General features: G+C 40.3%; 1 protein-coding gene, 1 long non-coding RNA gene and 1 pseudogene across 8 annotated transcripts; 1 reads left to right on the top strand and 2 right to left on the bottom strand.

The window, feature by feature from the left end:
- Nucleotides 1–26,507: 26,507 nt before the first annotated feature.
- On the bottom strand, nucleotides 26,508–55,409 carry BPGM (bisphosphoglycerate mutase). 3 transcript variants are annotated; one of them, XM_008520773.2, is made up of 3 exons: nucleotides 55,099–55,409; nucleotides 42,789–43,450; nucleotides 26,508–27,471 (listed from the first exon to the last, which is right to left on the bottom strand). In XM_008520773.2, exons 2-3 carry the CDS (start codon nucleotides 43,387–43,389, stop codon nucleotides 27,293–27,295), a joined length of 780 nt encoding a protein of 259 aa, XP_008518995.1. In that variant the 5' UTR covers nucleotides 43,390–43,450; nucleotides 55,099–55,409; the 3' UTR covers nucleotides 26,508–27,292. The 3 variants fall into 3 exon arrangements, with proteins under 3 accessions (XP_008518995.1, XP_008518998.1, XP_070473846.1); XM_008520776.2 differs by lacking the exon at nucleotides 55,099–55,409 and adding an exon at nucleotides 49,208–49,538; XM_070617745.1 differs by lacking the exon at nucleotides 55,099–55,409 and adding an exon at nucleotides 44,116–44,880.
- An 18-nt stretch (nucleotides 55,410–55,427) lies between these two features.
- LOC103551317 (uncharacterized) lies at nucleotides 55,428–122,671 on the top strand. 5 transcript variants are annotated; one of them, XR_544981.2, is made up of 5 exons: nucleotides 55,428–55,568; nucleotides 71,716–71,832; nucleotides 78,250–78,313; nucleotides 83,536–83,799; nucleotides 85,319–86,178. It is a non-coding gene; the product is annotated as an uncharacterized lncRNA (long non-coding RNA). The 5 variants fall into 5 exon arrangements; XR_011539589.1 differs by lacking the exon at nucleotides 78,250–78,313; XR_011539586.1 differs by lacking the exons at nucleotides 78,250–78,313; nucleotides 83,536–83,799; nucleotides 85,319–86,178 and adding an exon at nucleotides 121,911–122,671.
- Nucleotides 122,672–125,689: 3,018 nt separating this feature from the next.
- Nucleotides 125,690–137,003, bottom strand: LOC139082734 (aldo-keto reductase family 1 member B10-like; annotated as a pseudogene).
- Between the last annotated feature and the right edge of the window lie 7,176 nt (nucleotides 137,004–144,179).

Genomic DNA, 144,179 nt, shown 5'->3' with positions numbered 1-144,179 from the left:
CGCCTGCTCACGGTGCATCCTTTCGTTTCCCCATCATTGTGATGCCTTTCCTCTGGGTAAGCCTCTTCTCAGCCTTTAAGATCCAGCTCAAATTATACCTGTTAAAGTGTAGCCTTTTCTTACTGGCCTGCAGTCCACTCTTCTTGGTCTTAGCTTTGTATTCACTCCTGCATATGGCATTTACAAAAATCATATTTTTCTTCCTTCACTTCTCTCCTTGATTGTCAACTCCTCAAGGTCAGGGACAAGGTCATATTTATCTTTTAGCCCTGGTGCTTAATACGGTACTTGTACACATGATGGTTAAATTTATGTGTCAACTTGACTAGCTATGGTGCCCAGTTGTTTGGTCAAAACCAACCTAGATGGATATTGCTGTAAAGCTGTTTTTTTGATGTGATTAACATTTAGGTCGGTAGACTTAGACTGAAGCAGATTACCCTCCCCTCTGTGAGTGGACCTCCTCCGATCAGCTGAAGGCCCAAAGAGAAAAGACTGAAGTTCCTGGAAGAGGAAGGAATTCTTCCTCCAGCCTGCCTTCAGACTCGAGTTACTACATCAGTTGTTGGAATTTCCAGCCTGCCAGCCTGCAAATTTTGGAGTTACCAGCCCCCACAATCATGTAAGCTCATTCCTTAAAATAAAACCCTCTCTCTGTTTCTCTCTGTCTCTGTCTCTGCCTATATATACTCTTGGTTCTGTTTCTCTGGAGAACCGTGACTAACACAGTGCATGTTTATTAAGAGTTTATTGGACCTCAGACTTAATAGCAAAGAAAGGAATATGGCAAGTGGGGCTCAAGGCTGGATAGAAGAGGGAAAATGGCTGGCAATACATAGCGAGCCAGACATGGATTGAATAACCAGGAAAGAAACTACATCCTACTATTTTTGAAATAATGATTTCTACATTTATTATGCACCTGGGTACCATATGTGCATAGAAATATTTTAATGCAATGGGATATCCTTAAATTTTAGAGATTCCCATGTAAATATCAAACTGTAAGGTAGAATGGGATTAAGATATCGAAAAAGGGATTTAGGCCAACATAAAGCACATATAATAAAGCATATTTATATTTTATAGGGGATTTTCTGGAATCTTTAGAATCTTTTGGGACTGGATTGAATCCCTGAGATTCCTCAACCCTTAAGAGTCCTCAAACTATTTTCAGTATTTTTGGAAGTTGCATTAAGTTCTACCCCTGCCTGCTAAAACTGCACAAGCTCATTAAAATGTCAAATTTTGTCTGCTGTGGGCTAGAATTTTATTAATCTAGTGTGATGAAATTGGTTATCCTTTGCTATTCAATATCTCTATTTGGAAATTGCACACATATTTGATTAATTTTTTAAAAATGGAAACATAGCTCAACTAATTAACATATATAAGATTTTGATATCAAAATCTTTTCAAACAAAGGGGACCCAAAAGGTTGAGAAAAGAGGAGAGGTAATGAAAGGAGTTTCTGGGAATAGAAAGGTAGGGGTCTTGGATTGGATGATTACTGAGTTCCTTCAAGGCCCAAGAGCTTAGTGAAGTTAGCCTAGTAGCTCATTAACCATTAGGCTTATGGTTGCCAAATGATAAGTGCCTGCACTCAAGTTCACACACAGGTGGCACAAGTGAGACAGCTTAGAGACGCCAGAGAGTCCAGGTGACAGGCAACGTGCTGGAACAGCAACTGCAGCGGTACTGCTCATTAAGTCCTGACTGTGGGAATTTGGAAGCAACAACTCTCAGCCCAGACTGCCTAGGTTTGAGTCCCAGCTCCGTCTCTCACTAGGTCTCTGACCTCTTTGTGCCTGTTTCCTCATTTGTAAAATAATGATGATGATGTGTTCTAGAGTTGTTACAAGGCTCAAATAATTTAACATGGAAAGCACTTAGAACAATGTGAGGAACAGAGGAAGCCTCCAATAAAAGTGGATTCTTGCTATACGTCAGGCATTGTGCCAAGCATTTTGCACGCACCTTCTCCCAGTCCCCCGGACAATCCCTGAGTGTGGGTACTGTTATTATCTCCATTTTACAGAGGAGAAAACTGACACTTAGAGAGTTTAAGGAACTTGTCCAAAGTCCCCCAGCTCATCAGTGGTAGAAGCTGGACCCAAACGAAGCCTTGATATTGCCACCTGCCCTTTGCCTGCCCCAGTGGGGTGAGGGTGTGACTCTTGGGGATTTACCTCACTCACTGTGTGCCTTTGAGCAAGTCACCCAGCCTTCCCAAGCTTCCATTTTTTCATCTCTAAAACTAGACGGTTATTTCCCAGTTTTGATAACATATTATGGTTAGGTATGATGTCATCATTGGGAAAAGCAGGGAAAAGGGTACACAGCAACCCTCTGAACTAATTTTGAAACTCGCTTGAAACTTCTAAAATGATTTCAAACTAGAAGGTTTAAACACTACTGTAGGAATATACTAGTTGGCATTTTTCTTGGCATCAGGCACTGTGTTTTGCACATAAGGGGTAAACAATAAATGCTTCTCCATGTGATTTATTTGATTTCTGGAAAGTGAAATGTGATGAATACTGAGCAGATTGCTCTATTTAGATGATGGAAACATTTCATTGTTTAAAATAACATTTTTCATGGTATTAAAATTTTATGTTAAAAAAGCCATCATATCAACAGACTAAAAAAGAAAATCACATGATCATATCAATAGATACAGAAAAAGAATTTGGCAAAATCCAATACCCATTCCCATAAAAACTTTCAGTAAACTGGAAATAGAGGGGAAATTTCTCAACTTGTTAAAGACTATCCAAAAAATGCTACAGCTAACATTATACTTAATGATGAGAAACTCAAAGCTTTTCCACTAAGATCATGTACAATGCAAAGATGTCCCCTTCCACTATTCCTTTTCAAACATCTTAAATAAATGGAGAGCTATTCCATGTTCAAGGATATGAAGACTCAGTATTGTCAAGATGTCAGTTCCACCCAACTTGATCTGTAGATTCAATGAAACCCCAATCAAAATCCCATCAATTATTTTATGAATATCAACAAACTGATTTTAAAGTTTATATGGAGAGGCAAACAGCCTAGAATAGCCAATATAATATTGAATGGGAAGAATAAAGTTGGAGGACTGATGCTACCTGACTTCAAGATTTACTATAAAGCTACAGTAATCAAGACAGTACAGTATTGGTGAAAGAAGAGACAAATAGATCAGTGAAATAGAAGAGAGAGCCCAAAAATAGATTCTCATAAATATATTCATCTGATCTTTGACAAAGGAGCAAATGCAATACAATTGTGCAAAGGCAGTCTCTTCAACAAATGGTGCTGGAATGACTGGACATCTACATGCAAAAAAATGAATCTAGACACAGACTTTACACCCCTTTATAAAAATAACTCAAAATGAATCATAGACCTAAATGTAAAACACAAAACTGTAAAACTCTTGGGAGGTAACATAGTAGAAAATCTAGCTGAACTTGGACATGGTGATGCCTTTTTAGACACCACATCAAAGGCACAATCCATGAAAGAAATAATTGATAAGCTAAACTTCTTTAAAATTAAAAATTTCTGCTCCGTGAAAGACAATGTCAAGAGTATTAGAAGGCAGGCCACAGATTGGGAGAAAATATTTTCAAAAGATACATCTGATACAGGACAGTTATCGAAAATATACAAAGAACTCCTAAAAATCAAGAATAAGAAAACAAACAACCTGATTAAAAAGTGAGCCAAAGATCTTAACAGACACCTCACCAAAGGAGATATACAGATGACAAATAAGCATGTGAAAAGATGTTCCACATCGTATGTCATCAGGGAAATACAAATTAAAACAACGAGATACCACTTCACACCTATTAGATTAGCCCAAATCCGGAACACTGATACTACCGAATGCTGTTGAGAATGTGCAACAACAGGAACTCTCATACATTGCTGGTAGGAATGCAAAATGGCACAGCTACTCTGGAAGACATTTGGGCAGTTTCTTACAAAACTAAATATACTCTTACCATGATCCAACAATTGCACTCCTTGGTATTTATGCAAAGGAGTTGAAAACGTGTTCACACAAAAACCTGCACATGGATGTTCATAGCAGCTTTATTCATAATTGCCAAAACTTGGAAACAACAAAGACGCCCTTCAGTAGGTGAATGGATAAACAAACTGTGGTACATCCAGACAATGTAATATTATTCAGCACTAAAAAGAAATGAGCTATCAAGCCAGGAAAAGACACGCAGGAAACTTAAATGCATATTACTAAGTGAAAGAAGCCAATGTGAAAAGGCTACATACCATAGGATTCCAACTCGATGACATTCCGGAAAAGACAAAACTACGGAGACAATAAAAAGACCAGTGGTTGCCAGGGGTGGGAAGGGGCAGGAGGAATAAAAAGGTAGAGCACAGAGGACTTTTAGGGCAATGAAAATACTCTGTATGATGTTATACTGATGGTATGTCATTATACATTTGTCCAAATCCACAGAATGTAGAACACCAAGAATGAGCCCTGAGGTAAACTATGGACTCTGGGTGACTATGATGTGCCCGTGGAGGCTCATCCTTGGTAACAAATGTTCCATTCTGGTGAGTGCTGTTGATAATGGGGGAGACTATGCATGTGAGTGGGCAGGCACCATATATACCAAAAATCTCTGTACCTTCCTCTCAATTTTGTTGTGAACCTAAAATTGCTCTAAAAAAACAGTCTTTAAAAACAAAAGCAACCTAGAGGGCTAAATGCAGGGATGTCTAAGAGCCTTCCTGGGGTAGGACCACTGTCTATGATGGAACAAGCCTGTCCCATTAGTTTCCCTCTCAACAGAGGCAGAGGTTCTGTGCACACCTGGCCCAGCCTCGGGCTGCCAGGCACATCTCCGCGTCTCATTTCAGTTTAGACACCTCCTCCCTGTTAAATACTACCGGGCCCAGCTTCCACCCTTGACGCAATCTCTGCTGCCTTCAGGAGCAGCTGGAAATCCTTTCTGCCAGGTGTATTTTGTCTGATCATGCTTGGCCAGTGTGGAGGTGAATACAGAACTAAAAGGCTCTCTATGTTTTGGGGAGCTGTGAAAGTCTGGGGCCAGGCAGGTGAGCAACAAGCAGCATTCCCAGAAATAGCAACAAAGGGATTCTTTAAGAAGCCTGGTGTTTTCCTTTTGATTTAACACTCTCTTACCTATGAGGGGTTTTGTTCTGGACAAAGAGATCTATGTCCCTTTCTTTGTTACACAACAATTAAGCAGAGCCAGGACACATCGGTCAACCTCTCTGTGCCTCAGTTTACCCCATCTGTTATAAATAAACTCTACTCTGTGGGAAGCACATCGTTTATACTTGGGGAGGGAGAGGAGAGGAGGGAAATGAACAGCTTCTTCTTCCTCATTTTAATCCATGGCCAGAATGTAAACAGCAGCCCATTTCTAAAACTCGGCTGACAGAGGAAAACCAGTGAGGTGATGCTAGCAGGGCCTGGAACCAGGCTAAACAGAAACAACTGACATGGTTCCACCTCTGTCCCTTCACAACCAGCACTCACTGGGAGCTGCTCCTCAAGGCCAGGCCTCCTGGGCCATCCTGGGTGTCAGATGGAAATGATTTGGGCACATCCGGTATGGCCTGAATTTGATCCTTTGGGTAAGATCTGAAAAAGAAAAGAATGAGAAGAAAGAAGGCAAACGCATCCCCTGAAAAACATGCATATTGAAAGCTTGATATTTAATGCTCACCCCTTAGAACTGTATTCCTAACTCTGGGTTTGTAAGACACAACATGTTTTTTCCCCTAATCCTTTCCAAAAATGCATTCCATAAATTGTTAACATCCCTGCCAATGGCCCCAGTAAACTCACATACCAGCTTTAAAGTGAAGCCCCTTTAAACCGATGCGTCAGTTCTTTGAGTTAAGGGGATATTATTTCCAGATTCCTATGGCTGCTAGCTTCTTTTTAAAGTTGCAAATGATCATGTTTCTCTGTTGCTGCTAATTTTTAGAGAGAAATAGATACAGTGGCAGCAATGCTTGTATACAGTAGCTGTGGCATCTTCCAAAGCCCCTCACTTAGCATACTCTGCCATACCCGACACCCCACCACCGCCTCCTTGTGGCACCGGCTTTCTCCTAGGGGCTCAAGATTCTCTTTGTTCAGGCTGGCCAAGAAGTTCCTATAAATATTATTGTGCCATTGTTATTACTATTTGTTTTATAGCAGAGAGGAAGTGGAGGGTGGTGATTTAATGCATGGGCTCCAGAGCCAACCTGCCTAGGTTTGAAGCCCTTCTTTTTCTCTCCAGTGCTTAATAATTTTTTATTGTAGCTGTGTGACCTTGAGCAACTTGCTTAACCCCTTTGTGCCTCAGTTTCTCTATCTATAAAATGGGAATGATAACAGTACCTACTTCATACACTGGTATATATACAAAGCAGTTAATCAGGGCTTGCACAGAATAATTTCTACACAAGTGCTAGTTAGTATTATACAATTTGTTTAGGTAGGGCTTTTAGCCATCAGGGACCGTTCTAATGACTTTAAACCATCAACGTGGAGAATGTCTAGAAGGATCTGGGGATGAGTTAAAATGGTGCAAAGAATACAGGGAAATATGCCTAGCCACTTGTGGCCCCTCTGGGTCAAAAAAGGAGGAGGCTGAGGAAGGAGGAAGTCATAGACTCCTGGATCAGGGGGAGTCTCGCAGGCCATCAGGCCCCACCCCTCATCTTAGAGCCTCTCCTTGACAAGTTGAGGGCAGAACTAGTGCCAGCCCCCAGGTCTCCTGGTTTTCCACCCCAGACCAAGTTCCCCCCATTGCTGGGTGCTGCCCTCAGAGGGGAGAGCCGTCATTTTTGGCACAGGCTCTGCGTTCCCACAGCGCTGGGGCAATCGTCTCCCTGTTTAAGTTTTGCCAGCTCAGATCCCTTTCACATCTCTTTGCCAGAATAGTTTTGCTTAAATACAGTTTTCTCTCACCCTGCTGCGGAGTTCAAGGATTTGTAGGGCTCGCTCACGTATGTGATGTGCCTTTGGACGTGCCTCAGATTTTCACAGAGACCTAAAGAACCAGTTTCATTGCTCTGCATTTTTTATGTCCCTTCTTTTTCTCTCCAGTGCTTAATAATGTTTTTTTCCCAAAGGGTAAGTGTTCAATAAATGCTTATTGCCAACAAATGGGACATTGGGACCTTGAAATTTTCCTGGACATAATGTATATATATCTCCAAGGCTGCATGATGAGTTAGTATCAGGTTCAAGCCAAAAAACACAGATCTCTTGTTTTCTCTGTATCTGTTGGGAGCAGGGTGTAGATGGATGATGCCTCCACTCAGGCAACACAGAAGGTGTGTCTTTATGACCATGTAAGACATCGATGACACTTAGTAGAAACACCAAAGGTTTCATTTATTATCAGGTGACAGTGGCACAGCAGAGATGGAAAAGGACAAGAGGCGATCTAGACCAGCAAGAGGGGCTGAATGGGAAGTCAGGAGATTACGTGATTGTTAATCGAAGATGTAATGAGTAGGAGCTTTAGAATTCTTAATTACTAATTAAGAATTATTAATAAAAGTTCCTAGGACCTCCACATTTTCTGGCAGCCCATGCAGCTGAGAGATTATCCTCCTTTGAGGGGAACTCCAAGGCCCACCAGCAGCCCCCTGCTCTGGCTCCCGTGCACAACCCCTGCGTAGCACAGGGCTCGCGGAACACATGCCTTGCTCTCAAACAGGATTGTCAGAGTCTCAAAGCCTGTCTGGGACACTTCTCCTGCAGAAGCTGCTTTTTGATGACCTCAAGGAGACTTTAGCCATCACCTGAGCCAGTGCAGTTCAAACTGTCCTAAGATTCTGATGAGGTGCCACATGGGCCAGGGGAGGAAGCAGGGAGCTGAGCGGGCAGGGCTCTGGGCCCCCTCATCCACTCCCAATGGGGCAGCTCTGCTTTCAAAGAAAGTGTCCCAATTTAGAAAGAAGGAAACCGTAATCTAGAGCACTGCCCTAGGCCATTAAGTCTCAGAGATGAAGCAACTGGTCATTCCGCTAGTTGGTGGCAGAGCCTGGAATAGAACCCAAATCTAGGGCTCTAGTGCCCAGGCCCTTTGCATCGCACCATGCTCTGCTCCAACTGTCTCATATACACGTACATCTCCAATAATGAATGCTATGCAATGCTCAAAGAAGGTTTTTTAAAAAACATTAAGGAAGAAGGCACTAAAATCTCCATACAGCATGCACTAGATTATCTATCGCGAACAGCCCAATGAGACAAAGATATCTTCACACCCAGCTTGAAAGTGTGCTATTTTCTCTCCTCCACCCCAACTGAAGATAAACAATGCCAACCTTTCATATAATCAGTTAGTCAGTAACTTTGTTTTCCAGGTCTTTCTTCAACATAAGTGTCTCTCCACTTTAGCACCCCTTTCTTCTGTCAAACAGGGGGTAGGGGAGTGTGTGCAGCCAATAATTTTAACTGCGGTTCAATTTACTAAGTATTTTTCATTGTGAATGAGTGTCTTCAGTATGCTCTGTTCCTTAGTGGTATTTGCTTTTAAAGTCTTATCTCTAATGATTTCATAAAGATTACTGTCCCTTAGTGAAGGAATTTCAGGCATCTGTGATAGAAAAAGGGGAAGAGGCTTTTTCTTAACGGTTAGGAAGATTTTGTGATCATATTAGGTGTTCACTGAAGGTGGCCCGACAGCAAATCGTATTTTGAGCTTTCAAAAGCAGAAATCCCTACCTAGTCATCTGGATCTATGAGTAAAACTTGAAGCATCTCTGGATGATTTTTCAACCACAGGCCGCTCACAAGCCCTTACATACAATTTGCCAGAATTCTGCCCGGTAGGTAACTGTGGCGCCCTCTTCCCCTACTTTCTCTTCTAGTCCACCCAAAATCTTAACGTTCCCCTGCCTCTGCCAACTCCACTGTGGTCTCCACTGTTCCAGGAAATGTGGAGTCATTCTTGGTTTCTTGCTTCATAAGGGGAGTGCACCATGTGACTCCCTGAGGAAGGGGGCAGCGGGGTGAGGAGGCTGAAGTGGCTCAACTGGAGCCTGCAGAAGTCCCGGCTCAGGACTCCCAGGGGAGGAGCCTGCTCTGTCCAGTGTCCCTCAGCATCGCCAGACCAGAGACTGCCTCAGCTTGGCACAGCTCCACAGGACAGCACCCCCCTTCCCCTCGTCCTCCCCACACATCCCCTCTGCGTGAGCTCTTCCCTCCCTCTGCCCTGGGGCTCCTACTCGCATTCCTTCTATCTCCTGGCATTTTTTCATGTTGTTTTGCTTTGTATTTAATAATAGCTCCACATTTTCCTCTTTATCTGAAATCAAGAATCATGGCTGTATCATGCGTTTACTTTGGGAATAAAATTTATGGCACCACTTGCCATTGGATTAATTGCTTTTCATTAGTTTCAGGTTTCTTAATAATTACAGATTGTTTGTCTGTACAAGAAACAGTTCCATCCTATTCTCCAAATTTACTAGCCTTCAATTGCAGCCAGAAACTGGAAGTCTTGAATAGCCCATACTTGGGGAGTGAGGTTCCTGGCTTTTGGCATCAGGGTCTGGCCATACTGAGGGTGGCGGAGAAGGTCATCCTAGATCTTCAGACTTCAAAGCTCAGATTATGGTCCATGCACCAAATAAAAAGTGAACTTCACCATAGACTGTTGTGTGTCTCAGTTCTCAAACCAATAAAGCGGAATGAGAAAGCCAGAAAGACAAGATATGTTTATTTAATAACAAGTTTACTTTAAAATCAGTTTCGAAAACCCTATACTTCATATAATGAATGGGGTTTCAAAAGCAAGCAAGAAAGAGTATACCCACCAAAAGGGAGGGGCAGAATAAATCCCAATGGAAAATTTGTGCCTTTCTGCGGTTGGAGTCATTTGGTGAAGAAATGATGAAATTACAAATTGCAGAAAAGGGTGTGTGTTTTGGAGTTACTGAGATCCAGGTCTCAGCATGATGCTCAGGCAAGGCCAGCGTTAAATTCTGATGCAGAAGAAAGACAAGGAAGTGGTCTCGACCAACATTCTTTCCCACCACAGCAGCGTCTCCTTGGTCTAGTACTGCCCGTTCGTCTCCTCGTCTCTTGTGCCTGGAATCAAGCTCTCTCAGCAGGCCCGTGCACCCATCATTCTCTGCGAGAGCATTCATCCTTGAACTCTCCAGGGGAATGGCTGGTAAGAGTGAACTGCAGCTGGAGGCTTAGGGACCCCGGGGCTGCCTAACCCTGCACAGAGGACCTGGGTGTGCAGCCGCAGAAGCAGTAGCAGCTCTCGGAGCTGAAGGTCAGGTTGCTGGGGAGCAGTAGGAGTTTCCCACTGTGGAGAAGCCCTGCTGGCCTTGCCCACACCCCATTTATTGATTCCAGTCCTTTCGGTAGCTAGGATCGGCCTCACACTGACACTAGGAAGAGAGAGCTGTAGACCCGGAAGAATCAAACAGTCCAGACCAATCGGTACTTTCTGCCCCCCAAAACACAAGGGTTTACTTATTCAGTCATCCAACAAACAATTATTGAGTATCAGCTAAATTAGGATGCAAGCTAAACTGCTATGACAAAGAAACATACACTACACTGACACCGGCTTAAGAAAGTTTATTCCTCTCTCTTGCCTCTTACGTAAGATCACTTAGTGACCCAAATTCCTTCCATATTGTTAATGTGTTTTCCTCTTGGGCGATGCTATTCAAAGTACGGTCCATACAGGGGAAGCATCAGCATCACCTGGGAGCTTGTAAGAAATTTCAGTTCTCAGGCCCCACGACAGAGCTATTCAACCAGTACCTCTAGTGGTGGGGCCCAGGAATCTGCATTTTATCAAGATCTCCAGGTGATTCTTTTTTTTCTTTCAGTTTTCTTTTATCATGGTAAAATACACATAACATAAATTTACCATCTTACTCATGTTTAAGTGCACCGTTCAGTGGTATTAAATACCTTCATAATATTTTGTTACCAGCACCACCAACCATCTCCAGAACTCTTCCTATCTTGTAAAACTGAAACTCTGTACTCATTAAACACTAACTCCTCATTCCTTCCTTTCCCCAGCCCCTGGCACCCACCATTCTACTCTCTATCTATGAATCTGACTACTCTAGGTACCTCATATAAGTGGAATCATACAGCATTTTTCTTGTTGTGACTATCTTGTTTAACTTAGCATAATGTCCTTAAGGTTCATTCAGGTTGCAGCATATGGCAGAATTTCCTTCCTTTTTAAAGCTGAATAATATTGCTTTGTATGTATAGACCATATTTTGCTTATCCATACATTCATTGACGGACACTTGTGTTGCTTCTATATTTTAGCTGTTGGGAATAATGCTACTCTGAACATGGGTGTGCAAATGTCTCTTCAGGATCTCACTGTCAATTATTTTGTGTATACCCTCAGACGTGGAATTGCTGGATCGTATGGGAGTTCTATTTTCAATTCTTTGAAAACCATCATACTGTTTTCCATAGCTGCTGTACCATTTTACATTCCACCAACAGTGCACAAGAGTTCCAATTTCTCTACATCTTCACCAACACTTGTTATTTTTCTGTTTTGTTTCATTTTTTTGCTATTTTGGACAGTAGCCATCCTAAAGGGTATGAGGTGATATCTCACTGTAGTTTTGACTTGCATTTCCCTAATGGTCAGTGACATTAAGCATCTTTTTATGTGTTTGTTGACCATTTGTGTATCTCCTTTGGGGAAATGTCTATTCAAGTCTTTTGCCCCCCCCCCTTTTTTTGTTTTTTTGCTGAGGAAGATTTGCCTGAGCTAATATCCATTACCAATCCTCCCTTTTTTTGCTTGAAGAAGATTAGCCCTGAGCTAACATCTGTGCCCATCTTCCTCTACTGTTTTGTATGTAGGACACCTCCACAGCATGGCTGATGAGTGGAGTAGGTCCGAGCCCAGGATCTGAACCTGTGAACCTGGGCCCCAAAAGCAGAGCATGTGGAACTTTAACATTCGGTCACAGGGCTGGGCCCTTGACCATTTTTTAATCAACTTTTTGTTGTTGAATTTTAGGAGTTCTGTCTATATTCTGGATATTAATCCTTTATCAGATACATGATTTGTAAATATTTCCCATTCTGTGGGTTGTCTTTTAACTCTGTTGATATTGTTTAGTGATACATAAAAATTTTTAATTTATGTTTTCTTGTCTATTTTTTATTTTGTTGTCTGTGCTTTAGCATCATATCCAAGAAATCATTGCTAAATCCAACGTCAAAACTTTTTCCCTATGTTTTCTTCTAAGAGTTTTATAGTTTTGGGTCTTACATTTAGGTCTTTGATCCATTTTGAGTTAATTTTTATATATGTCGGTAGGTAAGGGTCCAACTTCATTCTTCTGCAGGTAGATATACATCCAGTTGATTCTTATGCATGCTTAGATTTGAGAAGCCCTGGTCTTAAGCACCATGCTCATTTGCATGGTCAAAGCTGGGTTTCTGGTACGTCTTTGTGCCATCTTGAAGGAAGGGAGAAGAGAAAATAAATCCTGGGCAGTCACTTCCTTTTAAAGGCTGCGAGGTAGGAGGTTGAACTCTTCACTTTTGTTCACAATCCATTGGTGAGAACTTAGAAACCTAGCCACTCTAGCTACAAGGAAGTCTGGGAAAAGTAGTTCTAGCTGGCTGGCTGGCTGTGTACCTATCTACAATGCCTTATTACAATGCTTTATAAGACAGAGGGAATGTGCCTTAGTGGACATCTAGTAGCCACTGCCACTCTCATCATGTGCTAGGTACAGTGCTATGTGGGAGGAGACGATACTCTTCAACAAGGCAGCCCATGCACTCAAAAGGCCGGTCTAATAAGGTGTTCCCTCCTGGTGTGATAATTAAATAATAGGGTCTGAGTGTGGTTAGTTCCCTCAGTCTAGAGTGTATTAGATATGCAAGTCTCTCATCTTTAAAAAATGCTATTAATGTCTACGGACATTCACATCCTAATAAGGCCATCAATGACATTGCTCTAGAGCAGAGATTGGCAAACTCTGGCCTGTGGACCCAAATCAGGCCCACTGCCTGTTCTTACAAGTAAAGTTTTATTGGAACACAGTCATGCCCATTCATCTTCATAATAGTCTATGGCTACTCTCGCACGTCAACAGTAGAGGTGAGTAGTTTCGAGAGTTTGTGTGGCTCACAAGGATGATGATATTTACTACTCAGCCCTTCATGGAAAAGTTTGCCAAGCCCTGCTCTAGGGGGACGTTCACAAACCATTCTTGGTAGTGGGTGATTGGTAAAAGTCTTTCAGGTGGTCTTGGCGGATCCAAGGAAATGCCCAAAGTTAGGCTCACCCATCACCAAGGGAGAAGAAAGAAGTAAAGAAAGGAAATTGTTTATTCTAGGGACTGAATGGTCATTTAAACTTTCCTCTGTGGCCAATAGAGAGTAGGCTCCTTGAGGACCAAGAGCTTGCCTTTGTATTAGTAGTGAGCCAAAATTCCTAAGATTTTTGCCTATAATGTGCTGAGTTTTTTTTACCTACACTGACATCAGTAAGAGTTGATCAGCACGTGTGAGCCCATAACAGAGACCTGCAGGTATTAAGAGATGTTGAGTTCATCCAAATGATGCTCTTCCTGGGAGACGGTCAGCTGCTTATTCCCTATAACCACATGAAAGAGCCTCCAGCCGAGTCTGGCTACTTGATAGCTGCCTCTAAATGATGGAACAGATTTTGACAGAGGGACCCCCCGCCCGCGCTCTTGAGTTTTGACAGTTTAGATGATAATTGGAGGAGATAAGAATATATAAGAACTACTGGCCAAGCTGAAGCCATAATTGTGCTACTGCTTTCCCCCAAACAAAACAACATAGTCACTGTGTACCTTTTGACTAGGGACTCAAGGTAACCTCCATTCTAGACTCAGCTTTTTTATTTAAGAGCTGTTTGACATTTCACAAGTCATTAAGCTTCCGTGGGGCTTAATTTCCTCCCCCTTGGAACATGAGGATAATATACCTGCTTTTCCTGCCTTAGAGGGTTGTTGTGAGAGTAAAGTGAGATAAGGTATGTGAAAGAGTTTAGTAAACTAATTCAGGTAGCTGTTGCTGCTAATATCCTAAAACACAGTGGCTTACAATAACAACCATTTATTTAGCTTATGATTTTGTGGGTTAGCTGGACCGTGTGGTCTGGACCAGCTTAGTTGATCATTGCTGGGCTCACTCAGGTATCCATGGTGAACTGGCAGGTAGACTAGTGGGTGGATGATTTGGGATGGCCTCAGTCAGGTGTCTGGTCATTGTCAAGCTCTAGGCCTGGGTAACAGGAGTGACTAGGACCTTTGGATCTCACCATCCAGGAGGCCAGCTTGGGCTTCTTCACACGGCAGCCTCAGGGTTCCCAAAGACAAGCTCCACTGTGCACATGCTTTTCAAGTCTCTGCTCGTGTCACGTGTCCTGACAATCCCATTGGCTGAGCCCAGAATCGTGTGGGAAGGCATTCAAAGTTCCATGGTAAGGGAACATGGGTGGATGGATACAGGGGAGGAGAAGAATTTGAGGCCACTTTTGCAATCTACCAGGCCATTGCCAATTGGGGTGGAAGCAGCAGATGCTCTAGGACTCAGTGCCCAACATCATTGGTGGGAGCTGCAGTGTCTGTGCCCAGTGGCAGGGGCATTGGAGTCCTTGCTGGAACCATCCCACACTGTGCTTTGAGTGTTAGTCTCAGCGGAGTGGCCTTCCAAGCTTGACTCTCTGGCCTTCCCAAAGAGCCTGTGAGGCATCTGATATCCTTTAACGAATTCCTTTTCTGTTTAGACTAGCTAGAGTGGTTTCTACTGTTTCTAACCAAGGATCCTGACGCTGATAGTTTTCTAAGGCTGGAGCTCTGTGGCTTTAAATATTCCATGCTGAAGAAGGTACAATTTTCGTTTGGTTTTATTTTTTGAAAGTAAAATCTTCAGTTCACCTACTCCTCTGTATATATTCACATAATTCAGTTAGGTTGAATATGCAAGCTCCGGACTCCTCAAATATTAAAGCAGATGGCTTAAGAAAACAAGAAAAGCAAACTCCATTCTCCCACTTAGAAAAGCAAACGTTTAACTTTTGTGTGAAAAATCTAAGCTCTCTAGCTCCACTCAGCGTCCTGTTGAACTTACGTGGCACCACATCAATTTGTAAGAGAATGAAAATGAAACTTGCTCACTGTAATTTCACTGGACAACCTCAATCTTCAGCCAGTTTTAGATAGACAGGCCAATTTAAACATTTTTTCAAACGAAACACAGTATGGAATTGCGGTCAATAGCAGGGCTGTGTGGTTCATAAACCTGGATGTGAATCCTCCCACAGCTGTCTGCCAGCTTTGAGACTTAGGTCCTATTACTCAGCTTTTCTGAGCCTCCTCTGTAAGATGAGAATAAAAAAAGTGCTCACCTCATAGTATTACTGTGAGGATTTAACAAAATCTAAGACCTGACTTAATGTGACATTAGAGAATGACCCATGGGAGTAATTCATTATACTTAAATGATAAAATTTAAAAGCAAGATGTTACATATAGTACTTTTGCATGACTTCAACAGTCATAAAAATAGTCATTGTCATTTTTCTTTCATTGTGATGCTAGTCATAACATCATTTCCAGAAGTGGTACATTTAGAAGTATAGAAGTCTTCCTCTTAATCTCTCTCCCTCTTTTTTTATTGTGGTAGAAAAACGTATAACAAATTTGCCATCTTAACCATTTTGAATTGTACAGTTCAGTAGTGTTAGGCATGTTCACATTGCTGTGCGATGTATCTATAGAACTTTTTCATCTTGCAAAACTGAATCTCTAGCCCCATTAAACACTAATTCCTCCTCCTTCCAGCCCTTGACAACCACATTTCTAATTTCTGCTTTTATGACTTTGAGTACTTTAGATACTTCATATGAGTGGAATGATACAGTATTTGTCCTTTTGTGGCTGGCTTATTTCACTTAGCATTACGTCCTTGAGGTTACTCCATCTTATAGCACGTGACAGGATTTCCTTCTTTTTCAAGACTGCATAATTTTCCATTGTATGTACATAGCACATTTTCTTTATCCATTCATCTGTCAATAGACATTTGGGTTGCTTCCATCTCTTAGCTATTGTGAATAATGCTGCAATGGACAGGTGTGTAAATACCTCTTTAATATCCTGGTTTGAATTCTTTTGGATACATACCTAGAAGTGGGATTGCTGGATCATATGGTAATTCTATTGTTAAATTTTTGAGGAACTCTGTACTGTTTTCCATAATGGCTGTACCATTTTATGTCTCCACCAACAGTGTACACGGGTTGCAATTTCTCTGTATCCTTCTCAACTCTTATTTTCTGTTCTTTGATAGTGGCCATTCTAGTGGGTGTGAGGTGATATCTCATTGTAGTTTTGATTTGCATTTCCCTTATAATGAGTGATGTTGAACATCTTTTCATATGCTTATTGGCCATTTGTATATCTTTTTTGGAGAATTGGCTGTTCAAGTCCTTTGTCCATTTTTTAATTGGGTTATTTGTTTTTTATTGTTGTTGAGCAGTAGAAGTTCCTTACATATTCTGGATATAACCTCTTATCAAATATATGATTTGCACATATTTTATCCCATCCCGTAGGTTGCCTTTTCACTCTATTGATTGTTTCCCTTGATGGACAGAAGTTTCTAAGTTCTATACAGTCCCATTTGTCTGTTTTTGCTTTTGTTGCTTGTCCCTTTGGCGTCATATCCAAGAAATCACTGCCAAATCCAGTGTCCTGAAGCTTTTCCCCAATGTTTTCTTCTAGGAGTTTTATAGTGTTAGGTCTTATGGTTAGATTTAATCCATTTTCAGTTAATTTTTCTATATGGTGTAAGGGTCCATCTTCATCTTTTGCATGTGGAAATCCAATTTCCCTAACAGACATTTGTTGAAAAGACTGTCATTTCCCCATTGTGTAACCTTGGCACCCTAGTCAAAAATCATTTGGCCATATATGGAAAGGTTTATTTCTGGGCTCTCTGTTTTGTTCCATTGGTCTCTATACCTGTCTTTATGCCAGTCCCACATGGTCTTGATTACTGTTGCTTTGCAGTACCTTTTGAAACCAGGAAGTGTAAGCCCTCCAAATTTGCTCTTCTTTTTTCAAGATCACTTTGGTTATTCAGGTCCCTTGAGATTTATTTTTAGGATTCTTTTTTTCTAGTTCTGCAAAGAATGCCATTGGTATTTTGATAGGGATTGCACTGTATCTGTAGATCACTTTGGATAACATGGACATTTTAACAATATTAAGTCTCCTGGTCCATGAACACAGGATGCCTTTCCATTTATTTATATCGTCTTTGATTCTTTTAGCAATGTTTTGTAGTATTCAGTGTACAAGCCTTTCATCTCCTTGGTTAAGTTTATGCCTAAGTATTTTATTCTTTTTGGTGTTACAGTGAGATTGTTTCTGTAATTTCCTTTTCAGATTAGTCATTCTTAGTATATAGAATCACAATTGACTTTTGTGTGCTGATTTTGCATTCTGCAACTTTATTGAAATAATTCCTTACCAGTTTTTTTGTGTGTGGAATCTTTAGAGTTTTCTACAAATAAGAGCATGTCATCTGCAAGCAGAGAGAATTTTACTTCTTCCTTTCCAATTTGGGTGCCTTTTATTTCTTTTTTGGTATCAGAGTAACACTGGCCTCATAGTCATAGAATGAGTATGGAAATGTTCCCTCATCTTCAATTCCTTGGAAGAGTTTAAGAAGGATTGACATTAATCCTGTTTGGTAGAATTCTCCAGTGAAGCCATCTGCTCCTGGGCTTTTTTTTGTTGGGAGGTTTTTGATTACTGCTTCAATCTCCTTATTAGTTATAGGTCTGTTCAGATATTTTTTACTTCTTATGATTCAGTGTTGGTAGGTGGTTTCTAGGAAGGTATCCATTTCATCTAGGTAATTTAATTTGTTGGCATACAATTGTTCATAATAGTCTATTATAATCCTTTTTATTTCCATGACATCAGTTGTAATGTCCCTTCTTTCATTTCTAATTTTAGTTATTTGAGTCTCTTCTTTTTCTTAGTTAGTCCAGCTAAGGGTTTGTCAATTTTATTGATCTTTTCAAAAAACCAACTCTTGGTTTTGTTAATTTTTTTCTTTTGTTTTCTATTCTCTATTTTGTTTATCTCTGCTCTAACCTTTATTATTTCCTTCTTTCTACTGACTTTTGGTATTGTTTGTTCTTCTTTTTCTAGTTTCTTGGTATGTAAAATTAGGTTGCTGATTTGAGATTTTTCTTCTGTTTAATGCAAGCATTTGCCACTATAAACTTTCTTCTTAGTACTGCTTCACTATCTCCCATATGTTTTGGCATGTTGTTTTTTCATTTTATCTCTAGATATTTTCTAAATTCCCTTGTGATTTCTTCTTCGACTCATTGGTTGTTTGAGAGTGAATTATTTATTTCCACATTTTAGTGGATTTTCCTGCTTTCTGTTACCAATTTCTAGTTTCATTCCATGCAGTCAAAGAAGATATTTCGTATGATTTCAATCTTCTTAAGTTTGTTAAGACTTGTTTTGTGGCTTAGCATGTGGCCTGTCTTGGAGAATGTTCCATGTGCACTTGAGAATGTGTAGTCTGCTGTTCGGGGGTGGTCTTCTGTATATGTCTGTTAGGTCCAATTGGTCCAACTATGTTGTTCAAGTCCTCTGTTTCCTTATTGATCTTCTGTCTGATTGTTCTATTCATAATCGAAAGGGAAGTATTAAAGTCTCCTACTACTATTGTGTTGCTGCTATTTCACCCTTCAGTTCTGTCAATGATTTATATATTTGGGAGCCTTAATGTCTCTTTACATATGATAAGATTTGGGGTTGGCCCAGTGGCATAGTGGTTAAGTTTATGTGCTCCGCTTTGGCAGCCCCAGCTTTGCAGGTTCAGACCTACACACCGCTTATCAAGCCATGCTGTGACAGTGTCCCATACACAAAATAGAGGAAGATTGGCACAGATTTTAGCTCAGGGACAATCTTCCTCATTGAAAAAAAAAAAAAAAAGATAAGATTTGCAATTCTCATAGGGATTATATTTCACAATAGTGGAATGTAAATGTTGCCATGGGGAGATTGTATGCTCAAATGGCTGAAGCTCTTCCATGGAAACAAGGGCTTGGGCCACTCTTTTGCTTAGAAGACCTTCCATATCTTCCATACATCCCACCATGGACCAATGTGGCTTCTGCCTACTTCTCCAATCCCATCCCCTGATGCTTCACTGCTCATTACTATGTTCATGCTACACTGACCTTACCTGTTATGTTTCTTAAACATCCTTTTCTGCCTCAGAATACATGCACATGCACATACATACACATACTATATCATGTGCGGTTTAGAATATGTGAAATCTTTTCAGAGAAGACTTCTACAACCATCATTGATGTTTGGTGGCTTTCTGTCATGTAAAATGACTTTACATATTTTAAAATGTTTTTTGTTATGAAGATATATAAGATACATAAAATATATTTTATATAAGTCTGTTAGCTTGACTGATGTTTTAATATATTTGGACATACAGCATGTGGGCCTTCATTGTGCTCTTGTCCTGGGCCTCACAAATATTTGAGATGGGCCTAGGGAGAAGTTATATGAATAGAACTATCTATTATAGCAAAACATAGAAAGCATCTAATTTTTTTCCCTTTGGGACATTTAAGTTCTATTACAATGATGGAACAGTATTCAGCTATACAATAAGATTGTTTGAAGCGTATAAAACATGGAGAAATGCTTATGATGAAGATAAGAATACAATGTGGAAAGTAAATTAAGGATATATCTATGTGAAAAGTGCATCTAAAAAGAAGGAAGTGAAATAGTTCTCAGGATCCTAGAATTAAGAAATTTTCTATACTTATTTCCAAAATATTTATAATGCTACATTTAACTCTATGACTTGAATAAAAAGCAAGAGTACAACTCATTAAGTAACCTGTTTCCCCACCAATGTCGCAGCTGCCTATGGAGAAATGCTCTAAGTCGACAGGCTGCTCAGCCTCACTTGCCTTCCTGTCCACCAGGGTTCCCTTCTCTGCTCTCGTGAATTGGCATAATGGGGAGACAGCACAGAGCACAGTACAGATTAAGATCAAATATCTGCTAGACAAGAAATATTTTAAAGAATAAATCTACAAAAATGGAGACTTTAGCACTCCAGTGGGATAAATTTGGAGGATTTTGGAGAGTAAGTTTTCACAACCTTGTCTGGCACCCAGCTTCTTGAGGCAAAGGACTTGAATTCATTCAGTTCTCCTGCCACTGAGAAGAAAAGACAAGGAACAAGTGAGATCCAGCACAGGTAAATCACAGGGCCGTGTGGGAGCCTAAGAGTCCCAAAGGATGAGTAGATACTAGGCAGGAGATGAAAAGATGGCAATGGGGATCAGGTGATGGAGGGGAGACAATGAGCGCAAAGGCAGAGCCTCAAAAGATCGCTGTTGTCTCTGAAAGTCTGCATGAAGTCCTGGGTGGCAGAACTTTTGAAAAGTCACCCTGACAAATCTCTGCAGAGGATTGGAGGAGAGTAAAAGCGGAAATGGGGAGATCAGCTGGAAGACTACTGAAATGTTTAAAGAGAGAAAAAATGAGAGCCTGACTCAAGGCAGGAGCGGTGGAGATAGACAGGAGATGAATTTGAAAGGTATGAGGAGAGGGGCCAGTCTGGTGGCACAGTGGTTAAGGTCACACATTCCGCTTCTCAGTGGCCCCGGGTCTGCTCGTTCGGATCCCAGGTGTGGACATGGCACCACTTGGCAAAAGCCATGCTGTGGTAGGTGTCCCATATATAAAGTAGAGGAAGATGGTCATGGATGTTAGCTCAGGGCCAGTCTTCCTCAGCAAAAAGAGGAGGATTGGCAGTAGTTAGCTCAGGGCTAATCTTCCTCAAAAAAAAAAAAAAAAGGAGAATCAACCAATCAGGAGAAGGGTGACGGTCAGGATGATGGCTGAGCATCTGAGTGCATCAGTAGGACCAATGTTGCCAGATAAGTCTACAGAAACCAACAATGACTTGGTGTTAGTTTACATTTTAGATTGAAAACTGTCTGCCTCTCTCTCAGGTTACAATCCCACGGGGATCCTCCATGTTTATATTTACATTTCATGTTTACATAGGCTGAGCTCTATGGTTACATAATCAGAGAAAGAAATCCCACAATCAATTCCAGACCTCTTCAGACACGACCTTTTGTAAATAGCTAGAGCTAGGTTTGCAGTCAAATCCAGAGGTATTTATGAATAAATACTGACCCCCAGTGTCTAGGTGCAGGAATAGAGATTAAATAAAGATTAAAAAATAAAATACCGACTCCTGAGAGAGAACCTGGAATTCCAGCTATAAATAACGTCCCCTGCAATCCAATTCAGAATCCTGGAGTGCTTCAGAAATAAAAATACTGACCAGCTAACCTATGGTTACTGGTTGCCTGGAGAACAGTAACGAATGTTCTATAGAACAAGTGTCAGAATGGATTCAGTGGCCTCAATCATGGGTGCATAACTATGTGATGGCCTTTGTCCCCTCTGCTCCAAAGTCCAGGTTAAACTACTCCAAAGAGTCTTCTCACTAAAAGGGTGAATTTCATGCAATTAATTTGACTAATACAAACTCTAGCTCTGTCTGATTCCCCGTCCAGGTCAACATTACATCAAATGAAGTTTCCTCTCAAGTGGTGGGCAGATGTTCTTTTTTCTTTTTCTTTTTCTGCTAAAGATTTTCCCTGAGCTAACATCTGTGCCAATCTTCCTCTATTTTGTATGTGGGTTGCCGCCACAGCATGCCCACCGATGAGTGGTGTAGGTCCCTACCCAGGAACCGAAACTGGGCTGCCAAAGTGGAGCATGCCATACTTAACAACCAGGCCAAAGGGCTGGCCCCTGGAAATTCCCTTTTCAATAGCTGTGTGTCAGGGGTGAATTCATGAGAAATTCTTCAGGCAACTCTCTGCAGCAAAAAAAATTCCTTTAGCTGGAGTAGCGTCATTGTGAGAAACTGACCATTTAACATCTTGGCCCACAATTGCTGCAGCTGCTATCAGATAGCATCTATTTTCTACAGACAGCTGGCTATTTGGAGACATGCTTATGTCACATTCTGGGTTACGGTGAAGTTTTTAAAAACTTGGCTTTGCAGAGAATTAACAGGTTGAGCATGAAGCTGTCTTGAAAAGGTAGAGCTTCCTTCATGAAAATAGGATCTTTTTCATCAACCTTATTGTTTTTGCTGAGAAAGTCACCCTGAGCTAACATTCATGCCAATCTTCCCTATTTTTTAGTATGTAGGCCACCAGCAAAGCATGGCTGCTAACAGAGCAGTGTAGATCTGTGCCCGGGAACTCAACCCAAGCTGCTGAAGCAGAGCACCCTGAACTTAACCACTACGCCACTGGGCCTGGCCCCATTCACCTTGTTTTTAAAGTGAGAATAGACTTCAGGCTTCAGTAGCCAACCACAACATAAAATGCAAATCTTTAATAATAGAATCCATTTGACTTCTGTTTGGGGCAATAAGAAGAAGTCATTACGGGCCATGGACCCTTAGCAGTCTTAGAAGGGATGCAAGGAGGAGCAGTAGAAACCCTGACTGCTTTGGAATCACATGGATTCAAGCCGGGCTATAACACTGAACTCAGTGACACAAGTGACACTTGTGAGGTGGCTGCTGCAGGGAGGTAAAATTCAAGGCAACAGAAGCCCAGAGATTTAAGTTTAGGAGCCAAATGGTGGCATGAAGGGATACCACTGTAGGGCACTAAGGAGATAGAAGGTTTTGCAGCAGGAGAAAGACATTCCGTTACTATTTGTTCAACTACAAGGCGATGGCAATCATAATCCTGTTTCTGATTTGTTGTATCAGCAGACAAGCTAATTGTTGGTCTGATGCATAACTGTAGCCCCAAACATAATAGAGATAAAATGAATGCATAATTTGTTTCTTGACAATACAGAATTAAGAAGTTTTTCCCTTACCTAACAAGGACTGAGATTTCAAGAACAAAAACATAGAAACCAGGCACGCTTATCCAGTCATTGCATATGGTGAAACACGTTCTAGTGACTTTACTTAAAACAAGGTTGTTTTAGTTGTTTGTCAGTTTTGTTCTTGTCACTTTATTTTTCCTGGTTTTACTTTGAAAAATTTCAAACCTACAGAGAAGCGGAAAGAATAGTGCAATAGGACATTATAAACCCTTTTCTCAATTCATCAACTGTAACATTTACTATACTTGCTTTTTTTCTGTCTCTAAATACGTAGGAGGAAGTGGAGGATGGAGCACTTCTTAAAAAGAGGTTGACTAACCAGAAAAATTCTTTTTTCCTTTTTTTTAAAGGGCTCCATATTTAAGCTTCTGAAAACTTAAGAAAACAGAAATAGAGAGTTGATGCTAACATACAAAAAAAAAATCACTCAAGGGAGGTTAGTGTTGGCTAAACCATTTGAATGCGAGTGGCAGATATCGTGACACTTCACTCTTAAATTCTTCAGCCCCCAAAATGTTCTTTATAACTTTTAATTAAAATATCCAATTAACGTTCAAATGTTGGAGCCCTAACCCCCAGTGTCATCGCATCTGGAGGTGGAGCCTTTGGGAGGTAGATTTATATGAGGTCAGGAGTGTGGCTTCCCCAGATGAGACTATTAGTGCCCTTATAAGAACACCGCTCATCTCTCCATCATGTGAGGATACAGCAAGAAGGCGTCTATCTCAAAACCAGGAAGAGGGTCCTTACCCTGGGCCAAATCTGCCAGCACCCTGATCTTACACTTTCCAGCCTCCAGAACTCCCAGAAATTATTGTTTAAGCCCCCCAGTCCGTGATATTTTATTCCCACAACCTGAGATCAATGTTCTGTTATCTATTACCATCATTCTTTTATTTAATCTTAAATTGTCCCAAATTTAGCACTTCAAGCCAATTTTTGTATCCCATCAGTCTTGGGTATTTTCTTCTTTTCTGACTCAGGCTATTCCAAGCTTATTTTATACTTTATCTGCCCCAAACCTGGAATCAAACATTTCCCCAAACATCCTTGGTTATATGGAATAGTATTTAGAAACCAAGATCAAGGGAACTAGGTGTGCTCATTTTTACTAAGTTGTTGCTTCTAGGCCCTTTGAGAGGACAGAGCTGGGGACAGGGGTGAGGGCGGGGAGAGAGAGAGAGGAAAATACACATACACACGTTCATACAAATATCTCCCGTTCAAAAGCAATAGCACAGAGTTATTAGTCATTGTCCTGCAAAAGTCACACATAACAGACTAATGCCTCTAGACAGGAACCAGGGGTAACACATACTATCTATAAGTCAAGATTTGAATTGGAAGTTTGGCAATGGCTGCCATTTGGTTTCTCTAGAGTATCATACAAATATCTCCAGTTCAAAACCAGTAACAGTGTTCTTCATCTTCCTCCATTTTGTATCTCCCTTTCCCCACAGTGAGTGACCTAATTTAACCACCACCAATAAACTTGCTCATTTTTTAATCCTCCAAAACCATTTCAGAATTATTAAATATCTCAGGAAAATCTTGATCTTTAAAAACTTGAATTTAACATCAGAGTCACCAAAACATCCCATATCATCCTGCAGAGGTCACACATAACAGGCTAACAGGCCTCATTATCAGCAACCAAAAATAATAGACTATATACAAGTCAGGACTCGAATGAGCAACGGCTGCCCAGTGGTTTCTCTAGAGCACCAGAAAGGACAAAATTCAGAACCGATTACTGACAGCTTCCATTTTAACTGACTGGAAACTATTTAAGCTGTTTTCCTTTTCAAAATCTATCCTGTTTGATGTTTGTCATTTGTTTCAAAATAATCCAGTGAGACAGGAGGAAGAGAGAGAGGTAGTAACTGTGACAGTGGCCATAAGTTAATGAGGTGGCAGATGGGTGATGGGACTATGAGAGTTCTCTGTGCTATTTATACACTATGCTTTTGTGCATGTTTAAAGTTTTTTATAATAAAATGATTTCTTAAAATATATTCCCGTCAAATCAGAGTTAAGTGTAAGCTTAAATGGCCAGCCCCAACCTAAATAAAACGCAAATAAGATGTGGCTTTATTATTGGTACACAGCAAGTGATGAGGACACTCTAGCTTATCTTTAAAAATTGTCTAAGGAACTTACAATTTTTTGGCAACTTAAGGTCCCAGTGTCTTAAAGGCTAGACTAGATATCTAGATTATCCTCCAATAAACAAAACTTTACTAATCGTGGAAAAAGAGTGACTTAAATTCTGCAGATAATTTTGCCAAACAACTTTGTCATTAGAGGGAGATTGAATGATAAAATAGTCTTATATTTTGGACATTTCATATTCCCCTTGGGATCGGTGGTTTACATTCTCACAGTCCAATGTGAAAACCCTCAGGCTACAGTGTAACACGGCATCTGCCACAGCCAGATCCGGCGTGAGGCAAGGCATGATTTAACACAATGAATGGTGCTACATAGGTGAGCCAAAAACTTGCAAAATCCAATTAAGCAAAAGACAGAAACAGGAAACACGATTAGGATCTGTGATGTTGAAGCAATTGTGGTGTGTTTCTGAGGGAAGAAGGACTTACAAAAGGCTTTCCAGAAAAGAGGGAAGCTGAACTTGAAAAGAGATTTGTCACTTAGAAAAGCACAAAAATGAATTAAAAATGATCTCTGAATTCTAAAGAATATTATTTGGTTAAGCAATGGGACTACAAAGAATGGCTACAGAAGAGAAACCAGACATTGGTCAGAAACATAAAGCATCCACATTTCATGTCTTTATGCACCAAACATGTGGCCAGTTGTGAGCAAACCACTTTCATCTCTTCTTTTCAGCCATTTTCATCAGCCAGTGCTCTAAGAGTCCTGAATTAAAGATTAAATGGAGGCCAAGTTGTAGCAAGGCTTTTAGAATTAGTTTCCTTCTAATGTCAGTTTTACTATAAAACGGATACAAATAAACTAATCCACCAATGGAAAAATCATTAAAAAATGGTAAATATTTGTAACAGCTATTATAGCTGCAAATTTTTTACATGACTTTATTGCTGAAATATATGTTACTTGCTTTGAAATAAGGCAATAAATAGCCTAAAGAAATGATGACTTACATACCTACAGCATCTAAAGATATACTGTGGAAAATAGTATCATTAAGCAATCAACTCTGTCCATGGCCTACCCCAGCTACATTATGCTACATACTATAATCTTCTGCCCTCAGCTGATGAACAACAAATGTACGTGACAAGCCCCAATATACCATTTCCCCTGCTCATGGGAATAAAATTACACCCACTATACGCTACTTTCCCCCTGACCCCGACCTTCAATTTATTGAGAATTAGGAGTGTCCATGTGTTGGAGGAAGTGCAACTCTTTCAGTGTTACAGGAAGTTACGAGCTAAAGACTACTTCAGAGGCCCTTACTTAGTACTTATCAGTCATATGGAGATGCTTTGGTCATATCATTTTCGACCACAGAATTTTATTTTTAAACCAGTTTTAAGTACCCAAAGATTAAAGTTCAAAAACCAAAAATGAAACAAAAAAGAACAACAGCTATAATTGTCTATATGCTGCTAATTCTAGCAGCCCAAGAGGAATTCCACCAAATGTCAAACGAAGGATATCTCTGGACTAGAGACAAGGCAAAGGGTCTGCTGTCTGCTGTTGGCTGTCTTGGATGAACCCATCTGTGACTTTCCCATTTAATGGGCCTCTGGTCTTAACTATCGAGGTATCCCTTTTCCTAGAGGAAAAGACTAGTAATAAATACTTAAGTATAGTGTATTATCTAATATCCTTTACTATTATCCCAGAAAGTCTTAGTAAATATAAAGGTGAACCACTTATTAGATTAAGTGGTACCTGTCAATGATGACTTGATAATAATTTATTGAGTGACATATACCTTAAAATTTACCTCCACTTGTTACTCTCCCATCTCAGAAACTGATGACACTGACTAAGCCCCACTGGTTACTAATTTGAATTAGTGGCTAATTCAAACAGGGCTAGCAGGAGAGCTAACTCATAAGGCTTATGACATAAACACTCGGGCATCCTAAAGCCTTTATCTGAGCCAACATAAGTTATCTAGTTACCTATACACACTCTACCCCACAGCCTAGCTCTGGAAAAAAAACAGGAAAAAAGAGAGAGAGAGATGAAGAGAGAGAGAGAGAGCAGTATCCTGAACACACTGCATGCTACTCCTTTTGCAGCTTTTCCAAGCCAGCACTTGGGAAAGACTTTATTTTTCAGCTCGTTTCACTTTTCCTTGATCCTCCACTTTCTTAATGGCTGCTTGGATAGCTTCTTGGTCACCTAGGAACTGATGAGGCCCAACAGCACGCAGGTTCTCATCCAGCTCCAGGAGAATGGGGACTCCAGTCGGAAGGGTAATGTTGATAATGTCTTCGTCTGAGATCCCTGTAGATTGAGAGGAAGGAATAAGGCTTTAAAGACAAGCAAGGAGGAAGTTTTGTTCAGTCGTTTAACTGCACATTTACTTAGTCCCATGGTAAGTGCATGTCAGCAGAGATGGTGACAGATTCCAGCTAAAGTTCCTGGAAGCCAAGAACTCCCTAGAAGTTAAAAAAAAAAAGCTAAGACAGAAATTCACATCACACCAAATCTTAGTAAATACCTTTTGGGGCAACCTGTTCCTAGCTGTTTCCTATATAAATTTTAAAGGAATGAAAATTATTCTCTCCATGACCACATTTGTGTTACGTGTTTTCCACAGGAATCAATCTTGAAGACTCTGAAAGTGAACCAGGAGAGTTTTCTGTCTTCTTCCTTTTACATGTTGTCCCCAGGCTGGCTAAAATTAATCACTGAATCTAGTTCAATTGATCAGAATGTGGTCGGTTTCCCAACACTGAGTGTGGAATGCCCTGGGCTGGATCCAGTCGAGGAGGAACACACCCCTTGATGCTTAGGGAGCACAATCAAGGAGAATCAGGAACGGATTATAAGACAGGCCTTGTAAAGAGGCCTCATTCTCCTGGTCCCTTAACACCCCAACTGCTAGGAGAGGAACATATGTGTAATGCACAAGCCTCATTCAATCCTTTTTTAAATAAGGTAAATTACAGGTAGTTCAACTTTGACCAGAAGAGTTGTAGTTGTAGTAAGGGTGGTACTAGCAGTGGTAGTGATAATATTTTTACTATTGTGGACTGCTTTTAACAATAAACAGCTAACATGTACTAAGAATATTCTATACACCAGGTACTCTTCTGAGCACTTTATATGTATTAACTTATTTAATCATCGCTACAATCCTATGAGGACATGAGCTATTACTCTTCCACGTAACAAGTTCTGGCACAGAGAGGGTTAAGCAAACAACTCAAGATCACACAGATAGTATATAGCAGAGCCTGAATTTAAACCCAGGTATCGGTAACTATCGTATGATGTAATGCCTTTCAAGTTTCTCTGAGTTCAAAATGGGCAAAGAGAAGGGAGGAGAAAAGAGATTGAAAGGCAACTGAAACTATTCAGATTATCTACTTTAAAAACACAGCTTTATTACATAGACTTTTAAATTCTAAACATATGCCTCTGTTCTATATTGAAAGTAAGGACCTGGGTGGAGAAAGTTCCAAGGAGAGTGCAAGGGGGTTCATCTTCACTTGGGAGGTGATGATGGCAGAATAAGTTGTTAGCAGTTAGTTATCAATGCACTTTGTCATTTTAATTAACTAATGGTCATAACTATGAGTGCCAGCCAAAAGTCACAGAATTACAGCACTGGATCCCAACCACTGGTGCAGTTCTTTATTAGAATTTCATTTCTAGGCCCAGAAGAGCTACCTAAGAACCCATATGCACAAACTGTACGTTCTCAAGCAGCTATGAAACAATGGAAAGAATCCCAACTTGCAAGTCAGGGTCTCTTCCAAGTACACTGCCCATCTCCTCCTCTGCCAGTCCCCCTCAATATACTAACTAGAGAACTTTATTTAGGCAAGTAACTTCTCTGGGCCTCCAATCCCTCTGTCAAATTAAACACACAAACACACACACACACACACACATTCTTCCTCTATCACCAATACAAAGGGTCTGGGGTAGGAGGAATGCACTTAAAAGAGAACATACATGAAAAAGCATAGCACAATAAGTGTTTCTTCTTCACTACCAGGAATTTTCTTCTAGGTAGAAGATTTAAAGGGCAGGCTACTAAAACACTACTTTGCCCTGCCAAGCCCCCAACCCCACACTGCAACTCTACACAAGATTACCATCCCAAACTAAAGCTGGCAAGAACAGATAAATCCAGACCAGACAGCCAGCTGTTTAGCTGGGAGATGACTGCTTTGAATTCTAAGAGCCCTGTGGCTCCATCAGGTCAGATCTGACAGCTGGATGCACAGCAGCTGCCACACGCATCCCTTGGAGACAGCAGAAGCAGAATTCAACGGCACGTGGTTTAGAGCCAGGTGACCACTGAGGCTGTGGAACCCAGTGCTTCTCACCCCTAATCCAGGGAAGCTTTGAAGGTCCTCTCGGAGGACCCTTCAGGCCTAACTCACTCAACTAACCAGTAACTCAGGGCCTATTATATCCCTCTTGGGAAGGACATTTGTGACCCTGGCCAGGATTTTACTTCCATTGAACTATTTCTTCATTTATAAAATGAGGGAGGATAGTCTCTTCTAGTACCACAGTCCCTTTATTTTATTCTGAATGGTTAAGAAAAGTAGAGGCACTCTAGAGGCATGAGAAAAGTGGGGACACTGACTGTTTACATTCATCTATCATGTAAGGACCATGTTTTATCTGTCCCCAGAGTCTGTAAGCACATTGCTTACTGAATTGGAGAGAAAGATGGATTTTATAGATTTCTCCAATTAATCTAAATTTTCACTGCAAAAATCAACTTGTTAGAAGACAACTATTTAGCAAAAATGACCGTGTTTGACTAACGTTGACCAGGAGAAATAGAAACTATGAGTGTACACATCTATCAGCATCTCAGATTCACTGCTTATAGACTGTGTGCCTTTACAACGTTACCAACTCTTAACCTTTGCAAATGTTTCTGGACCTAAGACTTTATTTTAAAATGGCTAAACATTCCACTTTTATTCAACATTGTACTGGAGGTTCTAGCCAGGGCAACTAGGCCAAAAACAAAAGAAGTAAAAGGGATCCAGATCAGAAAGGAAGAAGAAAAACTATCTCTATTTTCAGATGACACAATCCCACTAAAAACTAGTAGAACTAATAGATGAGTTCAACAAAGTTGCAGGATACAAGATCAATCTACAAAAATCAATTGTACTTCTTTACAGTAGTGATGAGCAAAACAAAAATGAAAATAAGAAAATAATTCCATTTATGATAGCAACAAAAAGAATAATATACTCAAGAATAAATTTAACCAAAGTACAAAACTTATACTCTGAACACTACAAAACATTGTTGAAAGAAATTAAAGAACTAAATATATGGAAAGATATCCCATGATCATGGATTGGAAGATTTAGTATTATTAAGATGTCAATATTGCCCTAATTAACAGAGATTCACCACAATCTCCATCAAAATCTCAGCTGACTTTTTTTGCAGAAATTGACAAACTGGTCTTAAAATTCATACAGAAATTCAAGGCACTCAGAACAGCCAAAATAATCTTGGGAAAAAAAAAGAACAAAGTTGAGAGACTCACATTTCCTGATTTCAAAACTTACTATAAAGCTATAGTAATCAAGATAGTGTGGGGGCCGGCTTGGTGGCACTGTGGTTAAGTTCGTGTGCTCCACTTTGGCGGCTTGGAGTTCACCGGTTCAGATCCCAGGCACAGGCCTATGCACCGCTTATCAAGCCATGTGGTGGCAGACATCCTACATATAAAGTAGAGGAAGATGGGCATGGATGTTAGCTCAGGGCCAATCTTCCTCAGCAAAAAAAAAAAAAAAAAGGAAGAATGGCAGAAGATGTTAGCTCAAGGCTAATCTTCCTCAAAAAAGAAAAATAAAAGATAGTGTGGTACTTGCATGTAGTATGAGTTACTTATATAAGGATGGCCATATAGATCAATGGAATAGAACAGAGAGTTCAAAATAAACCCTCATGTTTTTGATCAATTGATTTTTAGCAAGTGTGTTAAGATAATCAAATGAAGAAAGAATAAACTTTTCAATAAATGGTGCTAGGACAACTGTATATTCACATGCAAAAGAATGAGGTTAGATCCCTACCTTATACCTTATATAAAAATTAACTCAAAGTGAAGCAAAGACTTAGATTTAAGAGCTAAAACTATGAAACTCTTAGAACACATAGAAGTAAAATCTTCACGACCTTGAATTAGGGAACGGTTTCTTACATATGACACCAAAAACACAAGCAATAAAAGAAAAAACATTGATAAACTAGGCATATAAAAATTTTAAACATTTGTGCTTCAAAGGACACCATCAACAAAGTGCAATGAAACCCACAGAATAGAAGGAAATTTTTGCAACTCATGTGTCTGATAAAGGACGTGTATCTAGAGTATACAGAGAAGTATTATACTTCAATAATAAAAAGACAGATAACTAAATTAAAAAATGGGCAAAAGACCTGAATATTTTTCCAAAAACGATATACAAATGGCCAGTAAGCACATGAAAAGGTGTTCAACATCATTAGTCATCAGGGAAACGCAAATCAAAACCACAATGAGATACCACTTCATACCCACTAGGATGGCTACAATAAAAAAGTCAGATTATAAACAAGTGTTGGTGAGGATAGAGAGAAACTGGAATCCTAATACACTGTAAAATTAAGAGTATAAAATGCTGTGAACTCTTTGGAAAACAGTCTGTCAATTCCTCAAATAGTTAAGCATAGAGTTAACATGTGACCCAACAATTTCATTCCTAGGTATATACGCAGGAGAAAGATGCCCACGCAAAAACTTGTACGTGAATCTCCACAGCAGCATTATTCATAACAACCAAAGAGTGAAATGCCCATTAACTGATGAATGGATAAATTAAATCTGGTATATCCATACAATGGAATATTATTTGGTAATAAAAAGGAATGAAGTGCTGATACATGCTAACCATTGATGAACCTTGAAAACATGTTAAGTGAAAGAAGCCAGTCACAAAGGACTCCCTGTTGTATGATTCCATTTATATGAAATGTCCAGAACAGGCAAATTCATAGTGACATAGATAGATTAGCAGTTGGCCAGGCCTAGAGGTAATGGGGGGACTGGGAAGTGAAAACTAGGTATAGGTTGTCTTTTGAGGGTAATGACAATGTTCTAAAATTGACTGTGGTGATGAAAGGATGGTGAATATACTAAAAGCCACTGAACTGTACATTTTAAATGAGTGAAGTGCATGGTATGTGAATTATACCTCAATAAAGCTATTTTAAAAAGCGGTCAACAGATTCAGAGAAGTTAAATAAAACTGTGCAAGTCACAAGACTGTTAAGGTAGTAAAACTGGACCTGGTTTTTTTTTTTTTCATTCCCAAATCCCAGGACTTCAACTCTGGTCATCTGACTCGTCTATGGCTATTTCCATCACAGCATAAGAAGAGAGGAGAATGCTTGTGTGCATGCACTGCCCCGGGTACTAACTGGACACCAGCACCCAGTGTTCTCATGTTTTCAGGACTAGTAAAGGGCATGCACAGATTTGTCAGACCCCCTTGAAAGAGCTAACATACTGGGATCACGATGGGCAAGGTTTAGGAGTTGTAGTCTGTGACCTCAGAAAAAGAGTGCTAGGTCTTTGGCGAGAGGCTGGCGGCACATGGGACTCACTCGTTTAACCATGGCCTCAGGTCTAACAGGTCCTCTCTTTCACAGCACCAGTCTCAAGTGCATGCCTATGGCTTAGATAACAACCCACTTTTGTGTGGGACCCAACCAAAGAGCCAAATAAACAAAGGCCACAAGAATGACAATATTTCACTGATGAGGGAAGGAGAGCTCAACAAAAATAGAAACATTTCCAATAACTAAATAAAAGTTGACATTCCACTTTAATGACTACTCAAGCCATTCACACACACAGCAGACTAATTACTTACAAATATTTAAAATACTTAGACTGGTTAATAATCAGTCAATAAGACTTAAAGCAATTGAAATTTTAAAATAGCAAACCAGGAAAAACCACAGGGAAGCCATTACTCATTACTCAATTTTGGCATTAGCCACATTCTCTGTCCTAAGAAAGTTAAGCAAACAGAACTCCTAAGGCTAGAATAATGCTTCTGCACTGGATTAACCAAACTGAATCAATACTACATTATGTAATATCATATTACAAACTCATTAACTGGAACATCAGGTGAAAGGTAAAACGAGTGACCAGATATCACATCCCCTGTCTGATAACTGGCTTCGATTTTTTACAGCATCCAAGAATGTTCTGAAGGAAACATCACAGAGTGCCCACTCTGCAACTACCCCTCTCCATCACTCCCCCTCTGCAGCCACTCCTCCATGAGTCCCCAGTCATTGTCTTGAATTCTTGAATCTTCACATAGGAGCATCTAGGAGGCAACTGTAATCAATTTAAATGACGGGGATATTTCCAGCAAGAAATAAGGAAAGTTTGGGGGTAAGTCAAAGGGGTAACTCAGGGCCAATATGGGGAGAAATTCAAACAACTTTATCTTCTGCATGCAGGACTAGCTTCAGAAAGTCAAATCTGTACCTACAAGCCCCATCCCCCAAGTCACTGTAGCAGGAACAGGAACCAGTTATTGAGATCACTGTACATACACTACAGCACTCACACTCCGCCTTCTGTTAGAGGTGGTTGTGCACATGCTTGCCTCTCCCACCAGGATTACAAGCTTTGGAGAACAGGGACCATGTTTTATCTGTCCCTGTATCACTCATGCTCTTAGAACAGTGCCTTACCCACCGCAAGAATTTAGTAAGTGTTTGTTCAACTGAAAGGAACACTATTATGCATTGGCTGCTACGGTCCAGAAATTATTTAGCTATACGATCCACTATTACAACTGTGTGTATTATATGGATCTACTTCTTACACATAAATAAAGGCTATAAGGAATGAAACATTAAAATTAAAAATTAAACATTAAAAATTCTAATGCATAAAGCCCATACATGAAAGCAATTTGAGGACTTTGCCAGAGACAGTAGTGGCCGAATTTCAGAAAGGGATCAAAATGGAGACACAAGCTCCTTGAAAGTAAGGACTTGGTATGCCCAACTGTAGGCACTACTATATCCTTATACCAAGAACAGTGCCTGATTTAATGAACGCTTGGCACATGGCTGAAATGAATAAATCTGAACTCTCTGGGTTTTCAAATTATATCTAGTCTTTTACTGTTGAAGCCTTGATTAAAGATTGTGATCCTTTTATTACCTTACCAAGAAAAAAAGAAAAGCTTGAATAAAAGGTTGTCTGCATGTAGGGCTAACGAAATAAACAATTCAAATTAAATTTATCTCATATATATTTTCTTTGTTTTTCTCCAAAGTGTTTGCTCCCAAACACTTTTTGAATATCAGGAAATAGCAGAGAAGATGTTCAGGGAGACAGATTTGTTGCAAGACAAGAGGACAATCCCCCAATTCTATAAAGCATATTTTGGGGGATTAGAACAAGAGGAAAATAGCTTCGATCAAACCATTCCACCATGAGTTACCAGCCATGTCCCACTTCCCTTTCCCAGTCAAGTCAGTCACAATTCAAACCCCTCTGCTGGGCGATCTGTGCTGAGTTCTGTCTTCTTCTACTGCCAGAATAAGAGTGACACAAAAGGTTCCGAATTGCATAGATGATCCACCTGTTTTTAATTATAATTCTTTAAGGTTTGAACGCTATATATGAACAAGTTAAAGGCAGGCTGGAGAACAATTAGAAATGAGTTATTTGAATATTCTAACATGTTAATAGAATAACCACCTCTAATTTAGAATAAGGCAGAGAGAACTCATTCTACATTTAAATTTATAGTTAAATGGCCTACAACTTTTAAAAATAAAGCTTTCTATAAGTCAATTACACTTATAATGAGAGAAAGCTTAACCATACCACTAGACAAGTATTTGCCTCACATAAGAGAGGTATGAATTGGGTGCTTCTGAAACTATCACACTAAAATGCCAAAGGTGACTGACTTGTCAGTCCCTGTCCCCACAGCTAATCCCTGCTGACCTTTCCTCTCTGATTCTCTAATTTCATCTCACCACTTCTTTGCCTTGCTACGTGTGCAGCTGCACGCCCTTCTTCAGGGACCGAGTCTGCCTTTCCTGAGCCTCTTGCATGCCGCTCTTATTCCACACTTGAAATTGCCTAGTTCTGTGCTGGAACCCAGACTAAACAATCCACTTCCGCTGGCAAGATGCAGACTACACCTAATGCTTCATTCAGTTCAGTACCTGGCTTCTCCTTCAGTGTGGGCCAGGAGGAAACAAACAGGAAGTGACTATGCCAACCACAGAGAAAGAAACACTCGCCTGTCTGGAACACTGCAGTACAGGATACGTTCAGATGCTGAGCCTGGGTTTCACGGTGGTGCTTTGTGAGAATGTCTGAGCCAGTGAGAGGTGGGCCCTGCTTTCATCTGGACTCGTGAGCACAGCATGGGTAATTGTTTATACTGTTAAAAATCAGTAAAGCAGTCCCTTTAGTAGGGATTTTCTTATTCTATAATTTTTCACACGTCTGGGTCAAGTCCTTCTTCTGAAAGTAATAAGAACTACTATCAAGTTAAAAGTAAAGCAATCCCAAAATTATATACAATTTAAGAGCAGAGACATTATATAAATAAGTAATTTGACAGGGTAGAGGCCTGTCCTAGCCACTGACGCACGGTTCCTGTGCTAAACCTACCTCCGGATCAGAAACACTTCCCTCCCCCTGAACTGCTCTCCTGCGTTGACTCCAGGACGTCCTTGTCGATCTACTTCCAGACTAGGTGGTTGGAGAGGGAAAAAGAACAGATGGAAGACCCAATTAAAAAGAGAATTTAGAATCTGGTGGCAAATGAACAGAAATAGTTCAGGGACAGAAAAACCTTTACTGGAGGCGCTCATAACCTCTGAGTACAGAACTTGAGCAGATTACACATAACGTCTTATGGAAAAGGACTTTGAAAGGTAATTCCCTATGCTGATCATGCTTTAATCGCTAAATTAAGTCAGTACCAATAGCTCCTGGAGTCTCCAGAAAGCATAACGATGCCCCCCAGGTTAGTTTTCAAAGGCATGGGTAGGTGTATGTAGCAAGTGTCACTTAATTCTACTAAGTGACAAGCTAATTCTAGAACTACCTTTTCCTGAATGGCATATAAACGGACTCATACAATGCTTAGTGGGTGGTGTGGTTTTTTTTGGCTTTTTTTTTTTTTGTAATCACAGAAATTTATTTTTTCACAATTCTGGGGACATCGAGGAGTTGGCTTTTTTATGAGCCCTCTCTCCTTGGCATGTAGATCCTCTCACCACCCTGGGTCTTCACACGGTCTTCCCTCTGCATGTGCCTGTGTCCAAATTTGCTCTTCTTATAAGGACACCAGTCCTGTTGGGTTAGGGCCACCTTAATGGTTCATTTTACCTTAATTACCTCTTTAAAGGTCTTATCTCTAAATACAGTCACATTCTGAGGTACTAGGAGTTAGGACTTTCACATAGGAATTTACAGTACTTTGCTTTTTGAGCCCAGTTTCTTTCACTTAGCATAAGGCAGTTGAGATTCATTCGTGATGTTGGGTGTATCAAAAGTTTGCTCCTTTTTACTAGAGCAGTTTCTTTATGCAAAACAGCTTAGCGATCAATAATTGATACATGAAATAGAAAATACGACCTGGATACTAGACTAAACAACAGAGTAAAACACAGTATTGAACTATAGCTTTCCACTGAGTTCGGAGCCTACATCAAGCAAGACAGGTCTGTAAAATGCTTAGAACTGCGCATGATACACAGTATGCACTCAGAAAAGGACCACCTTGTACAGGTATACTAGGGAACGCCATTCCAGACCACAGTTTTAGGGTAACAGCAGTAAAAATTTCAGGCTCAATTAGTAGCATCAAATTACCTTTTTATGGTTTACCTGCCAAGGATGCTAGACTCAGTTTCTTATAATATAGTATTCCAAACAAAGAATAGATCAGGAGAAGGGCTACTTTCCGTAAAAATGTAAAACAAAAAAGCCCAGGTGGTAATTGTGTGTGGAGACTCAGTGAACTGGATTTGGGTGGCGTTCACGACTCCAACTAATTATCATGACGATGGCTAAGTCATTTGAGGTCTGTCTGGGTTCCATTTTCTTTCAACAGCACCTGTCTTTGCCAGAAATGGAAGAAGTGTTGCACGGGATTTGACTGCCCTTAGGGTACAGTGATAGCACCAAACAGAGGAGAAACAAAATAACATCTTAATGTTATATGGTATATGCCATCCAGGGTAGACGAGTAACACTAGTGTACTCTTAGCAGACACAGCTTAAGGCATATCGAGATTTCAGGGTAGACCAATATTCTAATTAGTTATTTGACTGGGTCATCATTCTTCCCACCCTACAGTTACGGTCTTTAAACAATAAAGAAGTCTTTGTATGATACAATGGTATGCTGTCATTGATTCTATCAGTTACCACACTCCTCCCTAGCAGAAGGTAAAGTGCTTTAAGTCTGTCAAGTAGTTTAAGGACGATATAGGGGAAAACTGCCCCAGTTCCATAAAGATTCTGTTTTACAGGAGAGAATTTTATATAAACATATCTAGAAAGCATGACTAGGAATCAGAGGAATCTACAACCACAACCATTTTTACTTTTTGATTTAATCAATGCAAAGAATTTCGGAACTTTTGTCTTTATAGGAAATAGGGAATCCAGTCACACCCATTTCAAGGATTCATTCTTAACACTGGTGAAAGCTAACATCTTTATAGTAAGGTGACCATTTAATTTATCATCCACGTTGGGGCACTTCTGAAAGTGAAAGGAGTTGCTATTAATAATTGCACTGAGATAATAGGTATTAACCAGAAAACGGTGGTGAATGGTCATATAACTTTACAGTAAAAATAAATTGGCAATTAAGATGGCAAATTTTATTATGTTTTTTAACACAATAAACACACATGCACAAATAAATTGGAAAGTAGTCCTTTCTACAAGATAAAAATCTATATTTTTCCCCTAAAGTAAGGGGGATTACTTAATTTTTGAAGTCTTGAAAAGTTAGCATCCAAATTCAATGGAATGTTTTCTTTCAGGCTGGGGATTTATCAAGTACCACATGAAGTCCTGTAACTTGAGCTCTTCAAAGACAGACATGCAAGATACGAGGGCTAATGTTGGTATTCCTATACCAGCAAGCCCGTACATCTAGAATACATTTTAAAAGGGCTGAAATCTCACTAAATTAACAGGAATGACATGGAAGAAATAACATATGCTATTTCTTCTGATCTTGGGAAAACCACTTATGCTTAATTCTCACAGCTGTGACACAGACTACTTAGATCTTATTTTTCAATACACACTGTAAGAGAAATCATCAGTGGAGACTGGCATTTAGAGGACTCCTAAAACAAGAGATGATAACTAATTGATGAAGTGAGCCTAAAATCTAGTCCAGTCTATTTCATGCACATGAAATAATTTTTTCCATGTCAGGAGTGGGAGTAAGTCCCTATAGGGAGTCAGAGCAACATCAAAGAACTCCATCAATCTTAACAATAGTACCAGAAAAGGGACAAAGTTGTTATACCCAAGATTTTAAACCACCCTTATGTCTTCCTAAGGACAAATCTCAATCCTCATATCCACTCCATTTGTGTCCCTGGCTTTGGGCTTTTGTCTCATGGCATATTTTGTGTTTTCGACCAATTTTTTCCCCCGGATGTCTGCCATCCTCCCTGGTCACCAACCTTACCATTTCCATTCCCCATCTCCACCATATACACCTCCCTTCTCCTCTGCTGCAGACAGCTGCCAGCCCTAGACTCACCTACTTTCACATACTTCCTACTTGAGCCTCTTTGTACAATTTACCTCTTCCAGCATGGACACCACTATTTTAAATCAATTATTTCCGGCATGGACACCACTATTTTAAATCAATTATCCCGAAAATAAAAATATTTTCTATAAAGCCTGTTTATAGTGACAGGGATAGGAATTATAATTTAAGGTTGCTTCAGTTTCATTCATCTCTGAAAGGCAATTTAGTTCCATACACTCAACTTAAAAAAAAGGCCTTCAGGGTTCGGCCCGGTGGCACAGGGGTTGAGTTCGCACACTCCGCTTCAGTGGCCTGGGATTCACTGGATTGGATCCCGGGTGCAGACATGGCACCACTTGGCAAAGCCATGCTGTGGCAGGCATCCCATATATAAAGTAGAGGAAGATGGGCACGGATGTTAGTTCAGAGCCACTCTTCCTCAGCAAAAAAAGAGGAGGATTGGCAGCGGATGTTAGCTCAGGGCTAACCCTGCTCAAAAAGAAAGGCCTTCAGGAAAAAGGTTAAATGAAGCCTGAGGACAAATGTCGGCTAACTTTCAGCGATCCCTGTAAACCCATTTCTGCGCCAGGAGTCAAAGCTGTATTTTAATTTTTCTCCTTATTCTATACTCCACATCCATGGATTTCTACTTTATCACTTCCATATATTTGCCCTAAACTATTGTTTTCCAGGCCAATGCCAAACCCTTTAATCTTTCAATTCTGTTGATTAAATTATTTTTGCAGCTTGAATGAAATAAGTCACATATCATACAAGTGACTCACTTAAAGTATACAATTCAATGGCTTTTAGTATCTCCAGAGTTGCGCAACGATCACCAGAACCAATTTTAGAACATTTTCACCACCCCAACAAGAAACCCTGTACCTATTAGCAGTCATTCATCATTTCATCCCCTCCTCCACCTCCACCTCAGCTTAGGAAACAAATAATCTAATTTCCATTTCTATAGATTTGCCTATTCTGGACATTTCATGTAAGTGGAATCCTACAACATATAATCCTTTGTGACTAGCTTCTTCCACATACAACGTTTCAAGATTCATTCATATGTAGCATGGATCAGTATTTCCTTTTTTTCTATTGCTGGATAATATTCCACTGTATGGCTGTATCACTTTTAATTTATCCATTCATTAGTTGGTAGGCACTTGTATTGCTTCCACATTTGGCTATTGTGGATAATAGTGCTATGAAAGTTTGTGTACCAGTTTTTGTGTACATATGTTTTCATTTCTCTCAGGTATTATAATGGGTTGAACTCTGCTCCCCGCTGAAAGGACATGTTGAAGTCCTAATATCCTATACCTCAGAAGGTGACCTTCTTTTGAAATAAGCTCTTGATAGAGGTAACCAAGTTAAAATGAGGTCATTGGGGTAGGCCCTAATCCAATACCATTGGTGTCCTTATAAAAAGAGGAAATTTGGATGAGAAACACAGACACACGCAGAAAGAACACCAAGTGAAGATGGAAGGTTTCAGTGATGCATCTGAAAACCAAGGAACACCAAATATTTCCAACCAACACCACAAGCTAGACAAGGAAAGAAAGGATTCTCTCCTAGAGCCATTAGAGAAAGCATGATCCTGCCATCAGCTTGATTAAGGATTTCTAGCCTCCAGAATCGTGAGAAAATTAGTATCTGCTATTTTAATTCATTCAGTTTTTGGTACTTTGTTACAATAGCACTAGGAAACTAACACAGGCACACACCTAAGAGTGGAATTACTAGATCATATGGTAACTCTACGTTTAACCCATTGAGGAGCCGCCAGACTGTTTTCCAAAGCAGCTATACCATTTGATTGCTTTTTTGATAAATTGATAGTTCAAAACCTCCCTCAAATATAGAAAGTAAGCTTTTCTATATGTAACCTCACCCTCCACAGGTAATTCTCCCTTTCTCCCTCCATCCTCACCATAGTGACAGTCTTCTTTACCAGCTGTTAAATTTTCCTATTTCCTTAAAAAAAACAACAAATAGTTAAATTTTCAACGCACTAATAGGAGGGGGTATCTAGAATGAGCTGTGGTTGGGGATGCAGAATAATCCTAGAGATCTAAACGGAAGATAGATGAGGAGTAAATGGTACTAAACAGCAGGAAACTGTCTTTAAAAGGAGGATTTCCTAGCTGAGATGGGGAAGAAAAGAGGATCCTGAAGGAAATTATGGCATTTTCTTTAGAGAAGAGAGGCTGGCCACAAAGAGGTCTATGTCCCACCTCTGGAGAAAGGAATTGGCATGGTGAGATGGAATACGTCTTCCAGCATAAGCTTGGAAATTCTGAATTTCACTTTGTTGTTGTCCTAAGAGGACCCTCAACTTTCTTCAAACAATAAAGCACTATGGTCCAATAATGATCAAGTTGTATATCATTTAATCAAATATCTGACTATTCTGAACAAAGAAGAATAGAACCTTTTATGTAGTTGAGTAAATACGATACACCCACACACACACAAACAGATCGAGCGCTCTGTCTAGTCAACAAAGTTTTTAATAGGAAATGAAGTCTCTAGATTTTAGATCTCTGCACAGCTAATGGATGCAGGCATATTAGTAATGATTTGGCTCTTGGCCATGTTATAAAAACTAGGGGCAAAAAACACATGCTAAAAAGTTTACAATAAAATCTCATAAAGATCACTTCATTTTGTTGTTACCAATAAACTATTTTCACTTACAGTGTCAACCTTTTCATTTTTCACAGCCTCAGATAGAAAAGCAAAGCAGAATGGAAAAGGAATGTTGGAGAAATACACTCTAATACCAGCGAGCTAACTGCTGACAGTGACAATAGACAGGAAAACACCAGACACAGCAGGTCATTCAAAAAGCACAATCGTCTGGGATTGTTTAGTGAAGGAAGAAAGGGGAACGAGAAATCCCCAGAAGGTGTCACAGTGCTATCACTGACGCCCAAAACTGGTAAGCTTGAGTCCTCAAAAGAGTTCATTTAGTTCACGTTATTTAAGAGGAAGGTAACAATACAGTACATTTTAGAATACAGCTAGAACACAACATCAAGTAGTTAAAATAAAATTGAGGCTACCGATTATCTCCAATAAGCCATCCTTTTATTTTCCTTCCTCTAACTTTCTCCCAATGACTAAGGCAGGTCTGGAAAGAGTGGACTGGAACAAGGGAAATGTTCAGGAAACTTAGGTCTGAAAACATGGCAATAATTGTGTAAAGTTGGGAGAACGTGAGCAAAACTGAAGTCTAGATCATTTTATTTATCTTGAAAGTCTCACATAAATAAACTTAATTTGAATCCCATTCCTACAGAAATCTCTTCCCTCTTTAGCCTTCTTTCATCTTACTACAGCAAAAGCCACAGAATCTTTTAGATCAGTGGTTCTCAAAGTGGCGAACTCCAAGCAGCGGTATCAGCATCACCTGAAAACTTCTCAGAAATGCAAACTCTCAGGCCGAACCCAGGCCCACTGACTCAGAAACTCCGAGGTCAGGGCCAGCAATCTGTGGTGGACCAGCTCTCCCTCCAGGTGATTCTGATGCTTGCTAAAGTCTGAGAATCTCTGTCTCAGATAATATGAATGAAAACGCCCAGGAGTTTTGATTTATAGAACAAAATGCTTCTTAAAAGACTGAAGTGACAAAAAGGAATAGAGAAGGAAAGTCTATTATGTAAATTGTGCATTAGTAGCTTCGAAATCATATCCTTTCTAGATTAAGGCCCAACTATAACACTTAGCAACTTCTAATAAGTAGCAGCAGAAAGATGGTACCTTCCAGATGTTTCAGGAGTGCCCTACTGCTGTTTCCATGAGCAGATATCAGAATGGTCTTGCCCTTTAATACTTCAGGAGCAATCCTCTCATTCCAAAAAGGAAGGAGTCTCTCTAGAACATCCTTTAAGCTTTCAGACCGTGGCAGTTCAGCCACAGGTACGTCGCACACTTTATACCTCCGGTCACTGTAGATTTCATGGTAGTAAGGATGAGACTCGTCAATGGGAGGCGGGGTCACATTGTAGCTTCTTCTCCAGACCCTCACTTGTTCTTCACCGTGATTCAAAGCCATCTGCTCCCTGTTGAGACCGATCAAGCCTCCATAGTGACGCTCATTTAGACGCCAGTTGCTTTCCACAGGAACCCACTCCTGCCCCAGTTCTTCTAGGATTAGCCAGGCTGTGTGGATGGACCGATTGAGGACAGATGTGAATACAAGATCAAACTCAAAGTTTAGAGCTTTGAGCTGCTTCCCACAGTTCCGAGCTTCCTCCAGTCCTTCACTGTTAAGTTTCTGATCCACCCAGCTACAAAAACGATTCTCTTTATTCCAAGCACCCTCGCCATGTCTTAACATAATCAGTTTGTACTTGGACATACTGATGGCTGAGCTTCCCTAGTGCTTTCAAATGGGCCCGTGTTTAGTGACAGCAGTACACCTACAAAGAGAAGAAACAAAAAGCACAAATTATATTCTTCATTCAACTAACTACTTGGGAATGGAAACACAACTTTACAGCAGCCAGTTTCTAAAATAAACTGGAATAATCCTTTGAACAGTTTTGACATCAAACATCCGGCAACTCCTACACTATGGCACATACAGGCATATTCTGCAGATAATTAATTACAGGGAACCTAGTTGACGTAAATTTTCTGATGGCTGGATAGTGTGTTAATTATACGACGTAAAAATAACAGAACACTTCATTCTAATGGCATGCTGCATTTCCGCCAGATAGAAAGGCAGGTTGCGCTTACAGAAGTGAGGATTTAATAGAATGAGTTGTAGACGTCTAAAAGGATGATAAGTAGCTAGGAACTCCCAGCTCCTAGTAGCTGACTCTAGATTGAAGGCACCCTTCTCACTTCGTTTTTCCTCTGGCAGAAACAGAAATATTTACCACAGAAATATTACTACACAAGTTATTAAACATGTGAATTCAATGAACCACCACAAATACCTGACATGTAAACCACTGACTGGTGGCAACTAGCTCTTCAATGCCACAGGCTATACCACAGACAAGCAGATCTGAGGTTCAACATTCAAACGACATTAAAAGTGATTTAAAGCGACATCAATGTCAAATATGGTACTCACCTAACTAACCTCTCACCTGCCTCAAGATAGAACTTTCGGCAGGAATAAATCCAGATGCAAAACAAGCTATCAAGTGCAAGCAGCTGAGAGATGCTGCCTGTAGAAGCAGATCAACAGGAGCAGGCCTGCAGGAGTGAGAGGAAGTGCACTGATAAGGAGGCCCCGTCTTCTCCTCTCAAGCCTCCAGCCATCCTACACACCAGCCACATGTCAGTGGGAGAAGAATCTAGTAAAGTGGGACAGGCCACCCTGAAGTGCTTCTGAACTCCCTGGGTTAAGGTGCTGGGCCCACTCTGTCCACTGGAGCATGCGCTGCCCTGGCTGCATCAGCCTGCCAGCCCTCTCCTGCAGTGGACATATCTACACTGTTCAATGCTGCTCGGTTCACGTGCCCAGCGCTCTCCACCTCCACCCCAGTGTCTTCCCCACTGGGGAGCAGAGATTATAGGAACACCGGGCCTGATCTGCCGCCATTCCTGGCAACTTCCACTAACTGGAGACTTTCTGTCCCACTTAAACTGCCATTCATCCATAGTTATATAACAGTGACAAAGGAAATTGGAATCTAGATCTAGTTTCTTCCTTTCTTTAGTAATTCCCAGAGATTCTGAAGGGAGAAAAGTTTTTAAAGTAAGGCTTCATATTTCGGTGGAAGGCAGAGGACCAGCGGCAGGAGGCTGACTGAGGTGATCTGCAAGTGGTTGAAAGGCTACAGCAGTCAGGCTGACGGTTGCTCTTTCTCCTCCAGCATCAGGTTTGAAACTTGAGTGCACAGGAGGCAGGAAAGCCTCAGGTCACGGGAAGAGCCCAGGGCTCAGGGCTTAGGTGACAGCATCTCAGAGAGCAGAAAACTTCCAGAGGGAGAGCAATGCCTCTACCCTCAGCCCAGGGGGGGCGTAGGGGTGGCAGAAGAACAGAGGATGGGATGAAAGGCGTCTGGGCAGTGTTTTGCTAGGTGATGACTAGTGCCAAGAGCAGAATAATTATGAACTAAAGAAGCTCAAGCTTCAGGGCCCCTCACTTGAACAAACTCCTTCTAAGGTGCCGGTAGAGACCAAATAAGGAATTCATGGATGAGAGAGACTGTGTGTGTGTTTAATATGCAAAAGGAAGATATTTTTATATTGTTTCTTTAAAGTGCCTCAATCCACGAAGTAGTAGGACTTTCATGCCCAATAAAAACTGGATCTAGCCCGTGGTAACCATTTATTGTTTCATTTTGGTGGTGGTGGTGGAGGAGGGGATGGAGAGAAGAGAAGCTATCAGCTGTTCCTCTACCTCAACCCTTAGCTGGTCTTGTCAAGCAAGAAGCCTCCATAGGCTAATGAAGCTATTTTCCCTTCAAATGAAGAAGGGTGTGATGGACAAATTTTGTAGGCAGGGACACTTCTCCATCATCTTCTGATTATGAACTATATTGAGGGGAACAAAAAAATGTAGCAATAACATGAATACTCAGGCACCTAGCACCAAGCTTTGCAGTATTTTAATCTGCCATATTTCTTTACTTTATGAAATGAAACCATTTCTCTGTTTTTGCCCCTCAAAATATAAATACCGGAGCAGAGGGATAGTATTTACAGCCACAAAAACTACGCAGATACACAGCCTTCCCTTACTCTGGTGGATAGGGGTAAACACAGGATAAGGTACCAAACCAGTGTATCTGTCTCAGGTGGACAAAAAGCCACTCCCTCTCTCCTCCTCAGTGCCATCAACGGACTTTTCCCATATTAGCTGCTGAATATTGACAAAGGAGCTGCTGAGGTTTAAAGTTTGCAATTTTTAAGATTTTAATCATCGTGGGAGCTGGTATACCAAGTGTTTACCAATAAACAGACAACACTGTAGTCAGTTTCATTTAAAGTTTAAGGCAGGGGCTGCAAACTCACATGTCCCGATCGCCAGACAGGTGTGTGAAGAGCAGTGACGATGGACTATGGGGGTGGTGGGACCAGTATTGAACTGCATGGAACAGACATGCCTCTCTGATAGACACAACTCTTGCGTAAATGGATGAAGCTTTTGTATAACCTGGTCTCAGTGAACTAAGAGAACCATTCTAGAACTTTTCTGAAGAACAAAGAGAAGATAGTACTGCTGGAACCAAAGACTGGAAAGAATGCAAGACTTAGAGTCAGACCATACAGAACCCATGGATTCTATTTTGTTTTTAGAGTAAATAAGTCTCTTTTATTTTTAAATAAAAATGATCATTTCAGCTTCTAAAAGTTGATATAAAAAGTAAAAGGAGTAGCTGTTACTTAGTTCCATCCCATTTCCCAGGGACACTGAGGAAGTGGGGTTCCTAAACCTTCCAATTTCCAAAATCACTGGAAATGCACATTTTTATATGATATTTGATATAAATACTGGCGACTAATTTGAGTTCATTTTTTAAATATGAGCTAAACAAAACATGTCTGCAGGCTAAGCTGAGTCTGCTAGCGTGTGACCTGTGACTTCAGGGGGAATCTCCAGGCCACAGATGAATGAGGAGGCGGTCAGGTCGCAAGCCTCCAGGCTCGGATCCCAGCTTTGCTCTGTTATTTGTCCAGCACACTCTTTCAAAGGACAGACCTGCTAATCCCCAAATGTGCTGGGCTTCCATGTCCCTGACCCTTCTTCACCAACCCTTTGCCAGTGCCCTGCAGAGTTCAGCTCTGTAATCAAACTCCTGTTCAACTTCGGACTCTTCCTGGAATGCTTCCGCCAGTCTGAGCTTTAACCCAGCTGAAAACGAACTGACCCGACCTCTCCCAGGTGTCTCTTTAGTGGGTGGTGTTCACGCCTCATATTCCAGGGCAGGGTCCTCCTACTTCTCAATGGTACTTCCTGACCAAATGCCTCCACCCCCACCACGGGAAGTGGACAAGTTTTGATTCTGAGAGTCTTGCTATATTCAGCTGTAGCACTCTCCTCATTTATTAGTCACAAACTTCCTAAAAACTGAGCACCCTATTTAAAACCCTCAGTTACTTCCTATTGATCTTAGGATAAAGTCCAAAATCCTTAATAGGATCTGCAAGGCTTTGGTTTATCTTTTATCTCCTTGAGCGGTCATGGTCTCTCTTGCCTCAGGACCTCTGCACATACTATATCCAAAGACCCCTTGCCCATCCCCCACTCCCCTCCACAGTCCCTTCAGTCCTGCCCTCCTTTAGGGAACCTCTAGTCATCCTTTAGATCAGCTGTGCCAAATCAAAATATAATGCAAGCCACATGCGTAATTTTAAATTTTCTACAAGCCCTATTAAAAAGTAAAAAGGGGCCAGCCCAGTGGTGCAGTTGTTAAGTTCCCATGCTCTGCTTCAGCAGCCCAGGATTTGCTGGTTTGGATCCTGGGCATGGACCTGCACACTGCTTATCAAGCCATGCTGTCACAGGTGCCCCACATATAAAGTAGAGGAAGATGGACACAGACGTTAGCTCAGGGCCAATCTTCCTGAGCAAAAAAGAAAACGGAGGATTGGCAGCAGATGTTAGCTCAGGGCTAATCTTCCTCAAAAAAATAAAAGCAAAAAGCAATAGAAGAAATTAACTTTAATAATATATTTTATTTATCCCTCTAGGTTCAATATATTATCATTCCAACATATGATCTATATAAAATTCTTAATAAAATATTTTACATTATTTTTTTCATAGTAAGTCTTTGAAACCTGGTGTGTATTTTATACTTAAAGCACATCTCCATTTGGACTAGCCATATTTCAAGGGCTCAACAGCCATATATGACCAGTGGTGACCTTATTGAACAGCAAAGGTTGAGAACTTAGCTTAAACGTATTTCTTCTGGGCCAGTGGTTCCCAAACTCTAATGGGTATTAGAATCACCAAGAGAACTGGTTAAAACAGATTGCTGGGCTCCACTTAGAGCCTGACTGAGCAGGTCTGGGGAAGCCTGGGAATTTGCATTTCTAACAAGCTCCCAGGAGATGCTGATGCTGCTGGTTTAAGGACCATGCTTAGAGAACCTCTGCTCTAAGCAGACTTCTCTGCCTTCCTTCTCACCCACTGGGAAGTGGCCAGGCCTGCCTGGGAGACACTCTCGGAGCACCCTGCTTTGCAACATTGGGTGCACTTGTGATGGGTCACTTGTGACAGCTTACTTATTCAATGTGCCCTGTTAGACTGTAAGGTGCATCACAGCTGGTCTGTCTTACTGCCTTATCTCTAGAACCTAGCATGACACTCGACACGGACGAGGTACTGAGTAGGTGTGTTGACTGAATCCAAGTCAGTTAGACAAAAATGATTAAACTGTGCTAATGAGCTAAGACTTTACAGGTTCAGTGGCAACTGTCAAAGTAAAAACAGTCAGCTGGCAGGCCCAAGATGTTAGAAGGCTTTAAATCAAGACTCCCAGGGTTATTTAATGGCAAAGCCAGAGCCAAGAATAATCACCCATTATATTTTTGTACGCTTTACAGTTTGCTACGTTCATAAAGGGCCATAATCTCTACAAAGAAAAGAGAGACTTCGATTCACTTGTTCAAACACACGCAGCCTCTAAGTGGCAAACGGGAGCTGCAGCCCGGGTCTTCTGCCTCCGACCCCTGTGCTCTTCCCACCTCACCGCTGAGGACCTCAGAGTCCTGGTCTGAGGATGTAGGCTCACTTGGCTTCACTTCACAGGAGCATCTCCAGTCACGACTTGTCTGGCCAAACCCGGGCAGCCATTTCACAAACACATACGAACAAGGTGAGTACAAAGGAGGGCTCAGCTCCCGATGGCCCCTGAGAAAAACCTCAGGTCCCAAGTCAAGATGCGCAACAGTCACCCCAGCTTATAAAGAGGCACCATACTGATAATACGTAGTCCCCACCCTCAAATTAAAAACTATTCTTTTTTAAAAATCAAGGTTTTTGGTGCTGTTTTTGGTACAGCTCATCGCCCTTGAGTTGGTCCTTAAGGCTCCTCCTTTATCCCTCAGCAAGGGTTACTGGCACTTGAATTAGCACTAATTTTAGTCAATTATTGACTTCATACCAAAAAAAAGGCCACATATGTCACTGAATTATACCCTAGAGTTTCTTCCTTTTTAAAGTATAGTATGACTCAAAGAAAAAGTTTCCTACACCAATGTACCTTGTATATGACTGTCTCGTCTTCCTGTTTCTCCTTCCTTCTGGCCATTACCTTTGCAGTTCCTCACCCCTAACTTGAGCCTTGCCCGCTCCACTGAAATGGTCTCTCAACAGACTGCTGATTAGTTATTTCTTACTAAGTGGAGACATCTCTCAGGATTCACACTGCTTTGACCCCTCTGATGCAGACTGCTTCAAGCCAGGGAAAATGATTCTTCTCAGACTTCAGTGCCACATCTCCCCCAGCTCTTCTAGTGTAATGTCCTGGTCTTGGGTCTTTATTTTTCCTGCCAAGAATACTATGATGTCACAGCAGCCAGCATTCATGGAATGCTCACCATGTACTGGGACCGTTTGGATTCTCAGCCAGCATTCTATGGAGGAGGTACTATGCTTACCCCCATTTTATAGATGTAGAAACTTAGGAGAGGTCAACCGGCCCAAGGTAACGCAGACTGTAACAGGCAGAGCTGGAGTTCAATCTCAGGCAGGCTGGACCCCATGAGGGTTCAAAGCCTATACTTATGCCTTGAACCACTCTGCTACACTGCCACACTGACACCCAAGGCTCTATCCTCAGTCCTTGGAAACCCAACTTTTCTCACTAATTTAATCACATAAAAATGGATGATTTATAAACTGACAACCCCAAATATTCATCAGTCTCCCCGGTCTGGTCAATTAATTCATTCTTCCAACATGTGCTGCAAACCCATTTGCACATGGCACAATGCTAGGCCTGTGAGGAATACAGAATCCAACATGGATTATGTCTTCAAGGCACCGGTGGAGGAAAGAGGATGTGTGTGTGTGTATCACTAAAGCAGACAGTAAACCCTTCATTCATAAGGGAGGTGGAAAAGAGACATTATTTCTCAGTAATGCTTCACGGACATGGCACTATTTAAGCCAAATCTGGAAAGATGTTTAATATTTAGGCTTATAGACAAAGGAAAAGGAATTCCACCCTAAGGAAACAATTGCATATGGAGAATGGTGACCCATTCAAACTGGCTGTAGTATGGGTAGGGTCACCATACATCCTGGTTTACCTAGAATGGTCTTGCTTTAGGCCAACTTCCCCAACATAATTATTATAAGGCCCCTTTCACACTTAAGTGTCCCATTTGGAAAATTACATGATCACTCTAAGTATAAGGTAAAATAAGGAAGTAGGAGGAGACTAGCCTAGAAAGATAAGACTGAATAGTGGCTTACAAGGACCTTGTGCCAAAGAATGTAGGTTGTCCTATAAATACTGAGACATCACTACAGGTTTAATAACTTGTATTTTAGCAGGATCAAGCAGCACTTTTAAATATAGAGAGAGATGCGAAAAACCAGAGATATGAATACTTGTGAGGTTTTGCAATAATTCTGGTAACATATAACGAAGACCTGGACCAGGATAATGGCTGTTGAAATGGGATGGAGTTGAATGTGAGAGACACTACAGCTTAGCTCAGGTGTTGGCAACTTTTTCTGTAAAAGGCCAAATAGTTAACTCCTTAGGCTTTGTGGGCTATATGTTCTCTGCTGAATTACTCAATTCTGCCATTCTAGCTGACAGCAGCCAGAGACAACACGTAAATGAATATATGAGGCTGTGTTCCAATAAAACTTTATGTATGGATGCTGAAATTAGAATTTCACAAAATTTTCAGGTACACGAAATAGTGTTATTCTTTGGTTTATTTGAACCATTTAAAAATGTAAAAACTATTCACAGCTTGTGGGCTGTACAAAAACAGGTAGTGGGCTAGAAAGCCTTAGTTTGCCAATCTCTGCTCTAGCTTGATACCACAGTCAGATCTACTAACCACATCAGCATTTTGAACCTTTAAGCATTCTGTCATGGGATAATCTCGAGATTATTAAATCACCTGATTTTATTCTTGGCCAGAACTGCAAGTACCTTAAGTAATGGAATCCCATTCATAACTTTTTTTTTTTGAGGAAGATTAGCCCTGAGCTAACTACTGCTAATCCTCCTCTTTTTGCTGAGGCAGACTGGCCCTGAGCTAACATCCATGCCCATCTTCCTCTTCCTTATATGTGGGACACCTACCATAGCATGGCTTTTGCCAAGCGGTGCCCTTCTTAACTTTTTATCTTTCACAGAAGATAATAGCGCATTTAAATCAGTCTGAGTAGTTTACTTTTACTTAATTGAATTATTTAATAACGGGTTCAACATAGACCTGGAGGAAAAAACTTATTCATCTTGTTAACCAACTTCAAAAATATAATCTCTCAGTTTGACATGCTTTACCTCTATTAGACATCTTCATAAACTGTCACTGTGCTTCACACTTAGGTGACTGTTTACCTGCTCAGGAATAGCTGCTATGCACTTGCCTTGGCAATAAAGAAACAGGTGATTCAAAGGACACACACGTTGCATGTGACACATATTTTCAAAGACCTTTCACTATAAGTATGTATAGAAATTCCATGTAAGTTGACTATAGAGCAAAAAATATTGTTTTCATAAATGGCACCATGAATTTGAAGTCATGTTTCAAGATTAGCATCCTTTTGACAAGGCAGGATGGAGAGGATAGGCAGATAGGGGACTGGTGCATATGCAAAGCACTGCATTTACTGAGGTTACTTTTACAATACTTCCAGAATCTCTAGGTAGTTTCAAAAGATGGAGCATAACAATCTTGCTGCTGCCTCCTACCCCTGCCCCTCATTAAACCATATAATTTCACATGACTTTCTCCCTCCCACCATAACTGAGGCTCATCCTGTCTTCCAAACTAATCCTCCTCGGACATTGCTTCCTCCCTTCCTCAGGTGTTTAAAAGTAATAATGTCTAATACTCTAGTGTGACAACTCATGAACAGGTGGGGAAAACTATACGATAAAGACCAGCCTAAAAACGTAGTTTTCTGTTCCCAAAAACTGAGTAAGAAAAGCGCTCAGTGACATAATGTTGAAGTAATATAAAATAAGGGATACAGAGCCAGAGACGCTTTGATCCAAAGCTTACTCTTAAATATTCAAATGCTCCCCTAGACTGCTCAGATATTTTCCTTGGTCCAAATCCTCACTGCAAAGCTTTGAACAATTCTTACCCCTATTGCATTAGGAATCTAACTCTATAGAAAATAGGCTGGCGATATTTGAGGATAGGAAAAAGAGAGATTAACCATAAACTAAAAGGGAACAGTTCTTAAGGGAAACGAAATTCTTAGAATCTTAGTTCCTTAGTCTTAACCAAATGTGCCTTCCCCCAAATCAAGCTCAATATTAAAAGTTCAAACATGACTGTATCTAAAGGTACCTAGTGTTCCATCACCTATTACTGTTCCCAAAGCTTTACAGTAACTTTTCCATTTGTATTTACAGTACAAGACACCTCTTTACCAGGAGCAAATGCTATTACTCACAGGTGTTTTCCAGGCACTATTACCCTGTCATTGTCCAACTTGACATCTACTAACAGCCTCTACTCATCACTTGTTACGAGGGTGGCAAACCATGGCAGGTAGACCCCTATTCACAGGGAAGAGATATACATGTGTAATGAGATATGTGCTTGCCTGGGGCATGTTGCCTGTTCTAGCCTGCATGGCAACACAGATGCAGACAACACCCATTCACAACACCTCCTTCCTATCTCTGGTTACTTACCCCTCTATGGTTGTAGCTCTTGTCAACACAAACTCTTTTCACCAAATCCCAAAACTCTGAAGTCAAGAAACCTGGACATTAGTCCCCGCTCTGCTACTCATTAACAGTGTGATCTTGTCCGAGTTATTTAAATTCTCTGGACCTCAGGTTCCTTATCCATAAAGATGAACATAACGAAATCACTATTCTCAAGGGGCTAGTAAGAAGACTAAAAATGAGATTATGGTGAAGCACCCTACCAAAGAGTGGGAAGTATTCTGCGTTGAATGGAGCAGACTTGGACTAACATATGAAGACTGGCACAGACCTCAGGCCCCTGAAAGTGGCCCTACCTTGCTGAAGGCATGAGGAGAAGCAAAAGCTGGGAATAAAGTAAAATGAGAGTAGGGGTAAAGTAAAAAGGTTAAATTAGGTAGTGGTAGGAGGAACGCAATCAAATGTTGTTTGTGTATTGGGGGGGCAGGGAGGATGGTAAGATATTGAAAGCACACCAAATGCTCAGCAATACTCTACAATCCAAATGCTTTAAGTGAAGTAGCTGACATTTAATTTACATTTTATAAAGTATGTTTTTTCCATATGTGTGGCCAAGTTTCAGTGAGTTTTGTTGAGTAAAACTTTTAGTCCTGTTTCCTCATACAAACATCCCCACACACAAGATTTCATTTCAAGGATGTTCAAGAGACCTACGAGTGCAAACATTTGCATGTTCTCTGTCCTCCAGGCACCAGGCATACAAAGATGATGGTACGGGTGAATTTAGATGCCTCAGTCATTACCTAAAACGAAATGTGCCACTTCATCTCAACCAACCATAGAAGGTAAAAGAGGAAGAGAGAATGAAAGATCTACCCAAACACTAACAGTGGTTCCCTCTGAGTGATGGAATAAAGGATGACATTTTCTGCCATGTTATACTTCTGTACAATGACCACATTTTCTACAATGATCCGTTTGGTTTGGTTTAAAAATAGACACGAAACAACAGGTACTACCCCTGCAGCTGGGAACTTTTTTCTGCTAACAGATTGGTACAGAATTCACTGCAAAGAGATTTAGTTTATGTACTTTTGGTGGAAAATGTCTAATCATCTTTATTTTAAAACAGACTTTTAACACAGGTAGGGGCCTTGGCAATAATCTAATGCAACATCTGCTCCTTAAAGACGCAAAAATAAAGAGTCAGAGAGTTGAAATGATTTGTTTACGATCATACAAATAGCAAAAGCTTCAAGACTAAAACCTAGGTGTCTTGAATTCCAACTCAGAGTTCCTTCCACTACACCATTTGTTTGAATTATGCTTCTGTAAAATCCACTACCATTTGAGGAGCATGTGTGATGTACGAGGTGCTACAGGAATTCAAAGATGGATAAAACCTAGTCTCTGGCCTCAGGGGAGAAAGTTTTAAAACAAAAGACAAACTGACGTGTTCTGCTTTCATTACAGAAAAACTTGGTAGCTACTGGTGAAAGATAGCATTTGATTTTTTCCCCAAAAGTCGGTTAACATTCTAGTACCACTCACAAGGTATAAATCTCCCATAATTTGGAAGGGAGGCAGTAGAGGAATGGGAGTTATATAAGTTAGCTAACAACCAATTATCCTTCCGAACTTAACTCTGAACTTTACTTCCATTATGCACTTCCACTGCCCTTCTCTAGTAACACAGCCCTATCCCTTTGAAACGAGGAGAAATACACTTACTTTTTTATTTTTAGTGGTTCTAAGACACTGTGATTTAGCTCTACATTTGAGTGCTACATGAAACCACTGCAGATATTCACCTCTTTCTCCTTCCATGGCATTGAGGTTTTTTCTATCCACTTAGACTTTAGGGCCAGGTCTGCCATCGCCCTGAATATAGTGGCATGGCCGTGAAAACACACTGAGCGTCCCTCCAGGACCCCTCCTGTGGGCTCTGCCACACCATGCCCAGACGTCCAGGAGAGATGAGTTCATCACTGCCTTCAACTCCTATTTATTCTCGCCATCAGGACACCACTATCACGGTGGAGTCCTCCTTTCAGCTGACAGATCTGTGACTCCCTGAGAAAGGGCAGCGGAGAGGGACCTGGGCGATAAGTGAGGGTCAGAGCTCGAGGGGCGGACGAGCGAGCGCCAGATTCTCACCGAAGACTGAACAGGGACAGTCAAAGAACTGGCCTTCCCGCACTCCAAAATAAAACACCACATCATTTTAAAATGGAAACCTTCGCAACAGTGATATTCAAAAATAAAACACTCACCTGCAAACAGGCCACCAGTAGCTGCCGCTCCTCAGAGCCACCGAGCGGCCGGCACCTCCGAGGACCCATCCCTGCCGTTGGCATAGCCGCTCTTTTCTAGCCCGGGGCAGGTCCTAACGCCCTGCTTATTGGAGGGTCGAGCTGTCACTCACTCATGGCCCCACCCTCCTCCCAGGAACAGGTCGAGGTCTTTTCCGTTTCCCAAATCCCTGGGGTAGAAAGTGAGTCTCTGATTGGCTCGTTGAGGAGACGAGCACACTCCTGGACCAGTGAGGAGCTGGCTTCGACGCTGGTGGGAGGGCTTTGGCCTGTGGAAGAAGGAAAACAAAGCCGGCCGCGTTGTCCCAGCGGTAGAAAAACCCCAGGTCTAGGGACCTGTTCACTGGTGGATATGCTAGAAAGCGTTTCACGTCGTAAAAGAAGTACCTGCCAAGGTAGAGAAGTGTCGACGGCATCTTGGAAGTGATGAGGTGATGCCTTCTTTTACTCATGGGAAACTTCAACCCGGGGAGGAAGGTGGGCAGTCCTTGCAGAGGAAAGCTCCTGCTTTCCTCGTGGTTGTACGTCTTAACTCGTGATTAAAGCAAAAGCCTTTAAAGTACCCGATTTGTGGGCAGTAACTCATCCTCCCTTTCTCTTAGTACTTTTATAGAGATTCCCCTTCGGCAATTCCCTGACACTGTTTTGGTTGGGGAAGAACAGTGATAAATGGAATGCATTAAAGGCTTATAGATGAAGGGAGGATGGAGTGGAATGAGGAGGAGGATTATAAATTTGGAGGCCGCGCTTACTGAACAAGAGTAACCGATGAAAATACCCAAAGCCTGGCACGAGGCCCTATAAGCGGTTAAGCAGGCTTGAACTACCACAGAAGACTGAAGCATAAGTGTCAGAACTTCTGGATGGGCCAGAAAGATAAGGAATGGTATATTTGCCTGACCACATGGGAAATTCCCCTTCTTAATTTCCAGAAGCTGTCCTACTTAGTGTTTAGTATCCTCGTTTGAGTTTTCCCTATTTCATCCTCACAAGAGGTCCAGTAGATTTGTGAGTGCCAAGCAGGTCTTCAGAAGAATTAAACATAAATTTGAAAAAATAATCTTTCCACATTTTCAGGTATGACACACTATGTCTTGAATTCATTAAGACCTGTGTTTGTAGTTAGTTGTGTATCTCATTTATCCTTCTTAGAGCATAACACTTCCTCCTGGGATCTCAAAGACCAGACCTTTACTTCTGGGAGAGCACAGATCCGAGGCCTGACAGGTCCAAGCAGGTGATAGGTCCCATCTAGTGATAGTTAAAATTTAACTTGCAGAAGATTAATCAGGGTTCAAGTCAGAGCAACTGGAAGAGGTGGCTTCCCGTCTTGACTCCCAGGATTGCAGTTTCCAAATCCTATACTCGGACCAGCTTGCTCTTCCTTTTCTCCGTATAAATGAAAACAAAGTGAAGGGAAAGCTTTTCTACTACAGTGTAACATCAAATCTCCCTGCTTCATACTCTGCAGGACAGGGAGCCATTCAGGAGTGTCAGAGTCTTACAGCATTTGCCATTTAGGGATACTTACTCTGGGCTTAAGGGCACCTGCTCATTGGATTTAGTTTTACTGTTGTTGTGGATTCCTGTGGAATGCTAGCTTGTCCCATAGAACAGTTAGAATATCAAACGTCACCTGCCATCACCTGCCGCGTAGAATCTCATTGTACAGGTGAGGAATCTGAAGTGTAAGAGATTTATTCAGAATTGCTTAGCTAGTTGGGGGCAGAGCTGGAACCAAGGTTGCTAATTCATAATTCTGGGAAAATGCTTTCTCTTTTGCTGCTCCCCCCCCAAAAAGCAATAATTATTTTAATCAATATTACTAGTTTTAAAATTAACTTACGTTAATACCAAGTGTGAGGAATTTAATTCTGTTACAGCAAGCAGTATAGATACAATGAAAATAACTTAGTGTCTCAGTTCACTACTTTACTTCAGATAGCTTTTGGTGTAGTCCCATTTTCATCCAAATAAGTGAAAATGCAGTAAATTGTTATGGCCATGTTGTCTTTTTGTCTTTCTGTTACGTGTACATATCAAAAAGTCAATATTAACACATATGGTACTTTAAGGATTGGTCATAGATTGACTTATTCAGGACCTGAATAAAATACTACTTCATGATAGCATACATACCTGGCGAAAATAATTTCACAGCTATTTACACAGAGCCCCTAGTCTTTGCAGGTATGGTTAAGCTGGCCCACCAGGCATCAAAACATTATCAGCTGACCTAGGCTATTCTGCCTTTTTCTTCCCTGGCAGAGCCATTTGCTCCCTTCCTCGCCTTCCAGCAAACTCCGGAATTAGTTGGTCCTCTATCCCATGTACGGGACTGTCTCCTTGTCTGGACAGTGTTAGGACACATCATGATGTGGTTGTTTGCTGCTAGTATCTAGCATCCCACCACATCCTACCTTCTTCAGGGTCAAATTAAAATCTGTCACCCATGATCTAGTGTAATAGGCCCTTCTTTGGCTCCCACCATTGACCTACTAAGTACAGGACCCCTCCTCTGAAACCAAAAACTGGAAATGCTCTTTCAAATCAGCCATGTAGACCCTCAGGAGGGACTTTAAAGCCATCTGTCCCTTAATTTCACAAGTTAAAACGTAGAATCCTCCTCTCACAGAGCAGTGTGAAGAATAACAGAGGCAATTTTGGAATACTTTGCAATCTCTGAAGCACCTTACATCTTGCCACTTTGTAGCACTGGGAACTTAGGCACATTGCTTGACGTCAGCCTGTGTCTTTATCTGTGAAATAGGGATAATATCTAATTGGCCAATGTGAAAGTCAGATGAGAGAAGGCAGTGTGTACCTGGCACATGGAAGGGGTTCAATAAATGGTAGTTATTCTTAACAATTACAGCCATGATAAATGTAAAGTTTCTTAACTGCCTTGTAAGTGCTCTTATTTTAAGAACTCAAGAAACTCTGGGCCTTGTGTTTTCCTCCCTTTTCTGCTCTCAAGCCAAGACCTGAACTCCTGCAGAGGATATAAGACAGGAATTTCCCAGGTTATCTTGCTGCTACCTCGAGAGGCAACTGTCAGAAAGTGAATGCCAAAGAGAGTGCAGATCCCCTGGCAAGGCCGGGAGCCGCTGGTACTGGAAAGGATGAACTCTGTGAAATTTCCCCACTCGGTCTTGATGTTAGCATCCCTGGGCTGGAAAAGAGCCAGGTTGATTTTTTTCCACTCAATTCTGGGAAAACAAACAAACAACTCTAGAGTGGAGGATAAGGGAAAAAAGGAGGAAACTTAGAGAAAATCAAGAGGCACCTTCCCCTCTTACAAATCCTCTACCCTACTGCTCAGGAAAAAAAACACGTTTCCTTAAATGCTTGTTTTTCTGTGGTGATGAATAAAGTAGTCACAATTTCTGCCCAGTGGAGTTGTTTTTTCAATACTATATCATAATTACTTATAATTTTATATTTAAAAAATATTCCTTTATTGTATACAGTTTAGAAAAGAAAAAATTTAAAACACCCCTAATCCTACCAGTCAGAATTTATTGTTGACAATTTTTATTTCCTCCTGTATTTTCCCACAAGTCAATTGTTTGAAAAAGACAAGAATTCATAGGTATATACTATTTTACAGCAACATTTACTTAATTTATTATGACCATCTCCCCATGTCATTTAACATTCTTTTTCGATATATAATTCCATCATGTGAACGTGCCTTCGGGTACTCTCTCTCACAGTTCAACCAGTCTCCTACTCTTGGGCATTGAGGTTGTTTCAGTTTCTTGCAAACATTCAGGGGTTTAAATGGGCTGCTTTTTCCTTAAATGGCCAGATCCTTTGGGAATGTCCCTTGAACCAAAGGCACTGCCTGCTGGCCTCAGCCCTTCTTCGCAGGGAGGCTGATAAAGTAGCCAGGAATTGTTTCTTCTGTGCCCCAGTATTGCAGAGCTAAGAAAGGTGAAGCCAGTGAAGCCTGAACTCTCCTGGAGGGTTGCCCTTTAACCTCTGCCCCCCCAGAGTCTCCTGCTCTTTAACTTGAAGAAAAGGTGGTGAGGTGAGGGAAATTGGGGGAGGGGTTGGAAATCAGGGCTGTATTCATTAAACTTCACAAAACTCCTGGCATGGGTGTCTCCCTTTTCCACATGAGGACGGTAAAGCTCAGAGAATTTGTGCAAGCGTGCACAGCGAGTTGGAGAACCCGGGTTTGACTCCTAGCCTTGGTTCTGAAATTTCAACTCTTCCCACCATGCTTCTCACTGCTCCTAAAAACTGATGGATATCACTTCAATCTTCTTGTTTTTCTGTGAGAAATTTGTTGTCAGTCTTCTAAGATAGATTTGTTACCTGCTCCCTAAAGAAAGAAATCCCCTCCTGATTGTCCAAGCATTTCTCCTGTTGTGAGTTTCCTGAGTTGGCCAGCTCTTTGCCAAAAGAACACATCCTCATTCTTTGATGGAGAATTAGATGACTTAGCTTTTCCCTCCATATTTGCTTATTTTCTTACAGCAGTGACCTCTGTATATATCAGAAGGCCAAACTCATAACTGGAAATTCTCATAAACCCTGCAGCAATTTAACAACATTACACATAGTTCCCTTAGCTTTCAGGATTTATAAAGTATGAGTGTATATATATATATAAGCCTGTTTTTCTGGTTTGGCTTATAAAGTGGTTCTGAAGGAAGTCCTAAACGAGGCTTTCCAGAATTGTTTAGAACCGTGAAGCCTCATTGAAATGGGGGTATAACCTCCCAATATGACACTTTGAAGGCAGTAACGCTTGTTTGGAAGTGTAACTCTGGACTATTTTGTTAAAGCCTCTTTACACAATCTAATCAGAATCCGTTTCAATCAAGAGTACATGTTTTAAAATACCTTTTTCCCATCCTCCCCTCCCCCGCCCACACTACCAACCCCCTGGCCCAAACCGTCATCACCTCTTGCCTGGATTTTCTCCGCAGCCTCCTAGCAAATCTTCCTGAATCCACTTTTGCTCTCTTGTAGGCAGCCATGGTGATACTGGTGTAATATCTTTGTGATCATGTCACAGCTAACCCCTCTCCTCCCGCGAACTTGAAACACTGCAGTGGCTTCCCATTGCTCCTTATCTGGGACTTCTTTCTTCCTCCCGGTGGCCGTTAGGCCTTCACACATGCATTTTCCCTACCTAAAATGCTGTTCCTTCCCAAGTAGTTAAAGCACAGAACGAGAATCCAAGTTTTCTGACTCCCAGGCTGCATCTCTACTGCAAGTGTATTACTGGGCACTAATAATAATTATCCAACGGGGGAAAATATGGTTTGGAGGTTCAAAAGAAGTACGATAGTGCAGGGGGTAGGAGTGTGGGCTTTGGGGCCAGTCTGCCTGGCTTCCAGTCCTGGCTCTTTTCTCTACTAACCATGGGATCTAGGGCAACTTGTTTAAGATCCTTGCCTCATTTCTTCTGTTGTGTAATGGGTATAGTCATGGTACCTACCTCATAAAGCTATAGTATTTAAGATAACACATGGAGAGAGCTCAATAAATTTTAACTTTAAAAAGTCTCAGTGATAGATTAAGGACCCAGTATAATTTCTTATGTGTAGAGTTTTCTTCTGGAGAAAAACAGATACAGCAAACCACTGGGAGGCCCTCCCACGCAGGGAAGGACTGGTCCTGGCAGATAAGTTTACAGGGGCCATGCTATGTAGAGACAGACATGGTTACTTAGTCAAAACAAGCGTCAGGCCACAGGTGCTAGTGAGTTCAGATAACATGAAGCCAGAGGGGTTTAAAAAACACAGAGAAGGGGAAAAAATTAAATCTAAAATGGTATGAAAAATTACAATAGCAGACAAAAGACAATCTATTTACGGATGAAATCATCTTCAGCTTCTAAACTAAGCCTTGTTATGTAAAATATTCTTTCCTTGTGTAATAAGCATTTTGGAGGCTACCTGAGGTCCCAGAATTTTTTGACAAAATGCTCTCTAGTGCTTTGAGAGCTGTCATTTCTATGGCAACTTCATGCTATTTTGTGTCCAGAGAGAAGCTCTTTTACCTATAATCTGTGGCTCCAACATGAGTGAGACAAAGCTCTTACATGCTGAATCCTCACAGAATCCTTAGTAGGTAAATTTAGAAAATAGATTGAATGGCTCCATTTATCAGTAAGCTTTCAAGTAAAGAATAATGAGGATAAGTAATTTGTTATCAGTCTTATCCTATCAGTCAGTACCAACAACTGAACATTGGTCTTTTTAGGCCAGTTGAGGGTTCTCATTAGTCTCTGCTATCATCCTTCTGTGGAGTGTATTTGATCCACTCCCAGCTGGTAGTTCTGGTTCCATGAGAGGCCACAGGAGCGGGAGACACAGGGGCTGCATCCAGGAGCACTCAGCTGGGAAAGCTGAACCCAGAGGAAGTTGGCAGGGGTATGAGAAGTTTACATACATAATAGAAGAGGTGAAGTCTGAGCAATGTTACAAAATGAGTAGAATCAGAATCCAAAATTGGATTGTGATGATGGTTACACAATTGTATTAAATTCACTAAACTCATTAAATTGTCTGCTAAAAATGGGTAAATTTTATGGTATGTAAATTATACCTCAAAAAAACTTAAAAGAAGAGTTTGGCTTTAGAAACAGACACACGTGGAGAGATTCCTGGCTCTGCAATTTACTAGCTGTGTGATCTTGGTCAAGTTAGTTAACCTCTCTCTTCTTCAGGGTCTTCATCTGTAAAATGAGAATAATGATATCTAGCTTGAGGTTGTTGGGAAGATTAGATAGGATAGTGTATGTAAAGAGCCTGCTCCCTTATCGTACTCAGCATGTAATACTTCTCTTCTTCTCCCTGGGATGTTTAAGGGGTGTTGAATTGTCTCTGCTGTCCACCAGACACCTGTTTGCGATGTCTTTTAAATGATATGGGAGCAGTTGTAGCTTCTAACTTCCTTTCACTACACCTTGGTTCTGACGCTCCCACTAGTTACTCTCCCAGTTCTCTCCTTCCTGTCCTTGCCAGGCACCTTCATGAAGTGTCTTGCCTCTACTTCCAATGGTATTTCTCTGTGCCTTTTCACATACTGTTCTTTCTGATGCAACTGGTTTCTTGTCCCTCTTCACTTAACTAACCCTTAATCATTCTTTCATTTATTTTTTTACTATTTTAAAATTATATAGTATTTCAAGCATACGGAGAAGAGTAGAGAACAATGTATAAACATTGTGCACCTGCCACCCAGCTTTACCACATCCTTCTGCCATATTTACTTCAGAACTTTTCATGAAGACAAGTCTTTGGATTCATTTACTTTTTTGTTTGTTTTTTGAGATGAATTGTGGTGGGATAGGGACTAGAATCAAAATATTATAATTTCTAAGGTAGACTACATATTGGATTATATAAATCAATTTTTAAATTCTAGATTTACTTTGTTCAGCTAAACATTCAATAAAGGGGTGATGATTTTCCACAAGTTCATGGGGGAGTGGAAGTGGGGACATTACATAGAGCTAATGGCACCATCCCATGGCATGAGAGTTAAGTTTCTTGTCTTATGGATTCTTTCTCGTTGTCACCTCCCCTAATGCAGTAGGCTTTCATTCATGATTTCAATTTGAAACAGAGAGTTACTATGGTCAGTCCATCTAAAATGACCCAAGGAACCTGCTAAAGTTATGTCAATTAGTAACTTTCTGGAAAGACTGAGAGAATCAAATAAAAGACACTGTAGCACTGTAAGGCTTTTTCAGATGTGTGTGTGTGTCTCATTTTTTTGTTGGTAAATCAAGATGTCTACCAGACGATCAGACAATCCTTATTGGTCATCCTGCCCTGTAGTCAGAATTTTGTTCTTTCTCTTTAGGCTGTCTTCTCATTGAAGGATACACAGCCATCTTTGCTTCCGCCCTCTGTATCTGGTTCTCTTTTCCCAATCACAGGGCCTCCATTTGTCCATTGAACTTACTGTGGAACCTGACCATTTAAATGATGTGTTTTCTTTATGCATCTTTGTGGGACAGGTTCCCCCAGTGTTTTCACATTTAGCCACAGCTGCAACTTCACCAGGTGACAGACCATGGCCATGCTTCTAAGATAAACCCGACAGTTTTCCAGGCTCTGATTGATCCTTCCAGAGACCCTCCAGAGACTCTTGTTGGGAATCTTGAAAGCTTGAGTCACTGTCCCCTTTTCTATGCTTCTTAGACTTTTTTCTTATATTCCTTTAATCAACATTTCTTCTTTTTTTCCTTTTTCTTGGCTTTCTTGCCTTTCCCTTTACGTCTCTGTCACTAGCATTTCAGAATTAAGAGTCATTGTCATTTGTGTTTTATTTTGGTAATTTTTTCCTTGACCTTTCTCTTGAATGATTACACGACCGCTGCTGCTGCATCTCCTCCTTCTCCTTCCTTTTTCTCTCAGTAGTAGAAGTAGAAGCTGAAGTGGTGCTCTTCATTCTCTTCTGGTGTATGTTCATCAGACTCTGGCTCAGGAGTCTAAGGAGAGTCCCAGATGTTGGGAACTGCCACTTCAATTCTCTTTCTCTCACTAGATGCTTTCTTCTGGTCTATGAGATTAAACCACAGCTTGTCACCCAAGTGAGGACTTGCATAGCCATTGTAATAAGTAGCAGGAGAGAAAAAGATGCCCCCTTTGCTTCCAGAGGGGGCACCGCGGCAGTTGTTTCCTATGCTGGTGCCTTTGAAAATATAGATGAAATGAAACATTAATAAAAATACATAATCTACTAAAATCAACTCAAGAAGAAATAGAAGATCTGAATAGTTCTATAATCAGTAGAGGAATAGAATCCATAGTCTAAAATAAATTCTTCCCCTATAAAACAAAAGCAAAAACAAAAACTCTGGTCCAGAAAGTTATGTAAGGGAGGGCTGCAGGAAACCCTTATTCCCAATGCTTGATATTTCCTTCCGTGTGGAGGAAATGTGTTGGTGTAACACAGCTGGCCTCTTTGTGCCCGTTCACTTGTCTCCGGCGGAAGGAGCTATTTATCCAATGAGCGAGTTCAGGAGAAAGTTGTGAGCATATCTCGCAAAGCCCCTCTGGATTTGGCTGGTTTCAGAGAAAGTGTGAGTGATCTGAGCAGTAAAGCACGTGCCCTTGCGAGTGAGACCTTAGAGTCTAGGGCTGCCTGTCTGGGTGGATAGTCTGTGTCTGCCTGGGGACAGTATTAAGAAGCTTATTGTTGCCTCATACTTCAGGCACATTATCCGGCCACTTTAACAGGAATACAGCAGATAGTCTGACCTTTACCTTCATGACACTTATCTGTTCCTCTCCATACTTAAATACCATTTTTGAATTGACGAAAAACTTTATAAATCTTTTTATTTTGAACGTAATTTAGACTGATAGAAAGGCTGTCAGAATAGTACAGTTTCCATGTATCCTTCACCCAGTTTCCTCTAATGTTACCATCTTGCATAACAGTACTGTAGTAGTCGGAACCAGGGAATTGACCTTGGCATACTACTGCTGGCTAAACTGAAGACCTGATTCATATTTTGCCAATAAATTTCCACTAATGTCCTAATGTCCTTTTTTTTTCACTTATTTTATTGAGATCATAATGGCTTATAACATTGTATAATTTCATTATTATTTATCAGTTTATAGATTGCATCGTGCTCACCACCAATAGTCAGCATACATATGTACTGTTCTCCATAGTGGCTGTACCAGTTTGCATATCCACCAGCAGTGTATGAGGGTTCCCTTTTCTTCACACCCTCTCGGACATTTATTATTTTTTGTCTTGGTAATTATAGCCATTCTGACAGGTATAAGGCGATATCTCATTGTAATTTTGACTTGCATTTCCCTAATGATTAGTGATGTTGAACATCTTTTCATGTGTCTGTTGGCCATCTGTATATCCTCTTTGGAAAAATATCTGTGCAGGGCTGGCCCAGTGGTGCAGCGGTTAAGTGCACACGTTCTGCTTTGGCGGCCCGGGGTTTGCCGGTTCGGATCCCGGGTAAGGACATGGCACCACGTGGCAAGCCATGCTGTGGCAGGCGTCCCACATATAAAGCAGAGGAAGATTGGCAGCAGATGTTAGCTTAAGGCTAATCTTCCTCAAAAACAAAAAAAAGAAAAATGTCTGTTCATATCCTCTCCCCGTTTTTTGATCAAGTTTTTTTTTTGTTGGTGGTGAGTTGCATGAGTTCTTTATATATTTTGGAGATTAACCCCTTGTCAGATAAATGACTTGAAAATATTTTCTCCAAGTTGATGGGTTGTCTTTTTTTGTGTGTTTGTAGTTCCCTTTGCCTTGCGGAAGCTTTTGAGTGTGAGGTAGTCCCATTTCTTTATTTTTTCTTTTGGTTCGCTTGCCTGAGTAGACATGGCATTCAAAAGTTGCTGCTAAGACCAATGTCAAAGGGTATATTACCTATATTTTCTTCTAGGTGTTTTATAGTTTGAGGTCTTACATTCAAGTCTTTAATCCATTTTGAGTTAATTTTTGTGTATGGTGTAAGATAAAGGTCTACTTTAATTCTTTGCATGTAGCTGTCCAGTTTTCCCAACACCATTTATTAAAGAGACTTTCCTTTCTCCACTGTATGTTCTTGGTTCCTTTGTCAAAGATTAGCTGTCCTTAGATGTGTGGTTTTATTTCTAGGCTTTCAGTTCTGTTCCATTGAGTTTTCTGTCTGTTTTCATGCCAATACCATGCTGTTTTGATTACTGTAGCTTTGTAGTATATTTTGAAGTCAGGGATTGTGATGCCTCCAGCTTTGTTCTTCTTTTCTCAGGATTGCTTTGGCTATTCGAGGTCTTTTCTTGTTCCATATAAAGTTTAGGATTCTTTGTTCTATTTCTGTGAAGAATGTCGTTGGGATTCTGATTGGATTGCATTGAATCTGTAGATTGCTTTAGGTAATATGGACTTTTTAAGCTGTGTTTATTCTTCCAATCCATGAGCATGGAATATCTTTCCATTTCTTTATGTCATCTTCACTTTCTTTTAATAATGTCTTATAGTTTTAATTGTATAGGTCTTTCACCTCTTTGGTTAAATTTATTCCTAGATATTTTATTCTTTTTGTTGCAATTGTAAATGGGATTGTATTCTTGATTTCTCTTTCTGCTAGTTTGTTATTAGTGTATAGAAATGCAACTTATTCTTGTAAGTTGATTTTGTATCCTGCAACTTTGCTGTACTTGTTATTTCTAATAGTTTTCTGATGGATTCCTTAGAATTCTCTATGTATAAAATCATATCATGCACAAACAATGAGAATTTCACTTCTTCCTTTCCAATTTGAATACTTTTTCTTTCTTTTTCTTGTCCAATTGCTCTGGCCAAAATCTCCAGTACTCTGTTGAATAGGAGTGGAGACAGTGGGTATGCTTATCATGTTCCTGTTCTCAGAGGAATGGCTTTTAGTTTTTTACCAGTATGTTGGCTGTGGTTTTGTCGTATGTGGCTTTATTCTGTTGAGGTACTTTCCTTTTATACCCATTTTATTGAGAGTTTCTGTCATAAATGGATGTTGGATCTTCTCAAATGCTTTCTCTGTGTCTATTGAGATGATCGTGTGATTTTTATTCCTCATTTTGTTAATGTGGTGTATCACATTGATTGATTTGCGGATGTTGAACCATCCCTGCATCTGTGGTATAAATCCCACTTGATCATGGTGTATGATCCTTTTAATGTATTGCTAAATTCAGTTTGCCAATATTTTGTTGAGGATTTTTGCATCTACGTTCATCAGCGATATTGGCTTGTAATTTTCCTTCTTTGTGCTGTCCTTGTCTGCTTTTGGTCTCAGGGTAATGTTGACCTCATAGAATGAGAAAGGAAGAATTCTGTCTTCTTTAGTTTTTTGGAATAGTTTGAGAAGGATAGGTATTAAATCTTCTTTGAATCTTTGGTAGAATTCTCCAGAGAAGCTATCTGGTCCTGGACTTTTATTTTTTGAGAGGTTTTTGATTACTGTTTCTATCTCTTTACTTGTGATTGGCCTATTCAGATTCTCTATTTCTTCTTGACTCAGTTTTGGGTGGTTGTATGAATCTAAGAATTTACCCATTTCTTCTGGGTTATCCAATTTGTTGGCTTGTTGATTTTCATAATATTCTCTTATAATTTTTTGTATATTTGTGGTATCTGTTGTAATTTCTCCTATTTCATTTCTAATTTTATTTATTTAGCCTTCTCTGTTTTTTTCTTTTCAGTCTGGCTAAGGGTTTGCCAATTTTGTTTATCTTCTCAAGGAACCAACTCTTTGTTTCATTGATCCTTTCTACTGGTTTTTTGTTTTCTATTTCATTTCTTTCTTTTTTTTTTTTTAAAGATTTTATTTTTTTTCCTTTTTCTCCCCAAAGCCCCCCGGTACATAGTTGTATATTCTTCGTTGTGGGTCCTTCTAGTTGTGGCATGTGGGATGCTGCCTCAGCGTGGTCTGATGAGCAGTGCCATGTCCGCGCCCAGGATTTGAACCAACAAAACACTGGGCCGCCTGCAGTGGAGCGCGCGAACTTAACCACTTGGCCACAGGGCCAGCCCCTATTTCATTTCTTTCTGCTCTAATTTTTATTGTTTCCCTCCTTCTGCTGACTTTCGGCTTGCTTTGTTCTTCTTTTTCTAGCTCCGTTAAGTATAATTTAAGATTATTTGAGAATTTTCTTGATTGTTGAGGTGGGCCTGTATTACTGTGAATGTCCCTCATAGAACTGCTTTTGCTTCATTTCATTAGAATTGGTGTGATGTATTTTCGTTTTCATTTGTCTCCAGAGTTTTTTTTCTTTTTTGCTTAGTGAGATTTGTCCTGAGCTAACATCTGTTGCCAATCTTCCTCTTTTTGCTTGAGGGAGATTTGCCCTGAACTAACATCTGTGCCAGTCTTCCTCTGTTTTCTCTGTGGGTTGCCACCACAGCCTGGCCACCAATGAGTGGCCCACTCATAGGTTCATGCCCATGAATTGAACCCAGGCTGCCAAGGGCCACAGGGCTGGCCCTTATGTCCAGATATTTTTTTGATTTCTCCTTTGTTTTCTTGATTGACTCAATGGTTGTTCAATAACATGTTGGTTAGTCTCCACATATTTGTGACTTTCCCAGCTTTTTTCTTGTAGTTGATTTCTAGTTTCACAGCATTATGGTCAGAACAGATGCTTGATATGCTTCCAATCTTCTTAAATTTATTGAGACCTTAGCTTCTTTCCCAAAATATGGCCTATCTTTGAGAATGTTCCATATGCACTTGAGAAGAATATGTATTCTGCTGCTTTTCAATGGAATGTTCTATATATATTTACTAAGTCCATCTGGTCTAGTTTTTCATTTAATTCCATTATTTCCTTGTTGACTTTCTGTCTAGCTGATCTATCCATTGATGTTGGTGGAGTGTTGAGGTCCCCTACTGTTATTGCATTGATGTTAATTTCTCCCTTTAGGTCTGTTACTAGTTGCTTTATGTACTTTGATGCTCCTGTGTTAGGTGCATATATATTCGTAAGTGTTATGTCTTCTTGGTGGAATGTCCCTTTTATCATTATATACTGCCCCCTTCGTCTCTCATTGCCTTTTTTATCTTGACGTTTGCTTCGTCTGATATAAGAATGGCAACACCTGCTTTCTTTTGTTTGCCGTTTGCTTAGGGTATTGTCTTCCATCCCTTCACTCTGAGCCTGTGTTTGTCTTTAGAGCTGAGATGTGTTTCCTGGAGATGTCATATTGTTGGGTCTTGTTTTTTAATCCATCCAGCCACTCTGTGTCTTTTGATTGGAGAATTCAATCCATTTATATTTAGAGTGATTATTGATATATGAGGGCTTAATACTGCCATTTTATCTCTTGTTTTCCAGTTTTTCTATATTTCCTTTGTTTCTCTTACCATGTATTTCTGACTGCCATTTCAGTTTGGTGATTTTCTATGATGATTTTCTCAGTTTTCTCTTTATTTATCATCTGTATCTTTGTTCTGATTTTTTGTTTACCATGAGAGTTGTATAAAAGATCTCAGAGATGAGATAGTCCATTTTCTGGTAGCCTCTTATCTCCATAGGCTAAGCAGTTTCTATCCTTTTCTTCTTCCCTTTCTGAGGCATTGTCACAAATTATTCCATTTTGTGTTGTGAGTCTGTGATTAAGATGAAGCATTTAGGGGCCGGCTTTGTGGCCGAGTGGTTAAGTTCGCGCGCTCCACTGTGGTGGCCCAGGGTTCGGACATGGGACCACTCATCAGGCCACGTTGAAGTGGCGTCCCACATCCCACAACTAGAAGGACTGGCAACTAAGATATACAACTGTGTACTGGTGGGGGTAGGGGGAGGTGGTTTGGGGAGATAAAGCAGGAAAAAAAAGAAGATTGGCAACAGTTGTTAGCCCAGGTGCCAATCTTTAAAAAAAAAAATGAAGCATTTATAGTTATTTTTGATGCTTTCCTTCCCTTTAATGTTATAATTAAGTGTTTTCTAACCTGTTCTGAAAGACAGCTGCAGTTTTCTGATCTTTTTCTGTCTATTTATCTCCTTGCTCGAGGCTTTGTAAACGTTTTCCTCTGTTTCAGGTATGAGAACATTCTTGATCATTTCTTGCAGAAGGAGTCTTGTGGTGATGAACTCCCTCACCTTTTGTTTATCTGAGAAAGTTTTTATTTCTCTGTCATATCTGAAGGATAGTTTCACTGGATAGAGTATTCTTGCCTGAAAGTTATTGTCTTTCAGTATTTTTAATATATCATTCCACTCTCTCCTAGCCTGTAAGGTTTCTGCCAAGAAGTCCACTGAAAGCCTGATAGGGGTTTCTGTGTAGATTATTCTCTTCTGCCTTGCTGCCCTTAATATTTTTTCTTTGTCATTGACTTTTGCCTGTTTTACTAATATATGCCTTGGGGGAGGTCTTTTTGCATTGATGTAATTAGGAGTTCTATTGGCTCCATTTTCTTGTAATTCCAGTTCCTTCTCCAGGTTTAGGAAGTTCCCAGCTATTATTTCTTTGAGCAAGCTCCCGGCTCCTGTCTCCCTTTCTTCTCCCTCTTGAATATCTATAATCCTTATGTTGCATTTTCTAATTGAGCTGGATATTTCTCAGAAAATTTCTTTGTTGTTTCTTTGTCTGAGTTATCTCTCCTCTTCCACTTGAAGCATTTCTATATTTCTATTCTCTGAATTATTAATTCTGTTCTCCATAACGTCAGCTCTGTTTTTAAGTTTTCTAGATAGTTTTTTGTCTATTCATTCTGCTTTTCATCTCCAGCATTTCTGTTTGTTTTTTTTCCTAGAGTTTCAGTCTCTTTTGTGAAGAATTCCTTCTGCTCATTAATTTTATTCCAGAGTTCATTGCCTTGTGTTTGTGAGTTTTCTTGTAACTCATTGAATTTCTTTATGATAACTATTTTGAATTCTCTGTCATTTAGATTGTAAATTTCTTTGACTTCAGGATTGGTTTCTGGAGACTTGCCATTTTCCTTCTGATCTGGAGTGTTAATGTATTTCTTCATGGTGTTTGATGAAGTGGACCTTTGCCGACACATAGTGGTAGTATCTTGTCGCAGATTCCACCTGCAACCACTGTGGCAGGGTGTAGGGGGCAGGGCAGGAGCTGTGTTTTCTGAACCTACCACATCCACTGGAAGTTGCACCCATCTGGTGGAAGTTGTACCCATCTGGTGGAAGTTGTGCCAATAAGGCTCATGTGCTACCACTGCTTGATGGGTCCCTCACGCAGCTGCAGGTGCTCTGGTGCAGATCTGCTGTCCTGGCTGACCAGCCAAGCACCAGGCAGGAGAGGAGGGGAGGGGTGCTTTCTTTCACATGCATGAGCCAGCTCTGCACTCACTGGCAACCAGCCTTGAGTCCTGGGCTTGGTGGGGGTGTCCAAGTAGTAGCTGAGCTGCCTCGGTGTGAAGTGCTCCCATGGGCTGGGATGTAACTCTGAAAGCAAAAGTGTTCCCACAGAGGCCTGCCTGTTCCCCCATCTCCTCTTAGAGTTGCACACCAGCCACTGTTTGAGATCCCATGCCCCAGAGCAGTGCCACTGGGGAGGGGGAGGAGATCTGCTCACCTCCTTCCACTGCTTCCTGGGGATCCAGTACCCCCAATTTCAATCATATGGCTGCGTGGATCTCTCAGACATCCAGTTGTGCTGTGTGGCTATCTTCTGTTGGCTAATGAATATCCTTTTGGTTGTATCTTAGAGGGGAGAGACTAAGGGAACAGCTCACTCTGCAATGATGCTGACCTCACTCCTCTATTAAATTTTTTCTTAATTCCAGATTTGCTGGTAGTACACCAATAGAAGCCTCAGGGGGAATACTAAATCACTTGAATTATTTGTGCTAGAAAGGATCTTCCTTCTATAGTGGAAGCATCCCAAAGGGAAAAAAACAACAGGAAAGTTCATCAAATATGTCTCATTTACAGACTCAGCTCCTGTACTTTAATTTTCCCACTGTCCTTTGGGATAATCATCTTCACCAGATTTTGACTGGACCCAAAACAGGCTGCTTCTTCAGCCTCTGACTTCTACTCTAATTACTGGCTCCTGATCTTTTGCTTTTTTGATCTTTTATTCTATTAATAAAATCCAGGGGCCAGCCCTGTGGCTGAGAGGTTAAGTTTGTGTGTTCTGCTTCAGCGGCCCCAGGTTTTGCTGGTTCGGATCCTGGGCACGGACGTGGCACTGCTCATCAGGCCTTGCTGAGGTGACACCCCACATAGCACAACCAGAAGGACCTCCAACTAGAATATACAAGTATGTACTGGGGGGCTTTGGGGAGAAAAACAAGAAGAAAAAGAAGATTGGCAACAGATGTTAACTCAGGGTCCAGTCTTTAAAAAAAAATTTCATTCATTGATCACTTTATAGATATTCTAGTATTTAACCATCCTTTAATTTCTGAAATAAAACCTCTTTGGGCACAGTGTATTTTATAAATATGCTGTTGGAATCAGTTATATATTTTATTTATGATTTTTCATTTATATTTTCTTGAGAGGCTGGTCTACAGTTCTGAACGATTCTTGGCAAGATTTTGGTCCCAGGTTATTTTAAAATTCCCTCTTTTCTGATGCTTTAGAATAATGTGAATATCATGGGTATTACCTGCACTCTGAATGTTTGACAGAGTTCTTGGTCTAACTTGGGGACTTTTTAAAAGGCAGGCATTTTTACATGATTTTTACCTCCTCCACCCCACCTCTCACCCCTGGTGCTACCTGGTCTGTTTAGGTTTTCTATCTCTTCCTGAGTCAGCTTTGGTAATTTGTGTTTCCTGTATAATCATCCGTTTCGTCTAGATTTTTAATTTCATAGTACCAAAATTTTATGTAGTGTTCTCTTACAGCTTTCAAATATCTTTTTTGACTGTACTATAACCCTTTTATTATTCAAGTTGCCATCATTTCTCTTTCACTGCAATAACCTCCTGACTAGTCTCCCCATATCCACTCTAACTGCTCTCTCTCTCTGTGTATATCTACTCTACCTTTTATCTTTCCCTGCTGCCTCTGTAAGTGGGCCAAGGAGAGCCATAAGAGCTTAATGGGCAAGTCCCACACACCAGAGAAGGCTGTCTAAGTAGTGAAACAGATGTAGTCTCTTCCTAGCCAATCTGTTACTAATCCCAGCTGTGAGCTGTGGGACAGATGGGTCCATTCTTGGGTATCCAGAGTTGTCTCTAGCTCTCCTCACCTATATGTATACAAACACCTGTCCTTCATTGCTGTCTGCTCTACTCAGCCTAGCTGCATCCATCCTATACACTCGGCCTCCCCACCCTGCCTCCATAGCTCACCTCCGTTATTGGGGAAGAAATGCAGAATGTCCTGTACATGTCATCCTGGATTCCAGCGTGGTAGAAAACAACTGCCGCATCTGGTGACCAAATCTACAGTGCTACAAGCAAGCCCTCGACCATGCGGCACCCTTCCACTAAACAGATCTCTAAAGAAACTCCAGTCTGGTTCTGCTTAGCCCCACCCTGAAGGGAAGTAGAAAAGTGGACAAAGACAGCGTGCATTGAGCCTTCACCACTTTAAAACCTCCCCAAATCAGCCAAGCGTATCCATCTTAGAATTTCAGATCCCAACCTGACCCACTTCACACAGGGACGGCTCTTTCTTTCCCTCTTAACCTCAGCATCACATATTTGCTATTTATATCTCTGTCTGAGCCACCTTGATTCTGGTGCACAAATCAGCTCTTTCCTGCTCTTTAGCTAGAGCTGTGTTTCTTGTTTACTCCTGGAGTAGTTGAACTATTACCAAAAAAAAGAGAAAGATTTTGTCCCTATAGTGAAAACTGTTTTTTAAAAAATGCACAATAGAGGGTTTATATTCATAGAAAATATGTGCCTTCAGCAAACAAGCTTATGTATGAAGTCATCAGTTCTGTAAAAGGGAAAGAAGAAAAACAATTAATTCAAAGAGAGCTTTTTTCCCCTTCTTTTTGGTATGCAATGCCACATACTTGAACAATTCATTTTGACTCAATTCAATGGTATAGTGTGGTTAATAGACAAGCATGGCCTGGAGTAGGAGACTTTGGGTCTACTCCCATGATCTGTTACACTAGCTATGTGACCTCAGGATAAGTTGCTTAAAACTGTAATCCAAGTTATTTGTCTTTAAATTTAAAATGTTAAACTACGTGACCTTTAAAGATCTTTTTAGCATAGCAGTTTTAGATCCCAAAGAATACGTAAGTGCTTATTCTATGTTGGGGCCCTGGGCACGGTGAAAGAAATATATTATTCTCAAGAAGCATATCATTTCGTGAAAACATGACTTATTTTAAGTAGTTAGGTATGACAACATTGTTTCTTTTTCACTATTTAAGGTGAATTTGGTTGAAGCCATTTTAGCCCCATTTATAACTAACTATTCTCCATCTATTCCGCTATCCCTCTCTCTAGTCCTCAGGAAAAGAAGCATGGTATAATCATGGTCCGTGAAACCAAATCCTCTTATTCAACACATCTACGTGGCTTATTATTCACTTCTCACTTCCTCTTTTTTCTTCCATAGTTATAACCTCCAACTGATATAGATAAAAATATTTCTTATGCTTTTCACTGCTAAGATTATGATGGACTAGAGAGAATGACTCTGCCACTACAATGTGACTAGAACCTGGATAAATTTCAAATATAATTTTAATACATTGCTGACATACAAGAAATGAAGGATATCTCCATGTGCCAGATATGGATAGTGAAAACGTTAAAACTGGAATAGTGAACGTTTAAACAAATTAAAAGACAAGGATTGCCTTTGGGGGAAAAGGTCAATCCCAGCACCGAGATTGGAAGATTAAGCCTTGGGTTTTCTGCAGCTTAGAGAGTGGGACTCTTCCATTAAGCCAGGATCTTTGAAGAGGACTAGAGTGGCCCCAGATCAGTAGTCTCCACTGGATCCATGAAGAAACAAATATAAGTCCCCGGTTGAGGCTTTCTGATTTGCAAAGGTTAAACACAATCAAATATAACATAAGAAATTAACAAACATACCATGGATGAAAGTCAGGAGAAAACAATAAGAGCACATTTAGATTCTTGAGAATTTAGATTTGAAATTATCATAGAGTATAAAGTAATTATGGATCAAGTCTTTTAAGAAATTAAAGATGAAGGGCCGGCCCAGTGGCACAGCGGTTAAGTGCACACGTTCCGCTTTGGCAGCCCGGGGTTCGCTGGTTCGGATCCCAGGTGTGGACATGGCACCACTTGGCAAGCCATGCTATGGTAGGCATCCCACATATAAAGTAGAGGAAGATGGGCACGGATGTGAGCTCAGGACCAGTCTTCCTCAGCAAAAAGAGGAGGATTGGCAGCAGATGTTAGTTCAGGGCTAATCTTCCTCAAAAAAAAGAACAAAGAAAAGAAATTAAAGATGAAATAAAAACTGAAAAGGGATCAAAATATAAGTCTAATAAAAAATATGAGGCATATTTGAAAAACCAATTAGAATATTTATAAGTAAAATACAGTTACTGAAATTAATAACTTGGTGGATGAATTAAACAGCAGAATATTTGCAGGTGAAGAGAGAATTAAATCTGAAGGAAATAGACTGTCATACATAGAGACAAGGCAGTGAATATGATAGAGAGGTTAAGCTACATGGAGGAGGTAAGGAGTAGGTATAACACATCTAATTGGAATTCCAGAAGGAGAAAATAGAAAAAAGGCAATATTTGAAGATATAAAGGCTGAGGATTTTGCAAAACTGGTGAAAGGACGTGAATCCACAGATAGAGGACACAAGAGTCCAAGATAGAATGGATAAATCAATAGAAAGCCACACCCAGATCTGTTTTAGTAAAACCAAAGAATATCAAAGATGGTCTTAAAAGGTCTTAAAAGCAGGCAGAGAAAAAAGGTAGATAATTGATTATTACAAAGGAGGACAAATAGATACCAGGTTTTACAGTAGCAACAATGGAAGTGAGAACACAGTGGAATGATACCTTCAAAGTTCTGGAGAGAAAATAACTGTAGACCTAGATTTGTGGATTTAGCAAAACTGTTTTTCAAGGACAAGGGCAATAAAGAAATTTTCACACAAACATGGATTGAATTTACTAGCAAGAAACCTTCCCTGAAGGAGCTTTTAAAGAATGTACTCTGGAAAGAAGAAAAATTATCTGAAAACAAGTTCAGGATACCCACATGCAAAAGAATGAAGTTGGACACTTTACCTCCCACTATATACAAAAATTAACTCCAAATGGATCAATCCTAAATGTGAGAGCTAAAAGCATAACACCCTTGGAGGAAAATGGGTAGACCTTCATGATCTTGGACTTGGCAGTAACTCCTTAGATATGAGCCCAAGAGCACAAGCAACAAAAGAAAAAATATATTGGACTTCATCAAAATTAAAAATTTTGTGCATCAAAGGACATTATCAAGAAAGTGAAAAGACAGCCTACAGAATAGGAGATATTATTTGCAAGTCATATAAATCTTTTGTCTAGTATCCAGAATTTATAAGAGCTTGTACAACTCAACAACAAAAAGATAACACAATTAAAAAGTGAGAAAAGGACTTGGATGGACATTTTTCCAAAGAAGATATACAAATGGCCAACAAGCACATGAAAAGATGTTCAACATCATTAATCATTAGAAAAATTCAAATCAAAACTGCAATGAGATACCACTTCATGCCCAGTAGAATGGCTATAATTTTTTTAATGGAACATAAGTGTTGGGGAGGATGTGGAGAAATTGGAAATGTTGTACATTGTTGATGGGAATTTTAAATGATGTAGCCACTATGGAGAAAAGCTTAGGGTTCTTCAAAAAGTTTGACATAGAATCACCATAGGAACCAGCAATTCTACTCGTGGGTATATGCATCCAAAAGTTGAAAACATATATACAAACAGATGCTTATATACAAATGTTCATAGCGGCACTATTCACAGTAACCAAAAAGTAGAAACAACCCAAATGTCCATCAGTAGATGAATGGATAAATAGATCTGGTATATTCACACAATGAAATATTGTTCACCCACAAAAAAGGAATTAATTACTTTTACTTACTACAACATGGATGAACCTCAAATGTTATGCTAAGTGAAAGAAGCCAGACGTGAAGGTCACATATTGTATGATTCCATTTGGAATATCTAGAATAGGAAAATCCATAAAGACAGGTAGCAAATTACTGGTTTCCAGAGCCTGGGAGAAAAAGGAATGGGGAGAGACTGCTTAATTGACCTGGAGTTTCCTTTTGGGATAATGAAAATATTCTGAAACCCATGGTGGTGATCGTCGCACATTGTTGTGAATGTACTAAATGCCACTGAATTGTACACTTTAAAATGGTTAAAATTGTGAATTTTACCAAAGAAATTAATAAACATGTAAGTAAATCTGGACATTGTTTATTATGATAAATGATGACGATAATAATGTCTCATTGGTGTGGTTCTAAAAATGACAATTAAAATAGTAGACAACACAAACACATGAGTTGAGAAAGGAGTAATCAGAGTTAAAGTATTTTAAAGTCCCCATGAGAACCTTTGAGAGCCATTGGCTCTCAAGTCCTTTGGACTGTCATCTACAATAAGAAATTTTTTACATTGCCACCCAGTGTACACACATATGTATGTGACTGAAACAAAAATTTCACAAAATAATCCTTGCCTTAACTTTGTGTGTTGTACACTATTTTCTAATCTAATTAATATTATTTTTTTAAGATGCTGACTGTATCCCACTGATTTTGTAACCAACGAATGAATTGTAACCCACCACTTGAAAAAACTGGTGTAAAGACGGTGTGGTGGCACCCAAGTAAAGATGTGGGCAAGAAGAGAAAGTAAAGAGAGGAAAGGGTCTTGAGCAGTTCAATATCTACTCTAATGCTGTGTCAGCATGCATATGTAAATTGTGAATTAGCAGTATTTTCCCAAATCTTTTTGAAGATGTCACCCTGTTCCAGTATTATAATCTGGTATAATAAAAACAGTATTATAATCCAGTATAATTCTATTCCAGTATTATAATCTTCATTGGCCAAAAGAATATTTCTGCTAGTGTACTGGAAACCTTTTGAACAATTCTATATTTTTATAGTGTTCTGTGAATTGCCAAGATAAACTTCTCTTGAGTTACTCAATATGGATGCAGCTAATGGGAAGTGTTTCATATTCATGCACATTGTAGAATAGTCTGCCTCAATTTGAAGAAATCAGAAAATCTGAGTGGTGGTCTTACCCCTTGTTACCTTGAACAAATCACTTCATTTCTCCTGGTTTCACTTCTCTCATCTGTAAAATTAAAGGGCACTTGAAGTTTTTCCTAAAAAAGAAATCTACAGTGCACTCTAGCAAATCAACACAGACCCCTGATTTCACACAAATACACACACATGCAGACACAAATGCATTGCATTAAGATGAAGGAAATTTAATTGTAGACTCTTACAAAACACCCACAATATTGGCATTAATCTGTTTTAAAACAGAAAATGATGAGGGATGCTGCTTTATTGAGCATATTTCTTATATATTTTCAGACATATAATTTTTAATTTATAAAGTTGTTGATTGAGTGTGGTGTAGTTACTGCAACTTCAGGAACTTTACCAAGTTAAGAAAGGGATTATACTTGTCTAAGCCTGTACCAGTAAACATGTCCATATTCCATGGTAGGTAAATGGCTCAAGTTTAAAGCCTTGTTCCAGTTGCTGCAAGGTGCCTCAAGGAACGCTATTTGGTGAGTTATGTTTATACATGAGATATGCACATCTGTTTTTCCCACCGCAATCGTTGGTTTATGTTAGCTAGTCATCGTAACCATCCACGCTCTGGAATGAGATGTGACTACAAGATTTGGTATCTTTGGTCCGTCACTGTCTGGGAAGACTCCTGTGAGATGAAAGAGTGGAAAAGACATTGTCCACTCCAGCCATACTAAACTATTTTTAATTCCCTGAAAGCCTTTTGGTGATTTTCGCCTATTGTCTTTTTTAAAACTTTTTTTATGGAAAATTTCAAACACAGATAAACAGAATAGTATAATGAACCCCTCTTACTCATCACTCAACTTCAGCTATTAATATTCTACCACACTTATTTCAGCTGTGCCATCCATTCCCCAGCCCCTCCGTTTGATTATCATTATTTTTACAGTTGTTAAGGTAGAATTTACATACATTGATATGCACAAGTGTTAACAATTTTGACAACTCGATATGCTTGTGTACCTACACCCTTACCAGATTTCCATCTCATGAGGAAGATCTTCCTTCTTTCTCAGGTGACCCCTCAGTCCCCCAAAAGCAACCACTGACTTTTTTTACTCTAGATTAGTTTTGCCCATTCTAGAACTTCATATAAGTGGAAACATACAATTTTTATATACCTTTTTGTGTCCAGTGTCTTTTTTCAGCATTATGTTTGTGAGATTCAGACATGTTGTTGCATGTATCAGTACACTAATTCATCCTTTTTATTGCTGAGCTCTAATATACCGCAACTTGTTTACCCATGCTCTTGGGTTGTTTTCAGTTTTTGGCTATTATGAGTAAAGCTGCTTTGAACATTTTTGTACAAGTCCTTTTGTGAACATATCTTTTCACTTGGATAATTACCTAGGACTGCCATTGCTGGATCGTAAGTTAAGTATATGTTTAACTTCACAAGAACCTACCACGTTCTTTGCCACAGTGATTATATCATTTTCCACTCCCTCCAGCAATATATATGAGTTCTAATGGTTCCACATCCTCATCAATACTTGGTATTGTCAGTCTTAAATTTTAGCTATTCTAGTGGGTATTGTTGATGCAAGTATTCCATACCAACCTATCAATCAAAATTTGGGTGGGTTTACTATGAGCCAGAGTGAGGATTATAACCTGGGAAGGCCTTAGAAGGCATTCTGGAGAAGCATGGATTTCAGTACAGTCTTATATCTTTTTAGAACAAGGAACATACATTAAAGACACCCAGGATACATTTTCATCAAAATTCCAAAGAGATACTCAGTTGCAAATTAGCAAATGAACATGACGGTAATACCAGGAAAGGGACTAATCCAAATGTTACCAATAGGGCATTACCAATAGTGCATAGGAGGGGAAGTATGCATTCTTATCTTAAGAGAGTGCATTCTTTAATGGTTAAGCAGATGTACAGTGTATGTTTGATAGGCCATAAGTCAGGCATTTTAGTTCAAGCCAAGTAAGCTTTGAACCCAAATGGTTACCCCATGTACCTCAGTATGTGAAAATCTCTTGTCAGTATGAAGTAGTATCTCAATTTAGGATAAATTTACATTTCCCTGATGACTAAAGATATTGAGCGTGTTTTCATGAGCTTCATACTTCAGCCTCATATATTTTTCACGTGAGTTTCCCTTGCCCACCAGAACACTTAGTACCACCCTTATCTAGTTAACTACTCGCGCCTTATCTTGTCCTCACTTTATTGAAAGGAATTCTTCCTCCAGTGAAGAGAGAAGGAAATCAGCCTAAAAGCTACCTGAGAACCAGTTTTCTAGAATCAATGGCAACCATTGTCTTTTTGTGGCGCCCTGGAACCTTAGGCCAGAGGAAACTCCCCTTTCCTGCGTCCTCCTCCATGTCCCAGTTGAGGAAATACAGCCCAAGTCTTAGCTGCTCATTCAAGTTTGACATTAAGAGGTTTGAAAGCTTTGTAAGACTGGGACTTAAGTTGAGACAGAGCGTACCATAAAATCTAAAGGAAAGTACTATGTGGAAATTTTATTGAAGAACAGTAAGCACCTCCACTTCAGTGTTTCCTTTTGAAGGGATAATCCTGTGGCTTTCAAGCCTGTGGAGAAATAGGATGATTACAATTTACAGCATGAGAAAGAAATACTGTTTCCTTGGGATACAGACACTAAGTTCCCATTGATTAGAAAGGCAGTGCATTCTCTTGCTGGGTGTGCTGTGTAAAGCCCCTCCTGGACCTGTTGCCAACGTCTTCTGAGAAGAGAGGCAGAAATTTTTCTCAGGCCTCCCTTAGCCTGGCCTTCAGTGACTGCCTGGGGGTTGAGGAGAAGCATGCAAGGATCCTGTGTGGGAAGAAAGTAGGACTGCTATCAGAAGGATTACAGTTTATGCTTTTCATATCTTGCCACCCTCAGTTGCTGGCCTTTGGTTTCCTCCCACTAAGAGGAAGCTTTCCAGTGTGTTTACAGTCAGTTAACACCTCCAAAGCAGGTACTTTTGGTGCCCCGCTCATATCCACTGGGCACTCAACATTCCTGTACATGCTGACAGCTTTCTATTGCCAATACCTGCATCCCTTAGCTTGAGAGCTTTCTCTATCGGAGCATGCTGGGTGCCAGGCAGGCTGGAAGTGCCAGGGAGTTAACATCCCTGGGAACAGCCCTCAAACTAATGACAGATGGGATTTAGAGGCTAAATTCTCCCATCTTCTCATCCTTTGGTGGGACAACTCTCAGATATGCTCCACACCGCCTCCCAGAGTTGCACAGTAGAATTGAGCCCCAACTCCCCACAGCAGTAACAGACTTATGATTGCATCTTCTGTGGGCTTCCTCCCCTCCGCTGGCTCCCTGTCCCCTCCCCTCCCAGTGCTTCCTGAGATTGCTTCCAAATAAACTCCTGGCCTCAATCCTAGTCTCAGGGTCTGTTCTGGAGAAACTCAATCTAGGTTAACTTAATATCAAGAAAACACTAATAAAATAATATTAGGAAGAACATATTGTTAATAAATCATCTGATACTCTAAATGCTTCACTCCACATCCAGCATTCCTAAAGACCTAGAATTCACTCCCTTTGAGTTTACCTGTTTTTATCCCCGAAATATTATTGTTAGGGAATTCTTCTCAGGTGAAGATCTAGTTTAGGAAATAACCCCCAAACTAAGGGACTTTGTCTCACATATTTGAGTTTAGATGGATAATCAGCTACTTGATTTCTCAAAGCAAATTGATATAATGTATAATATTGCCTCCCAGCATATTAAGATACTTCTGCATAATAAAAGATATCCTCAATGTATTGATGTTTTGGTTTTACTCACCTCCGCCTGCTTTTGGAAACAAAAATGGAAAGCAAGAATAATTTTGCTGAAGAAAGAGAGAAGGCTGATGCTGGTATATGTGTGTGTGGACCCAGGAGTCCTAAGCATTCTTTGCCCTCCACACTCTCCTCCTTCAAAAACGTTAACACAGCAACAACTAAAATATTCTGGCGAGTTTGGGTTTATGACTGTGTCATAGGTTGATAAATTTGGTAAATAGCTCCACATAATATTTTTACAGGTCAGTCCTCAGAAGAGGATCGCAAAATTGAAACGTCAGGATTCCGTAGCTCAAGATGCTAGAAATCTGGCACCAAGATAGGTTTGATTCCCCGTCCATTAAAATATTTCTTCTTAAATCTCACTTCCAAATCCAGAGATTCAGGTGTGAAGCTTAATTCCATAGCCTCCCTCCAAATAATTATCTTCCAGGTAATTTAATATTAATTTCACTGTTTTTTAAAACAATATAATTGCTACTTGATAAAGATTGAACATTATTCTAGTTTCATATTTAATTTGAATCAAATATATTCTGTGGTTTATATATATATATATACACATCTATATAAAACAACCTTCTAGTTTGTCTCACGATGGTTTTAGAGAAATCCTTGAGGTCAGCATAGTGCAATACAAAGATATCTACTAGTCCAGTCACTGATTCTCTAATTCTCCGTCTTTTTGCCAATCTGTCCTTGTAAACATAACACCTTTCTTGCCCTTCCTCCCTCCGTGTTTTCTTTCCTGAGGAAAGTGGGACAAGCGTTAATAAACATCTCTTCTGGTTGTTCTTTGATTCTCCCCAGATCTGTTCTCTGTTCTTCTCTGCTGTGTTCTTTGTCCTGGGGAAGCTGACCTCTATGGACTGTGTCACCCTCTGCTCAGTGGGAGGCACCAGCAGGAGATCAGAATGTGGGAGGAGAGAGATGCCAGGGTATTTGTTCCCTCCCACTCACTGTCTGTTTCTCTGTGGTTTTAGCAATGGCCTTAGCACCAAAACTACAGCTACCATTGGGCAGTCCATCTTGACTCTAGGTTTCAACCAGCCTCTCCTAATAGGTTTGTTTTCCCCTGCTGTTGATGCCTGGGGGTTGCAATAGCGCCCTGCTGTCCCTAGTCTCCTAGTCTCCGGGGACCTCAACATCCCTAACTGGTTCCTCTAGCCCTGCCCATATCACTATAAATAGTTCCTGCTCTCTATTTCTTGCTGAGCCCTTGGCTGATAAGCCTCTTACCTTCAAGGTTTCAGCAGTCACACGGTGACAGGTTTAGGAATCACTCTCAGATTCCTCTGAGCCTGGAATCAAATTAAGTACCTGTGCACATAAAGACATCACATTTCCCTCTGAACATTCCCATTACTCAGAGGGAAACATGATATCAGAAACCGAAAAAGGCAAAAAAAAGAGAGTAGAAGTGTTAGTGTGAAGCACACTATGCCATTTGATCTAGAGGCCCATGGGAAAATATTGTTTGCGTCTTTTAGGGTCAAGAACAGTATTTTCTGGGGGCCAGCCCAGTGGCGTAGTAGTTAAGTTAGCGCTCTCTGGTTTGGCAGCCCGGGGTTCGCAGGTTTGGATCCTGGGCATGGACCTAGCACCTCTCATCAAGCTATGGTGTGGCAGCATCCCACATTAAATAGAGGAAGGTTGGCACAGATGTTAGCTTAGCGACAATCTTCCTCAAGCAAAAAGAGGAAGATTGGAAACAGATGTTAGCTGAGGGCCAATCTGCCTCACAAAAAAAGAAAAGAATGGTATTTTCTGGGAACTGAACCAAACTTGGGAAAATCTCACCATTTGTAGAACTATTGGTATGTACATCAGTTAGCTAGCTATTGCCACAAAAATTCTAACAAACCAGTCAAAAACTCACTACCTCCAGATAACAATCATTTAATCTCACATAACTGCAGGTCATCTGGGCGGCTCTGCTCCCTGTGTCTTCACCCTTTTTGGACCAGTGACTAGTCAAGACACGCTCCTCCCATGGCGATGAGAGAGGCGCAAGAGGGCACACCCATGCACTCACGCACATTTCAAGCCCCTGGTTGTGTCACATCTGCCAAAGCAAGTCACATGGCCAAGGCCAAAATCAAGGGGTGGGAAAAGGATATCCCCCTTAATGGAGGTGAAAGGATGAAGGAGTAAACATTTTTTACAATAACCTACCACAGCAGGTAAGCTACTGAAAAGTCAGTCAAGGGCAGGCTACACTTTGTTCAATTAAAGGGAGGAGAATTTTTGTTTCAGTTTTCCTCTCATTCAGCACAGGTGAACCAGAGTGACTTTAAAAAATATCAGGCTAAATTTCCTGGCATCCAGAAACAGTTTCTTAAAGCAGAGATCATATTGCCCTAGAAATGGAGGCATTTTGAGGTTTCAGATGTTAAGCCAATCTTATGGTTAGGAAGATCCCATTATCTGTTCATGACTAAACTGAGATTGCCAGACTTTGAGATCTGAACTAGCCTTGAACATTTATTTTTCCCTGCAAGGTTCAGATCCCGAAAGAATCACTTTCATTCTGAATCCTGGGACGAGACTCAGCAGATACCAGGCAATATGCCTGTTAGTGATTCCACAGTCTGGGTATCCAAACAGTGGTCAAAGTGTCCAAAACCAGTATTTCCTTATCCGCACAGGCTTTCCTTAATTAGTAACTGATTTGTACTTTGAGGTTTATTCAATTTGGAAGAGGTTAAAGTTGAAGATTCCAATAGCTTTCACCAGTTTAGTATACACTGATTCTTTCTCAGTCCAAGGAGGGGAGAAAGGTGTTTCCCCTTGCATAGGATTAAAAAGGAGCAAAAAACCCTTAGTTATCTTTGGGAAGGAAAGAATTATTTAAAATGGTGAACAGCAAAGAAAATAGCAGAAGATTAACCAGAAATCTTCATTATGCTCCTAGTGCAGTGTGTGAATCCAATGAGTGTCCTTAAATGATGAGTTGATTTCAAAAGAAATATTAGCTTCAGATTCTAGCTATTGAGTGACTGTATAGAAATTCAGAGCAGAGAGACCAATAGGGTTGCAGTCATGACAAACCCAACAGATCAGAGGACCCACAGGTACTGGGACTGGAATTTAAGAATAAATTGGTTTGAATAGATGACGAAGAAGGAAAATGTCCTGGAAAACAAAGAATGTGAGTAAAGTTTTGGAGTTATAAATGAACATGGGTATAGGGAGTAGTGAGAAGAACACCTTGACCCAAATGGGAAAATGGTCACAAACTAGGTGAGATAGAGACTATAAGGCAGGATTATGAGAGTCTTAATAGGCATAGGAACTTAGAGGTCATGTGGTGGATGTTAGAAGCTGTTGGGACTTCTTAGTGGGGAAATTTAGTGCAAACATCTCCAGTTGTCACAACAGGCTGGTTTTCATTGTGACTCTTGGCCAGCTTTTGACTTGGAGATAGTAATGATCATCGTGGATGAAAGAGGAGATGATTCATGTGTATTTTGACTCCTTTACAAATGTGATTTTAGCCTGAATCATAGAAAGAGTCTGTAGCCTTTTCCCATGGCTTTTGTTGGCAACAACTGTATGTTCCCATGGGAACATGCATACTTACCTATCCAAACCTTCCTCTTATGTTTATGCCCTCAACTTCTGTTCACTTGGATGTTTTCATCTTTTCTACGGAGCACATTCACATACAAGCTTAAAATACAGTCTGTATTTTTATTACAGCTGAGGATTCATCCTGAACATTTTCAAATACATAAAACTCCAGGTATAACTCCAAACCAAACATGATGAAAGGAGGCATTTGGATAGACCACAGAAAGATACACCATCACATTGCACACCAGCTGCTGTAAACACTTCAGCTTTCTGCAGCAACCAGAGGAAGGAATTATGACTCAGCGTGCTTCTTCAGTGGTTGGTTCTGGACAGCCTTTTTAAACTCTAATCCAAAATAGAAATAACGTACCTCCCGTGTGTTCAAGAAGCTTGCACTCCTGGGGATGACAATGCCCTTTCCATCTGCAGGAAAGAAGTTCTCCTCTGATCGCGACGGCAAAGCAGCAAACATTTGCTGACCTCCATAATTCCGCACTGAACTCTTTCCTCAGACAGGACACCCTAATTTCTCTGTTACTTTATTCCTTTGCCAAATTCTAATGGTTTAAAATCAAAAAAAGATGAAGTTAAATAATAGCTGTTGTGTGTTTTTGAGAAAGTTTGAGTTTGGTTACTGTGGGTTTTCTAAGATATTGCTTTCCTTAGTTTATACAAAAAAGCATTTATTGATCTAGGTTTTAGACCAAGTGCTGATGACACAGACATGAATAACAGTTCCTCTGGCGTGTTTCAAGTAAAACAAATATGTAAAAACTAAGCTATAATACAATTTAATACGTGTTTTGACAGAGGTGCACAAGCTGTGGGAACATGGGAGAAAACATAATTGATTCTGTGGTTCCAGGGAAGCCTTCAGAGAGCAGAAGGCATTTGGGCAAATCTCGAAGGATGGGCACGGGCTCCGTAAGTGGAGTGAGAGCACTTAAGGCAGAGAACAGGAAGAATAAAAGCACCAGTACATCAAAGTGCAGTGTTGGCTGTGATTTCCTTTCATTCCAGATGAGACAAGTCAGGAATCCGGGGACAGACATGCATCTGGGAGGCTGCCCTCCTCAACGCAGACTTAGCTCAGACCCACTGCAAGCAGAAATTTCAGGACTGCAGAATCAGGCTGATTAAATCATAAGGGTCAGACTTCCTTGAGAGCAAAATGTTTGCAAACACCTTCATGGAAATGGGACAATGGACTCAAGAGAACTGCAGGTTTTCCAGACGATCAGGAAACATGATTTCTGGAGGAGGAGCCACATTCTTCTAGAGGGAACCCAAGGGGAATGCCACAAGGTTTTAGGAACTACAAGTGGTCCCAGCTTCCTCCTCTAGTCCCCAGAATGCTTCATTGTCATTTTCCTGATGACGTACTCTTTACTTTACTGAAATATGAGCTCACTCCGTGCCCCGGTTTCCTAGGACTGCCCTAACAAGTTCCCACAAACTTGGTGGCTTAAAACAACAGAAATTGATTCTCTCACCATCCAGGAGACCAGAAGTCTGAAATCAGGATGTCAGCAAGGGTGGTTCCTTCTGGCCACTCTGACGGAGAATCTGTTTCATGCCTCTCCTAGTTTCCAGTGGTGGCCAGCTATCCGTGTTACTTGTAGACATAGCACTCCCATCTCTGCCTCGATCTCCACGTTACCTTCTTCTCTGTGGCTCTGTGTGTCTCAAATCTCCCTTTCCCCTTTCTTATGAGGATATAAGTCACTGGATTTACAACCCACCTTAAATCCAGAATGATCTCATCCCAAGATCCTTAATTTAATAATATCTGCGAAGATCCTGTACCCAAACAAGGTCATGTTCACAAGTCCCAGGAGTTAGGACTTGGACGTATCTTTTGTGGAAGGGACGCTATTTAACCCATTATGCCCCCCTTTCATTGCGACATCCTGTGGGTTAGTGCTATAGATGTCTTCTGAGCACCTGTAAATGGACTCTTTGATCTTGTCCAGAAACTGAGTACTGGGACAGAAAGACACAATATCTTAACTCCCATTGGCTAGGAGTAAAATAAAGGTTCAAATTATCCAGCTGCAGGTCTCCAAGACTTTTATTACTAGAATCTTTGACCAGACGCTCATCAGAGGATGTGAGTTCTATCTGCAAAAGGTCCAGAGTAAGACATTTTTACTAGAGAAATGTGTGACTACTTCAAACACACCTTTCTTGCTTTTTATAATCCCTGTGGTTGTCATATACTCAGCCTCTTATAACCTGGAATGGATTATTTACAACGCTAACAGTTAAGTGTCATGTAGGGTTCTGATTCCTTAGCCAATCAGTGGATACAGGGTCCACCAGATTCAAGAGACTTAGGAAAACCAGTTCACAACGTCTGTTGAGGGCAAAAGCGTTAACCTATTGTTTCCTGAGAAGTCCCAGATCAGGTTTTGCAGAGCAACACTTTCAAAATGGATTGAGTAAAGCAACCTCTGCTTTACTTTTCTCTCTTTGCTTATAACAAGTTCTCAAAACTCTTGGAATTCAGGATGATTTTCCCAAGACATTTTTATTTCTTGACTAATTACTATATAAATGTTGTCCCGAAGCCAAATTACATGTTGGGGGTTGTAAATAAAGCCTCTGCAACCTTAGTTAAATCTAATCTCTACTCCAGGGCTGCACCCAAGCAGCTGAAAGGGCTGGAGAAAGACTCAGTCGTGCTGACTGCTCCCCCTTTAAACTGATGACCACTAAGCTCAAGTAGGCCTTTGGTGCTACTTGGCCATTCTTCTCCATTTTTCTCATCTATTCCCAATCCTAAATGACTGTTTCACACCTTTATCTCTCTCGTCAATCCTCCCACAGCTCCTCCTCCCCAATCCTCAAATATCAGCTGACTTCCTTGCTCCTGTGAAAAGTGTGTAACTCAGAAGAGAATTTCCACACGCTCTACCACCTGTCTACATCTATGGCCATATCTTCTGCCTTTTCTCTTTTACTGTCAGTGAACATCTGCGCACCCAAGAGAATCTCCTCCCATTGTGCACAAGATCCCATTTCCTCTCATTTGCTAAGAATATCACTTCTGTAATTTTCCCTCTTTTTCCAGCATCATCAGTTTTTTCCTCTTGACTGGATCAGTTCTACCAACATACAAACACGCTGCTACATTTCCCATCTCAAACATGCACACTCACACACCCCTCTCTTTTGACCCCCACCCCTCCCTCCAGCTACTATTCAATTTCTCTACAACAAAACTATTTGAAAAAGTTGTCTATACAGACTAAAACAAAAAGCTATACAGACTGTCTCCAATTTCTTTTCTCCTTTGAACTCACTCCCTATCCTGAACCACACCTCCAAACCTAATTCTGTCAAGGTCACCAGTGGCCTCCAAGTTGCCAAATCCAATGGGCAATCCTCAATCCTCACCTTACTTGACACTTCTGTAGCATTTGACACAGTTAATCTCTTCCTCCTGCTTGGAGCACTTTCTTAACTTAGCTTTCCATCTGTCAGTTGCCATGCTGTGGCAGTGGCCCACATAGAAAAACTAGAAGGATTTACAACTATGATATATCACGAGGCACTGGGACTTTGGGGAGAAAAAAAGAGAGAGAGAGGAAGATTGGCAACAGATGCTAACTCAGGGAAAATCCTTTCCTGCAAACAAAAACAAAAACAAAAACAAAAACAACCCTGTATGATCTGCTGCCTGTCCTCCCCTGTGGTCTCATCTCCTACCACTCTCCTGATCATTCTCTCTGTTGTATGATCATTGGCTCCATGTGCCCATTAACACACTCAGCATGCTACTTCCTAGGGCCTTTGTACTTTGTTTCCTGCAACCTGGAACATTCTTATTCCAGGTAAGATGGTTTGCTTCTTCACTTCTTTCAAGTCTCTCCTGAATGTCACCTTATTTGGAAAAGTCGTCTTTATTGGGTATGACCCTGCATGTTCTTAGATCATTCCCTTGCCTGACTCTGCTTTCTCCTACATGCTGCTTTTCTCAAACTCCTGTATCAGCTGGTTTCTGGTTGGGTTCAGTCAATGGGAGATTGGAGAGTGGGAGGAGAGAAAATAGAGAAAGGGATATTTTCTCCTGTCTCAGGCTGCATCTCCAGGCAGCAGCAAATCTTCCCTATGGCTCTAGTTTCCTTTGAACTAGCTTGTAGCTTCTTGCAGGTAACTCCAACCTCTGGGATCTGATAACATGATATATTTCCTTTGTCCTTGCAGCATAGGGATGGTAGTGGCTTCCAGCTGTTGCTGATTTCTGGGCTCCTTTACTGATAGTTATTTGGCCTTTCAGGTCTTGCAAAACCCATATAACCAATTCTCTCTATTAAATTCCTCTCTTTTAAATTCTCAGACTTATTTCTGTTTTATTCACTGGATCCTGACTGGCAACTTGTATCAGTTTCAGTTCCAGAAGGAGATTTGTAATTTGAGGAGAATTTAATAAAAGGACTCTTTACATAGGGGTCAGTTTGGTTTGGGAAAAACAACAAGGTATGGTGCAGTAATTTGGGGCCAGTAACCAATCCCTAGGCTTCAGGGGACAAGGCAGGGCTTCTCAACTTCAGCACTATCAACATTTTAGGCCGGATAATTCTTTGTTGTTGGGGGCTCTCCTGCCATTGTAAGATTTTTACCAACAACCCTGTCCTTTACCAAGGAGATGCCAATAGCATTCACCCAGTGGAACAACCAAAATTGTCTACACATTTCCAAATGTCCCCTGGGGAACAAAATTGCCCAAGGTTGGAAACCACTAGACAAAGGTAACTATTGGAACCCTAAAAGAGAAAGGTATAGGGAGATGGCCATCCAACTAGACAAACCATGTGTAGAAAGACGTAGTCAAACCGTTGCAGTCCAGGAAGGAAGGAGCCAGAAGAATAAATATCAAAAATCTACTCTTGTCTTTCCTCTGATCTCTTGCCAGGGGTCCCACTGGCTAAACCCACCTGGAAGCCAGAGGGCATAAGAACCTATTGTGTATTAAGTACAGGTCAATCTCCTATGGCAGATGATGGAGTAGAGAAAGGCAATGAACAGATCTGGAGAAGCAAATGGAAGGTAGCTAACATACCATCCTATGTATATCATAGTAAACACCACCTGCATGCTGCCCTTTATTGTTCTCCATGACATTTATTGCCATTTGACATGCTATATATTTCCTTATTTGTTCACTGCCTTATGCTCAGTGCCTGGTACATTTTAGATGTTCAAAACATATTTGTCAAATGAATGAATAAATGAAGGAAGGAATCCAATTGGAGAGAATTAAATTCTGGATATGCAGTAAAATCTGGAAACTAATTGTGTGTCACAGGGCTAAAAGGAAATATTTTGGTTTCAGAGAATAATACTACACAGCAAGTATTTTAGTCACTTCTCTACAGAAACAGAAACAACAAGATAGTTGTATGTATAGAGAGATTTATTTTAAGGAATTGACTCATATGATCATAGAGGCTTAGTGAATCTAAAATCTGATGGAGTAGGCCAGCAGGCTGGAGACTCAGGGAAGAATTGTAGTTTAGGTCCAAAGGCAGTCTGGCTGGCAGAATTCCTTCTTGCTAGAGAGAGGTCAGTCTTTTTCTATAAGGCCTTCAACTGATTAGTTAAGGCTCACTGACATTATAGAGAGTAATATGCTTTACTCAAAGTCCACCAATTAAAGTGTTAATCTTATCCAAAAAACACTTTCATAGAAACATCTAGAATAATGTTTGTCCAAATATCTTGGCACTGTGGCCCAGGCAAGTTAACATATAAAATTAACCATACCAGCAAGATTATAGTGTATTAAATTATATTTATAGTGTATAAATTATATTAGGAATTTATAGTTTAAAGAGAGTAAGCTAAGCTCTTCAATCCTAACCTTTTCATAAGGTAGAAAAATTCATACAATAAACTGCTACTGTTAACCTAATAATGAAATGAAAGGTTTACATAACACACACTAATTACCAAAACTTACTCAAAAAGAAATAGAAACTTAAATTGGTACAGCCACTATGGAAAACAGTATAGAGATTCCTCAAAAAATTAAAAATAGATATACCATATGATCCAACTATTCCATTTCTGGGTATTTATCTAAAGAACATGAAATCAATAATTCAAAAAGACATATGCACCCCTATGTTCATCATAGCATTATTCACAATAGCCAAGACTTGGAAGCAACCCAAGTGCCCATCAATGGATGAATGGATAAAGAAGATGTGGAATGGAATACCACTTAGCCACAAAAAGAGACAAAATCTTGCCATTTGCAACAAAATGGATGGACCTTGAGGGTATTATGCAAAGTGAAACAAGTCAGATAGAGAAAGACAATTACCGATAATTTTATTCATATGTACAAGATAAACAAACAGAAACGGAAACCAGATTGGTGGTTACCAGAGATGTTGGGAGGAGGGGAGGGCAAAAGGGGTAAAGAGGCACATGTGTACGGTGACAGGTGGCCACTAGACTTTTGGTGGTGGTCATGATGCAGTCTATACAGAAGTCGAAACATAATTATGCACAGCTGAAATTTATATAATATTATAAACCAATGTGACCTCAGTAGAAAAAAGAATGAAACAGACCTGTAATAAGTAAACACATTGGATCAGTAACTAAAAACAAAGACATAAAACCTCCCACCAAAGAAACGTCTAAAACCAGATACCTTACTGGTGAATTCTACTAAACATTTAAAGAGAATTAACACCAATCCTTCTCGAACTCATCCAAAAAATACAAGAGGAGTGAACACTTCCTAACTCATTCTATGAGGCCTGTATTACTCTGATACTAAAGCCAGTCAAAGACACCACAAGAAAAAAAAGCTACATGCCAATATCTTTTATGAATATAGATGCAAAACTCCTCAACGAAGTGCTAGGAAACAGAATCCAATGGCATATTAAAAGGATTATACTCCCTGACCAATTAGGATTTATCCCAGCAATGAGAGAGTGGTTCTACATAAGAAAATTAATCAATATAAGGCACCATATTAACAGAATAAAGAGGAGAAAAAATTCACATGATTATCTGAATTGATGCAGAAAAAGCATTTGACAAAATCCAACACCGTTTCGTGATAAAAACACTAAGAAAACTAGGAATAGGAGGAAACTTCCTTAAAAGGGCATTGCTGGAAAACCCACAGCTAACATCACATTCAATAGTGAAAAACTGAAAGCTTTCTTCCTAAGATCAGAAACAAAACAAAGATGCCCACTTTCACGACTACTCTTCAACATTTTACTGAAAGTTCTAGCCAGAGCAGTTAGGAAAAGAAACAGAAGTAAAAGTTATCTGAACTTGGGGGCCGGCCCAGTGGCACAGTGGTTGGGTTCGCACGTTCTGCTTCTCGGCAGCCTGGGGTTTGCCAATTCAGATCCCAGGTACGGACATGGCACCACTTGGCAAAAGCCATGTTGTAGTAAGCATCCCACATATAAAATAGAGGAAGATGAGCATGGATGTTAGCTCAGGGCCAGTCTTCCTCAGCAAAAAGGAGGATTGGCAGTAGTTAGCTCAGGGCTAATCTTCCTAAAAAAAAAAAAAAAAGTTATCAGAATTGGAAAGGATGAAATAAAACTATCTCTATTAGCAGATGGCAAGATCCAATACATAGAAAATCCCAAAGAATCCCCCAAAAACTACCAGATCTAATAAATGATGCAGAGTTGCAGGGTACAATATCCAACACACAAACATTAGTGTTGTTTCTATACACTAGCAAGGAATAGTCTGAAAAGAAAATTAAGAAAGCAATTTCACTTACAATGGCATCCAAAAGAATAAAGTATCTAGGAACAAATTTAACCAGGAAAGTTAAAGACATGCACACTAAAAACTACAAACTATTGCTGAAAAAAAATTAAAGAGCTCTAAATAAATGTTCGTGAATTGAATGATTTAATATTGTTAGACAGCAATACCACCCAAAGCAGTCTACAGATTCAATACAATATCAAAATTTCAATGACCATTTTTACATAAATGGAAACTCTGATCCTCAAATTCATTTGGAATTTCAAGAGCCCCAAAAAACCAAAGCCATATTGAAAAAAAAGAGTAAAGTTGGAGGACACACACTTCCCAACTTCAAAACTTACTACAAAGCTACAGTAATCAAAACAGTGTGTTATTGGCATAAAGACAGACATATAGACCAATGGAATAGAATTGAGAGTCCATAAATAAATCCACCTATGGCCAGTTAATTTTAGACAAGATCATTCAATGTGGAAAGAATGATCTGTTTAACAAATGGTACTGGAACAACTGGATATCCACATGCCAAAGAATGATGTTGGACCTCCACCTCACACCATATACAAAAAATAAAATCAAACTGGATCAACAATCTAAATATAAGAGTTAAACCCACAAAACTTTTTGAAGAGAACATAGCTATAAATCTTCATGACTTTATATTGGCTATGGATTTTTAGATATGACACCAAAAACATAAGTAATAAAAGAAAAATTAGACAAATTGGACTTCATCAAATTTTAAAACTTTTGTGCATCAAAGGATATTATCAAGAAAGTGAAAAAACAACCCACAGAATGGGAGAAATTATTTGCAAATCATAAGAATGATAAGGGTCTCCTATCTAGAATATATAAAGAACTTTTACAACTCAACAACAAAAAGACAAACAACGCAAGTAAAAAATAGGCCAAGGACTTGAATAGTCCTCCAAAAAAGATATACAAATGGACAACAACCACACGAAAAGATGCTCAACACCATTAGTCATTAAGGAATTGAAAATCAAAACCACAATGACATATCACTTCACACCTACTAGGATGGTTATCATTAAAAAATGCAAAATAAGAAGTGTTAGTGAGGATGTGGAGAAATTGAAACCTTCTTATAGTGCTGGTGGGAATGCAAAATGGTGTAGCCACTGTGGAAAACAGTTCAGTGTTTCCTCAAAAAACTAAACACGGAATTAACATGTGAACCAGTAATTCCACTCTTAGTTATATATCCAGAAGAATTGAAAACAGGTACTCAAACAAATACATGTGCTTACATGTTCGTAGCAGCACTACTCACAATGGCCAAAAGACGGAAACAATTCAAATGTCCATCAGTAGATGGATGGATAAACAAATTGTGATATATCCAGATAACGGAATATTATTCAGCCATAAAAAGGAATGACGTACATGCTACAATGTGAATGTACCTCAGAAAGATTATGCTAAGTGAAGGAAGCCAGACACAAAAGGCCATATATTATATAATTCCATTTATATGAAATTTCCAGAATAGGTAACTCCATAGAGACAGAAAGCATATTGTGATTGTCAGGGCCTGAGAGAAGGTTATGGGGTTTCCTTCTGGGGTGACAAAAACGTTTCGGAACTAGATAGAGGTGATGATTGCACAACATTGTGAATGTACTCAATGCCGCTGAATTGTTTGCTTTAAAATGGTGAATTTTATGTTATGTGAATTTCACCTAGATCTAAAAAAGTAGAGTATAAAATGCACAGGAGCGGGCCAGCCGGTGGCGCAGCGGTGGAGTTCACATGTTCCGCTTCAGTGGCCCTGGGTTCGCCGGTTCGGATCCCGGGTGCAGACATGGCACCGCTTGGCACGCCACGCTGTGGTAGGCGTCCCACATATAAAGTAGAGGAAGATGGGCACGGATGTTAGCTCAGAGCCAGTCTTCCTCAGCAAAAAGAGGAGGATTGGTGGCAGATGTTAGCTCAAGGCTAATCTTCCTCAAAAAAAAAAAAAAAATTGCACAGGAGCTTAAGAGGGATGCCAATTTTATATGGATTTTTTTCTGGTAAAAAGAAAAGTGGTAAAAAGTACTAAGTTATTTATTTAATTATCCAGTACTTATTAAAATATTTAAAATGATTTGGAAGAGGAAAGCATATGTTCATTAATGTAAAATACATATATGAATACTGGACCGTAATAAGAAATCCTAAGTTCTGGAGATGCAATATATTCTCCTGAAAAAAATTGTGAGTCTAAAACGTTGGGAAGTTAACAGAGACTCTACCTCTGGTCAGTTACGTGGCTTGTGGTTTATTTTTGTTAAGAAAACTACAGCTTCCATGTTTACTACGGTGATCTGTGTTGCTATACTCTGCTGCTAGAGGGGTATCCATGGTTTGATGTTTTGAGCCTTGCTCTGACATCTGTATACCAAAGCAGTGGATTTATTTTTTTCACTTATTTGTTTAACAGGAATTTCTATGTTGCCTACTAATGTGCCAGAAATGGTTCTAAATGCTTTACCAATTTTAAGTTGTTCAGTCCTCATGCCAACTCTATGATACGGGTTCTGCTATCATCCCCATTTACTGATGAAGAACCCGAGGCACAGATTGGTGAGACAAATTGCCCAAGTTCGCACAGCCAGTGATTGCGGGAGCCAGGATTCAAGCCTGGGCTTCGTACTCTTCATACTCTTCATCACAGTGCTACACTGCCTCTATGAAAAATGGGGTACATTTTAGAAGCTGTTTTTTGTAGGGAAGGGGGATGGTGAGGTGCACCCCAGATAGTGATAAAGACAATACTCATGAAGAGTAAGCCATTTCACAGTAGATTTATTTCTGTTTTTCATAGAGTTTCTAGACTGGAAGATGGAGTGAATGCAGCATAAATTGTGCATGTGGACAAGGCATTTGGCGAGTTCCCTCAGGATTTATTTTAGGAAATGTGTAATAATGTGAACCAGATTCTAGATCAATTAGGTGAATTCATATCCAGTTGAATGACCATACCCAAAGAGTGGTACTTACTGAATTTCCTTTCAACCTGTTAAGAGGCCTCTTGTGGCAGGTCACAGGACTTTGTGCTGCCTCCTGTCCTATTTAAACTTTTTAGCAGTGCTTTCAATTAAGGACATTACTGGAAAATCAATCTAATTTGAAGAAGATATGTAACTGGTTCTTATGGAGTGAGATGGGACAGCATAGTTAATGTGCTAAAGGCTAGAATGGAGAAAATTAATCTAACAGGATGGAATTTAACAGACATGAGAAGTTCTTTACTCAGGTCTGAAAAAACAAACAACTGTCCAAGATCTGGGTGGGGAGAGATGGTTTAACAGCATCACATGGGAAAAAAAGGATCAGGGGTTTCCGTGGGCTGGAAGCTAAATATGAGTCAACATTAAGTTCTGGCTGCTTAACAAAACAAAACAAAACAAGATAAAGCAAAACAAAGCTCTAAAGAAATCTTAGCCTGGAAAAACAGAATTGTGGTGTCTAGGCCAAGGTTAAGGAACTCTTGTTTTTCATTCACTAATCAGCCCAAACCTGGGGAACAGAGTGTTGTTCCAAGTATCGCATCATAGAGGGACAGCATCAAACCACAGGGGTCTAGAAGAATGGCATGGGAAGGTGCAAGGCTGAAACCACCTCATATGAAGAACGTCTGTAGGAGTGGGGAATCTAGTGAAGGATACGTGTATCTTCAACTCTCTGGGCTGGGCACGGGGAGGTTCAAGGATGGAGCATGTAAGGGATAAATTACTAACTCTGTGCCCCTCTCTTCTATAGAAAAATGACAGAAGTGGAAATTACTATTGAGTGTCTACTCTGTGACAGAAAATGATAACCACTTAACATGTGTTTTTACATTAGATCCCTACACCAACTCTGAGACAGTTACTGATGTGTGTCTAACAGCTTAGCAGCACTCTAATAAATCTCTTCCTTTTGAACATCAAGAGAGGGGAAAGTATATGCTTGCTACTGTAAACACAGTGTTTTAATACTGGATTCTAGTGTTAACTTGAAAATTAAGCAATCAGCTTCAGAGAGAAAGGGCCCTTTGTTCCCAGGGTCTGACATGGTGGTGTACCACTCACTTCCTGTGCTCAGACTAGGGTGAGACAGGGACAGGGCAGTAGCCTCAAAGAAAGGAAGTTATTGGAAGCTACCAAATCCAGAAGTGGTGCCTGAGAACAGGCACCTGCCTACTTCCACCTTGGCTATTGCGGGCTAGTAGACAGAACAAGGACTTTAGAGCTTTCTCTGTTTCCAGGTCACTCCCATTCAAGCAGTAAGGTACAGCTATCCCATCCCTGCAGTTACTCATCTTGAGATTCCATTTATAAACAAAAGCTTGAAGATCATGTTCAAGAAATTATTTGAAAAATACTAAGGAAGTGTTAGAATTTCAATCAATCACACCTATGCCTCCACATGAGATATAAAACCTGCTCCCTGGTGTCCAGGACTCTCCAGATACTGCCAAATATGTTTTTCAGGCTTTGTTTTCTGTTACACCCCTAGACGAGTTCTTCATTTCATCTAAATAGAATTTCTCATCACTAGTGTCTCGCTGCCATGCCTTTCTGTGTTGTTCCTTCTACTTGGAAAGACTTCTTTCTCTATATCTTTCAAAATCCTACTTAGCATTTCGAGTCCCTTTTAAATATCATCTCCTTCATGAAACCTTCTTTGACCAGCAACCACCACCCCGTGGATGAGATTTTCCCTTCAGCAAGCTCCACAGCACATGGCTAAGACTTTTGTATGGCACTTATGTTACTATTTCGCATCTCTGGGACCAGTTCGCATATTATGGTATGCAGATTTAACATATTTTGTTCCCTGTATTTATAAAAACAGAATGTCTAGTGGTTTTGCATTACATAATGGCTCATTGTAGCCCATTTTGTAAATGGAAAAAACAGCTCAAAGGACTAGAAGGCAGCAACACCACTTTGCATTTCAACACTTGTACAACTGGTTATTTGAGTCATCCTATAACTGGTAGTGTACTATGAGGAAACAACTCTATTTTTCTTCTACATTTGCCTTCAAAAACACTGTTGGCTCTCCCTTCCCTGTCCCTTGGAGATATCATAGGCAGATCCATGGCTCTCCATTCACTTTTCATTCTTTCTTGGGTATTAAAACTGTCTGATTTTTCAGGTATTAAAAGGTATTATGCAGCTAAAAACTTCAAAATTGTCATCAAAGTGTTTCCCCTCCCTCAGCTCAGAACTGATTTTTGGTTTGAGGACTTACCAGTGGGAAAAATATATGTGGTCTATTCTTTCATTCTCCTTGCTCTTTGCCTTATCTCCCCTTAGCTTGTCCTCGCAGCGACATCTAGAACCACTTCTAATAAACTTCTAGGATATCTCCTTAAAGCTTGGAAAAAATTATGCATACAGTAAGTGAGGTGGAGATGCTGGAAATTTCTCGGCCAAGGAAGAGGTCAAAGGCTGAGAAGGGTAGGCATGTTAGAACTGACTTATTGTGCAACGTGGGAGAACCACCAGATGACTCTGTTTCCCAGAAAGACCCAGAAGATAGTCTCTTCACTAAAGCAGAGAGGAATGCTTCATGAGAGAGATACCAGCATGTTGGCAAACTCAAAGTTGCCTGGCTTCTGCAGGCCAGGTTGACAGGAGGCTATCTGCTGGGACACTGGGCTCCCTTGTGTCAATGGGGATGATAGGATTCTGGAATAGCAGAAGCCAATTGACAGCATAAAAATGTCAGAGTGAAGGTGGCATTGGTAGAATTCATTTGCTGTGTTAATTGTCATGATACGCCTATAGGAAGACAGGTTGATGCAATTGTCCTAATGGGTAACAAGGCCAGAGTGACAATTAGGAGACCTTGATCCTCAGGAATCTGTGGCAAAGACTGATAAACCATGATATCCTTGGAAAAATTGGAGAAAGATATATGGGCAGGCAATGAAGGTATTTCTTGATTTATATATCCAAAAACAATCTTGAGTGGGTCAGTACCGCAATGGAAAATCATGGTCTCTTATCTAGTTTTAAGAATTGAGGTAGTTTTCAAACCCGGAATCCACTGATTGAAGGTCCATGTGCCCCTGAGGAAGGTCCTGAAATGCCATAGCAAACAGTAATAGTAGCTATTAACAATTCTTCCTCAAAAGGACCTGCCGACACTTACCAGATTAACTATACACTGGAGAAAGTGAATGTGCGGGCATTTTGAGGGCTGTGGATAAGCTGACATGGATAACAAGGGACTCAAAATAGCGTTAGCCTCCTTATTACAGTGGGGATGTTTAGAGGCCAGGTGATAAATGGAGTCCCAGCCCAAGTCAGAGGGCTGTGGAATACGTAGCAACTGGAAGAGCCCTCACATCCTCTGTGGAATAAGTCTTTATGGCAGGAAAGGGTGTGTGGGAACCCCTAGAAGTCCTCCCTACTACCTATCCCTGGGCTAACATAGTAAGTTGAAAGCAAGAGAGCATCTTGCGGTGATTTGTGTCACCCTCAACCACTTAAAGGAGGCAGGAGTGATACTCTCCATGGTAACCCACTCAATTCCCCAGATTGATCCTTGCTTAAAGTAAATAAATCATGTTGATTATGATAGACTTTGATTACCTGGACATTCTGGTCGCTGGTTCACTATATTGATGATGCTATGCCAGTTGGACTTGGTAGCAGAAATTGGCTGGAGCTTTGAATGCTGAAGTAAGAATTATACACGTCAGGTGATAGGAAATAAACCCTACAAAGATTCAGGGACCTGACACATCTGTGGAATTTTTAAAGGTACAGTGGTCTAGACCAGGGGTTGGCAAACTATGGCCTCTGGGCCAAATCTGGCTCACTACCTGTTTTTGCATGGTCTGTAAGCTAAGAATGATTTTACATTTGTAAATGGTTGAAAAAAAATCAAAAGAAGAATAATATTTTGTGACATGAAAGATATTTGAAGTTAAAGGTTATATCTACAAATGAAATTTTATTGTAACACAGCCAGCCACATTTATTTATTCATGTATTGTCTATGGCTGCATTCGAGTTTCAACAGCAGAATTGAGAAGTTCTGACAGAGACCATGTGTGGAACTCTCATGACTTCACACTGATGCTCAGTAAGACATAATGCCCTCAAAATAGTGTTTCGAGTGCCGAGCACAGTGTTGCACCATTACTTATTATTTTCTTTTACTACCAATGTATATCCTTCATGTCAAAACAAGAAAAGTGAACTTCAAATGTTGCACTTTTAAGTCACTGTGGAGTGTGGTTAATTTTATTATTGAATTATATCTATTATGCAATGACACTCTGCTAAAATAACACAATATATATCAACATTACCAGACCAAGGACTTATCACAATATTCCAAACTCACAGGAAAGCAACAGTCAGAAAAATTAGGAAATTTAACATGGAATATCTCATTCTAGCAGAATTTCTTCACGAGAATTAGAAATGTAGAGCCAGCTCTGATGGCCTGATGGTTAAAGTTCGGCACACTCTGCTTTGGCAGCCCAGGTTCAGTTCCCAGGCGTGGAACCACACCACTCGTCTGTCAGTAGCCATGCTGTGGCAGCAGCTCACGTGGAAGAACCAGAACTTACAGCTGTACACACTATGTACTGAGGGTTTGGGGTAGGGTGAAGGCAGAAACGAGGCAGATGTGCAACAGATGTTAGCTTAGGAAATCTTCCCCTGCCAAAAAAAAAGAATTAAAACTGTAAATGAGTCTGCAACCAAAGTAAGTTTCCAAGTGGCTTATTTCTTAGCAAGCAAGGAAAGTCGCTTACCAATGATAAGTCAATTAAACTGTTTGACTATAGCTGCTGAAGAAATGTGTCCAGAGAAAATAAACCCGTTTAAGATGATCAGCCTTTGGTAAGAATAGTTGGTTGAGGAGAACCTTGGGAGCAACACCAATAGTTAAAATAACAAGGCTAATGGCTTTGAGTATTTTTTCTTGTATCTTGACGAGTTGACAGATGCTACCGATACTGCTCAGTTATTGTTTACTTAAGGTGTCAGTGCCAAGGATGAAGTGATTGAAGAAGTGGGTTCTATGAGTAGTCTGTGAAGAACAACTACAAGTGAGAATATTTTCAAAGCAGTTGAGAAAAATCTCTAATTCGGTACCAGCTGAAGTAGAATCTGCTAAAATAGGTTGCAGCTCAAGGGGGTAAAAAATTGTGTGGAGCAGAAAAAGGCTTAGTTGGGCAAATTTACAAAGCTTATGAAAAAGTAAGATGTTAAAGCCTGTGATTATTCATTATATTATTCTCCAGCAGATTCTTTACAGAAAATATCTGAACCTATCTTGTTATTGAACCAGTAGTGTCAAAAATGAACTTTATTCACTTTTGTGGACTTAGTATCTTCAGTTCTATGAGTTTTTGTCAACTATGGAAGCTGATTATCCTGACTTGTGCTACCAAACAGAGGTTCAACGATTTTGTAGTGATAAAGTTTAATTGTGATTTTTTTTTCCTAGCTCAAGGCTGAAATTGAAATTTTTCTGAGCAAGAACTACCCTCAGCCACTATTATTTAACACTGAGTGACTTTGGAAACTTTTTGCTAATTTTTAGGTGTGATGTGGTATTAAGAATTCTTATCTTTTAGAGATATATACAGTTATATTTACAAATGAAAGGGTATGATGTTTGGGATTTGCTTCAAAATAATTAGGGGGAGGGGTAAAAAGTAAGGAAGTACAGATGAAATAATATTGGCCATAAAATGATAACTAAAGCTGAGTGATCTGTACATTACATTCAATATACTGTTCTCTCTAATTTTGTCTATGCTTGAAATTTTCCATAATAAAACGTTAGAAAAAATAAACAATATCTATAATCACAGCTGACAAAGAAAGAAGCCACCTGATAGATAGGTTGGCCTGCAAAGATGTCTTAAGACTCAAGAGGCAGCCAGAGTAGTCAACAACGTGTTCAAAGCATCAGTCAGTCCTTCCACCGCTGCTGGGAGCTGGGGGAGCCGCTGCAAACTTTGGCTCTGGAGCTAATGAGCCGCATGGGAGTTAAATCAGAGGCTCAGCAGGGATGAGTAGAGCAGACAATTTGGGGTGAGCTCTCATTGGCAGAAATGTCGACTCCACTGATCAAGGAATGAAAAAATTTCTAGAAATCCTCTACCCTTCGAGGAGCAGAGAAGGGAACCCCTCTGCGTCAGCCAAAGACCCAGCTGACTGAGTACAGTGTGGTCAAGAGCCGAGTCACCCAGGAAGCAGATATGGAGGAATTCCTGGGAGAAGGATGGGAAAGCAGAGTAACTAGCTTCCAAAAACTTTTACAAACTCAGAAAGGTGGGAAGAGGTGATGGAACTTGGAGGATACAGAAACTTGCCCGAGATCAAAGGAAGTCAAATTGACTAAAGCAAGGGCTCTTCTTTCATGGGCTACACATTCCTTAATTAATTAATTAATTCCTTAATTAATTAATAATTTAATTTTTCTTAATGAGAGAAAATAAACAAGTGTTCACAAACGTTAAATTTTGCATTTGATTTTAGGGGCTCTCCAAAGCCTGGGATCCATAACCCCAGATTAAGAAGTCCTGGATGAAAATCTTGCTCACAGAAAGTTTACAATGGAGAATAAATGGCAGGGAAGGTAGGAACAGCATTGCTGAATGTGGTGTAAGCATTTCAGGCAATGAGCACCTAACAACATTCAGAATGTTTTCATACCCTACGAGGATATACCTGGAACTGTAACGAACCAGGTATGGGGAGGTTTGCCTGGTGGAGATGTGTTGCGGCGGTCGCTGAAAGGTTGAAAATAGCTGCCTTACTTAAGAAAGCCAAGTATTCGAATCTCTCTCTCATCTAAAAGTATCGGTCAGCCAGTTTATAGTTGTAATATTCATTCCATCACCTACAATCACCATTAGTAATTTTTTTCAACATTCAAGTTAGTTCAACCAACATTTTATTTATTTTTTGGAGGAAGACTAGCCCTAAGCTAACATCTGCTGCCAATCCTCCTCTTTTTTGCTGAGGAAGCCTGGCCCTGAGCTAACATCCGTGCCCATCTTCCTCTACTTTCTATGCGGGACGCCTGCCACAGCATGGTTTGCCAAGCGGTGCCATGTCCGCACCTGGGATCTGAAGGGGTGAAGCCCTGGCCGCAGAAGTGGAACATACGAAATTAACCGCTGTGCCACTGGGCTTGCCCCTCAACCAACGTTTTATAGACAATGTTTCAGGAAGTGTGGGAGATGAAAAATACTGTTGAAACATGAACCCTAATGCAGGGCCACTTATCTCTGAGTGCAGAATGTGAATGGCCCTTGCAACAACCTGGACCTGAATTCTTTGACCTTCAATTTTAATGTCCTTCTTCAGGACATTTCAGCTGCCTGCAACCATAGCCACTCAATACTTAATACTCACTTAAAACTCCCCCATCATCAAGATTTCAAACTCTGAAATTCTCTTAGACCACAAACTCTTATTCTATTGTCTTTCTCATGCCTACTAATTTTTTTCTTCACTCTCATCATGAGCTCCAGACTCCTTGAATGCTCATATCCAAGTCTTCAGCTCTGACTTGGCGTCGCTTGCCTCTTTCCTAGCCCAAACACCATTGCATGTGAAGTGACCAAGGACCACTAGGTGGCAGCAGAGTCTCAACTAAACTGTCCACTAGCATGGGCGCCAAATCAAGTAAAGTAATTGTTATTTATAATGGGAGCCTCAGATTTGAAGGGGCAAGGCAGTAATGGAATTAAATAAAGGATAGAGAATACAGAGAAATCAGATGGCTGGTGACAAGAAGATCTTGAGAGCCATATAAATATAAACCAGACAAGTGGCTAGACCTCAGCAATGGGGGAGATGGCAGGATACTCCTAGGTTCATTGTAACCATTTCACTCCTATGCACATGGGTAGTTTCCCCTCGCTTTGAAACATCCCCTTGACCAACTGCTCTGAAGCACTTTCTATTTTTTCTTTTTTAAAGATTGACACCTAAGCTAACAACCGTTGCCAATCTTTTTATTTTTTCTGTTTTTCTCCCCAAATCCTCCCAGTATATAGTTGTATATTTTAGTTGTGGGTCCTTCTAGTTGTGGCATGTGGGCTGCTGCCTCAGCATGGCCTAATGAGTGGTGCCATGTCCGTGCCCAGGATATGACAAGTGAAATCCTGGGCTGCCAAAGCGGGGCACACGAACTTAACCACTCAGCCATGGGGCCAGCCCCTGAAGCACTTTCTACTTAAGGGTTAGTTATTTAATGACAGCAAGCTTCCTGGAATCCTTTGCTCTTAACTGCCTTGCCAATCCCCAGTGCTAGATGAAGTCAATTCTCTTGTTTCTCTCCTTCTGGGCAGCCAGGTTCTCCCGTAGAAAGATACAAAAGTCTATACATTGGCTCAACTCTAAATCTATAATATGTAACTTCAGTGGTGACCTGAATGCTGCTTAACTTTCCTCTTTTCATCCTTAGTTAATTCCTTTGGATATTGCTCATAGAAGCAATTCTAAGCCTTCTCAACTCCCTGAAATTCCTGATCACATTTCAGCTCCCCGACCACAGCAGCTGACCTCACATCCTCCTTTATATGGAAGACTGGGACCATCCATCTAGTCCTTCCCTGAAGCCTCTCTCCATGTAGACAGAGCACAGAGCCTACAGAGTCCTCCACGGTATGTTTCTAGAGGTGGATGGAGAAGACATCAGAAATTCTACTCTCTTCAATGGAAAGTATAAAGTTAGATATCCTACATCTCATCTCACAATAAACTTACTCCTCTGAAAGATACATTACTCTCTTGCTCTGCTAGGGCTGTCATCATAAAACACCATGGCCTGGGTAGCTAAAACAACACACACTTATTTCCCACAGTTCTGGAGGCTGAGAAGTCCAAGATCAAGGAGCCAACCAATTTGCTTCCTGGTGAGCAGCTCTTCCTGGAGTGCAGGCAGCCGCCTTTTTGCTATATCTTTACATGGCCTTTCCTCAGGCATGCACACAGAGAAAGAGATCTCTCTCTCTCTCTGTTCCTCTTCTTATAAGGCCACTAATCCCGACTTGAGGGCCTCACCTTCATGATCTAATTTAACCCACACAGCCCTATCTCCAAATACCATCACATTGGGGGTTAGGGTCTCAGCATATGAATTTTGGGGGTGCACAAACATTTCATCCAGAACTGTTACAAATGTTGATGACTGGTATGATTTCTAACACATAGGAAGAAGCCTAGGGTGGCAGCTTTTACCAATGTCATCTGCAAAGACAATGCTTTCAAACTATTCACTAAAAAACTAACAAACTAATATAAAATACATTCTATTCTATCATGTTGCAACTGAAGTTGTCCTATTCAATGATTTCTGGTTCATTTTTTGAACTAGTTAATAAATACTGAGTTGAACCAAGACTCCTAATCACTACATGCTGCCAAATACAGAAGTGTGATGATGGAACAATTTTGTGGCAGATAAAGAATATTAAAACAGGTGACATCAGCAACATGGTGGAGTGAGCTCTTCCCTTTCTCTCTCCCCCTTTGAACTACAAGTAAACGGACATTCATTGAGCAACAGAGGATGCCCACCCAGCACAAAGGACACTTGAGACACCCATGCAGCTATATATCTGAAGTTGGGTGGACTGGCTCCCCAGGAAATGGTGGAGATAGGTGAGCACTCCCCTACTCTTCCCCAGCAGCCCTGTGTGCATGCTTGAATGCTTTTCCAGCTGGTGTGAGTGCCCATAGTACTGCTGCAGCCCTGAAAGTGGGAATGCGCCTCAGAATGACTGTGCAAAGGGGTGGTGGCAGCTCTGGGCCCACCCACAAATGCATTCCCAGATGGTGAGGAGAGACCACCCTGCTGCTGTGGTCCCAACAAGTGGCCCAGGCTTGGAACCTGCCCAAAGCCCCACCCACCAAGCACAGTAGCCAGCACCACTGAAGAAGAGGCAGTGGTAGATATATGAGCATGTGAGTGCTTTTCTAGCCATCATGAGTGCCCATAGTACCACTGCGGCCCCACAGTGGGAATGCACCTTGGCATGGCAGCAGCCCTGAGCCCAGGTGCAAATGCTTTCCAGGCCATTGGGAGCAGCCACTGTACCCACACAAGTTCCAGCAGACAGGGTGGGATCAGAAACACAGCTCCTCCTTTCCCCAGTGGTAGCAGGTAGAATCTGCAACTTGATAATACCACAAATGTGCTGGGAAAAGATTAGTTCATCAAACATGAGAAATTAGAGCAAAAATTCAGAGCAGAAGGAGAATGACAAATCTCCAGAAACCCACCCTGAAGTCACAGAAATTTACAATCTACATGCCAAAGAATTCAAAACAGCTATCATAAAGAAACTCAACAAGTTACAAGAAAATTCAGAAAGACAGTTCAATGAGCTCAGGAATAAAATTAATAATAAAAGAATATCTCACCAAAGAGATTCAACTATTAAAAAAAATGAGCAGAAATTCTGGATATGAAGAACACAATTAATGAGATGAAAAATAATCTAGAATCATTAAAAAATAGAGCTGATGTTATGGAGGAAAGAATTCATGAATTAGAGGATGGAAATAAAGAAATGTTTCAAGTGGAGGAGGAGAGATAACTAAGATTCTTGAAAAATGAAGGAATTCTTTGAGAAATACCTGACTCAACTAGGAAAAGCAACATAAGGATTATAAGTATTCAAGGGGGAGAAGTGAGGGAGAAGGGAGCAGGGAGTTTGTTCAAAGAAATAATAGCTAAGAACTTCCCAAACCCAGGGAAGGAACCAGACTTACAAATACATGAAGCCAATGAAACATCTGGTAAAATCAACTCAAAAAGACCTTCTCCAAGGCATATAATATGAAAAATGGCAAAAATCAACCACAAAGAAAAAATATTAAGGGCAGAAAGGCAGAAGAAAACAACCTACAAAGGAACCCCAACAGGCTTTTGGTGGATTTCTCAGCAGAAACCTTGCAGGCTAGAAAAGAATAGAATGATATATTCAAAATACTGAAAGACAAAAACTTTCAGCCATGAATACTTTATCCAGTGAAACCATCCTTCAGAAACAATGAAGAAATAAAAGCTTTCCAGGGTAAACAAAAGCTGAGGCAGTTCATCACTACTAGAGCTCCCCTAAAGAACTGATTAAGGATGCCCTCATACCTGAAACAAGGAGGCAAAGGTCTACAAAGCTTTGAGCAAGCAGATAAAGAGACAGATAAAATCAGACAACTGAAGCTCTCTTTCAGAATAAGGTAGCAAATACTTAATTATAACTGAAAAGATAAGAGGAAGGAAAGCATCAAAAGTAACTATAAACACTTCAACTTAGTCACAAACTCACAACACAAAACAGAATAATAGGTGACAACGATAACTAAGAAGGGGAAGAGGAACAGGATGGAACCTGCTTAGGTTAATGGAGATAAGAGGCTATCAGAAAACGGACTATCTCATCTACAAGATCTTTTATGAAAACCTCGTGGTAGCCACTAAACAAAAAATCAGAGCAGAGCCACAATTCGTAAAAATGATAAAATCTCCACAGAAAACCACCAACATGAAATGGCAGTCAGAAATACAAATGAAGGGACCAGCCCCATAGCCGAGTGATTACATTCGCGTGCTCTGCTTCAGTGGCTCAGGGTTTCACCAGTTCGGATCCTGGGTGTGGACATGGCACCACTCGTCAGGCCACATTGAGGTGGCATCCCATATGCCACAACTAGAAGGATGCACAACTAAAATATACAACTATATACTGGGGGGATTCGGGGAGAAAAAAGCAGAAGAAAAATAAATATTGGCAACTGTTGCTAGCTCAGTTGCCAAACTTAAGGAAAAAAAGAGAGATACAAATGAAGAGAAATAATGGGAATATAGAACAACTGGAAAACAAGGGATAAAATGGCAGTATTAACCCTTCATATATCAATAATCACTCTAAATGTAAATGGATTGAATTCTCCAATCAAAAGACACAGAGTGGCTGGGTGGATTAGAAAACAAAATCCAGCAATATGCTGCCTCCAGGAAACACATCTTAGCTCTAAAGACAAACATAGGTTCAGAGTGAAGGGATGGAAGAAGATACTCCAAGCAAATGGTAAACAAAAGAAAGCAGGTGTTGTCATACTTATATCGGACCAAGCAGACTTCAAGATAAAAAAGACAATGAGAGACAAAAAGGAGCAGTATATAATGATAAAAGGCACTTTCCACCAAAAGGACATAATGGTTATAAATATATATGCACCTAACACAGGAGCACCAAAATATGTAAAGTAACTATTAAAAGACTTAAAAGGCGAAATTAACATCAACACAATAAGAGTAGGGGACCTCAATACCCCGCTTACATCAATGGATAGATCACCCAGACAGAAAATCAACAAGGAAATAGTGAATTTAAATGAAACACTTGAGCAGATGGACTTAACAAATATATATAGAACATTCCATCCAAAACCAGCAAAATACACATTCTTCTCAAGTGAACATGGAACATTCTCAAAGATAGACCATATGTTGGGAAATAAAGCAAGCCTCAATAAATTAAAGAAGATTGAAATCACATCAAGCATCTTTTCTGACTACAATGCTATGAAACTAGAAATCAACTACAAGAAAAAAGCTGGGAAAGTCACAAAAAAGTGGAGACTAATCAACATGCTACTGAACAACCTTTGGATCAATGAAGAAAGCAAAGGAGAAATCAAAAAATACCTGAAAACAAATGAAAATGATAATACAACATACTAACTCTTGTGAGATGCAGTAAAAGTGGTTATAAGAGGGAAATTTATAGCAATACAGGCCCACCTCAACAAACAAGAAAAATTGCAATTAAGTTATCTTAAACTACACCTAACAGAACCAGAAAAAGAAGAACAAAAGAAGCCCAAAGTCAGCAGAAGGAGGGAAATAATAATAATAAGAGCAGAAATAATGAAATAGAGACTTGAAAATCGGTAGAAAGTGTCAATGAAACTAAGAGCTTGTTCTTCAAGAAGATAAACAAAATTGACAAACACTTAGCCAGACTCATTAAGGAAAAAAGAGAGAAGGCTCAAATAAATAAAATTAGAAATAAAAGAGGAGAAATTACAACAGATACCACAGAAATACAAAGGATTACAAGAGAATACTATGAAAACCTATATGCCAATAAAACGGATAACCTGGAGGAAATCAATAAATTCTTAGACTCATACAACCTCCCAAAACTGAATCAAGAAGCTTAGAGAATCTGAATGGACCAATCACAAGTAAAGAGATAGAAAGAGTAAAAAAAACCTCCCAAAAAGCCAAAGTCCAGGACAGATGGCTTCTCTGGAGAATTCTACCAAACATTCAAAGAAGATTGAATATCTATCCTTCTCAAACTATTCTGAAAAATTAAAGAAGGCAGAATGCTTCTTTCTTCATTGTATGAGGCCAACATTACCTTGATACCAAAATCAGACAAGGACAGCACAAAGAAGGAAAATTACAAGCCAATATTGCTGACGAACATAGATACAAAAACCCTCAACAAAGGATTGGCAAACCAAATACAACACATTAAAAGGATCATACATCACAATCAAGTGGGATTTATACCACAGACACAGAGATGGTTCAACATCCACAAATCAATCAATGTGATGCACCATATTAACAAAATGAGGAATAAAAGTCACATGATCATTCAACAAATGCAGAGAAAGCATTTGAGAAGATCCAACATCCATTTATGATAAAAACTTTCAATAAAATGGGTATAGAAGGAAAGTACCTCAACATAATGAAGCCATATATGACAAAACCACAGCCAACATCATACTTAATGGTAACAGACTAAAAGCCATCCCTCTGAGAAAAGGAATGAAAGAAGGGTGCCCACTTTTGCCACTCCTATTCAACATGGTACTAGAGGTTTTGGCCAGAGCAATTAGGCAAGAAAAAGAAATAAAAGGAATCCAAATGGGAAGTAAAGCAATGAAACTCTTACTGTTTGCAGAAGACATGATTCTATATGTAGAAAACCCTAAAGAATCCACCAGAAAACTATCAGCAATAATCAACAAGTACAGCAAAGTTGCAGGGTATAAAATCAACTTACAAAAGTCATTTGCATTTCTATACGGTAATAATGAACTAGCAGAAAGAGAAGTCAATAATACAATCCCATTTACAATCACAACAAAAATAATAAAATATCTAGGAGTAAATTTCATTAAAGAAGTAAAAGACATATAGACTGAAAACTACAAGACACTATTGAAAGAAATTGAAGAAGATATAAAGAAATGAACAGATATGCCATGCTCATGGATTGGAAGAATAAACATAGCGAAAATGTCCATATTACCTAAAGCAATCTACAGATTCAATGCAATCTCAATCATAATCCCAATGACCTTCCTCATGGAAATAGAACAAAGAATCCTATAATTTATATGGAACAACAAAAGACCTGGAATAGCTAAAGCAATCCTGAGGAAAAAAGAACAAAGCTGGAGGCCTAACAATCACTGACTTCAAAATATACTACAAAGCTAGAGTAATCAAAACAGAAGGGTACTGGTACAAAACCGACACACAGATCACTGGAACAGAATTGAAAGACCAGAAATAAAACCACACATCTACGGTCAGTTAATCTTTGACAAAGGAGCCAAGAACAAACAATGGAGAAAGGAAATTCTCTTCAATATATGGTGTTGGTGTTGGTGTTGAAAGTCTCTTCATTAATGGTAAAAGTAGACCATTACCATGCACCATACACAAAAATTAACACAAAATGGATTAAAGCCTTGAATCTAAGACCTCAAGGCTTTAATAAAACTTCTAGAAGAAAATATAGGCAGTACACTCTGACACTGGTCTTAGCAGCATCTTTTGAATACCATATCTACTCAGGCAAGGGAAACAAAAGAAAAATTAACAAATGGGACTACATCAAACTAAAAAGCTTCTGCAAGGCAGAGGAAACCATCAACAAAATGAAAGGCAACCCACTCACTGGGAGAAAATATTTGCAAATCACATATACAACAGGGGTTAATTTCCAAAAATGTATAAAGAACTCATACAACTCAACAACAAAAAAACCAAACAACCTGATCAAAAAATGGGCAGAGGATATGACCAGACATTTCTCCAAAGAAGATACACAGATGACCAACAGACACATGAAAAGATGTTCAACATCACCAATTATTAGGGAAATGCAAATCAAAACTACAATGAGATATCACCGTACAGCTGTCAGAATGGCTATAATTACCAATACAAAAAAAAAACAAATGTTGGAGAGGATGTGGAATAAAGGGAACCCTCATATACTGCTGGTGGGAATGCAAAGTGGTACAGCCATATGGAAAACAGTATGGAGATTTCTCAAAAAATTAAAAATAGAAATACCATACAATCCAGCTATTCCACTACTGGGTATTTATCCAAAGATCTTGAAATCAACAATCCAAAGAGATTTATGCACCCCTATGTTCATTGCAGCATTACTCACATAGCCAAGACTTGGAAGCAACCCAAGTACCCTGCTATGGATGAATGGATAAAGAAGATGTGGGTATGCGCACACACACACACAGAGTGAAATACTACTCAGCCATAAAAAAGACAAAACCGTCCCATTTGCAGCAACATGGATGGACGTTGAAGGTATGATTGTAAGCAAAATAAGCCAGACAGAGAAAGACAAACACTGCATGATTTCACTCATATGTGGAAGATACCCAAACACATGGACAAAGAGAACAGATTAGTGGTTACCAGAGGTGAAGGGGGTTGGGGGGAGGGCAAAAGGGGTAAAGGGACACATATATATGGTGACAGATAGAAATTAGACTACCCGTCTTGAGCACAATGCAGTCTATACAGAAATTGATAAATGATAATGTACAAGCGAAACTATACAATGTTATAAACCTTTATGATTTCAATAAAATAATCTTTTTAAAAAAAGGAATATTAAAACAGAAGAATCACTCATCCAGAACTTGTCAGAATCTCCCTCCAGCACTATGGAAAGAGAATCCACTCACAGGCCAGCAGGCATGTGCTGGTGGGCGCAGCTGTGAGCTCAGTTGAGAGGTCAGTGCCTCAGGCTTAACATTTTTAATATAACCACTCCTGATAGTCAAGTAGTTTTCGAAAGCTTTCAATCTAATGAAAAGATAATGTATGACCAGCAGATAGGCATATGTTCTAGTCTCTTTGATGGGTACATCTCTCAGAAGATTGATGTAAATTAGAATTCTACCATATTTATCACTTTGTTAAGAAGATTATTATGGATCAACCCCCCAGATCGCCCGTCAGTGAACTAAAAAAGATGAACTTTTTTTTTTGGTGAGGAAGATTGGTCCTGGGCTAACATCTGTTGCCAATCTTCCTCTTTTTTTTTTTTCCCTCCCCAAAGCCCCAGTGCATAGTTGTATATCCTAGTTGTAAGTCATTCTAGTTCTTCCATGTCAGATGCCACCACAGCACGGCCTGATGAGCAGTGTGCAGGTCCACGCCCAGGATGTGAACTGGCAAACCCCAGGCTACCAAAGCAGACCACATGAACTTAACCACTCAGCCATGGGGCGGGCCCCACAAAAGTGAATTTTTAAGACTTCAATGCTGTAGACTGGACCTTGGCCTCAGAATAACCTTACCAATGTGCTGGCTGGTGTCCTCTAAGGTTCGGCTTGATCCTTTTCATCTCTTAAAGCCACAAGTATTAACTTAAAGACACATCCATTTTAAACTGTATTAATTGAATTTAATTCACTTATTTAATTAACATATCAATTTAATATTAACAAATTAATTTATGGGACAATAAATTAATTTATTAATAGATTAAATTATTTAAAATGAACTTAATTAGTTTGTGCTATATCCATTAATTAGAGATATTCACCAAAAACAATTGGGTATGACATAGGAATATGACTGCTATATCAAATATTTGGAGGGCTTTCACGAGGAATAGGCTAAGACTTGTTCTGTGTGGCCACAGCATATGGAATTGAAGCAGGGGGAAGACATAGGAAGGCACATTTTAGCTCAGCATAAGAAAGACCTCTAAACACAAGACTTTTCTAAATATTAGTTGGGAGAAGTGAATTCCCGGTCACTAGCGGTGTTTGGGCCTCAGCCAGCCTGTGATGTTGAAGATCTGGAAGACCGTCAGTGCCTCCAAGGCCCCACCAACCTTGATAGGCTACGATTAAAGCCTGGCTGGTACAGGCTGAACCTCCTAAACCAACCCTATCATTTCTGCTGCAGCCCCAAAGCACTGCACATTAGCCTTGGGGCCCCTCGGCTGCCTCCCTGGCTCGCGTCCTACACAGAAGCAGGACGTGGCTCCAGGGAGATCACCCCGTCAGTTAATCAGAGCTTGGAGAGCTTGCAACTGTGAGAGTGCCGCTCTTCCTCTAGTAAATTCACAGCGGATGATGTTTGTAGTGATAACTTCGACGATGCAAGTGTTTAAAATCCTTGTCTGGGTGCTCGGCTTCCAGCTTATAGGTAAAACTGAATAAGTGACAGGACATTAGAAAACCACAGTTATAACAGGATTTTCTTCTTTAGGGTATTACCTGTTTAGAAATACATCAAGCAAAGCTGAAAGACAGAAGCTGCAGCCTTAACGTGCTGGAATCAGAGAAGAAAGGAGTGGAGAGATTTATTTTCCTGAGATCATTTCTTTTCCTCTGAAAGCTCAAACAGAAATTAAGGAAATGTATTCAGGAGTTCAGGGCTCTTATGACTAGCTTCAAATTGTTACCAGGAAGTGGAGCGTGTGGGGTCCAGGCAGAGCCTCTTCTGGAGCTACACAATGTGAGAGGCAGACAGAAGACAGGCAACCTTATTTTGGCAGATATGAGAATATTAATACCTTGGGAAGAGTTGTTCTAACTTCTAACTTCTAACTTCACCAATTTAGTAACACATTTCTATTTGTAGGCCCTTAAGAAAATACTTGGTATTTGATTTATTCTGAAGAATATGTGTGTGTGTCGCTTTATCACATAACTAACCGGGAACAGAGATTGTTAAGAAAAAGAATGAGCTGGGGCTGGTGGATCTTTTTAGTTTTCAGAAGGCTGCTCCTCTCTGAGACTCCACAGCGCTTGCCTTGGTGGGGGAGAGAGTGACAACAATATATGCTGACAGAAGACAAAGCCCCAAATCCAAAGACAGGGTGAGGACGATGCATATGAAAAGTCATGGTGTGGGGAACTCAGCCAACAACTTAACAGTTCATAAGATTGTGTTTGGACATAGAAGTGCAAAGTGCAGAGAACCAACACACACAGAAGGCAACAAGGCTGCTCAAAAAGTGGACTCTTGGGGTCAGCCCTGTAGCATAGTGGTTAAGTTCGAGTGTTCCACTTTCGAGGCCCAGGGTTTGCAGGTTCAGATCCCAGGCGCGGACCAGGCCCTGCTCCTCAAGCCATATTATGGTGGCATTCCAAGTAAAATAGAGGAAGATTGGCACAGATGTTGGCTCAGTGACAGTCTTCCTCAAGCAAAAAAAGGAAGACTGGCAACAAATGATAGCTCAAAGCCAATCTTCCTCACAAAAAAAGAAGAAAAAAAGTGGACTCTCACAACCCTGTTTCTGGTGAAGTCTAGAGACTGAAATTTGTAATGTTACAAGGGCAATAAAAAAACCAAAGCCAGGGCGATTTTTTTTTTTTTTTACAGAAAGCAAAATGTAGTCCCTATGTATTTATTGCATGCTGAATTCTAGGAGAAATACGTAAAAATAATCAGTAAATATTTATTGCTTTAAAATTTTAAAAAACTATTATAAGCCCTGCTTATTGCTGTATAAAGGAAGCCACTGTCTTTCTGTAACCACAAGAAGTGGCCTGGGACCTTGACAAAACTCTTGGCATTTCTGTATACATTAAAAAGCATGAATTACCAGGGCAGGCCCATGGCTAAGTGGTTAAGTTCGCACACTCTGCTTCGGTCGCCCAGGGTTTCGCGGGTTCAGATCCTGGGCGCCGATGTGGCACTGCTCATCAGGCCATGCCGAGGCGGTGTCCCACATAGCACAGCCAGAGGCACTCACAACTAGAATATACAACTAGGTACTGGGGGGCTTTGGGGAGAAGAAGAAGAAGAAGGAAAAGAAGATTGGCAACAGATGTTAGCTCAGGTGCCAATCTTTAAAAAAAAAAAAAAGCATGAATTACCTTCTTAACACCCTGTAGTAATCAACACTCTATTTTACTGTCTCTCTGAGCTTCACCTTCCCATATTTATAGACGATTTGTCTGACTACTACTCAGACCAGTTTTATAACTCACTCTGAGTCTATTGCGTTTCCTCCCAGTTAGCAATTTTTACAAACTGATATCCTAAAGGGGGCAGACTTTCATTTGATTTTTCAATATTCAACATAAAACGGAATAGATTTTTAAAAAGAATGTGTGAGACTTTTTCCCCAAATCATTTCTTTTAAATTCTGTTGGGAATCTAGCTCTCCTTTCTCATTTTCTTGATTAGCTAACTAATGATTCCCTTTTTTTTCATTTGAAATAACTTAAAAAAATAACTACATAATTAGTACAAAGAGCTTTTTTGCCTGAGTAATTTGCTCACATGATACCTCATTACCCTTGAATACTGTAGTGTGTAATTCTGACAAACAGGGGCTTACACCTATAGTTACATTACAACTATCAAAATGAGGAAATTATCTGGAATACGTTAATACCATTTGATTTCAGATCCTGTTCAAGTTTTGTCAGTTGTCTCAATAATGTCTTCTATGGCAAAAGGATCCAGTTCAGAATCACACATCACATTTATTTACCATACCTTTTTGTATTCCTTAGTCTGGAATCTGTATTCTAGTCTTTCTCTGACTTTCATGACTTTAACTACTGAAAAGATTACAGACCACTAATTTTGTCAACTGTCTCTCATGGTGGGATTGTCTGATGTTGCCTGTATTTATATTCAGACTATGAATCTTTAACAAGAACATCACAGATGTGATGCTGGGTTTTTCTCATTGCATCCTATCAGGTGGTACATGATTTCCAATTGTCCTATGACTGGTACTATTATATTGATCACTTGGCTCAGGTGGTTGGAAGAATTTTAGGGTGGCCCTATGACCTTGGTCTGTGGTGTTACTCCTGCAATGTTGCTATATCAAATGGCAAAAGGGAGATTATTCGGGTGGGCCTAGTCTCATCACATCAACCCTTTAAAAGCAGAGAGTTTTCTCTGGCTGGTAGCATAAGGAAAAGTCAGAGAAATTCAGAGTGTGGCAATGACTCAACTCCAGGTGGTCTACGTTGTTGAGATGGAGATGACTGATGGCAAGGAACTGTGATGGGCCTCCAGGACCTGAGAGCAGTCCCTGGCTGACAGCCACCAAAGAAATGGAGGTGTCAGCAGATCTGGTGTGTGGTGAGCCCACCTCCTGGTTTGCAGATGACCATCTTCTTGTTGTACCCTAATATGGTAAAGAACAGAAAGAGAGAAAGATCTCCAGTATCTTCTTATAAGGGCACTAATCCCGTTCATGAGGATTCCACCCTCATGGTCTAATTACCTCCCAAAGGTCCTACTTCCTAATACCATCACAGTGGGGGTTAGAATTTCAACATATGAATTCGGGGCGGACACAAATATTCAGTCCATAACCGTAACTGACAAACCTTTTGTGAAGAGGTACTTTGAGGCTAGGTAAATATCCTATCCTTCATCAAACATTTATCCACTCACTCATTTAAGTATCCATTGATGTTTCTTGTTTGGACTAGTTATTCGTATGTTTGCCAAAATCATTATTTTCTAATTATATCATTTCATCTATATTTATTAGTTGACAATATACTATGAGGAAAGGTGGTTTTCTTCATTTATTGATTCATTTCAACATGGTCTCATGGATTCCTCCTTTGGTCAATGGGTCATAATCTATTAGTGTCATTATTAATTTCGTGGCCTAATTGTGCTGGGCTCTGTGTCCTTTAGGCAGAACCCCATCATTCATTGAGGACCCCCTTACTTTCTGGTGGAAAAGTCTGCTCCCTGCTTCAACCCTGGAATCAGCTTTTTCTCCGAGTAGCCACAGTTTCTTTTAGTGGAGAATGGTACATGTATATCTATTGTTATGCAAATCTTTACATCTCAGGGCAGGCCTGGTGGCGCAGTGGTTAAGTTCACACATTCCACTTCAGCAGACCCGGGTTCACCAGTTTGCATCCCAGGCACTGACCTATGTACCGCTTGGCAAGCCATGCTGTGGTAGGCATCCGACATATAGAGCGGAGGAAGATGGGCATGGATGTTGCCTCAGGGCCAGTCTTCCTCAGCGAAAAAGAGGAGGATTGGAGGCAGATGTTAGCTCAGGGTTAATCTTCCAAAAAAACAAAAACAACTTTACATGTCTTTTTTAATACCAGTCTATCTATATTGAAAACCATGAATTCCCCTAATTCTAACCCAATTCTGCAAGGTTCATTCTAGTTTTGTACCTTTTCCAAGTTGTAGTCTTTTACAGTGAGAAATCTGACACCATGGTTGGCTACATAATTTGCAGAACTCCATGAAAAATGAAAATGCAAGACCCTTGTCCAAAAAGCAGGGAAAAGGTGCTGTTAAAGGTACTAAAATATAAAGCTTTTTCCTTTTTTCCACAGTCTGTCTCTCAACTAGCCCTACTGTTTTTTATTTGCTATTTAAAGTCATTTTAAGTAAAGAAAAATTAAAATTGAAATCATTAGCATAAATTTTACTATTCATCTTTATATTTTGCAATATCAGTTTTAAATGCAAATATGAGAGCATTTAACTTGTATGCAGAATCACCAACATTACGCAACTCATATTTTGGAGCTCGTACACACATATGTATGTCGTTCTTACCAGAACAGTGGAAACATTACACAGAACTATCTCAATGGTTGTTTTGTTTTTTTTTTCCCTGAGGAAAATCAGCCCTGAGCTAACATTTGCCGCCAATCCTCCTCTTTTTGCTGAGGAAGACTGGCCCTGAGGTAACATCCGTGCCCATCTTCCTCTGCTCTATATGTGGGACGCCTGCCGCAGCATGGCTTGATGAGCGGTGCCATGTCCAGACCTGGGATTTGAACTGACAGACCCCAGCCCACTGAAGTGGAACATGTGAACTTAACTGCTGTACCACTGGGCCAGCCCCTCAATGGTTTTTATTTCACTTCTTGATATGCACACTTCATGATATTCTTCCAATATGCTCTTCCTTTGGCTTACTGATGAGTAAGGATGTACTGAAAGGAAAAGGAACTATGGTTTGCCCTATCTTTTCCTTTCTTCAGTGTTACTTGCAATATAAGTGATTGTCTAATAAACAGAAGTAACACAAGTAAGAGCCCATGTGATTAGGCTAGGCCCACCCCAAGGTCTCCCTACCCTAAGGTCGTCTGATTTGAGACCTTAATTACATCTGTAAAATCCCTTTTACTGTACTATATAACATAACTATGTGACTGCGGTCTTATCATATACACAGGTTCTGCCTATACGCCAGGGAAGGAGATTATCCAAGAGGGAAGCTATTTTGAATTCGGCCTACTACATCTACCTTGGGATAGATAATGGTTTAGCTGGGTAAGCTGTTAGGTTTGTATCATGGCCCCAGTTGGGCCTGGCTCTGAAGAAGAAAATGCACCTAGGCCATACGGATAAAGACCCAGTAAACCTCTTCTATCAGGCAATTTGAATTCTTCCACAGAGGCAGCAAATGTCAATTGTGAGATTAAACTACCTGAAGTGCAAGTTTCATGTCAAAGTACAAGGAGGGCAAATGCAAAATCATGGTGTAAGGCAAGCTGCCAACGCTTGCAAACAAGATGAAAATGCTTTGCGTGATATGAACAGAGTACGGAGAACCAAGAGTGTGAACACATACAGAAAGAAATGGGCTATTGAGAAAAGTGGGGCTTAAATATGATTCAGATGATGTCAAGAGGCTATTTTAGCTACTTGGGTAACAAATTAATACAAAAAGTAAGTTCTGTTCAAAACAGTCCAAAAATGTATTCCCACAAATATGAGGCATTCAACGGCGGGCATGGCAATGTGTCAGACACTATACTGGGTTGAATCATGTCCCCCAAAAGTCTATGTCTATCCAAAACCACAGAATGTGACCTTATTTGAACACAGAGTCTTTGCAGATATAATTAGTTAAGAGAAGGGCATACCGGATTAGGGCGGGTCATAAATCCAGTGACTGGTATTACAAGAAGGACTTATGAACGCAGAGGCACAGATTGGAGTGATGCAGCCACAAGCCAGGGAGCCCCAAGGATTGCCGGCTACCACCGGAAGCTAGGAAGAGGCAAGGAAGGATTTTCCTGGAGCCATCAGAGTATGGCCCTGCTGACACGTTGATTTTGGATTTCTGGCCTCCAAAACTGTGAGAGAATAAGTTTCTGGTGTTGTAAGCCACCAAGTTTGTAGTATTTGTTACGGCAGCTCTAGGAAAACTAGTACACACACACTAAGGAAGAAATACAAACTAGAATAATCAGAATATTTCTGTTCATAGGAAGACAGCAAGGGTTATGAATTTCTGCTTATCAACAAATATAGGGGAGCCAATATCTTTCTTTAATTTCCAAGATTCTTCCAAACTTGAGGCAGTGGTTTATCTTAGATATAGTTTATCTAACTACGACAGCTAAAGGCCCCTGGGAGGCTGACACACAGGCTGTTTTTGGCCCTGCTTCTTGTCTGAGCTATTAGCATCTCTTGCCTCATGGAGAGTAGTAGTACCACGGCCATTCTACTCCTCTCACCGCTTCTCTAGCCTTCTGCAAGCTGTGTCACGGCAGAAAGCAGATCCTGGGACTAAGGCCTACCACCAAGCCCTGTTCAATTCACACTTAGGAAGGAACTGCTAATCAGGGACATGTGCCTGTTTCTAGTATGGAGGAACACAAATAAGATTGAAAGGAGAGAATATCAATAATTTCTCAATTTCTATTTTAGCCCTCACAGCTAGACCTGAGTAAAAATTTGATCATGGGGGCTGGCCCTGTGGCCAGGTGATTGGATTCACACCCTCCACTTCAGCAGTCCAGGGTTTCGCTGCTTCAGATCCCAGGCACGGACATGGCACCAGTCATTGGTCTATGCTGAGGCGGCATCCCAAATAGCACAACCAGAAGCACTCACAACTGGAATATACAACTATGTACTGGGGTGAGGGGTTGGGGAGGGGGAGCTTTGGGGAGAAGAAGAAGGAAAAAAAAGAATTTGATCATGAATTAAGACTGGCATTCTCTACATAATCATCCCTGGCTCCAAAATGGTTGTCTCAGTTCCAGGTTAACAGCGTTGGACAGTCCCTGAAATTTATGATTAGTTGTAGAGTCCTTCATACTTCATAGGACATGGGTAGACACCATGAGCTGTGCCAATTAAGAGACCTGTTTTCAGTTTTCTCACGTGTAAAATCGGAATAAAAATACCTTGCATCTACCCCCCCACCCATCCATCCACCCATCCATTTATTCAACAGATATTATTCAGGAACAATGGATACAGTGACGAACAAACCAGACAAAAATTTCTGCTCTTGTAGAATTTACATTCTACTGCGTAGAAACAGAACAAGCCACCAAGCAAGCAATAAATCAATAAAATATATAATATGTTAGATAAATAAATGCTATGGAGGAAAAGAAAACAGAGAAGGGAAAGAGGGAGTCCGAGAGGAGATGGATTAATTGTAAATAGGGAGGTAAGGAAGGCTTCACTGAGAAGCTGATAAATGAGCAAAGACCTGAAGAAATGAGGCAGAGAATCCGTCACATCCCTCAAGGTAGACCAAGAAGAGCAAGGGCAAAGGCCCTGGGGCACAAATGCAGTGATAATAACAAACTTGTATAACTTTTATTTTTTAAAAATTATTTTGTTTTGGTCACATTGGTTTATAACATTGTGTGAATTTCAGGTGTACATCATTATATTTTGACTTCTGTATAGACTGCCTTGATTTACCACCCAAAGTCCAGTGTCCATCCGTCACCAGACATATGTGTTCCTTTACCCTTTTTGCCCTCTGCCCACATTCTTCCCCTCTGCTAACCACCAATCTGTTCTCCAAATATCTGGGTGTGTGTTGTTTATCTTTCACAAATGAGTGAAATCATACAGTCTTTGTCTTTCTCTGTCTGACTTATTTCTCTTAGCATAATACTCTCAAGGTCCTTTCATGTTGTCACTAATAGCATGACTTTGTCTTTTTTATGGCTGACTAGTATTCCAGTATATATGTACCACATCTTCTTTATCCAATCATCTGTTGATGGACACTTGGGTTGCTTCCAAGTCTTGGCTAGCGTGAATAATGCTGTGATGAACAAAGGGGTGCATGTATCTTTTCAAATTAGTGTTTTCACATTCTTTGGATAAATACCCAGAAGTAGAATTGCTGGATCATATGATATTCCTATTTTTAATTTTTTGAGAAATCTCCATGCTTTTTTTCATAGAGGCTGCACCAGTTTGCATTCCCACCAGCAGTGTATGAGGGTTCCTTTTTCTCCACATCCTCTCCAACATTTGTTGCTTCTTGTCTTTTTAATAATAGCCATTCTGACAGGTACGAGGTGATATCTCATTGTAGTTTTGAGTTGCATTTCCTTAATAATTAGTGATGTTCAACATCTTTTCATGTGCCTTTTGGCCATCTGTATATCTTCTTTGGAAAAATGTCTATTCATATCCTCTGCCGATTTTTTGGTCGGGTTGTTAGTTTTTTTGTTGTTCAGTTGTATGTGTTCTTTATGCATTTTGGAAATTAACCTCTTATTGGATATATGATCTGCAAATATTTTCTCCCTGTTGGTGGGTTGTCTTTTCATTTCGTTGATGGTTTCCTTTGCATTGCAGAAGCTTTTTAGTGTGATGTAGTCCCATTGGTTTATTTTTAATTTTGTTTCCCTTGCCTAAGGAAATAAAACCACACATCTATGGACAGCTAATCTTTGGCAAAGGAACCAAGAACGTACAATGGAGAAAGGAAAGCGTCTTGAACAAATGGTGTTGGGAAAACTGGACAGCCACATGCAAAAAAAACAAAGTAGACCATTATCTTACACCATACACAAAAATTAATTCAAAATGGATTAAAGACTTGAATGTAAGACCAGAAACCATAAAACTGCTAGAAAACATACGCAGTATGCTCTTTGACTTCAGTCTTAGCAATAGCTTTTGTGTAACTTTTAAACGGTGGTCAAGGACTTCTTCTCGGTCCCCACCAACTCTCCCTAATTTACCTGGAGACTGACCTTTTTGAACCAACAAAAATACTGAAAGACAGCACTACAAAGTTGAAGGTTGAAGAGAAGTTGAGAACTCTGGAATTGCTGGGGAAACATTTACCCTACTGACAACAAATGAGGAACAACAAACTAGATAAGACTGAAAAAATTAAATGGAATTGAATTCCACTGGGTAGTGCATTAAGAATATTTGTTTTCTAAAGTTGAAAGTCCAATTAAATGAAAATAATTTCAACTCAAAGTTTTCTTGGATTTGGCTTTTCAGTAGGTGTGTGAAATAACTAATTGAGTTGAATCCTTCTTTGTTGTTTTTTAAATGCTTATTAATCTTCTCTGATTGCAAAAGTGAATGTCCTTCTGTAGAAAACTTGAAAGTTGTGTAAGAGAATAACAAAAATAAAATTTGCTTGTTACCACATGGAAAAAATCTGTTAATATTTGTATCTTTCTAGATAGATTTTCCTTCAAAGTTTGGTTGATTTGATAGTGAGAATAGCTGGTTTTAATTTGTATTTTTGGTTACTAGTATGAACAACTTACCACATTGTTTATTGGCCAATTTTCATGTACCAACTTTTCTTTAGGCGTCTTAGATTTTTCTTATTGATTTCAATAAGCTCTTTCGATCAAAAGAAAATTACTAATCTGTTTTTTGTCACATTCATGGCAAATATTTTTTTCCAAGTTTCTTTACTGCCTATTATTTTTGCATTGTTTTTATTCAGAGTTTGCCTTTTTGTAGTCATGCATACTTGTTATTAAAGCAAAAAAAATTGCTTGTTTCCAAAAATATTCGCTGTGGAAGTTTCTTTCAAATTTTACTGAAAATTATTTTCTACAGGAGGCTTTCTCTAATCTGTACCCCTTTTAACTCTATAAGGTACAGTGAAATCCCACAATAATGCAGTAAGTAGGATCCAAAGTTTTAATCCTGTAAAATGCAGTTATTGCAAGGTTAACGAATGTCTAAAGCCTGGGCAGTTGAGCATTATGAGGTCTGCCTGAGAGACTCAAATCCTTCTAGGTCCCAGCAGTAGTTTCCCAGATCTCACTTAAATACTAATGGGGCAGTCTCTCCTGAGACATCCTGGGACTTGCAGAGCAGCAACGGTGATTCCTACATCTCCAGATTGGCTGGTACCCATTTTTCAAGCCCATCCTCAGATAATGAGAGGAGAGACTTACTTGAGACATGAAGACCTGCTCCCTGGCTCTCTCCTTCCCATGATAACTTCCCTTCCTTTTCCACTCCGGGCCTTACCGTCCTCCCCTCCTCGGTTACTCCCCTTTCTCTCACTCCATAAGATAAGGCAAGCTCCCCATGTCACCATAGAGTGGAAAGAGTTAACTTAACACACAGTTGTGGTGTATACCTTAGCCTCTCTCCCCATTATGACAGCTGCAGGTGTAATGGGTGACTGGTGTGGCTTTATTACCAACAATCCAAAAACAGTGAACAAATTTTTGGATGGATTTATTGCATTTGCTAGAATTGTGAGATTGAGGACCCTGAGGCCAGCAAAGCTCTCGTTACTTGAGATATAATTGTGGAAAATAAAATCAGGAATAACCAGGAAGTTGCTTTTTTTAAAATACAGCATTTCTCCATATCAGCTTACTTATTTACCCCTGTTTGATTAAATTCAAATGACGCAAAAAATGTCATATAGTTCATTAATAGGAACCTAATCTGTTTATCCTAAAACCTAACCTTTTTAATCAAGGAAGGCCCAGGGGGCCGGCTTGGTGGCTCAGCAGTTAAGTGCGCACATTCCACTTTGGTGGCCCGGGGTTCGCAGGTTCGGATCCCAGGTGTGGACATGGCACTGCTTGGCACGCCATGCTGTGGTAGGCGTCCCACATATAAAGTAGAGGAAGATGGGCATGGATGTTAGCTCAGGGCCAGTCTTCCTCAGCAAAAAAGAGGAGGACTGGCAGTAGTTAGCTCAGGGCTAATCTTCCTCAAGAAAAAAAAATCACATGTAAAAATCACTTTAAAAACAAAAAGGCTTTTTTTTCAAGAGGCAGAAACTGAGGCTTATTGGAGTTAAATAACTCACCCTAGGATACTCAGCTAAGACACGCAAACCTAGAGTGACACTGCGTTCAAATCCCTCCCCCTGGTGTGAGAACAGCAGTGTATCCTCCAAACTGAGGTATATTATATTCCCAGCCTCATTTGAGGACTCAGTTTTAGCCTTTGAAAACATAAATAGTGTCAAATTGACCCAAAAGCCAAAAGAAATTAGGAAGGAGTTCAAAGAATTGGAGAATGACAATGGAATGAAATAGCACCAAGAACAGAACGTGGGCTCCTTCACACCACTGTAGATCCTTGTGGATGACTGAAGGAAAGTTTTCACTCCCAGTACACTTAGAAGAAGATGGAACCTACTTCCGAGACATCCGAGAATGTTGTTTTGCTGGTAAGGACAATGCCTTTATCATCTTTGGGAACAAAGTCCTCCCCAGGCTGTAAATGCAGAACAGAAAGCTTAGCGCAATGTGCATTTGAACATTTGGTTCTGTTAAATGGGTTTCAGGATCCTAACACGTGCTATACACCCACTTTTGCATACCATTTTTTCGAGTTCCAGGGTACAAACTTCAAGAATGTGAGTTTAATTAAATCTCTAAATCAATCTACCTTATTACATAAATTCTTATCTTTTAGAAACTGCTAGATTGATTTTAAAATCTACAATTAGCACATTCTAAAAGCCACCATTATCACCATGGGCATTAACTTCATCAACCCAGACTCCATATACACTTGGGGACAAATTTCAATCTTGAAATTACCAAACAAATGTTAGCTCCCCAAAGAGCGGTTTCCTGGGGAAGATACTGGCCAACTTCTATTCTTGCAGCCTCAAGACACCTGGACTTAGGGATAGTGTGCTATCATCACTCTAGCTGATCATGAGGCAAGAGAGCTGAGAATTCGTTTCCCTCCCACCTCTCAGGAGTAGGCAGGAGCAGAGCCCCAGGTAATGTGTGCTGTGTCTTCCATGAGGACTAGATACCTTCCAGCATGCCTACACTGGGTTTTTCTCCAACGTGGCACTCCCAGGGTATGCTTTGGTTAACAAGAGAGTCAGCCCTGAAATATCATTTTGTAAGAGCTCTCCGAGGAAGGAACCCTTGGCATGGAATCAGGACAATGGTGATGTGGCAGTCACAGCTTACCTGGGCTGCCAGAAATCATGATTCTTTAAGATGCAACTGAGAGAAAACAGGCAAGCGGTCAGTCTCCGCAGCCACACATGGACTCGGCCTCCCATCCAGACCAGTGGCTGTCTGCCCCATCGTCTCCTCCTGACAACCTGGAGTTCAAGTCATGAAGTGAGAGACCTCCTGCTTCAGCCCGCCCAGCCCCAAGTCCTGGCACAGCTGCTATTTTCCAGCATCTGATTGGGAACTAGAGATTGGGACAGAGAGGACCTCAAACCTGTAATCCCTGTGGCCAGTGAATAAGATAGATATCCAGATAGTCCAATTCCAGATGCTTGAGGGTCTTCTGACAGGATTTCCTCACTAGAGGACTCTCAAAAAAGGTGGACCATACTTGCAGAGAATGCAACAATGAGATGTCAGTACTTGGGAAAGAAAGCGCCACATCATACTCTTTCCCCCTGCTTTTTGACTTACACCCCTGCTTTTTGACGTAAACCTGGCCAGTCCATTTATAGCAAAGTTGGTTAAGATACATGATCCAGGCATGCAAGATCACCAGGGTGTTCAGCAAGTCAATGGTATTTCTTAAATATCGAGGGCAAGTTATTTCTTCAACTCTCCTGGTGTTCTAGATGTCTCTTCTGTTTAGCATATTTGAGCACTGATTTAGTATTTGTTGATATGTGTTATTCCCTTCCTGGGTTGTAGGCTTTCTGAGGGCAGGAATTGTGTCTAGCTTTCAAAGGGCAAGCATTCTTAAGCTTTGGGAGCAGATGGTCCTCTTTCTGCACTCCCATGTCTCCAAGCCTGTGCACCCCAAGTGATGACGAGTTTATCCAGACTCAACCACTGCATACAGTGGGGTCTATTTGTCCCACCAGATGCATGCACTTCCCAAGTACCTGTAACTAGTGTTTTTTAGTGAGTTGGGCATAATACAGATCCAGTGAATCTCAATCCTCTCTTAATTGACTTTCTCCCTGTTTTTTATAACATTTTTAAACTCACCTTTTACCAGATTGAACTAAAAGGAAATTCACATGTGATAACAAAAAATACTCCCGCCACTTTCCAAAATACCCCCTGGCTGACAACCTCTGGGCTACAGCCATTGAGACCATAATGGTCTGAAAGCTGGGCCTTCATGATCATTCCCTGACTCCACCCTTAGCCTGTGAGTTCCAGTGGAGCCACTAGGTGGCTCAGTGGAGCCATGCCAGTAGGGGAAAACCACATTGAGATGAATGGGGCAGCAGCACTATCACCACGTACCGATACAGGTGTAGCATGTGGATTTGTGTCCAGGGACGTTATAAAGGTAGTGATGAAAAGGGCTGGGAGAAATGATGTGAGTACTTAAAGGGAAGGCTGGAAGAATTCTGGGTGCTGACCAAGTCCGAATACTTCCCCCTGTCTTGAAGTACAGCCCTCCCACCAAATGAGCCATATATGCCTTGCTCACAGTGAAGAGGTCCTCCCTCTTCACAACCTTCTCTTGGATCTTCTCTCGAATGGCTTCCCCCAAATCATTCTCATTCTTGTAAAGATAGGCACAGTCCATGGATGGTATCCTTCATCAATGGCCACCTTCACAGCCTCTTTGACTTTGCCTGGGGCAGACTGAAAGGAAAGAGAAAAGACCGTCATATACTGTTATCCCCAGACCGCCTTCAGTGGGCTTTCCTACATAACCCAGCTTCGCCCAACCAAGGCTTCTCTAGGGTCCCATTTTCCTGGGGACACCTGGGAGGAAAACACACCTAGGAAAACTCCTCAAAAGAGAAGGAAGCAAAACGAATTAACTTTATGAATATGGCCTCAGGTCTTATGCCAGCTGAAAGCCCATTCCCTCTGATTCAGGTTAGCCCTCCAGACCTGAAATGTCTCCAGGTGTGTGGGAGAGACAACTGGCCTCTACTGCAACCCTTTCTAAAGACCAGGCTGACAACTGGATTCTGAAATAACCCAGAGGAATTTTCAGACAAGTTCCCAAAATGGCCATTATGGCATAAATCCAGGCTCACTACCTCCTAGGTATGTGGTCTGAGCAGATTACTTAATTTCTCTAAACCTTGTCTGCAAAATGGGAATAACAATAGAACCTGCCTCCTGAGGTTGTGGTGTTGACTAAGCGCACTGTGAGTGTAAAGTTTTGGCCCAGCACCCAGCACACAATAAGCGTCAGCAGGTGCAAGCCATTATATAATTATTGTTTCAGAAAAAGGAGAAATAGAAAACCTTGTAAGAATGGGGTTTCTTTCCCCCACCAAAGGCGCAAAGAAAAAAAAGGAAAAGAAAAGCATTAGAAATACCACATTCTGTCTAACCTACTTTAGCCAAACAATGGGAAAAAAACAACTAATATTAATCTTTCATTAATTAATATTAATAAAATCTTTTTTTAAAAGGATTTTAAAAATCTTTTTAAAAGCTCTTCCATTGTAAAATAGCAAACATGTTCAGAAGCATCTCTTGCTGCCCTTGCTACTGCACAAAATTGGGTTTCTCTGCCCTGTGTGCATCAACAAGCCAATTAATGATGGCATCAGCCTTCGAGGGAGATGTCAGCTTTATTTTGCAAGATCAATCTGCAGGGAGACAGGGGGCGTGTGCCCTTAGATCTGTCTCCCTGATTCAGGATTTGAGATGTAGGGGAGGAAGAAATTTCCTCTACCCACTCTAGGTCCTTCTGCTGGCCAGGCTACAAATTGAGTTCACGTGAGACAGAATAACAGGAGAAAATTAAACAGAGTTTTATAACATGTATACGTGGGAGAGACTCAGGCAAACTGAGTAACTCACAAAAATGGCAGAAGCTCTCACCTTAAATACTATCCTCAGCTAAAGACAAAGGAGGATGTTTGGGGCGGGGTGGGGAAGCGGGGGAGTCAGTTATGGGAGATTACCACACAAGTACAGTAAACAAGAGTTTGGTTATTATGCAGACTTGAGTCCTTGCCTTCCACATTGATAAGAATTTCTAGAGATAAGGTCATGCCCCCTTCATCTTGGTACAGAGAGGGAGACAACTTTACAGATGGAGATTTCCTTTACAAATGTAAATGTCTCTTAACAAAGGGTAAGCAAATTCTATTTTTCAGAGTTTCTCTCATGTCTCCAGTTTTTTAAAAGTAATTAGCCCAAAATAATCCTCATGCCAAAGAGAATACCTTGGGGTATCCAATTCCAGTCCCCCACAGAGGCAAAATTTAAGAGATTAGCGAGAACAGGCTGGCACACAGAAACATCGATGGGACAGGCTTTGATTGGTGGGCTTTAAGCATTTATGACAGGGTGGGGGAGGAATTTTAACACTAGATCTTCCTGAATGAGGGACCCCTCACTTATGATAAGAGTCCAACTTTCAAATTGGGTTATGTCCCGGTCCTTGGGTTCTGTGGGAAGGAGGATCTTTGGTTCCAAGGTCGTTTCAGATCATGATTTCTTCTTTTGTGAGTGTCCTGGCTACATGACTTTGCAGTCTTTCTGAAAGGCATTTATTAATCACTTTGATGATAAGAGATCAGATCTGTTCCAACTGGTCCTGGAGGCTACTATACCCTCCTTTACCTTCACTGGTAAAAGTAAATAATCCCTTAAAATTAGGTCATCTCTGCATCTTGAAAATGGCTCCCTTCATAATCTTTACTTCTGAAAAGAATTTTCTGGTAAGTTTATATGGGGTGAGCTGATTCACTGGAGATCCAGAAGCGATTATTTGTCACATCTGTATCAAGGTCAGTACTCTGATTTGGGGCAAAATAGCCCTGTTCAAGTAAGAAAAGCTGGGATTGAATCCAGATAGAATTGATCTGCTTACTCAAACTGGCCAAGAATGCTTCTTGAGAATGACCCAGTCCTGGGATGAAGAAGAATCCTACTCTCTAACCCTGGAGAGGAGATGGGAAAGACAAACGACAAGAGATTTTGACATTGAGGTATATGGGGTAACTATTCAAGTTCAAAACAGATTTGGCTTGAACTAGAAAGCCTGACTTATGGCCTATCAAACATACATTAAGTCGACAGTGCAGAGTTTATATGAGCTGTTTCAAACCTTAAGACTAGGTGTCTTAGGGGTACCGGGACCTACTCTAGGTAAGAGGAACCTAGAGGGAACTCCTAGGACCGAGGAACCTAGGGGGAATTTTTGAGGCCAGGGGAGCCTAGAGGGAACTTTGGAATGAATGGGGAAGGCTGACCTTTTTAATTTGGTTTTAAATTGTAAAGAATTGCATTTATATAAAGTCTGAACAAACTGCTTGATAGAGAAATGAGAGACTGATGTGTTCAGCTCCAAAGAAAAGGGACATTTCTCCTCCTGTCTGAAAGGCGTTCTCAGGCTACTGAGGACCTTAGCTGGAATGTTGGAGGGTCAAACCCTCACAACGCATAGCGGTCCCATAGGGAACTCCGCTATTGTTCACGTTAATAAATTAAAGGCTCAGCTGGGAAAGTTCATATGAGGGTTGGTCTCCAGAGCTCTGAGCCCCCATGGCGATTTTAGGCTGCTTGTGGGAGAAACCGAGGCACATAAGAGAGTGTTTACAACCTTTCTTTAGGGAGTAACACTCACAAGCAGCACATTTCTGACCCACTACACTGTCCCTAGGAATTGTTCCGACTTTATAGCAAAACAAAACTAAAAGAAAAGTGGGAAATTGAGCTTCTAAAAGCCGACCAGTTCCTGAATGGGCAGCCTCACCCCCAAACTCCAGCCAGCTTCATGCTGTGACTTGCTAGTGCTTAACAAAATAAAGATAGCTGTTAATGGCTGGCAAGATAACCCGGGATAGTTTGAAATTACAATGGCCACTGTGGGGCTCCTTTTTAAGAGGCAGGTAACAAAGACATTTTTAAAAAGTCAAGCTTGCCAACTTCCAGCACAATTGCTCAGAAACTAGAGGGTCTGGGAGCTGTAAATATTTACAAAGAACAGCAAAGAAATATTTTACCCAGCTTGTTTCATATCCTGAGGGCTTCGCTTAATAATCGTCAGGTTAGAGGCCCTGAAATATGGTCAGAGAAAATGCGCTGCACCCCGTTTTGCAATCAGAGATAGTAAGAGAAAAATGTGGGTCGCACTCCATTCATGGCTAAGGGTCCTACCAAGCTGCTGCCAGCCTCAGGGGAATTACATTGGCCATTAGAAGGAACGTTCTGATTGGATAAGATCATTTTAAAAGTGCAGTTAAAAGGCAAAAGCTTCAACAGTGTGAAATAATCCTATTGAAAGTTTCGTTGCAAAAAGCCAATAGATAATTGTTATAAATAGTAATTAAAGGAATATATTAGTCCATGACTTTACAGAAACCCCCATAATCTACAAGTAAAAGAGACTGAGAGATTTTCTGGGAAATTGCTACACTAAAGATTTCTGGAATTGGGGCCAGCCCAGTGGCGCAGCAGTTAAGTTCACATGTTCCGCTTCTCAGCGGCCCAGGGTTCTCGGGTTTGGATCCCGGGTGCGGACATGGCACTGCTTGGCAAAAAGCCATGCTGTGGTAGGTGTCCCACATATAAAATAGAGGAAAGTGGGCATGGATGTTAGCTCAGGGCCAGTCTTCCTCAGCAAAAAAAGGGAGATTGGCAGTAGTTAGCTCAGGGCTAATCCTCCTCCTCAAAAAAAAAGATTGCTGGAACTATTCAATACCACCAGGTAGTTACTGTTTGTCCTGGCTGAAACCAACAAGATGTCTGAAAGGATTTAAGCAACTTAGGATCAGAAATTTGGCCAAAGTGGGAGCTGATATTCAGAATCCGATAGGAATTTTCTTTCCAGGACTTCTTCCCTAAATTAAATGAAAACTAAGCACTCCAGGGGTGAAAAAAACAGCAAATTAGGGTGATGGGGTTGGACAAATCAACTTACAAACCCCTGTGAGACTGGAAAAGCAGTTCTAGAGGCAGTTCAGATTCCACCCAGTTCCTTTATCTGGAAAAGAATTATGGCCTCACCTCTGTGGGAACTGTTGTCTAGCTTGTCACCAATTCCTAAAGCTGAAGAAAAAAAAAGGAAAAAGGCCAGAAAAATGGGCCACAAGACCAGCCTCATCCAAAATCTAGCATCTTTAGTGTCTTCTCCACAAATAATAGTAAAAAGGCTTAAAACAAAAATTTGGATTCATAACTAGGGAGGCTTGTACCTGATTCATGGCAGTAATTTTAAAACAATAACTGTGCAGTCTCTGTGTATGTGTGTCTATATGTATGTTGGATGTTATATGTGTGTAATATTTTTACCTCCAGATGGTATAGCCAAAAATTAAGAGCTCTGTTTAACTGGCTTAAAGTAAGTGCTTACCTAAATTATTTCTAAATGGAAAAGAAATTAACCCAAATGCCTTTAAGTTAACATGATATAAAATTAATCTTTGGTAACTGAAAGCTTATTTAAGATTGTCGGTTTGATTGAAATAAGCATGTCCTCAAAATTGTCAGTATTTGGTTATGATACAAACACGTCTGGGTTTATTGGTCAAATAAGCTGATGTTATCTCTATTACAAAACTGGTTAGCAAAAATAATAACTTAAAATGATGGCTAATTTTGTCTGATGTCTCATGAAGATTTATAGGCAATCTAAATAATTATTGGGAATGAGTAAACTAAATAAAAGTGAAAAAGATAAAAGTGTTGGGTAAACTTCTTAAAATAATTGTCTTATGCCATGTATACTTAAAATAACTTCCAAAATCCTTCTGGTAACTTGAGACTTTAAAGTGTTGCTAGGTAAAACTGAATGATAAAAAACTCACTGAATATCTGGGTCATTTTTCAAATAAGATAAAATACTGAAACATTATCATTAGACATATTTAGATTTGTCTACTTTTGACTTCTTCTTACAAAGAAACTAAAAGGTATTTGGGTCTATTAGTAAACACGTCTTGTATTTTATTAAGATTGTACCATGAAGTATCGTGTTTCTAGAAATTATAAAAAGTATTTATAAATTTTCCAAGCCACAGTATGCTAACGTAAAAGACAGTTTATAATTACTTAGTTTTTACTAGGGTCTGTAATGGTTAAAAATACTAATTAATATATGTAATTAAAGCTACTGAAATTTAATAAGAAAAATAAAACAGCTCTGTATACAAGGAAATTAAAATGTACATTTTCAGTAAAGAAGGTATAAAGAATGGAAGTATTTTTGTTTGTTGGATTAAGAAAGCTAAACTTGTCCTAAAGTAGTAGAAGGGAAGAAAGAAAGCATGAGACAAATTCTGAATGTAAAAAAGTTGTTGAAGGTTGTGAAGGAGAAATTCTGAAGGGAGTTTTATGCCTGGTCAAGTGGGCCAAGATTAAAGTAAATCCAATTAAGTAAATGAGTTTTAATGTTAAAAAAAAATTAGCTGGTACAAAAAATTAAAATTTGATTTTCTCTCCCTCAAAAGGATAATTTTCTTGAACTTTTGGTCTGCTCTTGATAAGGAGGTTATAAAAGGTTTTTCTTTAACTTTACCTAAAAGACAGAAAATCTGTTTTGTTAAAATAATTTCCTACTTCAGAAAGACTGAGGTCTTTCTATTAAGATTTTTTGACTGTTTTAACTGTTTACCCTTGACTGTTTTGTTGTCACTTGATTGAATGGAGTGAACGTTGTTTCCTGTTTGACTAAGTGTTTTGAAACCTTTTGATATTTTTGACAGGCTCCCCTCCACTCTCCCCAACCAAAATACTCAAATCCTGCATAAAGGCTTTCTTTTGACCTGGAAGAAGGAAGAGAATTTTTCTGAGGATTTTCAGAGGGCCCCTGAGACTTCTCAGAGAAATTTGTCCTCTCTTCCTATAAAGGGGGAGACACTAATTAGGCTTGTTTGGTATGCTAAATTGCATGGGAAGCATTGTTAAGTAAATGATGATAAACCTTCTTAGGTTATATTGTGTAGGTAAATATTATTCACTATTTTAAGCTTGTTACCTTGCTTCCAACAACACAAGGGGAATAAACCACGACTGCACTCTATTATTTAATTGGTTTATAGATGGGTCTTACTTAAACTATAAGCAAGGATGTTATCAAGCTGGATATGCTATCCAGCCTCAAGAATGCCTGCTACTTTCTATTAACTCTGCTAACCCACTAAAAGTTTTCATTCTATAGGCTCAAGAAATCATCACGGAAGAGAAGAAATAAAGGTGGTAACAAAAGGGGGAAAACAATACTTTTGGAAACTTTCTTCCACTGCGGCTCATAAAGCCTGTACTCATTGTACCATATGCCAAAAATATAATCTAGGGAAACTATCTCAAGAGTCACAAGGCCACTTTCCCCTTCCTAAGGAACCCTTTGAAGTATGACAATTTGACTTTGTCCCAATGCCACCATCTCAAGGACAAAAATCTTGTAATGATCTGTGTATTCTCATGTTGGGTTGAGGCCTTTCTTTAGAAGAGTAATGGCTTTAGGTAAACTATTATTGAAAAGGATAATTCTTGTTTGAGGAATTCCTATTGAGTTACATGGTGACCAGGGAACTCATTTCACCAGACAAATAATTAAATCTATTTGTAACATTTGGCCAATAATGCAGCATTTCCACTGTACTTATTATCCCTGATCCCCAGGATTTGTGGAAAGAACTAACAGCATACTCGAAACTTAGTTGGCAAAGCTTTCAGAAGCATTTAATCTCTCATGGCCAAAAGCTCTTCAATCTTAGATCTCCACCCTTTGGTAAGCATTGACTGTCTCCTTTCGAGATAATAACTGAATGGCCTATGCAATTAGATGAGGAAATATACAAACCAACTTTGCTTGAGGGAGATATTACATTGTTATCACTGTCCCATCAAGATGCTTAAATGAAATGTTTGTAGCTGATTCTTTCCACAGAGCTCCCAGACCTTAAGGATCACGGACTATAACCTGGAGAATTTATTTATTAAAAGAGTCATCAAATGAAAGACTTTTTGCAGCCTGTTGGAAAAGACCATACCAGGGTGAGAAGAGGATGGCATCTGTGTAGACAGCTGTCCAAAGACTCCAGACCAGGCCTGTATTCCCAACAGTGTGTCTCCTCATTTAAACCTTTGTTATGCTTAAACTGTATACCTATTTTATAATTGTTCCACTTAAGGTATCAAAATGCTATCATACTTAAAGAAAGTGACTGATTTGGAACAGACTGGTCTTGAAGGCCAGGCATTATCAGGTGGGTCATAATGGGAATCAATGGTTATGTAGAACAAATCTCTGGCCTTGGCTACTGCCTGGATGGCTAAACACTGCACCCTGAGTTTCCCTTGGATGCGGGGAAGGATTCAGACTGAGCTAGCATCTGTTGCCAACCTCCCTCTCTTTAAGGCCAGATGAGCTCATTCACTGTTCCACTCATATGACCACTGAGAAACTAGCCTTATTTGTTCCTCCTTTGGGGCTAGAGGATGTCACATCACGTACAGAAGCCCTTAACAGTAGTCAAGCAGGAATAGCCTTGTTAGATACTGAAATGTCTTTAATGAGAAAGGCTGTCCTTCAAAATAGAATGGCCTTAGATATTCTTACAGCATCCCAAGGTGGTACATATAAATCATTCAAACTGAATGCTGTGTTTTTATACCTGAGGAATCTTCCAATGCGTCATCTCTGCTAAAGCACACACACAAAGAAGTAGATGAATGCCTTAAGCCACCTTATACCTGGTCTTGATTTGCTTAGTTGGCTCCCTTCTGGTATTGGCTTCCATTTGTGACCTGGATTGCAATTCCTATTTCTATTACTCCTTGGAATTCTTGTACTGGTTGTAATATTCAAACTAATTACTGTTTTCACAGTGTTGTATGACTGGCATGTAAGCTAGAGTAATGATTGCTCAGCAACTTGAGATGGTTGATGGATCCTACAACCCTGGACGAATCCCCTTTTATTAAGGCTATGCCTAAGAATTCATTTTTAAGCTAATAATTTCAAGTATTGGATAACCTGTTCTATGCCTGTCATAGAGAATGTAACTATAAGAAGTCATGTAAAAGCACATGTGCAATGTTTTTGCAATAATCTAAAAGTAATTGACAAGTTACATAGCCTATGAAACACTTCCCCTGCTAATATAGACCTCTATGCTTGTCCACTATATCTGACTATTTCTCTCCAACATGGATAACTGGGCAAATCAGTGAAATAAAAGCCTAGCACCGAGAAACATGATGGACCCAGGGCAGGCAGCAACCACCCTGGCACCAAGGGACAATATTTTGATCAGCAATGCTTTCTATTGAAAGATTATTGATCCAAAGGGGATGACAAGAGATTTTCACATTGAGGTATATAGAGTAGCTATTTGAGTTCAAAACTGATTCAGCTTGAACTAGAAAGCCTGACGTATGACCTATCAAACATGCATTGTTCATCTGCTTATCCACTAAAATGAGGGATCTCTCATGAGATAAAAATTGCATACTTCCCCTCCTACACCCTATTGGTAATGCCCTATTGGTAACGCCTGGATTAGTCCCTTTCCTGGCATCATGGTCACGTTCACTTCCTAATTTGCAACTAAATACCTCTTTGAAAATGTATCCTGGGTGTGTTTAATATATCTTCTTCGTTCTAAAAAGATACAAGATTGTACTGAGACCCATGCTTCTCTGGAACACCTTCTAAGTCCTTCCCGGGTTATAATCCTCACTTTGGCTCATAATAAACTCACCTCAATTTTGATTTATAAGTTGGTTATGGATTATTTGCATTGACACAAGGTTCATAGAAGAACAGAGCCAGCGGAGAAAGAATCAACAGAGGGACAACACAAGAAGAAATGCAAAGACTACTCCTGGTAACTAGTTAGGATGGCACTGTCATTGATGAAAATGAGAAGGAAGGCAGTTAGTAAGTGATGGGAAAACATTATCCTAAAGAGGCTCAGGAATCTGCTTTCCTGTGCACTGGGAGGTGCCTTTCTGGGTTTTGCCAGCTGACTTTAGCACACTTTAGGAACCTGAGCTCCTGACTCCCACCCTGGCTGGGTCCATCTTCCTTGTGGTCTTAGCACTTCTCAGACTCCTATGTGCACCAGGATCACCTGGGGATCCTATTGGAGTGCAGATTCTAACTCAGTAGCCTGGGGCCTGAGATTCCTTGTTTCTAAGAGGCTCCCTCCAGGCAACACTGATGCTGCCAGGGCGGGTTCCTTGCTGAGGTCTGAGGACTGCCAGGGCCTTCTAAGCCCTGGCATCCCCCTATCTCAGCCACCCAGGCAGTGGCAAACCCATAGCCCCTTTAAGTGTCCTAGAGCCAGGGAGAATTTAGAGGGAAAGGTGGCCAAGAGAGAAATTGCCCTGAAAAAACTTGATAATTGTTGAAGTGAAGTAAAGCTCTCACGATTACTGGAGAAAGCCAGACTTGCAGCCTGAATCAGCCCTAAGAAAGGAAAACAACCTCAGTGCTGGCTCCAAGGCCAAACTCTCACCTCCCCAGACCCCTGCCTCAGGGCCCTCCCTCCCGACAGAGGATGGAAGACATCCAAAGCCCCTGGAAGGATGCATGTTCCAGATATTTGGATATTTACCTGCCAGGTACCCAGGCCCATGATGGGCATCTTGGCCTTGGTGTTGAGGTCCACGAAGCTGGCCATGGCGAGTGCAGAGATGGTTCTGAGCCAGCAGGCAGATGCCTTTGTACCCTGGTTAAGGGCAGAGCCCTGGTCCTGGTGCAGAGGGAGGAGCTGAAGCCTGGGGGCCAGCAGTCATTTCTTGTCCTGGCATGAACTAAAAGTCCTTATAGCCTTTTGTAAGACTGAGAGATGTTAATGAACTTCAAACACAACAACCTCATGTAAAGTTCTCCCAGATACAAAATGCATGAATTAATTTTATCAATTTTGTTCTCTTTTGCTAGTTTAATAAACAGAAAATAAAAGTGTCCATTATTTTAATTTGTTCCTATCTAATTGCTGTGTAGTTGTACATTTTTCCCCCAGAGCATAGACATTACCTGTTCACCACCTGGATAGGATCTTTAGATGCTAATATTCTCCATACGTTTATTTAGGATTTGGGGCTTTGACCAATAATTGTGTTTTTAATGAACTTTTAAAATTCTTGCGACTTCCTTAAAAAAAAACTTCGTGATTATAAAATCATACATAAGAAAAATTGGAAAGTGTAGAAGATTACAAATAAGGAAATATTAATCACCTATATTCTTACCACTCAAGATACCACTAAGAAAGCACTGTTCTCCTGCAGCCTTTCTTCTGTGCGTATATATTTTTAATACATTGCATATGGTTAAATATCACAAAATAAGCTTAATACCACAAAATATAATTTTCTTTACATTTATAAAAACTTTTTTTAAAATTTTCTCTACATCAAACATCATTTTTAGTGGTTGTAAAAGATTCTGTCTTCTGGATATATTATGATTTATTCTATCTTTTCCCCTATTCTTAGATGTTTAGGTTGTTTCCAGTTTGTTTCTGTTATAAATAAATGATATTTCAAAGAACATCACTATGAGTAAAGCCACGGGTACATTTTGATTAATTTTAGGCTGGTTCTCCAGAAGTGAGATTATGTGGTCAAAAGAAATTTATCTTAGTTTATCATGTGAGATGTGGTTCAAATTGAGTTTTTCCCCGATATCATTTATAGAATAACACATGCCCCTGTTTGAGATGTTTCAGTAATCATTTATAAAGCATTTACAATTTTCACTTTTTAATGTTATATAAGTTATATGTGAATGCTCTCTGTAAAAAATAAAAAGAAAAATCAGTAGAGAACACAGAAAAGGTTGTGTAAGAAAATAAAAACTATCCACATTCCCACATTTAGAGATGATTATTATTAACATTTGGGGGCATATCTGGGGATGCTCGCTTAAGTAGGGAAGTCTCAAAGCGGAGAACTGTGCCTATTTTCCAGGGTGAGGCTGGGAAGAAGACGTCAAGTCTGGGATGGCAGCTCCTGGATCCCAAAACTGTAGAGTCACGATGACTGCAGGTGGTGTCCAGGTGAGTGGGCCTGAGCGTAGCCTGAGGATGTCCCGGGAGCCCCAGCCACTGCTGGGAGAGCAGCCTGATTACTCATGTCCACTGGGGAAGCTGGCTGAAAGGAAGTAGCCAGTGAGCCCACAGCTGTCTTGGAGCTGGGATTGCGAAGGTTGTCATGTGTACATATGCAATCTGCACATCATATTCAGGGGAGCTGGATCGAGGTTATAGAGTGGGCTGTATGGTCAGGGATTTGATGGGGGTCCAGACATCTTGAGTGACTACACGAAAGGCTGACCACACCTAAGGACCAAATGTAGGAGTCACATCTCAGAGGAAGCCAACATCCAGATGGTCATCTACACTAGGCATTGCTCCCACACCATGACGTTCAGCAAGTCTCCCCTAAACCCAGCTAATAGCTGGAGAGAAGAAATCCTAAATGTGGTGGATTTTAATCTTGAAATAAATATGAGTCACAGTGAAATAAAGGAGAAAGCAAGTGTACGCTGGAAGTCTAGCACAGAAAACTTTCAGAAGTGGGTATGACCTGCCAGAAGCAGTTGATCCCAGCCCACCTTTTTCTTCATGCCTTCAGAAATTAATTTTAATTTCATTTATAAAAGAATAAGTCTTATTTCTGCGATGAACTGAGAAATATCTGGTTCAGAATTTATCTCATGGGAAGAATGATCCAGGCACAAGTCTTACCAAGCTTAAAACAGACAGACCAAGCTTTCGTATCAGATGAGAAGGATGATTCTGAGTCCAGCACATTGTCCTTATGGTTTATGATTATAATTAACAGGATCTGTGCCACCTAATATTACATAGGTTAACATATTTTCTCCTTTACCCTTCACATCAACCTCATAAGGTGGATGCTATTATTATCCCCATTTCAGATGAGGAACTGACACATAGAGATGTGGAGTTTTGAACTTCATTTAAACGTTTCAGTGGAATCATACATGGCACATTCTTTTGTGTATGGCTCCTTCACTGAAAAGTATGCTTGTAAGAGTCACCCATATTGCTGAATGTGGCTTTGGTTTGTTTATTCCTGCTGTTGTAGAGTACTCCACTGGAAGAGAAGATCACCATATTTTTATTCAACTACTGATGAGCATTAGGGATCTTTCCAGTTTGGGGCTATTATGAAGTAGCGATGCTATAAACATTCTTGTATGTATCTGTTGGTGAATATATGTTCATATTTCTGGTGGGGATGTACATGGGAGTGGAATTGCTGAGTCTGAGGGTTAAACACTGGTGTTGTACAAATCTCCCTGGGGCATCCTAGGCTGCCCCCAAGGTGGAGACTATACCCTAAGCATCAAGTGGATGTTTCTCATAGTGCAGTCTATCAAGCACTGGCACCTAAACCAGCTCAGACGCTTGCTAAAGATGAAGATTCCTGCATCTCCTGAACCAGAATGGGAAGGAGGGGATGTTCCTTGGGAATCTACCCTTTAACAACCCCCCGAGGTGATTCTTACACACCCCAAAGTTGGAGAACCACTGCATTACGCCATATGGCAAAGAAGATGTCAATTCAGACCCAATAATATCTTGATCCAAGATCTTTTGAAAGTGATAAAAATGCAACTACTAAAGGGAATGAAGATTTTTTTTGCCTTCGCTGAGGATTTTTGGAAAAGAACTGCTCCTCTCAGGCATTGTTCACTTTCAAAGCTTGCCACAAGAATGGAGATAGTTTAAAGATTTTTATAAAACTTGGAAACTCATGCAGGCATTCTTTTGTTGGATTGTTTTCCACTGGGGCTGATAGAATATGTTCATTACTCTTATAAAATGAGAGGCACGGGATGGATCTAAGTCAAAGCCATTGGATTCTTATCAGCAACGGAAGAAGTACAAGCCCAGGCTTTCTTCCAGGAACTATTCCCTATTTCTCTGTAAAACACAGGCACCTGAGGTTCTTGCCAGGCCTGTTCAGTCTCCACCATTCAGAGTGGAGTCTCTCCTTCTGGGGTCCCCATAAGAAGAACAGGACTCTTCTCAGTCTCATCTGGTCCCTGCCTATAAGAATCCAGCCCCTTTCTAGCTGTTCCCTGTGTCATTGGTACCCAATGCCTTAGGTCCTCCGAACCCAGCTTCTTATCCAAATTAGAAAATACTCTGGTTTTCCCCCTCCCCTGTCTTATTTCTGCTCATGCAGTTTCTGATGCCAATCTCTCTCTTTTTTTTCTTCTTCTTCTGTCCTAGATGCCCCCCCTCAACCCCCGTCCGGTATATAGCTGTATATTCTAGTTGTAGGTCCTTCTGGTTCTGCTATGTGGGATGCCACCTCAGCATGGCCTGATGATGGGTGCCATGTCCATGCCCAGGATCCGAACTGGCAAAACTCTAGGCCGCCAAAGTACAGCATGCAAAATTAACCATTCAGCCACGGGGCGGGCCCTGGCCTCCTCTATTTTTAACATACTAGCTCTTCATGTAAGCACTTAGGTCCTTTCCAGCTGAACCCCAGCCATGGAGCAGGCCCACACCCCAGCTCACTGGAGGCTATGTTTCACCCACGCAGAGCAATGGCCACATTATGGCATTTGTGGGCCCTAGGCACTTTTGCATTTTGGGTCCCCTTGTTCCATAAACAAATATTTAAAAGTATATTTTAGGACTGTGTTGGTATAAAGACTGGATTCATGATTATATATTCATGCTATTCTTCTGAGTTTAAAAGAAATTAAAATTAAAACTTCTTTGTGGGTCCCTAGAAGTGTCATGGGCCCTACACTCTGTGCCTACTGGGCTTCATGGGTATGTGGGCCCTGTACGTAGCGCTTTTTCAGATGTGACAGCCTTATCCTTTTTTTATGACTTTTTTTCATTGACAGGCTTCGTTTTTTTGAGAAGTTTTAGTTTACAAAAAATATTGATAAATGATTATTAACTGAATTCCATAGTTTACCTTGGGGCTCATTCTTTGTGCTGTATATTCAGTGGATTTTGACAAATGTGTAAGGCATGTCCATCACTAAAATATCATACAGAGTATTTTCACTGCCCCCAAATCCTCTGTGCTCCATCTGCTCATCCCTGCTCGCTTCTCCCCCAACCCCTGGCAACCACTGATCGTTTACTGTCTCCATAGTTTTGCCTTTTCCCATACGTCATATAGTTGGAATCGTACAGTATGTAGTCTTCTCAGATTGTTTTCTTTCACTTAATAACATGCATTTAAGTTTCCTCCATGTCTTTTCATGGCTTGATAGCTCATTTCTTTTTTCACTGACCAGTGTCCATTGTATGCATGTACCAGAGGGTGCTTGTCCATTTACCTGTTGAAGGACATCTTGGTTGCTTTCAAGTTGTGGCCATTATGCATGAAGCTGCTATAAACATTCATGTTCAGGTTTTTATGTAGACATTTGGGTAAATACCAATGAGCACGGTTGTTGGATCATATGGCAACAGTATGCTTAGTTTGTTCTTATAAGATTTTTCTCTCTGAAACCTTGCCTTACTTTTACACTCCCAGCCCACCTGTCTAAGGTATCTAAAAACCCACTCTGATTTTCTCTGCACTTCTCTCTGAAAGCGTGTGCTTGCTCCCACAATGGGAAGGCCTTCCCATCCACCTGGTGCTCCTTTTCTCCTCCATTCTGCTGACAGGCCCATGGGGCTTCTAACTACGTGGCATCTTTATTGCTCTCCAGTGAATGCTATTATGCTGATGAAAAGAGGGGTGAAATAACATTTAAAGGGCCCATTTCTGTTCAGTCAGGATTCTGCTAATAGACCTGAATGAAGTTACAGAGCCCCAGACCAGAAGTAGAATAGGAGTTTCTATTTGTTCACGGTGAGGCAACAAGTTCAACACAGCTGAAAGTTGGGAAGCTGGACTTCTTCTGTGTAAAAGGAACTCAACTAGAGGAGAAAGACAGATGGAAAGAAAGAAGGAAGGAAAGAAGGAAAGAAGAAAGGAAGGAAAGAATGAGGAAGAAAGAAAGGAAAGGAAGAAGAAAAGAAAGAGAGAAAAAGAAAGGGAATCTTCTTGCTTTGTGAATCTTTGCACTCTGAAACAGGGCCCAGAAGAGGAGAGGCGAGCAGCAGTGTCTCCGATTTGAAGGTTACAAAGGTTCAGGTTCAGTTTGGAGATGGCCAAATCCTGACCTGGTTCAAGTCTGTGATGACTAGTTGAGCAGTCAGCAATCCAGAGGACATGACAGAGACTCATGGCATGGTGCGGCATTGATCTTGGCCTATAGATAGTGAGTTTTTCTGTCTTTCATGTGTTCTCAATTGTTGTGAGTTGGCTTCGATTGAATCTTGGAATGAATATTAACCTCCAGGCTATGGATTATGACATAGCTCATTGGGATCTATTGGAATGATATGTTGTACCTATGAGTGGAAAATTAACATACTCCATTAGGTTTCTTAAATTATCTACTTCAGTATTAGGTAACATATGCATGTTTCATAATTGGGTGACCACTAGGTTGTAGTAGAAAGTCTTGTGGACCTATACATGTGGCACCTTATTGTCCTAGCACACACTGAATGACATGGCAGTACAAGTATTACTGAATTAGTAAATTCCCTGTGACTTGCAGAATAGAGAAAGGTGTATGTTCCCTGATAATATTTCTTCTAAAACCACTTAAACCATGAGTCAGTGAGAAGATCTTTACTGGATAACTGGGATTAGGAAGATGTACCAGTTGGCTTTTTCTGTGTAACAAATAAGCTCATTGTAACGACAACCATTTGTTTGCTCATGATTTTGTGGGTTGGTAATCTGAGGTGGAATCACTTCGTAAGCTGGTCTCTGCTCCACCCAGTGTCACTTGGGCTTGTTCACATATTTGGTCTTCACTGGGGTGGGCTAGGATGGCTGAGACCCCTCTCCACATATCTCTCCTACTCTAGAGGCTAACCTGGACTTGTTCACAAGACAGCAGCCTCTAGGGCTTACTCTTAGAGCACTCACTGTGTTGCTTCTGCCACATTCATCAGTCAAAGCAGGTCACAAGGCCAACTCAGAAAATTCAAGGAGTGGGAAAATAAACTCCACTTCTTGATGAGAGTTGTTGCAAAGAATGTGGCTGGTTTTAATCAACTTCAGAAGGCTTGATAAGAGCTTTGATTAGGTACTTTCAAGCTTCATGGTTTTATACTTTTAAGAAATGGAATTTCTCTTTTATTTAGTCTGAGAAAGACATATGTGTAATAAGCTTTACGTTGTTTAAAACAAATACAAATTGAGAGAAAATTATTTTATAGAAGAAGAATGAGTTAGGGGCAGTAATCATTTTTCCTCCCTTCTTCCATTCCCACATCAATTTGTCCAAGAGGGAGAGGAAGCAGCAACTAATGTATCCGGTAGGAACAAGAAAGAAAAGAACAATCCCAAGAATGGTGGGGTGCAGAAAACTTTCTGGACAGAGAAACAGTGTGAGCCAAGGTCCTGTGGTGGGAGAGACTGAAACACTTTGGAGGAAGCCCATGTGTGAATGCTCCAAGAGCAGAGCTAAGAGGTGAAGCCAGAGAGGTATACAGAAACCAGATGGTCCAGAGCCACAAAGTCATGCTCATGGAGGTAGACTTACCACGAAGCTAACAAAACTTAAGTTTCAGTTGCCCTCACTTGCACAAGCCCTGTCTTAGGCTTTAAGTATTTTTTTCTCAACAGAGGTTATTTATTTATTTATTTATTTATTTACTAGCTTGAGGTGTAATTGATAAACAGAATTATAAGATATTTAAAGTGTACAACATGATACTTTGATATACATATACATTGTGAAAGGGTTCTCCACTTTGGGTTAATGAACAGATCCATCA

The sequence above is a fragment of the Equus przewalskii genome, chromosome 4, assembly GCF_037783145.1.
Source record: "Equus przewalskii isolate Varuska chromosome 4, EquPr2, whole genome shotgun sequence".
In the NCBI taxonomy this organism is placed as follows: Eukaryota; Metazoa; Chordata; class Mammalia; order Perissodactyla; family Equidae; genus Equus; species Equus przewalskii.
This window is presented reverse-complemented; position numbering and strand designations above follow the sequence as displayed.

Coding starts and splice junctions, on each gene's coding strand:
- BPGM (XM_008520773.2), bottom strand. CDS start 43,389: ATGTCCAAGTACAAACTGATTATGTTAAGACATGGCGAGGGTGCTTGG. Junction 27,472..42,788: donor ACTCCTGAAACATCTGGAAG/GTACCATCTTTC, acceptor CTCAATCTACAG/GGATCTCAGACGAAGACATT.